The sequence below is a fragment of the Eutrigla gurnardus genome, assembly GCF_963514095.1.
Source record: "Eutrigla gurnardus genome assembly, chromosome: 23".
NCBI classification, from domain to species: Eukaryota; Metazoa; Chordata; class Actinopteri; order Perciformes; family Triglidae; genus Eutrigla; species Eutrigla gurnardus.
The window spans coordinates 11,460,327-11,586,730 of NC_139934.1; the positions used below are offsets into that span (position 1 = coordinate 11,460,327).

General features: G+C 43.6%; 4 protein-coding genes across 6 annotated transcripts; 1 reads left to right on the top strand and 3 right to left on the bottom strand.

The window, feature by feature from the left end:
• Positions 1 to 12,550: 12,550 nt before the first annotated feature.
• stim2b (stromal interaction molecule 2b) lies at positions 12,551 to 45,022 on the bottom strand. 2 transcript variants are annotated; one of them, XM_084002798.1, is made up of 12 exons: positions 43,939 to 45,022; positions 27,887 to 28,017; positions 20,804 to 20,915; positions 19,744 to 19,855; positions 18,738 to 18,853; positions 18,435 to 18,612; positions 17,773 to 17,950; positions 17,255 to 17,416; positions 16,130 to 16,230; positions 15,299 to 15,537; positions 15,027 to 15,216; positions 12,551 to 14,466 (listed from the first exon to the last, which is right to left on the bottom strand). In XM_084002798.1, the coding sequence occupies exons 1-12, from the start codon at positions 44,069 to 44,071 to the stop codon at positions 13,851 to 13,853; spliced, it is 2,268 nt and encodes a 755-aa protein (XP_083858924.1). In that variant the 5' UTR covers positions 44,072 to 45,022; the 3' UTR covers positions 12,551 to 13,850. The 2 variants fall into 2 exon arrangements, with proteins under 2 accessions (XP_083858924.1, XP_083858923.1); XM_084002797.1 differs by having other exon boundaries at positions 14,973 to 15,216; positions 43,939 to 45,020.
• Positions 45,023 to 47,029: 2,007 nt separating this feature from the next.
• tbc1d19 (TBC1 domain family, member 19) lies at positions 47,030 to 61,302 on the bottom strand. Of its 2 annotated transcripts, XM_084003142.1 has the most exons (21): positions 61,119 to 61,302; positions 60,874 to 60,946; positions 60,706 to 60,751; positions 59,660 to 59,735; positions 59,391 to 59,465; positions 58,933 to 58,996; positions 57,858 to 57,904; positions 57,656 to 57,766; positions 57,460 to 57,532; positions 56,612 to 56,650; positions 54,150 to 54,262; positions 52,877 to 52,951; positions 52,651 to 52,713; positions 50,794 to 50,878; positions 50,260 to 50,304; positions 50,129 to 50,161; positions 49,908 to 50,017; positions 49,704 to 49,795; positions 49,216 to 49,331; positions 48,991 to 49,061; positions 47,030 to 48,009 (listed from the first exon to the last, which is right to left on the bottom strand). In XM_084003142.1, the coding sequence occupies exons 1-21, from the start codon at positions 61,212 to 61,214 to the stop codon at positions 47,935 to 47,937; spliced, it is 1,578 nt and encodes a 525-aa protein (XP_083859268.1). In that variant the 5' UTR covers positions 61,215 to 61,302; the 3' UTR covers positions 47,030 to 47,934. The 2 variants fall into 2 exon arrangements, with proteins under 2 accessions (XP_083859268.1, XP_083859267.1); XM_084003141.1 differs by having other exon boundaries at positions 49,908 to 50,161.
• Positions 61,303 to 62,974: 1,672 nt separating this feature from the next.
• On the top strand, positions 62,975 to 72,176 carry cckar (cholecystokinin A receptor). The gene is made up of 5 exons (XM_084003653.1): positions 62,975 to 63,335; positions 63,750 to 64,001; positions 65,674 to 65,935; positions 66,252 to 66,379; positions 66,552 to 72,176. Exons 1-5 carry the CDS (start codon positions 63,209 to 63,211, stop codon positions 67,136 to 67,138), a joined length of 1,356 nt encoding a protein of 451 aa, XP_083859779.1. The 5' UTR covers positions 62,975 to 63,208; the 3' UTR covers positions 67,139 to 72,176.
• An 863-nt stretch (positions 72,177 to 73,039) lies between these two features.
• Positions 73,040 to 108,276, bottom strand: rbpjb (recombination signal binding protein for immunoglobulin kappa J region b). Its single transcript, XM_084003652.1, has 11 exons — positions 108,093 to 108,276; positions 85,517 to 85,555; positions 79,627 to 79,722; positions 77,051 to 77,216; positions 76,753 to 76,927; positions 76,201 to 76,338; positions 75,799 to 75,911; positions 75,418 to 75,558; positions 75,067 to 75,222; positions 74,884 to 74,987; positions 73,040 to 73,473 (listed from the first exon to the last, which is right to left on the bottom strand). The coding sequence occupies exons 1-11, from the start codon at positions 108,110 to 108,112 to the stop codon at positions 73,149 to 73,151; spliced, it is 1,473 nt and encodes a 490-aa protein (XP_083859778.1). The 5' UTR covers positions 108,113 to 108,276; the 3' UTR covers positions 73,040 to 73,148.
• Between the last annotated feature and the right edge of the window lie 18,128 nt (positions 108,277 to 126,404).

Sequence of the window (126,404 nt, forward strand, 5' to 3'; positions counted from 1 at the left end):
ATCGACAAAATTCATAAAATCTTGTAAAAATGATTGTAAAGGTCATAACACATGCATGGTAATGCATGTCAATCAAAATCTGAGTGAACTGAGTCGAAAACGGCCATTTTAAAGCCACAGCGTGCAGGTGGTCTAGTGGTTAGACTGCATGCCATGCAACCATGTATATATGCAGCACACCCTGGTTCGAATCCTGGCTGGAAGTCCTTTGCTGCATGTCACATCCCCCTCTCTCTCCTATGTTTCCTCTCTATCCACTGCGAAATAGAAAGGTGTCTATGCCAGAAGAATGTACTTAAAAATAATAGCCTTAGTTATTTTTTTAGGAAAAAAGTCATACTATAGCATGTCGAAAATTCACGAAAAGCTCAGTCAAAATAAATTCATAAAATATTATTAAAAAATATTAACAAGCCATAAAAATCGCTCCTATCGCCTGTCGCACCAAGTCTGAGTCTAGTGAGTCCAAAAGAGGCATAAAAAGCCATGGTCAAATTTCCCCCCCCAAAAAAAAATGTAAAAATGATTGTAAAGGTCATAACACATGCTTGGTAATGCGTGTCAATCAAAGTCTGAGTGAATTGAGTCGAAAACGGCCATTTAAAAGCCACAGCGTGCAGGTGGTCTAGTGGTTAGACTGCATGCCATGCAACCATGTATATATGCAACACACCCTGGTTCGAATCCTGGCTGGAAGTCCTTTGCTGCATGTCACATCCCCCTCTCTCTCCTATGTTTCCTCTCTGTCCACTGCTAAATAGAAAGGTGTCTATGCCAGAAGAATGTCCTTAAAAATAATAGCCTTAGTTATTATTTTAGAAAAAAAGTCATACTATAGCATGTCGGAAATTCACGAAAAGCTCAGTCAAAATAAATTCATAAAATATTATTAAAAAATATTAACAAGCCATAAAAATCGCTCCTATCGCCTGTCGCACCAAGTCTGAGTCTAGTGAGTCCAAAAGAGGCATAAAAAGCCATGGTCAAATTTCCCCCCCCCCAAAAAAAAGTCATACTATAGCATGTCGAAAAAAAAGTGAAAAATCGACAAAATTCATATAATCTTGTAAAAATGATTGTAAAGGTCATAACACATGCTTGGTAATGCGTGTCAATCAAAGTCTGAGTGAACTGAGTCGAAAACGGCCATTTAAAAGCCACAGCGTGCAGGTGGTCAAGTGGTTAGACAGCATGCCATGCAACCATGTATATATGCAGCACACCCTGGTTCGAATCCTGGCTGGAAGTCCTTTGCTGCATATCACATCCCATCTCTCTCCTATGTTTCCTCTCTGTCCACTGCTAAATGGAAAGGTGTCTATGCCAGAAGAATGTCCTTTAAAATAATAGCCTTAGTTATTTTTTTAGAAAAAAAGTCATACTATAGCATGTCGGAAATTCACGAAAAGGTCAGTCAAAATAAATTCATAAAATATTATTAAAAAATATTAAAAAGCCATAAAAATCGCTCCTATCGCCTGTCGCACCAAGTCTGAGTCTAGTGATTCCAAAAGAGGCATAAAAAGCCATGGTCAAATTTTTACCCAAAATAAAAAAGTCATACTATAGCATGTCGAAAAAAAAGTGAAAAATCGACAAAATTCATAAAATCTTGTAAAAATGATTGTAAAGGTCATAACACATGCTTGGTAATGCGTGTCAATCAAAGTCTGAGTGAACTGAGTCGAAAATTGCCATTTAAAAGCCACAGCGTGCAGGTGGTCTAGTGGTTAGACTGCATGCCATGCAACCATGTATATATGCAGCACACCCTGGTTCGAATCCTGGCTGGAAGACCTTTGCTGCATGTCACATCCCCCTCTCTCTCCTATGTTTCCTCTCTGTCCACTGCTAAATAGAAATGTGTCTATGCCAGAAGAATGTCCTTAAAAATAATAGCCTTAGTTATTATTTTAGAAAAAAAGTCATACTATAGCATGTCGGAAATTCACGAAAAGGTCAGTCAAAATAAATTCATAAAGTATTATTAAAAAATATTAAAAAGCCATAAAAATCGCTCCTATCGCCTGTCGCACCAAGTCTGAGTCTAGTGAGTCCAAAAGAGGCATAAAAAGCCATTGTCAAATTTTTACCCAAAAAAAAAAGTCATACTATAGCATGTCGAAAATTCACGAAAAGCTCAGTCAAAATAAATTCATAAAATATTATTAAAAAATATTAACAAGCCATAAAAATCGCTCCTATCGCCTGTCGCACCAAGTCTGAGTCTAGTGAGTCCAAAAGAGGCATAAAAAGCCATGGTCAAATTTCCCCCCCCCCCCCAAAAAAAAAGTCATACTATAGCATGTCGAAAATTCACGAAAAGCTCAGTCAAAATAAATTCATAAAATATTATTAAAAAATATTACAAAGCCATAAAAATCGCTCCTATCGCCTGTCGCACCAAGTCTGAGTCTAGTGATTCCAAAAGAGGCATAAAAAGCCATGGTCAAATTTTTACCCAAAATAAAAAAGTCATACTATAGCATGTCGAAAAAAAAGTGAAAAATCGACAAAATTCATAAAATCTTGTAAAAATGATTGTAAAGGTCATAACACATGCTTGGTAATGCGTGTCAATCAAAATCTGAGTGAACTGAGTCGAAAACGGCCATTTTAAAGCCACAGCGTGCAGGTGGTCTAGTGGTTAGACTGCATGCCATGCAACCATGTATATATGCAGCACACCCTGGTTCGAATCCTGGCTGGAAGTCCTTTGCTGCATGTCACATCCCCCTCTCTCTCCTATGTTTCCTCTCTGTCCACTGCGAAATAGAAAGGTGTCTATGCCAGAAGAATGTCCTTAAAAATAATAGCCTTAGTTATTTTTTTAGAAAAAAAGTCATACTATAGCAGGTCGAAAATTCACTAAAAGGTCAATCAAAATAAATTCATAAAATATTATTAAAAAATATTAAAAAGCCATAAAAATCGCTCCTATCGCCTGTCGCACCAAGTCTGAGTCTAGTGAGTCCAAAAGAGGCATAAAAAGCCATGGTCAAATTTCCCCCCCCCAAAAAAAAGTCATACTATAGCATGTCGAAAAAAAAGTGAAAAATCGACAAAATTCATATAATCTTGTAAAAATGATTGTAAAGGTCATAACACATGCTTGGTAATGCGTGTCAATCAAAGTCTGAGTGAACTGAGTCGAAAACGGCCATTTAAAAGCCACAGCGTGCAGGTGGTCAAGTGGTTAGACAGCATGCCATGCAACCATGTATATATGCAGCACACCCTGGTTCGAATCCTGGCTGGAAGTCCTTTGCTGCATATCACATCCCATCTCTCTCCTATGTTTCCTCTCTGTCCACTGCTAAATGGAAAGGTGTCTATGCCAGAAGAATGTCCTTAAAAATAATAGCCTTAGTTATTTTTTTAGAAAAAAAGTCATACTATAGCATGTCGGAAATTCACGAAAAGGTCAGTCAAAATAAATTCATAAAATATTATTAAAAAATATTAAAAAGCCATAAAAATCACTCCTATCGCCTGTCGCACCAAGTCTGAGTCTAGTGATTCCAAAAGAGGCATAAAAAGCCATGGTCAAATTTTTACCCAAAATAAAAAAGTCATACTATAGCATGTCGAAAAAAAAGTGAAAAATCGACAAAATTCATAAAATCTTGTAAAAATGATTGTAAAGGTCATAACACATGCTTGGTAATGCGTGTCAATCAAAGTCTGAGTGAACTGAGTCGAAAATTGCCATTTAAAAGCCACAGCGTGCAGGTGGTCTAGTGGTTAGACTGCATGCCATGCAACCATGTATATATGCAGCACACCCTGGTTCGAATCCTGGCTGGAAGTCCTTTGCTGCATGTCACATCCCCCTCTCTCTCCTATGTTTCCTCTCTGTCCACTGCGAAATAGAAAGGTGTCTATGCCAGAAGAATGTACTTAAAAATAATAGCCTTAGTTATTTTTTTAGGAAAAAAGTCATACTATAGCAGGTCGAAAATTCACTAAAAGGTCAGTCAAAATAAATTCATAAAATATTATTAAAAAATATTAAAAAGCCATAAAAATCGCTCCTATCGCCTGTCGCACCAAGTCTGAGTCTAGTGAGTCCAAAATAGGCATAAAAAGCCATTGTCAAATTTTTACCCAAAAAAAAAAGTCATACTATAGCATGTCGAAAAAAAAGTGAAAAATCGACAAAATTCATAAAATCTTGTAAAAATGATTGTAAAGGTCATAACACATGCTTGGTAATGCGTGTCAATCAAAGTCTGAGTGAACTGAGTCGAAAACGGCCATTTAAAAGCCACAGCGTGCAGGTGGTCTAGTGGTTAGACCGCATGCCATGCAACCATGTATGCAGCACACCCTGGTTTGAATCCTGGCTGGAAGTCCTTTGCTGCATGTCGCATCCCACTCTCTCTCCTATGTTTCCTCTCTGTCCACTGCTAAATGGAAAGGTGTCTATGCCAGAAGAATGTCCTTAAAAATTATAGCCTTAGTTATTTTTTTAGAAAAAAAGTCATACTATAGCAGGTCGAAAATTCACGAAAAGGTCAGTCAAAATAAATTCATAAAATATTATTAAAAAATATTAAAAAGACATAAAAATCGCTCCTATCGCCTGTCGCACCAAGTCTGAGTCTAGTGAGTCCAAAAGAGGCATAAAAAGCCATGGTCAAATTTTTACCCCCCAAAAAAAAGTCATACTATAGCATGTCGAAAAAAAAGTGAAAAATCGACAAAATTCATAAAATCTTGTAAAAATGATTGTAAAGGTCATAACACATGCATGGTAATGCATGTCAATCAAAATCTGAGTGAACTGAGTCGAAAACGGCCATTTTAAAGCCACAGCGTGCAGGTGGTCTAGTGGTTAGACTGCATGCCATGCAACCATGTATATATGCAGCACACCCTGGTTCGAATCCTGGCTGGAAGTCCTTTGCTGCATGTCACATCCCCCTCTCTCTCCTATGTTTCCTCTCTGTCCACTGCGAAATAGAAAGGTGTCTATGCCAGAAGAATGTACTTAAAAATAATAGCCTTAGTTATTTTTTTAGGAAAAAAGTCATACTATAGCAGGTCGAAAATTCACTAAAAGGTCAGTCAAAATAAATTCATAAAATATTATTAAAAAATATTAACAAGCCATAAAAATCGCTCCTATCGCCTGTCGCACCAAGTCTGAGTCTAGTGAGTCCAAAAGAGGCATAAAAAGCCATGGTCAAATTTCCCCCCCCCAAAAAAAAAGTCATACTATAGCATGTCGAAAATTCACGAAAAGCTCAGTCAAAATAAATTCATAAAATATTATTAAAAAATATTAAAAAGCCATAAAAATCGCTCCTATCGCCTGTCGCACCAAGTCTGAGTCTAGTGAGTCCAAAAGAGGCATAAAAAGCCATTGTCAAATTTTTACCCAAAAAAAAAAGTCATACTATAGCATGTCGAAAAAAAAGTGAAAAATCGACAAAATTCATAAAATCTTGTAAAAATGATTGTAAAGGTCATAACACATGCTTGGTAATGCGTGTCAATCAAAGTCTGAGTGAACTGAGTCGAAAACGGCCATTTAAAAGCCACAGCGTGCAGGTGGTCTAGTGGTTAGACCGCATGCCATGCAACCATGTATGCAGCACACCCTGGTTTGAATCCTGGCTGGAAGTCCTTTGCTGCATGTCGCATCCCACTCTCTCTCCTATGTTTCCTCTCTGTCCACTGCTAAATGGAAAGGTGTCTATGCCAGAAGAATGTCCTTAAAAATTATAGCCTTAGTTATTTTTTTAGAAAAAAAGTCATACTATAGCAGGTCGAAAATTCACGAAAAGGTCAGTCAAAATAAATTCATAAAATATTATTAAAAAATATTAAAAAGACATAAAAATCGCTCCTATCGCCTGTCGCACCAAGTCTGAGTCTAGTGAGTCCAAAAGAGGCATAAAAAGCCATGGTCAAATTTTTACCCCCCAAAAAAAAGTCATACTATAGCATGTCGAAAAAAAAGTGAAAAATCGACAAAATTCATAAAATCTTGTAAAAATGATTGTAAAGGTCATAACACATGCATGGTAATGCATGTCAATCAAAATCTGAGTGAACTGAGTCGAAAACGGCCATTTTAAAGCCACAGCGTGCAGGTGGTCTAGTGGTTAGACTGCATGCCATGCAACCATGTATATATGCAGCACACCCTGGTTCGAATCCTGGCTGGAAGTCCTTTGCTGCATGTCACATCCCCCTCTCTCTCCTATGTTTCCTCTCTATCCACTGCGAAATAGAAAGGTGTCTATGCCAGAAGAATGTACTTAAAAATAATAGCCTTAGTTATTTTTTTAGGAAAAAAGTCATACTATAGCAGGTCGAAAATTCACTAAAAGGTCAGTCAAAATAAATTCATAAAATATTATTAAAAAATATTAACAAGCCATAAAAATCGCTCCTATCGCCTGTCGCACCAAGTCTGAGTCTAGTGAGTCCAAAAGAGGCATAAAAAGCCATGGTCAAATTTCCCCCCCCCCAAAAAAAAAGTCATACTATAGCATGTCGAAAATTCACGAAAAGCTCAGTCAAAATAAATTCATAAAATATTATTAAAAAATATTAAAAAGCCATAAAAATCGCTCCTATCGCCTGTCGCACCAAGTCTGAGTCTAGTGAGTCCAAAAGAGGCATAAAAAGCCATGGTCAAATTTCCCCCCCCCAAAAAAAAGTCATACTATAGCATCTCGAAAAAAAAGTGAAAAATCGACAAAATTCATATAATCTTGTAAAAATGATTGTAAAGGTCATAACACATGCTTGGTAATGCGTGTCAATCAAAGTCTGAGTGAACTGAGTCGAAAGCGGCCATTTAAAAGCCACAGCGTGCAGATGGTCAAGTGGTTAGACAGCATGCCATGCAACCATGTATATATGCAGCACACCCTGGTTCGAATCCTGGCTGGAAGTCCTTTGCTGCATATCACATCCCATCTCTCTCCTATGTTTCCTCTCTGTCCACTGCTAAATGGAAAGGTGTCTATGCCAGAAGAATGTCCTTAAAAATAATAGCCTTAGTTATTTTTTTAGAAAAAAAGTCATACTATAGCATGTCGGAAATTCACGAAAAGGTCAGTCAAAATAAATTCATAAAATATTATTAAAAAATATTAAAAAGCCATAAAAATCGCTCCTATCGCCTGTCGCACCAAGTCTGAGTCTAGTGATTCCAAAAGAGGCATAAAAAGCCATGGTCAAATTTTTACCCAAAATAAAAAAGTCATACTATAGCATTTCGAAAAAAAAGTGAAAAATCGACAAAATTCATAAAATCTTGTAAAAATGATTGTAAAGGTCATAACACATGCTTGGTAATGCGTGTCAATCAAAGTCTGAGTGAACTGAGTCGAAAACGGCCATTTAAAAGCCACAGCGTGCAGCTGGTCTAGTGGTTAGACTGCATGCCATGCAACCATGTATATATGCAGCACACCCTGGTTCGAATCCTGGCTGGAAGTCCTTTGCTGCATGTCACATCCCCCTCTCTCTCCTATGTTTCCTCTCTGTCCACTGCGAAATAGAAAGGTGTCTATGCCAGAAGAATGTACTTAAAAATAATAGCCTTAGTTATTTTTTTAGGAAAAAAGTCATACTATAGCAGGTCGGAAATTCACTAAAAGGTCAGTCAAAATAAATTCATAAAATATTATTAAAAAATATTAAAAAGCCATAAAAATCGCTCCTATCGCCTGTCGCACCAAGTCTGAGTCTAGTGAGTCCAAAAGAGGCATAAAAAGCCATTGTCAAATTTTTACCCAAAAAAAAAAGTCATACTATAGCATGTCGAAAAAAAAGTGAAAAATCGACAAAATTCATAAAATCTTGTAAAAATGATTGTAAAGGTCATAACACATGCTTGGTAATGCGTGTCAATCAAAGTCTGAGTGAACTGAGTCGAAAACGGCCATTTAAAAGCCACAGCGTGCAGGTGGTCTAGTGGTTAGACCGCATGCCATGCAACCATGTATGCAGCACACCCTGGTTTGAATCCTGGCTGGAAGTCCTTTGCTGCATGTCGCATCCCACTCTCTCTCCTATGTTTCCTCTCTGTCCACTGCTAAATGGAAAGGTGTCTATGCCAGAAGAATGTCCTTAAAAATTATAGCCTTAGTTATTTTTTTAGAAAAAAAGTCATACTATAGCAGGTCGAAAATTCACGAAAAGGTCAGTCAAAATAAATTCATAAAATATTATTAAAAAATATTAAAAAGACATAAAAATCGCTCCTATCGCCTGTCGCACCAAGTCTGAGTCTAGTGAGTCCAAAAGAGGCATAAAAAGCCATGGTCAAATTTTTACCCCCCAAAAAAAAGTCATACTATAGCATGTCGAAAAAAAAGTGAAAAATCGACAAAATTCATAAAATCTTGTAAAAATGATTGTAAAGGTCATAACACATGCATGGTAATGCATGTCAATCAAAATCTGAGTGAACTGAGTCGAAAACGGCCATTTTAAAGCCACAGCGTGCAGGTGGTCTAGTGGTTAGACTGCATGCCATGCAACCATGTATATATGCAGCACACCCTGGTTCGAATCCTGGCTGGAAGTCCTTTGCTGCATGTCACATCCCCCTCTCTCTCCTATGTTTCCTCTCTGTCCACTGCGAAATAGAAAGGTGTCTATGCCAGAAGAATGTACTTAAAAATAATAGCCTTAGTTATTTTTTTAGGAAAAAAGTCATACTATAGCAGGTCGAAAATTCACTAAAAGGTCAGTCAAAATAAATTCATAAAATATTATTAAAAAATATTAACAAGCCATAAAAATCGCTCCTATCGCCTGTCGCACCAAGTCTGAGTCTAGTGAGTCCAAAAGAGGCATAAAAAGCCATGGTCAAATTTCCCCCCCCCAAAAAAAAAGTCATACTATAGCATGTCGAAAATTCACGAAAAGCTCAGTCAAAATAAATTCATAAAATATTATTAAAAAATATTAAAAAGCCATAAAAATCGCTCCTATCGCCTGTCGCACCAAGTCTGAGTCTAGTGAGTCCAAAAGAGGCATAAAAAGCCATGGTCAAATTTCCCCCCCCCAAAAAAAAGTCATACTATAGCATGTCGAAAAAAAAGTGAAAAATCGACAAAATTCATATAATCTTGTAAAAATGATTGTAAAGGTCATAACACATGCTTGGTAATGCGTGTCAATCAAAGTCTGAGTGAACTGAGTCGAAAACGGCCATTTAAAAGCCACAGCGTGCAGATGGTCAAGTGGTTAGACAGCATGCCATGCAACCATGTATATATGCAGCACACCCTGGTTCGAATCCTGGCTGGAAGTCCTTTGCTGCATATCACATCCCATCTCTCTCCTATGTTTCCTCTCTGTCCACTGCTAAATGGAAAGGTGTCTATGCCAGAAGAATGTCCTTAAAAATAATAGCCTTAGTTATTTTTTTAGAAAAAAAGTCATACTATAGCATGTCGGAAATTCACGAAAAGGTCAGTCAAAATAAATTCATAAAATATTATTAAAAAATATTAAAAAGCCATAAAAATCGCTCCTATCGCCTGTCGCACCAAGTCTGAGTCTAGTGATTCCAAAAGAGGCATAAAAAGCCATGGTCAAATTTTTACCCAAAATAAAAAAGTCATACTATAGCATGTCGAAAAAAAAGTGAAAAATCGACAAAATTCATAAAATCTTGTAAAAATGATTGTAAAGGTCATAACACATGCTTGGTAATGCGTGTCAATCAAAGTCTGAGTGAACTGAGTCGAAAATTGCCATTTAAAAGCCACAGCGTGCAGGTGGTCTAGTGGTTAGACTGCATGCCATGCAACCATGTATATATGCAGCACACCCTGGTTCGAATCCTGGCTGGAAGTCCTTTGCTGCATGTCACATCCCCCTCTCTCTCCTATGTTTCCTCGCTGTCCACTGCTAAATGGAAAGGTGTCTATGCCAGAAGAATGTACTTAAAAATAATAGCCTTAGTTATTTTTTTAGAAAAAAAGTCATACTATAGCATGTCGAAAATTCACGAAAAGGTCAGTCAAAATAAATTCATAAAATATTATTAAAAAATATTAAAAAGCCATAAAAATCGCTCCTATCGCCTGTCGCACCAAGTCTGAGTCTAGTGAGTCCAAAAGAGGCATAAAAAGCCATGGTCAAATTTTTACCCAAAAAAAAAAGTCATACTATAGCATGTCGAAAAAAAAGTGAAAAATCGACAAAATTCATAAAATCTTGTAAAAATGATTGTAAAGGTCATAACACATGCTTGGTAATGCGTGTCAATCAAAGTCTGAGTGAATTGAGTCGAAAACGGCCATTTAAAAGCCACAGCCTGCAGGTGGTCTAGTGGTTAGACAGCATGCCATGCAACCATGTATATATGCAGCACACCCTGGTTTGAATCCTGGCTGGAAGTCCTTTGCTGCATGTCACATCCCCCTCTCTCTCCTATGTTTCCTCTCTGTCCACTGCTAAATGGAAAGGTGTCTACGCCAGAAGAATGTCCTTAAAAATAATAGCCTTAGTTATTTTTTTAGAAAAAAAGTCATACTATAGCATGTCGAAAATTCACGAAAAGGTCAGTCAAAATAAATTCATAAAATATTATTAAAAAATATTAAAAAGCCATAAAAATCGCTCCTATCGCCTGTCGCACCAAGTCTGAGTCTAGTGAGTCCAAAAGAGGCATAAAAAGCCATGGTCAAATAAAAAAAAAAAAAAAAAAAGTCATACTATAGCATGTCGAAAATTCACGAAAAGGTCAGTCAAAATAAATTCATAAAATATTATTGAAAAATATTAAAAAGCCATAAAAATCACGGCCCTGCGATAGACTGGCGTCCTGTCCAGGGTGTACCCTGCCTTCGCCCAATGACAGCTGGGATTGGCTCCAGCCCCCCCGTGACCCTTAATACAGGATAAGCGGTAGAAAATGGATGGATGGATGGATAAAAATCACTGGTATCCCCTGTCGCACCAAGTCTGAGTGTAGTGAGTCCAAAACAGGCATAAAAAGCCATGGTCAAATGTTTCCAAAAAAAAAAAAGTCATACTATAGCATGTCGAAAATTCACGAAAAAGTCAGTCAAAATAAATGGATTTAACTATGGGTTAGAACAGCTAAAAAAATATGCTGCAGGACATCCTTTTTTTTGGCATGTTGCATTTGACATACTACGTATTGGGACATAGTAAATGTAGTTTCATAGTTATGACACTGCCAGTGAACAGAGACTGCACTACTGTACTGTACTATATAAAACCAAATAGCTGAAATTACGCGGTCAAGCAATTACATTTGTAACACCTCATATCAAAACCATGTATACAGTTTTTAAGGGATAGCACACAACAAAGCTGTAGATTTAACGATTGTAATAGATACACAGGCGAAGAATCTCATCATAATATATGCTATACATGGGTGAGCATTGTTATATTTTCATTATTTAGCATTTAGTTCCTAATTTGATACTTGTTGCTAGGGAAAGTGTTTGAATGTATACTACCTACTTCTCAAAGAAATTGAGGGGTTGGAGATCCGTGATATGGATATGATGCTGTATTATTTATGCTTATAGGAAGTACATTTTTTTCTGCTGCCGAGTAGGGAAACAAGATATTAGATGTCTATGATAGCTCCTCCTATAAATCTGAGCAGTAAACACAGACTATATACTATAAAAACAGATTTCACTGGCAAAGGAGTGGTTGATATGGTTGCTTTTTCCTGGTGTGCTGCTGACACCATGTGGCCATTGCAGTAACTGCACCCGGGAGGCAGGGCCCAATAAGGTGGGCCGGTGTGAAAGGCTGCGATTTGTTGCTGTGTACAGTAGTGCCTAAACAACACATTCATCACTGGCAGACGTCCCAGCTCCCCCTCCTAGTGTGCCGAATTGATGAACCATCAGCTCAAGTTTCATCACGTTCACTTTCTATTGATAAAGCAATCATGCATGCTTTGCTTCTGTGCATCACGGTTCCCCCACTCTCATGACAAATGGGGGTGTCAGAATGATATTTTTTTTTTCCACCACACTTTTGCGCTTTCCTGTGACGTCAGCCCCGAAAGGAGGGTCGGGATGATGTCTAGTTGGAAACGAGTCGCAGCTCAAGTTAAGAGGTTCTGGGAAAAAATCAATTTTTTTTTTTAAAACAAATACACAACAATCGAAGCAATCAGCAAACATGACCCTGAAACATCTCGGGTGCCTCCTTTTTTTTCTTTTTTATTATTAATTCTTCTACAGTATACAAATATTCACACACAAAATGTTCTCAAAAAACCCTAATGTCTCGTAAACATTCATATAGCCTCGTCTCGCAGTTCTGTCTTCCATTTCCTTCATCGTGTGCTGTATTTCCACAGCCTATCACCTCATACACGGTATCCACCCCCCCCCCCCTCCCCCTCCCCCTCCCCTTGTCATGTTAAACCGCAGCGGTGACGACCAGGTCTAGGATGAAGGGAAGAAGGCAGAAATCACAGTGTGAAGCAGGAGCTCTTGACATCAGTGTGCTCGGCGCGGGCCCAGATGTGAGGTACAGGAACGGGACCGTATTGCATGGGTCGGCTTCGAGCTTAGTGTGTGTGTGTTTGTGTTTGTGTGCGTGTGTGTGTGTGTGTGTGTGGTGGGTGGGGGTGTATCAATCAGATCTGGATCAAATCGTTCCTTTGAACACATAATAATTATTGTTTGTCTCTTTTTAGAAAATGGAAACGAAGATGGAAGATGCCACATCGTCACGTTACAGACTTCCTGGCACTCCTGTATCCTTAAATGTGGTAAGAATATCGCACTCCAACAAACAATTTGACCAAAACCTGGAAGTGACACCAAATTTGTACAAGGGGACAAGGTATTTAAGACAAAGGATGTTATGTCAGTATGGCTACAGGACACTTAATCAAGTAAAAAGGGTAGATTATAGGGGAAATCACTGGTGTGGGTTAAATCTGCATATTCTATAAACTTTCCTCAGTTAAGATCAGTTCATACAGTATGAACCCCCACCAATATAAATCTTTTTAAAAACATCTATAAGAACATAATCGTGTGAAAACAAAGTATATATATTTATATATATTGAGATATCCATAAGTAGTGGCATTGAAGATGCATCAGATATTTTTTTTGGCTCTGGCATTATGTGCTGCATCTCCACTGCTGCCACCCATGCATTTCTCTCATCTCTATATATCTTTATTCAATATGTACTCCGCAAGCAGCGGCTCTTTCCGAAATACATCAGGAAAGCAGTAGTGCAACAAACTTTTAGCAGGATTTTTCTCTTTTTTTTTCTCGTTTTTCTCTCCTCAAAGGAGATTCATCAAGTACATGGGGTTTAGGACTCAAACACTTTGTAAGATGCAATCCATCATCTGGATGGCGAGGAGTCGTTGGGACGCTTTAGGAAGAAACCGTCAGATTGTGGTTTTCCTGGCGATATGCATGTGATGCAGAAAGAATGATTGAAATACTTTCATTGGGACGATACACATTCACGGACTGCACCTTTAGACTCTTACACATTGTGACTTTTTTTTTGGTTCAAACAAAAAAATCAATTTGAAGACAGTGAACAGAGGTCATATTTCGTTTTTTGCTATCTGGATGACCACTATCATGACCTTTGACCTTTCGTTGACTCCTCGTGAGGCTATGAGTGGACTAAATTAAAAAGGCATTGTTGAAAAATAAGGCTACCAGTCTGAGGCGTTTAAAGGCACCCGGACTGAGCTACATTCCATCTTTGATAACAAAACGAAGAAAATGTGAGAGAAAATGAAATGTTTTAGCTTACAGTGATGTCCTTTTTTTTTTTTTTTAGTATTAGGGCTAAAACAACTCTTTAGATTTTTATCTCACTCTGCAAGTTTTTTATTTTTTCTTCTTAAACAAGCTCTTGATTTTAGAGGAGGAGCGCTTGATTTTCTCTCCATTGTCGCTGGAGTCCTGGGAGGAGGTGCTCAGGAGCTTGTGTTCCCTTCCCACGCTCCGGCCCTCCGAATCCAGGGAGGTGAGGGACGGGTAGCGGCCCACGTGGGGCAGCATGCTCGCGGGCAGCTGGCCGTAGCTGTAGGACTTCTCCAGGATGCCGTTGTACACGCCCTTGCCCGTCGGAGAGGTGACGTGCCCCTGCGAGAAGGTCATACTTTGGGACTCGGGTATGACGCGGGTGAGGTCGGGCGAGCCTCTGTGTGCAAACGGGCGGTGCTCCAGGGCCGGGGAGGGCGAGGTGGAGGGCGGGCCGGAGGGGGTGGTGGCCGGAGTGGGAGGCAGGAGAGGAGGCGTGGAGTCCCTGAGACTGCTGCTGCTGCTGCTGCTGTGGGTGGCGGAGGTGGACTCGGGGGTCTGGCTGAACAGCAGCAGCTCCTCGCGGGAGATCTTGCGGTACGGGGTCTCCGAGCCGGGTGTGCAGGGGTTGTGCAGCTGCTTGCGGCCCACGGAAGAGTTGAGTGAGTCTGTGTCGGAGCTGCCCTCCTGAGCCGGTTCCCTGAGAGAGGATTACAGACACGGTTACAACTCATGGAAATGAATAGTTTCATTCTGTCATAATATAATTTTTAAAATGTAGTAGAAGAATGTTTTTCCTATTATTGGATTATGCAATATTAATGGCTATGGTTTAATGCTTACATAAGTCAATTTGGGCATCAATTCCAAAGGGTTTCTTATTTCATAAAAATGCAAATCCAAAATTGTCTGAAAGTTTGGGAAGATTAAAAACCTTCCTGTTTTATATTGTTACTGACCACTATTTGTCATGCATTCAACACAAATACGACTTTTCTTGGGGTTTAATCTTAACTTTCATTAGTAAGGCAAACTGGGGACAAAGTGCAGGAATTAAAGTAGACAGAAGATACGATTTAACTCTCGTGCAGGTTGTAGTCGAGGTAATTAGTGCATCCTCCACCCACTAGATGGCAGCAGAGTAACAAATGGCAGAGCTTAAACTCCCCCCCAAGCATCAAGCATCAGTGTGAATGGATGAAACACCTGTGAGTCCAAACTGTAAAACCATTCCGCGGCGTTCCGGCCACCGCTACATACCCCCTCCTATCCGAGCTGAACATGATATGTTCGTCGTCTGCCTCGGGGCGATAGGAGAGGGACGAGCTGGCCATGGACAGCAGGTCGGGGTCCGGGGACATCAGCGAGGACTGCGGGGAGCTCAGCAGGCTCCGGCGGGAACGGCACAGGCTGCTGCTGCGGGTCAGCGAGGGCCGGATCAACGTGGCCGCTGGAGGAGGAGAGGAAACGGCGATGTTACAATTTATCTGACGACATTTCTCAGAAAAAAAATCCTCTGCTATCTTACTCACTTGTGAACTGTGGAATGATGGGAGGCGTGTCCTCGTCCAGGTCATCCACTCCTCCTGCGATGGGGTAGGGAGGCACCGAGACCCGCGGCATGACCACCCAGCTGTGGTCCGAGTAGAGGCTGGCCGTCAGGCTCGGCAGGCCCGAGTTGTTGACGACGGGGAAGTTGCAAAGCTTCTCGATCTGCTGCCAGCGGTGCAGCCGCTCCCTCAGGCACGCCGTTACCTCCGACAGGGCTTTCCTTAAAACACAAGTGAGTGAGGAGGGAGACAGTTTTGGCCGCTGCTAGTTATATCACGATATTGGACTCGTTTCAATCAAAGTGGTCACACAGAAGATTTGACTTTGTTCTGTCTTTTTATGTGATTTCTTTCCTTTTTGGCTTTTCAAACACAAAGGAAACATTATCTCAGGATTGTACAAGACCTCTTAATATATTAAAGAACTTGAAACAGCAGGCAGACTGATATTGTCCAATGCAGTCTGTTGTAAAGAATTTAAGCCCTGAACCAAACCAAGCCAATAATGATGTCACCAAAGTGTTCTACAGTAATTCAATCACAGCACGAGCCAGCCGGCTGATATAAAACATGCCTGTTTCTGAGGAATCTAACATGGCAAGTATTGATAGAATGATTCCTAGTTTAGCCAGCAGAGAGAAAATAAAATATGAAGGTGAAGAGATTAAAATGTAATTAATTTAAAAAAATCAAATAAGAAGGCAACTCAAATCAGGATTTGATAAATGTTTTTAGAAGAGTACTTGCAACAAGACCATGTAATTAAATATATTCTATGGTGCACACACTGATGTGTTTGCATGAGTTTCTTACTTTGCTTCCAGTATCTTGTGGTCCACCTCATCCAGTGATGAACTGTGGGCGACATGAAGGGTTCCAAACACAGAACTTCTTTTCTTCTTTATTTTTTCTGCCTGAGATTCAAAAAAACACACACACAGCATTTCAAGTATTATTAGGACTGCAATTCACACCATTTCTATCCAGAAGTTGGATTAAATTAAATTATTTTAAGGGTTAACTAGAATGTCTGGAAAAGCCTGCACGGCCAAGAAAACCCAGACTGAGACTCTCGGGGTTGTTAGCGACCCTTCAACAGATCCAGGTCATGAGGGACTCTCTAAACCCAAAGAAAATGGAACTCATTAATCAAAAAAAAAGTCATCTATGTTTTGAGTCCACCCCAACTTGAAGGCTTGATGTGAATTTACAAGTTAATCAAGTTTGGCCAGAAACAACAAAAACTTAATTTGCCCGCATTAATAAGAAACCACGGAACGTTAATAATATAAATTCTACCGACGTACTATGGAGAAATTAGTGCCAGAATAAAACATAGTTATATTCATCATGCATATATTCAACTGATTAATTAAAAATCTTACTTAATAATGAATCAGACGGCAGGAAATGTGAAACACCCAAAACTAATTTAAATCTCTCTGATTCGACACATTTCTCCTCGACAGCTGACCAGACAAAATATTACAGTAGTGACATTTTACACTATACTACTAGTACTACTACTACTCCAACTAGAGGCCAGCGATAGTAGTAGCAGCAATGAACATGACTTACTGCTCTTTTTACCACGTGGGGACAAAAGAGGCAGAACTCAGATATACTTTAGTTTGTGAGAATATAATAAAAAAAAAAAATTAAATTGGGGTTTTTTTGGCAGTTTTTTTTTAATTTGGACGTCTCCTGCCAGTCAACACCCAGGGCATAACGTCGCCTACAGCACCACTGAATATGTGACTCAGCCAGTCCAACCTTAGGTACACAATTTTAACATGATTTAAATAAAAATGTCCACAGTCCCTGAATTAAAATGCAAATATATGCAATCCAAATCCTGTAAAATGTCTATTCGCCTTTTCATTTCCACAACATGCTGACTATCGTGTGATAAATCTTTAGTTGAATAAATGAAGTCACCTCGTCTTTGGCCACAGACAGCTGGAACTCGGCGCTCTGCTTCTTGATGTTGTAGTATTGGACCTCCACCTCGTGCGTGAGCTGGAGCCACTTCTGGAGCGCTTCGGGCACCGAGCGCTCGGACATCATCTCCTTCTCCGCCCGCTTCAGGGCCTTTCGTACCTACGCGGTACGGACGTCACACATCCGGGGTTAAAACCACTCTTGAATGTTTTAAGACTCATTGATCAACTGCGGTAAGTGAGGGTGAATTTTAAATTGCCTTTACCGGATAAAAATGAGCTTTTCTGTGACTCATTAGAGAGGAACTCTTAGATAGAGTGGTGATGTATTTTTTATGTAATAGGAAATAGGGAAATCTAACACTTATGCAAAAAGAGGTATTTAACAAGAAGATCATGAAATGAATCTTCCCATTCAAGGTGTTTTATCATTGAATGCATTTCAACCTTTGAATAATAATGAATCCGTTTTTCCGAGAGGCATTCAGGGGCAATGGGACGTCTGGGAAGCCCTACCTGTACTAGCTCCTCCTCGGCGTATTTGAGCCGGCTGAGCTCACATTCAGCGCCTTCTCGCAGCTCCCGAAGCCTGTGAGCCTCCGTTTTGGCCCCGTTGATCTCATCCCTCATCTTCTGCTCCAGGTTCTGCTTCTCCACGGCCACCGTGCGGTTCTCCTCCTGCGCCTTTTCCAGCCTGGAAGCAGAGAGAAAATGTAGATTATGTCACGCATCCTGTACAGCGGGGCTGCACGGTGGTGTAGTGGGTAGCACTCTCGCCTCACAGCAAGAGGGTCCTGGGTTCGATTCCCGGGTCGGCCCGGGTTCCTTCTGTGTGGAGTTTGCATGTTCTCCCCGTGTAAGCGTGGGTTCTCTCCGGGTTCTCCGGCTTCCTCCCACAGTCCAAAGACATGCAGGATGGGGATAGGTTAATTGGTGACTCTAAATTGCCCGTAGGTGTGAATGTGAGTGTGAATGGTTGTTTGTCTCTACATGTTGGCCCTGTGATAGACTGGCGTCCTGTCCAGGGTGTACCCTGCCTTCGCCCAATGACAGCTGGGATCGGCTCCAGCCCCCCCGTGACCCTAAATACAGGATAAGCGGTAGAAAATGGATGGATGGATGGATCCTGTACAGCCCTCATTAAACGCGTGTACATGTGATTCATCTCCTTCTCTCACCGGCTCTGCAGGTCTAAGAGGCTTTGCTCCGCATTTTGCAGGCTCTCCAGATCCCTCATCATCTGAGAGATGTGCACCTTGCTGGATTTGTTCTGCACGTAGGCAAACCAGCAGCCTCCGACACCAATCACTATGGAAACCATCAGCACAAAGTCTTTCATCCAATTATGCTGTGGCCCTGCGGAGGGAGAGAGGAACAGGAGATGGGTGGTTTAAGCAAATACTGTCTTTTGATTCAATTGTTCTGATTGCAAACATATTCATAATATAGTTTACATGTTTTTAAAATGCTTGCATACTTACGGAGGGGAGGGCCAAAGAGCACTGCATCCAGCGCCTTTAGGTTCAGTTTTTGTTTATGCCGCTGGTCTAATATCTTCAGCTGCATCGACATAAATGACGGTTCATTTGCCGCCATTCTGAAATATGGAAAAACGTGTTGAATTTGGAATTGTGGTTAAAGCGAAGACACTTTTGGAAACAGGAGTGCATTCATCCAGGAAGAGGAGGTGTACGTGTGAGAAAATTTTATCTTGTCAGCTCGATAAAAAGATCACCGATGTCACGCGTCGTGAAAAATAAAGTCTTCACTGCCGTCACTCAAGTCGCCGTCTGAATTTCTAAGTCTGACCAATCCGCCACCATCTTAAAGGCTCAGACAACATGGCAGCCCGTGGAAACCGTATCCCCCCCTGCTGTGACATCACTTGATGAGTCAGCGGCCATCAGCCCAGTGGCGTAACATGAAACCCCCCCGATTAGCCCGCCGCCCACCGCTCCGTCTACTCGTGCCGTACATGCAGTTTTCGGCGAGTCACATTCCACAAGTTTCCCCCCCGACGTCTGCGTTCCTTCTGTGATTAGTTTGTTAACAACTTCATCTTGGCTGGGAATGTTGCACATCGTCTGTGTGATAAACTATGAGCGGGCAAGAACAAGACAACCACTCAATCATTCTGTTTAAAAAAAATTAATTAAAAAAAGCAGATTAAAGTGATGATGGCCTTGATTTTTGAAAAATAAATGTATACACGCAGTAAGAAACCCTTTTCTAACAACAATAGAGGAATGAAGACACCAAGGCCAACACTGCAATGCCTTTTATGACCAGCAGTGGGCAGCATTAAACAGACTAATGAACACTAAAGGTGCCTTTTAAACATCTTAATTAGGGGCAAAGAAAAAATATGAAGCACATGTCACATCGGCAATAAACAACAAACGATTTGTCATCCAGGAAAACAGCGATGAAGTGGACAGCTGCCGTCAGCGATGAAGTGAAATGTTTCGTGAGGCGAGCGATACGAACCGAGGTAAAGTGTTTCCTGTGACCCGGAAGTCCCGGAAGTTCGTCTCGTACTGTGGCAGCTCCACCGACTCCTTCAGCCACTGGACCGAATCCTCCACCGTCCAGTTGTGGACTGAGTGAGAGATGAAGATCATTAACTTTATGTTTGTTCTTTTATTAAACATTAAGATTTAAACATCAGAGACATTTAAAGGGGAATCACTTTTGGTCTGAAAATAGAACACATGGACCACTAGTTTAACACATGATAAATTTGTTTTTTTTACATTTTTAATGTAAAATATTGGTCTGAAAAGTAACTAATGTAAATAAATAAATGTAGTGGAGTAGAAGTAAATAACATAAGAAGTATTTCCATGTCATCTCTGAGTATACATTTTGTATAGCCATTAGAATAAAACCTGCACATGAGTGTGAGCCATTAAAGGTGACAGAAACACGATGTTGTGATGACCTGTAGTGTTGTGTGTATGGAAGTAAATAAGAGAAATACATATTTTAACAGCCACTGAATACTTCACATTCAAATGCAAACACTTTGAAATATTCTACTTTGAAAATAATTTATCTGAATTTATTTGTTCTCAATTCACCCATTTGAAAGTAAAATATGACATTTCACAATTTGCAATTTCAAATGAAAAAGACAAAAATAAAACAAGATTCAGATCCCAAATTTGAAGTTTCAGAATTTTTCAAAAAATAGATTCAGATTGCTGAAATTTAACTGCTCTGAAGAAGTCTAGTGGATTGCCTATTGATTGCTATGACATTACATATTCAGTGGCATTTAAATTTAAAATCTTCTTTTACTTGCTTCCATATCTGTCTACCTGACTTTTGGTCGGTTTCAGGCTTCCAGTCAACAAACTAATGCTCATCATAATCAATGAGGCCTGTGTGTTTCCAGTCCTACGACGGTGGTTCACTCCTTACTGGGACAGATCGGTCTTGAATCACTCTGAAGGGGCTCGTTTCACAATAATGACCCACACTATCCCACTTATTACACAGCTACTCACTAAAGAGATCAATCATTCAAAACTAAATAGTGTTTTACCTTCGGAGGTCTTCCAGCCCTTCCACAGCTCCTCCACCGTGATGTGCTGGTCTTCACGGTGCAGGTTGCTGTGTTTGTTGGTTTGCTGCTGCTTCATGTCTTCTATTATAAACTAGGAAATATAAAGAAGAGACAGAATTTAGTTTTACTGGCGTTTTTCAGGAGATAAAACATAGATGTTGGTTGAACTAGCATTTAAAGATGGGATAACGAGTCCAGCACATCGTTGTCATCGGCAACCGCATTCAATTAACTCATGTTTCATTCACGTGTAAGAAAACACTTGACATTGTCCTAATGAACGTAAACAGGGAGCATGTTAGTGTTGGAGAATGTTGTCTGCCGAGGCTTAGACAGCAGCAGCCACACACCAGGTTCTTTTTCAGAATATTTGATTTCAACAAATAGAACCAAATGCTTTATAATAAATAAAACCCCAGTTTTAAAATGCTCTGGGGAGATACAGACGGCTGTGCTCCTCTGCGTATGTCCATGTGTGGTTTTGACAGCGAGCTGCAGAGCTGGATTTGCCTAAAAGTCCAGCTTTGGATCGCACACACACACACACACGTTCTTTTTATTCTCCTTGCTTCCTTTTAGGGACTTTGAAAAGAGAAAGAGACCCATGGCGGAGGCACTTATTCCACCTGTGTGTGTGTGTGTGTGTGTGTGTGTGTGTGTGTGTGTGTGTGTGTGTGTGTGTGTGTGTGTGTGTTTCCGGCTGTCCTCTTTTGGTAGTTAAGAACAAAACGCCCCTCCGTGCTTTGGATAACTAATTATGGTCTGATGTGTCTGTGTTGCAAAGTTAGCTGTTTCAGACGGGAAATGATAATAACTAGTCAAAAACACACTTAAGATGTAGATTCGACTACTTAAGGAGAACCACCAATGTTATATTTAGAATAAATGACAGCTGGAAGGTGCAGCCGAGGGTGTTTTTGACATTTCACGTCATTAGGAAAGCACAACAGTCGCAGATCAATGAGTTTTCACATCTGACTTCATAGATCAGCAGATTCCAGCACAGCTTGAAAAAAAAAAAAAAAAAAAAAAAAAAATCAAGTCATGTGCCAAAACTGACGTTATTAGCGATGCTCGACGGCACCAAACGCTTTTGAAATAATCCTAAAAGCATTTTGGACAGCTGCATTTATCATGACAGACACATACATCCACTCATTTTCAAAAAAATCCACCAGCACTCACACATCTGTAGTCTGGAGTTTGACACTGAATACATGATGGCAGGAAAGATCTTTCTAGCATGCGTTTTTCCTGTCAAAAAGAAAGAAAAATCTCTGTCTGTGATTCAAGAAATCGTTGGTAAATGTCCTCTTGCACGGCGTGTATTCTCATCACATGTCCTCCAGATGGGAAGGGATGATACCGAAATTGTTGCATCAAAGCGATGACTGGACGTTGTAAAAGGCGAAAACGGGACGTGTATAATTCCTGCCCGAACGCGTCCAAGATCTCTCCCTTCGTGGCATTTAGGTGCGTCAGCTGCTGATGTAAACTGCTTTTTAGTTCAACCGTCTCACACACAAAACCGTTGCGTGACGTCGGCTGTTGAACGCACTTTAAACCCGGCATGTGATCGATGACGCAGTTCACAACAAAAACCTTTTTGAATCCCGTCGTCTGAATGTTTCGTTGCGTGGGAGGAATTTGCCTTGACATTGAAAAACATCGGCCTGCAGGTCAGAGGAAGAATATATGTATTTTTGACTTGAAACAAACTATTAGTCAAACTCAATTAAAATCTGTGTCAAAGTGATGGTGATTCATCCAGAGGGTGGCAAACATGTGTTTGATGGGATTTAAATGTCATGGCCGTCCATCCACCCTGTCACAACATCTCCCTCAAAAACCACGTCAGTCCGCTGTTGGCACCGGAGGAAACGTCATGGCAACCCATCCAGCAGCCGTTCAGCTCGGAACAAAGTAGTGGACTGACTGATCTTTATTGAATTTAAAATAATCCTTTAGTAAGTCTTGTTGTATCTCGTTGTTCACCCACATCAAAAAGGTTTTTTCAGGGTTGCCATACGAGTCTGAAAACCTCTTTCACCACATTAGAAGTGGACTAAATAGCCTGAGGGGCCTGAAAGCGTTGCACAGGGTGGTTTTTCTCTCCTTCCCTTCAACTTCTTCTTACTCGATACAAATGCAAATGAGTTTTCTCACAGAAGTAAAGCCAGGAGCCGGCTACAGGAAGGCACGGTCTGCTGAGTCACGAGGGGGGGGGATACTGTCTGAATGTGTGCAATACTAGCCTAAACAAATGTCTCGAGAAGCCTTTAATGCTCACTGTACTTAATTTATGAGCTGGCAGAGATGCAAACTCCAAGGACATTTGGCAAGAACGGGACCGGCCTGATGGAGGAACATTTCTCTTTCACAGATTTTTAAACGTGTATCTTCATTTACACTCAAGTTTGATTTATGATTCTACAGTTTCTTCTGTGTTTCGACAGGCATGTTGGAGACGACGCTGAACAAAAAAAATCACTTAACCCATCCTTTCCTTTCCTTGCCAGTCGGTCACCCGACCTCTCCATCCTTCTTTAACCAAAAGTTTGTCTGGAGCTCGACTTTTTTAATGATAAAACAGCTGTATGTGAGTTTGTTAGGATTCCTAGTCACCAGTTTGCCTTGCTTTTTGGTAGTTTTAGCTTGAATCGCTTGAAGCCATTGCAAGGTATGTAAATAATGACAAGCGTTTGTCCCATACTGGTGACTCTCTTTACATCCAAGCAGGTCCCGGTTTCATCTACAGTCTCTGGACCAGACCTTCATGTCCCCCTCTAACAGGTGTGGTAACTATTACAGCCAGATGGCAGACAGGTGCGTCGGGAGCACACTTTTAGTAATTTGTAGTTCCCATGGCTCACTTTGACACACCTGTGCTGCACTTGGGGAAGAGGTGTGGTGCCTCAGAAAGAAGGCACTGACCTGACAAACCCATGATCCCCCGAGTCCTCCCGCCGTCACGTACTGACAGTTTATGGATCCTACAGGGTGGAACTTTACAGATTGCACTTGTTAAAGAAAGTTCACTGTGCCCCAAAACCTAAGTGTTTAATGTGAATGTAATTGCTGCCATCTCATTGTAAAACGTCTACTTGCGGGCAGACGGGCGGAGCAGCTTTGGTCAAAGACGGCTTTGTGAGGAGCTGCACTTATAAAAAAAAACAAAAAAACAGGTCTTTGTGTGGAAACCCGGCGGCCTCTGTGGTTAAGAGGTTTGATAGTGTGCTAACTGGGATAATTACAGTCATGGTGTGTAGCTGAGGGAAATGTCAAAGGAGAAGGAACTCCTGTGATACGGATAAAGTGGTTTAAGACTTTAAGCTGTTTTCTATGAGACACAGTTGTAAACATGACAATAGCAACACCTATTCTACACAGAGGCCCAGCACAGACGGGGTATGACACATGGTCACACACACACAGCAGCAAACAAAGACACGCTTGTTCCCATCAGATTCCAGATTGCGGGGAGCTGGCTGCGTTTGAGACTCTTCCCATGAGCCTCTGCTCCCTCCGACAGCCCACTGTGACTCAATTCACCCCCCCCCCCCCCCCCCCTGATATCTACTGCATCAGTCCGTCCGTCCACATCTGCTCATCTAACTTGCTGAAAGTCATTCCATCCATCGCAACATTAATCAAAACCCCCGTTAGGAGCGTGAAACGGCAGGAAGTCCGTTATGAGATTGATTATTTTTTATCAATCTGTCATAAACTCGGGACAAAAAAAAGAAAAGTGCACCGCACTCGGATGTGATTTATGAAACATGTGAACTACTCGGAGCACGGCTGATTTATCACGCATGACAAGCAGGCCGGCTCAATGAAGATCTTCCTCGTGCTCGTCCTGTGTTTCCAGCCCGTCTGTTGTTAGAGATGTTAAACTGCTCCTTTCAGGGACTTCTCTGTTAATTTGTCCAGGTATTGAGTAGAGGTGGTGGATGTGGTTTTATACTGCAGTGATGCACACTGTAACAAAGTAAGTTTGATTGAAAATCATGTGGAAACTGATTAAATAAGAATAACTGGTATTTCTACATATTTCTAGCTAATGCTAATATTATTATAAAACACTTCTGCTTTATTGATGTAATAGTTCCCACTGTGTAAACAGGTTAGCAAAATCTACAGTTGACAAATGAAGGTTACACCAAGACTCCAGGAAGTCACTGCATCTGAATCTAGTCTCCATGCCGAGCCAATCACGGTTCAGGCTCCATACTAGACATTAAAGTGGTTTCATTGCTCATTTTGGCAAGAGAGCAACATTTCCCCAAAAATTCCACAAATTGCTAGATATCTCTAGGTTCAACAACTCCGTTCAAAGCGGTGGGTCATAAATAAATCCCCTCCCCTAATTTAATGTTCCTCCTAGAACATTCCCAGACGGGTCAACAAACACCTTCGTTCTATAGATACAACCGAGACCAGGCTCCTCAGGTTCCTTCTCCTCGTCCTCCGGGACACAAGGAAGACACATACAGTACTCTCACACAGATGATGTACCATGCAAGCTGAATGTTTACACACACACACACACACACACACACACACACACACACACACACACACACACACGCACACGCACAGAAGGAGCAGCATCAAACCCCCCCGCTGTGACGTGGGTCGGGTTCTTGTGAATTTCAAAGCGATGCAACACGATCCAGCCGAGCGTCTCCTTGGCAGACGGGTAGCACGCAGGCCGGCGCAGCGAGAGGAGGACGTGCACCTGCCGTCCCCGGCGACCGCGCTCGGCAACAGACCCCCCACCCCCCCACCCACCACAAAAACCCCTGGCGACGCCCAGACTAAACCGAGTAATCAAAGGCAGGATTATGTTCAACAGGATTCGACTCCCAATATCTTCCACGGCAGTCGAGTCAAAAAAAACCAAAGTGCTTACTTTTGATTTTGAGTCTATAAATAGACGTTGTCTAGAGGTCCAAGGTTCTGGTTTGTTTTTAATTCACGCTGATGGCAGAAAGATTTGACAGGTTTGATCTGAGACCTTCACAGGTAGAAAAGTCACTTCCTGGGAGATTTCAGGGCGCCGATTATAAATACACATCACTGCTAATATCATGAGCCACGTACTATAAATCAAACCTTTTACTTTTCATACTAAAAACTGATTCTCGTTAAAAAATAGAGCAACATGTTCTGTCAATAGAAGCCTAAGGCCTGTTTTTGTTCGACATCCTGTCCGATAACACTTCCTTGTTTGCTCTCCTCGCCTCAGCGACGCGTGTCAATATGTTTAAGCGCACCTAAAGGGTGCCCTTTTTTCGCGTGGGTGGCCCGTTACAACTAACAGCAGCACCCAAATGGTGAAGCAGTCGATGAGGAGCTTCAAACGCTCGCAGGCTGCACAAAGAGGAGGGTGATGCCTCTGGTGTCGACGACTCGGCCACCAGCGAATGAACTGCGTGTTTACGTTTTATCTGTAAAACGCTGGTGGGTGTTAATACGTCCCGAGGATCATTTCCCTGTAGCTTAGCAACACCGATTGTTGGTAAGTGACAGGGGAATTTAAAAAAGTCTAATTTTATGCTCCAGTGCTACCAGGTAACTCACTGATAAAGCCACAAAAACAAACTACATGCACTGTGGCAAACTTCCAATTCAGGGTCTAAAGCACTGAACGTATGACGTGTAATCAGAAAGATACAAAGATATTTTCTTTTTCTGCTTAAGTATGTAAAGTTCATATTAATTTTCTTGATTATTCTATGACTTTTTTTTCAATTTCCAGGAGCATAACTTGAAAAAGTCCTTGGAAAACCAGCAAATATTGACATTTGAGAAGCTGGAGCAGGTGACTAACTTTTCACTTTTGCTTTAAAAATTGCTTAAACAGGGAAAAAAATTCCAAAATGGTTGCAGATTAATTTATGGTCTTTGTATCATTCTCAAAATCTCTTAACCCAATGTGTGCTGTCTAAGGATGCACAGATCCGACTATTTCAGTCTTGATACAGAGGACCAAGCCGATATCAGTGTTAAAGATCATCTATCTTGCATGAAATTCATAAATCATTTCTCTGCTGCCGAACATTGAGGTGTCATTGTGGCCATATATCTCCACTGACCTCGTGGCATCTTTACCACGAGCTTAAGAATCTCTGAAATGCACGTCATGAAAAACAAGATATCCCGACCGCGGCTATAAGCTTACAAACACCAGCATCCTCTCGCCTGAGTCATCCTCTCACATTTTTGTAATAAAAGGGTGTGACGGGGGGCAGATAAGGGAGGCAGAAAGTGCCAGCGAGGCCTTTTGGCTGAGGGTAAGGTTTCAACCGGGTGGGGTAAAGGACTGAGAGGGGGTTGGCGAGGTCTCGTGCCCCTGAAGACCAGATAGGGGCTCGGACCCCACACTCGTCACTCATAAAACTGTGTCATGCTTACACATCCTCGCTGCCAGGAAGACCCTGATGTTGTCATGACACCGACAGTAAATGCATTTAAAAAGGCTTGTTTTTTAGCCCCGCCTACAAACACACAGAGTCATTTTGGGGTCCTGTGTTGCTCAAGGACATTTCGGCATCCAAAAACAACTGCTGGAAAGGATCAGACGTGGCTTGTTGCCCTTATAAAGAAAAAGGGGGTAACGACAGGAGGAGGGGGGCCGATGTGTAACACCCTCCTATACATTTAGTATATATATGCACAGACGTGCATCGTCTTAATGTGGGCCGAGGGCCAGTTCTAACACCGCTACCTTCGGGGGTCTTTGGACATGACTCACCCGGCGCCCGACTCTTTACCGAGAGGCCACCGGGGGCTGTAGGGGTATAAGTGTTCTCACGCCGGCACTTCTCGGCCAGTAAAAAAGGACTCCTGCCAACACACACACACAGAATGTGACCAAGGTCCGGAGAGGTCGTCGATTACCAGGAGACGCAGGGGCCACGGCAGGTCAGAGGACTCTCAGGTGTCACTCTCAGAAACCTGTCCCATGTCTCTCCAGACCCCCAGACACACACCGCCGATTCTTCAACACGCTTGAAACCCGCCTGTCAATCCCACGTGTAAACGGCCGGCGCTCACCTCCACGCTCTCGTTGACCTCTATGCCGCCGTCGTTGTCGTCGTCCAGCTGTTTGTGGATGTGCCGCAGCGCCTCCAGGCTGAAGCGGTCGGCCTCGCCCATGCATGGCGGCATCACAGTGAGACAGGGGTCTGCAAGGGGAAGGATAAGAAGGTGGAGTTTACACAATGATCATTATGTTAGCAGCCCAACAGAGAGGAAATAAAACACATTTCCTCCATTTTTTTGTCACAGTAGTATTTGTACCAGCCCTCTTAAAATCATCTTTAACACGGATGTTAGTCCAAAATACCACGTCTTCTCAGGAATTGCTGCGACGTGATGAACCGCATGCTTGGCACACGGATGAGTCACGCTGCAGAACGCACTCGGAGCCAAATAGAGCAAAAACATAAAGATGCATCCGCTGTAGTAAAGTGAGACGTTTGTAGCAGAAATATATACGATGAGAATAAGCTGTTCAGTCAATCCATTTATCATTTAACTTATTTTTTTCCAAGCATAAAAACGGTTTAGATGGTCCCAGGCCCACGAATGTGGGGGTCACAGGTTACAAAACAGCAACAACAAACAGAAACAGCTTGAACAATGTTAGTGGAAGACTGATTTTCCTCCTCTGTGCACGCCTTATGGGCAATTTATTAAAATTCATGCAACTTCTTTGAGTGATTTGAAAGGAGTTTTGTGGCTGCCAGCTGTTGTATACTCCTCCTGCACAGCAGCTACAAAAGCAAAAACTGAGTAAAACATGTTCACCGTCTAATATCTCATATTTCACTTGAACCTGTTATCAATAACATCTCAAATGAGGTGCTGACAACAACATAGAAAGCATCTTGTGGTATCAGCAGTCTAATCGGGCCTCCTGCTGGAGACTCTCTCCCTCGTGTGCTGTTGTCATTCCTGCAGCGTCCCCAGCCCCCCCCCCCCCCCCCCCCCCCCCCCCCCCCACTCCACCCCCTTGTTTTTATTCAGTCACCCTCCCGTCCCACCGGGGAAACGAGCCCATTACTTCCAGCCTTCCAAGCTATGGGCAGTTTGAGCTGGCGTGGAGCCAAACTGTCTCAACGGAGCCACAAAACACACACAGACGGATTTCCACAGCCACACACACAAGCTCAAAACCATGTTTTTTTGTGTACATTTACACCAGAATTTTAAATACTTTACTCCATAAACTACATACAAAATGACAGAAACTATTGCTTAAAGCTATAAGCATCTGTTTAATGTCAAGTAGGGCCGAGGCATTGTGCAAGCCTAACAAATGATGATGCTTCCTTTTTGGCAACGGTTTGGGACCAAACACGAAGCCACACAGCAGCCGAGGCAGATACGACAACACCCAACGCATGGATCGGGATCTGGCAGCGACTGGGGTTTCTCTAGCAGAGGAGAAATCTGGACGGTACAACAAAAAAACACCAGAAAATGACACAAAAAAAAAACACGAACAAGAGACAATGAGAAAAACAAATCGTGTTGTAGTTTGAAAAATGCTCTTGGATGCACAAACTCAACTTTTTTTACAAATATTCCATAAAAGTTCTGAATGTTCAAAAAAGAAAAATGTGGAAAATGTACAAATACAGTAAATATTAAGCTGGAACTAGCAGGCTTAGCTTGGAAAGATGTTAAATTAGCAGTCAGCAGCATTATAACATTAATAAAGAATACTGCAAAGAAGCTGCAGATAACTATTACTAAAATATCAAATAAATCTGGAAAAGGCATGTACAGTAAAGTGACCGTGTGGCATTTTCTGGGAGTTTTTGATGTCGGATCTGTTTCCCGAAACAAGACTTGACACGTTAGTTATAGAGTTGCCACTTGGCAACCCGCTGACAGGCAAAAGGAGACGTCCCATTGGACGACTGCCCGGGGCTAAGTTTGGGGAGGTTGTCCATGTCGACCTGTGCTGGCAAAGGGCTGCACCTGTACTCAGCCTACGTCAGTACAGTGCCAGAGGTCAGACAGCGCACTGATCGTTTGTTGTGTGTGTGAGCGGACACAGCGGGAACCGCAGCAGATTTACATTCTCCTGTTGAGATGATGATGTGGTGGCACTAAGCGGAATATTTCACTTGTGTTTGGCTAAATTGCTGCAATTAGAAAAAATCACCTGTCACTTCCTGGTAGGACCGAGCCTCCTGTTTCCCCTCTACTACTACCGTAATATCTCTAAACACCGTGCACTACAAAAAAAAGGGAAACAATACCTCCACAAAACGTTTCATTTCCAAACGTTAAACTAACCACACAAGATGTGCATCAGTGACAGGAAGCATTAATAACCCGATAAAGCTGCTTCTTAGCTCAGCCTCATTTCAGAGGCGTCCGTCTGCCTCGACTCCAAAAAGCATCCGATGCTCGAGAGCGAGTTCGACGATGCATTTGCTTAGCGTGCCAGCTCAGTTTACATAGTCTGTTGTTTGCATAGCATGCATATCTATTTGGCTGTTTGGGTATTTAAACAGGCACACAACTCAAATACTTTCCTTGTGTTTTACATAGACACAAACACATACAGAGATGGCTGCAACATCCGCCTGCGGATCCTACTTTAACTTTCTTTGTTTGGCATCGGAACAACGGCACAAACAACTTCCTATGATGTTGACGTCTTTATTTAATTGTCATTTCTTTATATACCGGTGGCCTGATTCTGTTCTGCATGTGTGTGAAAACCCTTCATGAACCAACTTATTCTCTGAAGCTTGTAGAGGGAAGATAATTCAAAGATAAAAGGGGTAAAAAACCGTCGCTGACAGTATTTAGGCTGGGCCACCTAGTGTGCAATTCAGAACTATGACAGCACCAGCCATTCCTTCTCAGGTGTCCTATTTTTGAGTACGTCGGAGTACGTTTAGGGAGAGCTGCGAGCGCTACAATCGGGAAACCAACGCGACAGGAAGTGGCCGCCGGTGACCCCGAGCGTTCCGGGGGGACGCACGCCAAATCAAAACAGCCGGGAGAGAAGCGGTCCCAAAAGATGACAAAATTGGAAAGCACTGGGTTATTTTTAACCCGTCAGGCTCCCAGTTGTCAGGATGTAAACGCTCCACAATGGCAGAGGTCTCCCTTGCTGAAACACACACACACACACACCAGCAGATGTTAAGTACACACACACACACACACACAGCAGGAAAAGAGTAATTCACTCTGCCATAACTCACAAATACGTGCAAGCTGTCACGGAGGGCGCCAGGTTTGCTTCAAAAGAATCCGATAACAAAAGCGTTTAGCTGTCAGCTGCTGCCTTTAAAGTGAATCCCAACACTTCAAACTGGTTTGGGGTTTTTTTTATTTTTATATGCGTGTCGTTATGAAGGTTCATTTTCATAGAAAGCTGTAAAGTAGGTGACGGGAGGAGCAGACGGCGAGGAGCGTGCGTCTGACGTGTTTACGGGAGCTTTTTTTGGGGACTTCCTTGAACCCGATCCCTCGAAACACACGGACATCGTGTTTGTACAACTGAATCAATACGGCAGACCTTGCGCTGCATTCTGGGTGTTGGAGAGCGTCGTCCTCGCATAGTGTCAGTGTTTGACGTGGTGATATGATAGAAGTGACAGCTCGGGCGGGAGATGTGTTTTTTTCTGCATTTCTCATATGTGATCTCATTCAACTCAGATCAGCGGAATGACAGGACTGTACTTCCAATGTTCCTTCAACACAACAAACAATGTAGTTTATTTTGGGTAGTGGTGGGTGATGCCGCCTGACGTTTACATCATGGTATTTTTGAGGGGTTTGTGGCGACGATGGGATATCATGAGATTAGGGAATTAAAAAACAGATTTTCAAATAAGCCTGAGAATGTGGCCGGCATGTGTTTTTAATAAAAATGTGCTTCACTCAGAGTTCGCAGCCAAGTAAACGGCCCTGCTGCTGTTTGATTTCTTAGTGAACTTTTCTGCTGAGCAACATGGATCTCAGCAATAAAAGAAAAAAAAAATCCACCACAGCCAAATTGGGAATTACATTGAACTTACAAGTATTTACATCATTCAAGACACCGAAACGACATGATGAAACCGATATACTCCCCCCCACCCCTAATTATGAGCTGATCTCTAAAGAACTGCACCAAATGTGTATTCATCCGCAGATGTAAATAGTTCCAGACGAACGCAACATCTACTCCAGTTTGAGTAACGCTTCGTAAAAACTACAGTGCCCAGTTGTCTTTAATTATTACATTTGTGACCCATTTTCATCAGGAACGAAGAGGCGACGTAGTGCCACAGGCACAGTAGAGACGTTGGAAGGTATTGAGAGATTTTTGATAATAAAAAGGAGATAATACGAAGATTGTGCAGCCTGGAAACACAAAGCCCTATCACTACTTAGTAGAAGAAGCCAACAACTGGGCTCACAGCTCCAGCAATATCGCTAATCCCTTTCCCCTCAACCACAGCCCAGCGAGAAAGAGTGGGAAATCTCACTAAATAGCGCTCAGAAATTCCTTCAAAGCGATGAAAATGTGTAATTTTTGCCAATTGTCCCTCACTGTAAGGCATCTCATTGTTTAAAACACCAAAAATCCTTGTTAAATTACATTTTTTCTCCTTAATTTACTGCTCCCTGAAGATAATAGACAGTATGGAATCATGTGTCATCGACGTGGGGCCTTACAACGAAACAAAAGATCACAATCATACGAAAATCCCATTTAGTTCATCCGGCACAAATGTATTAAGTTGCGTCAAGAATCTATTAAATACAGCTCAGTGTCACATGAGATCGGAAGGTACCTAAAACATACTTCCTGTGTAAAATTCAAATATGGATTAAATTTAGTGCAGCTTCCTCTGGCTGGGTAAGCTGCTTTTAAAGACATTTTAGAGATGGGACGAAAGCATAAAACAATATCTCCAGGGCATTTTCTCCTACAGTATGAACATTTTCCCATCATCTGTGTTCATATATCTCATATTCAGTCCATAACAAATGTAGGTCAGTCAGACAAAGAGAAGTGTGTTATAGTAAAGATCTATTTTGTCGTCTTGTGCAGGCAAATCGGAGGTTTCACTCGACTACAGAAGTGGGTATTTGTCTCGTCTTGCTCAAGGGCACTTCAGCTCTGCAGCCGCTGGGCCTTCAGCCTTTCCCCTCCTCATCTCATCGTTCACTCCATGACTATGCCTGCGCTGATGTAACAGTGGCTGCGAGCTGAGGCGACCTCCCGCTTGCATGTCAAACAATATTTTACCGCGCCGCGTCGGCCGTGTCAGCAGTTCATTAGATGCCGTGCCAAACTCCTATCAGCTTTCACGCCTTCATGATGTGGAGATGTTGGGTACAATCTTACGTATTCTTGCATGTCATGCATACTCATTGTTTGTCCCGACCTGTGGCTCACATGGCCCCGGCCGCCTTGTGATTGCCTCAAAGTCATACGTCTTGCAAACAAAGCGAAAAAAAACCGGAGCTGCATTGCATTCAATAGGCCAATTAGATGCTCCGAATTGTGTGAAAGCAGGAGAGGGAGGGGGAGGAATGCGATGTCAATGTGCACCAGACTTGTAGCCCTGTAACCAGCGGGGCCATATGGCAGCATCATAAATCAGGCTGACGGGTCAGTATTAAGGCAAGTAAATAAAGCTTCTGGAGAGTCTACCATTTCAGCTCATCAGCAGCCATTAATAAGACACAAATATCATTAGCCGCCTACAAATGCCACCGGCCAGAGAGCTGAGAGACGGAGACAGAGAGGGGGGGTAGTTGGAGAGAGAGAAACAAGATGCAGAAAGAGTTTGTATGTAACATGTCATGAGCGACGAAAGAAAAAAGCTGGAGGGAAACAATCTGAAAAGCAAACGTCTCCGTCTGAAAACGAGTGATTTCTCCGTCTTGATACACTTACAAAAAAGAGAGCATAATTTACTTAGCGGTTTTTGTTGTATTTTTTTTGTTATGTTTGATCTACTACTGTGCTGACAGGTGAGCTTCTCTAACTCCCCAGGGTGCCCTCGGGCATGTCAGTAGGATGTGTAACTGCAAAAATCATCAACTAGCACAAACACAAAAAAGCAGCGTGACACACATAATTACCCAACTTCCCAGAATGGGAGTAAAAAAAATTATGTTTTTTTTAAACGACACGCATAGATTATCCTCAATCCCAGGTCCCACCAACGGTGTCTCGCAAAAACCACACACACACCGAGCTGCATGTGTCCGAGTCTCTCGACGTGTCTCAACTAAACCCGATCCACCCTGAACCGTATTATCTTTGTCGCAATTTGCTGAATGCAAGGTTGAATGGGTTGTGCAAATAACACAGGTGGAGGTGCAGCTTGATCTCCTCCGGCATCTGCAGGCAACTAGTGTGGATTTTCAGGGTGTGGCTAAAAGGTCTGACTCACTCAATTTAGGCTCCAGGGCTCTGCAAGGTCTTGCCTTGTTTGGAGTACGTTAAAGGCACCCTGTAGAGTTTGGGACACAGACTGTATATAAGAAGTGGAGGGAGTCTTCATGACGTCATTGGTTTGTGGATGATGGACCATATTTGGACTGTGAAAGGAGCGACGGGTGGATCTGATGGGCACAAGCGGCAGAGCGGCCCCCTGAGCAGCAACCTTACTGGATCCATCTGGATTCTGGTGTGAAGCTGTTAACAAAGTTAGTTTTATAACTCAAGGTCAACTTTACAGCTAAGTGTTCCAGGCATCGGAGTAGCTAACTGCATTGGTAGCGTGCCAACGACAGTAGCAATGTTGTGGTGGCAACCTGTCAATCAGCAGGTAGCCCCGCTCTAAAGCATACCCTGCTTTATGGTCTATTGGACTTATTCTGGTATATAGCACTTCCGCTTTGGCTTCACTTTTCAGAACTGGAGGTCGCCTCCTGGTTCAGGTTCACGTTTTTTAGTGGGTTTAGTGGGTCCCCGTCTTAAGGCTGAATTATGCTTCCGCGTCGACACAACGCAAGGGGGCTTGCGGACCCCTTACGTCCTTGCGGACCCCCTGACGTCCAACGCAAGGGCCTGACGTGTACCTCCCAAAAATCCTAGAACACCAACGCAGCGGCTTTGGCTGTGATTGGTCCGCTAACTACATCCGCTGGAGACCGCTATCCGGTTTCCACTCATAAACACCGCCATTTAAACTTTTAAAAGGCTACTTTTATTGTTTTCACCTCGTTTTATTGTTTGCACCTTCTCGCTTTTTCACAAAGAAATAAAACACCAAGTTCTGAAAAATTGTGGACGTTTAAAGCCGGAAAGTAAACAAATACGCTATAACGAGGCTAACGACGATATACGCCAAGAGTCTCGGTCGGTCTGTCAGTCTTTACAAAAACCATAGCGCCCTTTACCGGTGTGGCTTTGAATTGCATTTCGACATGTAAACCCAACGCAGAACCATCACGGTCTCCAAGCAACTGCGTGGCCGTTGCGTTGCCGTTGCGTTATCACTACGCGGAAGCATAATCAGGCCTTTACAGGGCACCTTTAAGTTTGCACTGCATCTGCCCCCGAACAGATAAAAGCCTTCTACTTCCCCATCTTTGGTTCAGCTCTTTGTCATTTCCACTGAGACAGGGTATCCCTTACCCATCTAAAGCACCTTTATGGGCATCAGTAATCCTCTGTGTAAGCCTCGGCTTAAAAGAGGGGGGAGGAGGGGGGACAACTCGAGCAAAACGCGTGGAGGCTCACCAAGTCTGATCCAAAAACTTCCAGAAAAGGACACACTCTTTGCGCCTGGGCGTCCCAGGAATGTTTCAATAACCCCGCAAACAGGAGACGTGTGATGTACGCAGCCAGCTGGAAGGAGAGCAGGAGGAGAGAGAGAGGATGAAAAGACCGAGTGCTCGTTTAATTAGCTCGCCGGGCCTCGACACGCTCATCTGGCCATAAGGTTAATGGATTGGATGTCTGAGCGAGACAAGGAGCAGCGGGCCGGGGATCACATGCTAGACTTCCACAAGTTAACAATGGACAATGAGAAGCATGATGAGAACTCAACATGCATTCGCCACGTAGAAATGGGATCCGGTGTCCTTGCACAGCTCACGAACTTCGGGGATTACGAGGGAAAATAAATGATTTTCGATATATCCCCGACTGGGATTAAGTGTTCCTCGTCTGTAATCGGGGGCCCTCGGGACAAGAAAGCTGAGGGTTAAGCAAATAAAAGATGGAAAGTAGTAACACAAAACTGACCCCAGATGTGTGTCGAAGCAAGTAATGGTTGCAATTTATGCCACTGAAATATTTTCATGTGAAAAGATGATTGACTTTAATTTATGTTGAAATCTTTTGTTGTAATAAGCCATTTCACTTAAGGGACCTTGACATTTTAGGCCTTAAAAATGAGATTTAGAAAGTTGGATATGTGATGTACTGTACCACCAGAGACCATGGTGAGAGCTGAGAAAGATGACATCTCAGTGTTACCAACACAACAATGGACACACTTAAGTCTATTGCCACATTTTGATCAGGTTACGGACGCAGCCACAAGAATCTAATATGTTAATTACTGCCAGAATGATTCAGAAATGGTGTCATAATTTCTGTCCTGAGCTGAACTCGCCTTTTATTGTGGCAACCACAATTATTTGCGACGCCGAGCATTAGCGGCCGCAGTCGAAAATATGTTCTTTGAAAGGCAGAGCGCCAGCGAATATAGTCTGAGGCAGAATATTTCTTTAGTGAAACTGTTGTGAATCCTGACGTAACCGACTGCACTTCTATCAACACAGATCTTTCAAGTAGCATTACAGCATGGAGGATCATATTACGAGTCCATTGTCGTAGCCTGATCCCACTGGTAGCGTGACCACCATGAAAGGAAACTATTTGAGCAGTGAAAGAAAGAAAATGGTGCACATTGCTTCAGTGGGAGATTTAGTATGGCTAGGTTTACAGCTCGTTTGATCTCACATTACCGGTGGATTGTTCAAGATGTGTGCAAATTGGAAATGTAAAAAACTCCACAGCTCAGACGTCTTCAGGCGATGCAAGAGAAAGGTTTAGACATTTATAGAACATTTTAAAAAGCATGTTTATATTACCACTGCATTTAAAACCTACATGCTATGTCAAAACAAGCCGGTGTCAGCGTGGACGTGCTTTTAGTTCCACTTTGAAAGGTGGCACTAAAAGACACATTTTGGACACTTCTGTGTCGCTGCATCGCCATGGGAACGTCTCGGTCTGTTGATTTGCAGCAGACAGCATGTTTGGCTCCCTGCCAGCTTCCTGTGTATGTCTTCTACCTTCCTGCATGACAGGGTTCTGATGGGTTTTTTTAAACTCCCTGCTCCTAAATATGGACACCGGTATGGAAGCTAAGAATAAGCGACGCACTTCAGACAACGGTAGAGTCGGTTTGTGGAGCGGATCCAAATAAAAGACGCCAGATAAAGTAGAACGCTGGGTTTCTGCTGATGATGCAACGCCCATGCAGACTTAACAGTGACAGTAAGGTTCCTCGAAAAGGTTACCAAACACCTGCGTCTTACTTTAGCGCCCGTCTCCGATGTGAAACACGGCAGAAATCTCGTTGGCGGACAGGAGCTCGACCTTTTGCCGACCTCTGACCCACTCGCTGCTGGAGAAGCAGGGGAAGAAAGCGAATGAAAGTCACTCTGTCGCTATCAGCTCCTTTGATGTGTAACACAAACTGGGACCATTTTGGATCCGGATCAAGGGGAGGCCAAGTGGCTCCTGAGCGCCCAGCTGTTGGTCCGGACATGCTACTGTTAGCAGCACTAAGACGGATTAGTGACCCCCCCTGAACCAACGGTTTAACTGCTGTCTGTTTGCTCAATGAAAACCAACCACGGGAACAATAATACATATTTAAACCTGCGTTACAGCATTTTTTGACACTGTAGGGGCAGCGGAGAGGAACTCTAAACCTGCACATAGGTACGCATCCTCATGCTCTCAAGTTTCCTTCGTTGGATTACATTTGCTTCTCAGTCTCCTTGTTACATTCGGCCTCTACTTGCATAGTGGTTTGTTGTGAGCACAGGTCAGAGTGTTGGTGGATAAAGACTCCAGAGGGGGGACGGCATACCAAAGAAATCCACACCGCCTTTTGCCCCTCTTGCCCAGGCCACGACATGACGAGCCCCCTGCCAACGGAAAGTCCCTGTCCACTGCTCCTCACATCTAAGATCTAACTTTAAATCCCTCTGAAACATGAATATGGAGCCGTCTGCCTGAATGTGAATGGAGAATCGGCTGTAACATCTTTCCGCCTTTCTCATTTCTCAGTAGTCAAACGAGCCCCACGCCCGTAGATAAAAGAGATTAAACCTTTGTAGCTCTGAACAAATAAAATGCAAGATTTTGAGCTGAGAAAGTGAATGCATACATAACTACATGCGATTAGCCTGGAAATGACATGCAAAGTGAGAAAAGTCACCGTGCCTGTTTTAGGCTTCTGTGAAGGGCATGGCATTTGCTTCTTCCTGTGTTAAGGTGACGAGTATTATGTTATTAGGCGGTGATCCCTTTTATCCAGAAACAGCAGGATTCTTTCCGTTTAGGCATGGAAGCGTTGACAGCGATCAACGAATCCACGTGATGTGTCGTCAATACATCGTCAGAAAAACAGGACAAATGGTCATCAAAGTGAGAAAAGTAGCAGATTTGAGAAGCTGAATTAAAACAGCAAATGTTAAGCATTTTTCATTTCCTGTCAGCCTGCTATCGTTCAGCACCGCTGTGTTTGTTCTGGAGGACATTAAAGTGAGGACCGAGGTCAGAGAGGAGAAAAAGATGACGTATATGACATCACTACATGTCTTTGGGCATGTTGGCACGTAGCGTTGCCAGCTTGTGCGCATCCATCACAAACGGCTCAACCAGTCAAGTACCCATGTGTTGCCAGCTGGGGGATCAACACCTCAAAGTGTGGAGGAGCGGGACAACAATAGCAACCCCCCCCCGGGGCTGAGGGCAGACGTTTCCGCTACTGTAGGCCACTCGCGGCAGGAAAACGCTGTACAGCTGAGCACGGTGACCTACATCTCTTCTTCTGCACGAGCGAATCGGCTTACTGGCTGCTATCATGGCGTGCTCATGAAATTAATTATCTCGAGCACGGTGGCGCGTGCATTAGAGAGTCAGGAATGTAAAACGAGGATTTGCTTCGGGACTTAAAGCTATTTGACAGCGATATGGCGTTTGAGGGTAAAATGGTGCAAAGCGGTATATCTGCGGAGACACTGAGAAAGTAAATTGAAAAAATTACAAGAGTCCCTCAATGGGGATTAGAGACAAGTGGCTCCATGTAAGTGAATGAGGCCATTGATTGTCTCAGTTAGCGCTTAAGTGTGATCTCTCACAGTGAGGTAAACCATTAAATAAAGCCCCATTATCTCCCCGGTGAGTCCGGTTGAACATCAAACCGGTTCGATGGCGCCGTGGCGGATCTCGGTTATGATGAGGTACCCGCCGCGTGATTGTCTGCAGCAGCCACACCAGGGAGCGTGATGGAAAATGCACATGGAAAAACTTCACCGGCGGCTTTATAAATACACCGGTCTGTTCCGTCTGGTGATGGGACTCGTTAGGCCGGATCACAACCCTGGAGCTCCTGATTGAGACGGGCAGCTGTCCACTTCTGGGGAAAGTCAACCGGGTGGCGTCAGCGCGGCGATGAGCTGCCGTTCTTTCATTTGAGGTCATTATCTCCGCCAAGGGTACGCCTGGAGGGGATCTGTATGTCTGTCCGCACCTAAGCATGCAAGATCACGTATGTTCAAGGACCTCTTGGTTGTGGTGGTTCACAGTTAAAAAAAACAAAAAAACGTTGGTATTGTTGTGTACCATCTGCTGAATAATCCCACGCCCATTATCTTATGATCAAAAGTTACTCACGATATGAGACGAATAAATCCCCTTTTTTGGTGTTCTTCGCTGCGGTCGACTGGAAGGGAGCCACGAGGGACAATTCTTTGTTTGGAGGGAAGGAAAGGGAGATGCACATGATGGAGATCTGTACTTTAACTGGATCTTTCACAGATAGATTTTGCATTGAAGCAGTTTTCATTGATTTTCAGGGCTGCATGTGTGCATCAGAAACAAGCAGTCGACAAGAAACTGACATATTATCAACTGAAATTGACGGTAAAGAGCTGCCTGTGCTCCCATGCAGCAAAGGAGCATAATCCTTTATTTGTGGCGACCTACAGTAGGTCCAGTATTCAGCCTCCACTAGTCATGAACTGCTGGGCAGCATACGATGGGATTATCTGAGCTTCTTTTCTCTGCCTGCTGTGGTTTGCAACATTAATGAGCGGTGAGACCGAACCGAAACAATCCATTCTAGTTGAAATGCATTTAGCTCACTTCTCACAGCTGTCAGGTATGGTTACATAATTTGCGGTGAAGTTTGATTTCTTCTTTTTCGGCTCATGGGGAACTCTTCAGAACAGTCTGTTCTAGTCGGGGGAGAGGAAATGACTGTGGAGCTGTACGCCACAGAACCTAGGACATCAGGACTCGCTCCACACACAGCCTGTCACAATTAGCCCCCGGAGCGAACCCGAAACTCCCAACGCCACGCTAAGTAAGACAGCCTGGCTTTCCTCAAGCCAGCATTTTACTCTGATAGAAAATTGGCCGGCCAGCAGTGAACGCCAGCATCACAAAATGCAAATCTCTCTCCTCTCCGCGGTACTTGAGCAAGCGCTGGTGAGATAGGCAAACGTTGAACCTCCTTTACAAACAAATCCCTTTTATTAACGCGGCCACTTTGCCAATGTCATGGATCATTTTGCAAAATTAACAAAGTTCAGAAAACGTCTCCTCCAGACTTGGAGGATCTCTGAATGAGTTTCTGTATCTTTGAGTTATGTAAAGATAAACGCTCGAGCACATTACTTGAGGACTGGATGTCCCTCAGAGGGAAGCGCTTTGTTTGTTGAAACGCCAAACAAGCTAAATACGCCATTAAAACAGTGGAAGACCACGTTCACATCTCCACTCAACCGTCCCCTTTGACGAATGCCTCTCGCTTTTCTTCCCAAAACAGCCGCGCATGCAAGTAACTTCAAGTTCACAATAAAGTCTGACAGTCGAAAAGGCCCACCATGGTTTTGTGGGTTAAGACGAAGACCGCGTTACTTCAACTCCAACAGACTGTGAGATTCAAGAAACCAAAATCAAATTACTGCATCAGCACCTGATTAACTGGTGCAAAAATAATCTGACGTGATCGTCTCCAAAAAGATGAATCTCAAACCTCATTGGTGTTTAAATGTAACATTTTTACATTCAAACTTTAGACAATTTCCAGACCAAGTAGGGAAACTCTTGACAGCGGTGCTCAAATGTGACACACTTATGTAATCCTCCCCCTTCGTCTGCTTTACTTCTGAAACAAAACCCCAGCTCCTCTTGAAGCAGGCGGTCTTTTGAAGATCCTAAATCACAAGGGAGCTGCATGATCCACCAAATGTTAAACCCCGACCCCCCCAGGTCTCACCCCCTCACTAGTCACAGCATGCAAAATGGCAGCTTTGAACCCCAAAATGCGTCAATAACGACAGCGTCCTCTGTCACCTCAATTACCATTAACTCCTGCTCAGGCCTGCTCCACGTCTACACCGGGAATTTCATAGATCGTTCAATGCGTTCTGGGCTTTTGTCCACACCCAAACAGCGGTTTGGTTACTGGAAACGGAGCGCTTGTAAACCTCCAGCCAGGGTGAAGATTTTCTTAAACTGTGAGCGCCATCATCTCCTTTGTGAGATGTCACTAATGAGGCGACGCGCCGCGCACCAGCTGCATATATACGTCTACAAAAAGGTGGTCGTGACCAAAGTTAGCACTATATTGAGGAACTGAGGCGTCAGAATGTGTGTGTGTGCAAATATACACACAGGCGAAATGAGTTAATCCCAAAGACAAGCATCGCTCAGCAATTTAGCCCAATTTTCGGAACGTGCAAACATCCCAGAGTGGTGCTTCATAGATGTAATGAATCGAGTGATTAAAGCCACACACTCTCTAAGTGATAGCGCTACATGCTAGTGTGATGCAAGTGTTGAAACAAACAAATTGGCTCATTAATGCACGTTAGCTTACATTACATTAGATTTCTTAAAAAAAATAGATAACACCAGGAAACCAAGATTACATAGATACACAAATCACAAGTAAACTCTGCAGGAAAAGCATGAACACACACAGATGTGTTTTTTCTCGCCTGATGCCAAGACCAGTGAAGAGGCAGCTGACCTTTCCACGCAGCCAGCTGGGACATGTGTAACGCCGCGGTCATGTTTACTGACACTGTATTATATCACCACTATCCCCGCATCCACTGCACTTCATTGTTCCCCGGGGAGACGCCGTCCCACGGCCCCATTTCAACGCCATCCAGCCCGTTGTTGTGTTTAAAGGGCAAGTGTGCCTTCTCCCTTATTCATCAATACATTGTATACCCCTGGTTTATTTTCAGGAGCCGCTCCACACTTGGAAACAGGCCGTCGTGAATGCCTAACAGCTGTCTGGGACGAGGTTTATTCATTTCTCAGCAGACTGACGGGTAGATGTGTTGGATGAACAGAAATAAATCGTGGGATTTAGCTTGCAATGCTAATGTTTGCATCGGTGATGGCTTGTGCTTTTGACGACCTGCTTTCAGTCGTCTTTGGTGGCCTTCATCCACGGCTTGAGTTTGTTCTGTTGCCACGGTTGTTGTCACGTGACCCGAGCATGTCATTTACAATCACATGACGACAGTGTGTTGCACACAGAGGGGAGATCCTGGCCGAGGGCGGTGAACTGTGTCATCTCCACGACAACATTGTTTCAGCCTCTAATGGGGATCACAACATGCATGGGGCGACTTTCCAGAAAGTAGAGCACCTTTTGTTTTTTTAATAGGGTTTTTGAAATTAATGTACTTGCTTTCTTGCCAAGAGTTAAATCAGAATTTTGACACCACTCTCATATGTACCTGCGGTCGGTTAGCTTATAGCTTAGCATAAAGACTGGAAACAGGGGAAACGGCAAACCTGTCTTTGCGCTCAATGCATATAGCATATAATATATAACGCATTATAGCTTGTATGTTGAAATCGTACTAAAGTGGAAGTGTATGAGATTAATTTCCCAGACTGTCAAGCTGCTCCTCTAAATCCCCCTTTGTGTCTACATTAACTGTCCTAAAACAAGCACAAAGGCGTAACACACAACCGCAATCAAATCTCTGCAGGTTCTCAAAAGGAGTTTAGAATTAATGTCATTTTGGAAATGTAACTCCAGTCTCATATCCATCAATTATTACAGATACCTTATAATGCCAGACTACTGTTTGACCTTAGTTCAATGACACGGTCTAGGTGAGAAGGACTCAGGGGGGATGAAACAAGTGGTACAAGGGAACTGAAAGCCAAAATAATTTAGAAAATGAAAAGGAAGCCATCCACATGTGCAATATATCAGCATGGTGTTATAGACATATCCCTGACAGCCCATTCATATCTCTTCCAATGCTGCAAACCAGCCACTAGTGCGTATCTGTATGGTCGCGTGTTCAATAATCAAACATTTAAAACAAGGAAAGGCCTTTATTTACAGTTAAATAATAGGTTATGGCAACCACACGGTTGTTAAAACAAATCAATATTTGCTGGTGAAAGCAGATTAAGATAGATGGAAATCCATCCGTCACCTGTGGCCTTCTGGGAATGATCAGCAGAGCACATGCTAATGTAAACACAGCATTTCCCTGCATTGGAAGCCACCTGCCATCTTGTTGCATAAATTGCAGGTTAAGCTGCTGCGTGTGTGTGTGTGTTATCACTTATGGATGGAGATTTACCCTTCGTGACACATGAAGGGCACCATTACAGTAAATGCCCCCCCAGTGAGGAGACGCATCCTGCATTCCTGTCATGTCACGCGTTGCTCGGCAGAAAGGGGGGAAGGGGGGGTAGCGAGCCGACATACATTGAATGCATCACTTTGCATTAAACCCCTGCGCAGGACATTCCCCGGGAAAGCCGCTGGGAGGAAGAGGAAGAGGGGGAAAAAAGGGGGGGAGGACACGATCCGGACTGCGCTTACCTGTGGCGGCGACGTTTGCAGCATCCGACGGGTGGCCGGGTAGACCATTCGAGTAAGTGCACTCCAAGCCCAGTACCGCATAGATGACGAGTCCACGTAGCAATACATTCAAGACCGTGTGGATGTAACTCATGGTGGAGAGGAAAAAATGTGTTTTTTTTTAAATGAGGCGAAAAAAAAAGAGAATTCGTTGGATTTGGGGTAGGGATGACCGGGGAAATCCCGAAAAAAAACAGCCAATAAATAAATAATTTAAAAAAATAGTCCTTTTTTTTTAGCAGAAGAAATGTGTGGTGTCACCTGGAAAATGCAGCAACTTAAAGAAAAAAAATCCCCCGCAGCAGAGTTTGCAAACCTAGCGATTAACAACACCGTAAAAAAAAATATAAAAACCTACAAAAATGATAGTTCATCGTGGGTCAACGACGAGCCAGACTACTTTAAAAATAAGACCCCCTTCGCACAAAAAACCCCACTAATAGCCTCTAATGGGTTTAGTGGCTGTTTCAGAGGGGTGACTGCTGCGAGCTACGACAAACCAGCCCCCCATATCTAATTCCATCCATTTAAAATATAGATATTAGCGAACACGCACGCAGGAAAAGACCATGTAGTGAACGCAGACAGTAAAATGAGCAAAGCACATGCAGCCGGTCTGAAGGAATCCCCTGTCCAAAACAACAAAAAACAGCCTTTCGTCTCCTCCTACCGCGGATATATATCCGTGAGCTCGAGATATTATAAAGTGCTGTGTTAAATCCTGACGTAGGCCCGTGTAGTTGGAAGAAAACAGTCCCTGTACTTCCACGTACAGTACACAAACACCGGGGACGGCTTCGGCATATTGAACTCGCAGCGTCTCATAGGTCCGCCTCTTCACGCGAAAGTAGCAAATCCCATCGCATCAAAAAAAAAAAAAAAAAAGAATACGCGTTTGCCTTCTTCCTCCTCCGTCTCTCCCTTTAATCCTTCCACGACCTATATCGCTCGCGCACGACATCCGCTCTGCTCCCCCCGAGTGAAGTTTTTTAAGTCAGCTTTTTTTTCGCGGCTCGGTGCGATACGGTATCCTCCCGTCACATCAGCTGCTCGCCGGCCGACGCGGGCGAGGAGGAGGGAGGAGGGGGAGGCGAGCTGGGCGGAAGTCGGTATGCAAACTGCTTTGACATCATGAGAGAGAGAGGGGGGGAGACGGGGCTTTTAATGTGGACACAACTTCTTGCCGCGTGCCAGGGCATGAGCGGAGGGATTTGTTTTGTTTAGAGAAATGCAGCGCCGGCGTCGCGTCCACGCCGCCCCCGGCTTCCACGCAGTGAGACCGGGCCGAGCTTCAGAGGGGACCCCCTGAACCACGTCCAGACCGGAGGAACCCTCCTCACTAACTTCAGGCCTGGGGTTTTTTGGGGGGGGGGTTTCATGTCATGGTGACGCGGCAGACGATACCCGCTTCATTGTTCTGTCACTTCCCCACTCGCAGCCGGGCAAGTTTTCCTCCCGTCCGAGCGCTCTCATTGGCTGGAGTGTCCCAACATGGCAGAACATGATTGGTTGGCGTAGACGGCACGTTTTTTTTTTGTCATTTTTGAAGATGCTCGGCGCGGGAAATAAAGGATAATACCGGTGTTTTTACGTTGTAGTCCTCTGTCTCACTCACTTGACATATTCAATGTATCCATGTATAATATAAAACATTTAAATAATATATATGCAGAAATATATATATATATATATATATATATTTATTATTCACCACTATTAACACCACTTCCAAGCTATAATTAACTTAATACTACCAAATGCACTGATGGAGCATGAAAACAATCTAAAGAAAGCATACATACATCCATCTTTACTTTTATGGCTTTAATGAGAAAGCGGCTGCTTTTAATATAGGTTTGTGTAATTTAGGTGCATTTTGAAGAATCGTTTTTTTTTTTAAATGAGCTATGTAAATAAAAGAAAAGGCCTCAAGTGGCAAATGAAAAAAAGGATTGGGAACAGCAGTTTGACTAAAAAGTACTCATTCCAAAGTCAATAATGAACTTCCATGTTTCCATGCAAAGTCGCATACAGTAGCAACCATGTTTTTCATTAAACAGAGTGGGCAGCAGCGTTGAGTAAAGCAGCATCTATTGAGATGGACCAGGAAAGAATCAGGCTACATTGCTTACATTTGAGACCTTATTACAGAGTCCAGCCTCTGGTGACATTACATACAGCTTAATGCATGCATGGGTGTCCTGGTCTGGGATTCCTCCTCACTAAAAATGACATGCTCCAACATTCTGAGTTTTACTAATATACTTTTTCTTTGCATCTACTGAGAGTTGGTGTTCAGTCCAGTCAGCCTACTCTATGTTGTTGAAACATGCTATATGCAGTTTTAGCTTGTGCTTTATGTTGTTCCATAGGATTTTATTTTTATATTTTCCTGATAACATTTTTTTTGATCAGATAACTATTCATTGGTATGTCATTGTAATCCGTATAAATCCTTAGTCAGCTCACTGCACAAAATACAGCTTTTTAAAGAGACATCTTTTCAACCTCATAGCTTTGATGGACAGATGTCAGATCTCCCTGCAATGCAACCCATCCGCCACCAGGAGGGACCTCTGTACGAGTGAACTACGCAGCAGGTACTAGTTGTCTCAGGAGGAACAGACTTCTGCAGGCCGAAAGGAGGTGCGTGATAAAAGGCTCGGCCGTGGGCGTCTTGGTAAACAGGTGGGAGACATAGCAGGGAGAGAGGGAGAGACGAAAGAGAAGAACAGCATAATTCGATACGAGCCCGCAGAGGAGGGAGCAGGGAGGAAGGCAGCCAACAGCGAGGGAGGAATAGAGCAGATGCTACACGTAGGAGGAGAGCGGTGGAGGGCCTGAAGGTCAACTCCCTCATTGCCTCTACCTGTCACTTACCTCTTCAGCCTTCTCTAGAAATACCTATGATGAGCTTCTAAAACACAGTGTGCCCTTCACACAAACGCAGACGAAGGAGCAAGAAAGATAAAGCAGCAAAGTATGGAAGCAAGCTGCCAAACATATCAAGCTATAATACTTTAAAGGTTTTATTCAATAACAAAGAGGAAGGGATTCAACAACAAAAAATGTGTGTTATTTGACGTCAAAATGAACTTGGATGAAAGACATTGGCATTGACTGACTTAGAATATTGTTAATTATATAGAAAATTAATTTTATTGCATTAAATTAAATTAATAGGTGACAAACACTGTGTGTTTTATACAAAAAGGGTGAAGATATTCAGGAATTAAAATCATAATTTAAAATACATTCATAATGAAATAAAAATAAATATTGGCACTACAGTTTCTAAATGCCCCTTCAGCAGTAATATGTTACTTCTTCATAAATACGATAAATGATGTGTATACATAGCAGCCTCTAATCATACAAGTTACATATTAATCCAGTTTGTGTCTTTTTGACTACTCAACACGCTGGTGCACGCTAATGCTTCGCCTCATTCATCAGCAACAGCATTATCTAATAGTGTTATAACAAGCAGAGTAAATTGCAACAGCTAAATGGATTCATTAGCCAAGCTTGAAGATGTTGCTGTTGTTCTCTTTTGCACGCTGCTATCGCTAAACAATTACCGCTTCATGCAACCCGTCTCCCACTGAGCTCCTCAGCTGATCCAAGCACTGCTGCGCGTATCGTCTTTCCTGCAGAGCATATGGCTTAAGGTGGTTAGCTTAACCTTACTCGTTTGTCGGCTATACTTACATACTGTAATAACACGATAGCGGGTATTCACTATTTATGGTGCATCCATGCTAAGGAGGGGTTTGGCTCTGCTTGAATTAGTGCAAGATGTGCAAGATATCCCACACTCAAGCCCGGCGTTTCTTGATGGATGATTTATCGCGTCGCCAACACTGTGTTTGGTGTGGTTATGGCATAGCAAAGTGTCTTTATTCTCCAACTGGTACGTGCGTCCCCGCAACTCATATCCTGCCGTGTCAGTGCTCCTCAGATGGCGGTGGCAAATAGAAAGATCTGGATGAGCGGCATGACCTTCAGAGTTGAAAGGTCAGCGAGGACAGCCTGCAGCATGTATGCCAAACAAAACAACAAATAAGATTTGTGGTAGAAATTCCCACTCCTCCTCATCAAAATACTGTAGCCTACTAATTCCTCAGCCTTTTCAAGAGACATATTTCTAGTAAAAAAAGAAAGACATGCATAATGATGATGCAGGATCCTTGGGATCGGGAAGCGACAATCCTCGCTTAAGAGTACACCGCTCCCCACCCCTGTCCTTTTGGGATTGGTGGGAGATTAAATTTAGGGACCCTATCATGTTTAGAGAGAGGGTTTAATATTTCAACGCTGGGCCTGAGGTTCTAAATATAAGATAAGGAGCAGTATGTTATGATATCTCTGTCTCTGCTGGGGCAGGTGGTAAATGAGCAAGCAAATAGTTCCAGCCAGCATCTTAGAGCAGCACATCGCCCCATGCGTCATATTGTAGTTTAAACCCCTCACCCTCAGGGGAAGGTGGGGATGGGTTGAGCAGGTAAGGCAAGTCGTCGTATGGTTTACTCTTGGTTTCAGACATATGATAGCGGGGCCACAGTATGGGAGCAGGCGTGGTATAGAGTGCAGGCATGCAGAAGAATAACATGACTGGTTACTAGAATGATGAAACACAAGTAGCCGTGCTGAAGCTAATAGAGGGTGCACTCATTTAGGTGTGTTAGTTTAGTTGTGTGTATTCAGAATTAAAAGTTGTTAACACAGTTCTGTTCGTCCAATAGTCTGTGAGAATTAAAAAGTTGGATCATTTTAGTGGAAGTGGTGTTGGAAAAATGGAGGCAAAGGACTTGGGGGAGTGTCAGGTGTCCTAGGAGACTTCTTAAGTGTCCAGCCTGCTTTTTTCCCCAGACGTGTGCATGCAGAAGACTTGGTTACTGGTACTGGCTTGTCATTAACAGTTATTTACAGCCTCACTGGAGAATGTGGGGGACAGGGAGAGGACTGGGGTGTCAAACACACACACGTGGGTCTGATGTGAAACGGACGTACCTCAGCTGAGGCCAGCGACGTCACTTCCATCAGGTTCTCAGCGCGGAAGGCAAACACGGCGGCTGCTAGGACTGGAGGAGTTTTGTGTGAAGGGGGGGAGTGAAGTGAAGAGAGAAGAGGGGGAAAACAAGAGGAGTTTTAAGAGGAGGGGTTAAGACAGCGAAACACAAGACAAGCAATAAAGATTATAACAGTATCCGTGAGTCTGTGGTGCGAGATCCTTACCTGCAACCACCTCCAGTGAATCGTACCCCAGGATCCGGTCCCAGAGCAGCAGCAGCTGGTCAGTCGACAGATAGCCAGAAAAGGCCCGCACCATCCACTTAAAGGCTATACGCAACCTAGGCACAAAACCATCACATCGTAAGGCTCTATGAAGGTTAAATGTGTTTTTATAGGGAAACTGCGAGTACAGTAATTCACCACAAGATGGCAGCAGTTCATAAGAGAAATAAGATCTGTGTTTGCAGGGTGAATGTGACTGCCACCAGCAGCTTAATACAGACATATCATTTTGTTTTCACAACCTGGGGAGAAAAAGACAGAAATAGTGTATCATAAATGTAAACAATACACCTTTTATGGCTAACTTGTGCTGCTGTGTAAGGACCAATGTAAACATATGATGTCTAAGGACCTGACAAGGTAGAAACGCTGCTATAAATGCAAATCTACTGAATGTCTTTTAATGTATGTGTGCATGTGCCACTCACGGCTGAGCCTCAATCTGGCGAAGGTGGTAGAAGAGCTGAGGCAGGTGGGTCTGGAGCAACCGCTCAAACTGCAGGCACAAAGACACAATCCCCTGCAGGAGCACATGTGCACAAGCTCAGCACGTCGTACAGCGATTGCACACAGAACATTTTTGATCTCCACATTTGGCAGTAGTCGCTTGAAAAGTAAATCGATGGGTTTACCGAGGGAGAGGAGGAGATGGAGTGCAATCTGAAGAAGTAGCGGATGTACATTTCCCTGAATACACTGTACAGCTTGGAAGGCTCGTTGTACAAGAAGCACAGAGGAGCCACTGCGGGGCAACACAAACATGCATGAGACACAAACGCAAACACACCCTGGTATGTCTTGCTCTTGCAGTATTCCTCCTGTTTAGTGAGAACAGAACCAAAAATATACTCACCATACATTGAAAACCCATGAAAAGGGATTACACCTGCAGTTAATACACATACACAATTCTTAAACATTTTAACCACAATCCATATGAAGATATGTGAATATCAGAATATGTAAGTATGTCTGCAGGCTCACCGTTGGGAGGATAAACAACAGCACACTCCTCATCCCCTCCCTTTCCTGTTGGACAGACACAGATCGATCATTTACATTTACATTTACATTTACATTTAGGTCATTTAGCAGACGCTTTTGTCCAAAGCGACTTACAATAAGTACATTTGTCAAAGAAGGAAACAAAGAAACCACGACGTATCATTGCCGATGCAGTAAGAGCTAAAAATAGAACAAGTGCTAGGTCCTCATCTGAGTAAAGTAGTACTTCAAGAGTAACAGTGCTACGATCCGAGTTTTTTTTTTTTTTTTTTTTTTTTTTTTTTTTTTTGCGGGGGGGGGGGGGGGTCGAGGGAGGGTGTTAGTGGGTCATGCTATGTAGAGTCGAGGTGAAGATCAATAACAAAGACCTAAATCACAGTGTCGCGGTTTCCTAATCACTACCACCGACATAGAGACACCTTGCGTTGGCTCATCTGAGTGGAGTGGTACTCCTGTGAGTTCATGTGATGATGCGGTGTGTGTCTGTCCTTGGTTAAGGCCGCATGATCTCACCCTGGATGAAAGATCTGGGCGGAGTGGCGCTGTTGTATTTGAAGTGCTCCAAGACGGCGGTGTCTCGAGAGAAACACAGCAACACCTGGGAACATACCGGCCTGGGATTAAACATGCTCACACCCACACGAGGCGTAGATTAGATGCACAATGTGTAATATCATCCATGCCTGACGACGCGGGATAAAGGAGACGGTAGTTAATGCAGTTTTTTAATCGGGAGTCGGTGATGACCTTGAGAAGTCTTGCTTTTAATTCTATTAAAAGGAGCGCAACGGCAGAGCTTTCCATAAGCACCGGCTGCTGCCAACTACTCATTTAAATACAGTCGGCTAGGTTACTAATCATTTGTTGATTCGAGGAAAAGTAGTTTGGATTAACACATTTGTATTCACTGTGTACGAGGTGCGACCACTGGCCTCCATTTCAAAACAATAAAAGCGTGATGCATGAAGCATGAGCATCAGCCCCGCCGCCACACGCCCTATAAGAACGTGTGTTTACGCACTCAGCTGAGAGGTACAGCTGAGCATCATCATCTACTGTTTGACAAATATTAGCAAACGTTATTGGTGACAAAACACACTAACAACTGGATTTCACTGGGGGACATCCTCATCAGACCAGCTGCTTGGAAAAACAACAGGGGCTGCAACTGGTCGATTGCTCTCTAAAAAGATCAATCAGAAATAGGCATGGTTTTAAATATTTAAAGCTATTTAATTGTCCTTTACAATAATTCACTGCATGTTTACAATCAGGTAAGTAAACTCATGATATATGTAACAATAAGATGAGTGTATAAGATGGAATAGTGTGTGACATTGCTTGTCTCATGGCCCAGGACCCCCTCTTAGCTGGCTGGTGGAGACATATTCCTCCTATTTGCATGTTGAAAGGTATTCATTTTGAATGAACTATAAGTAAAGACACCATAAAGAGACACAATGTGACTTTTAGTCAAACATTTCTGGGAAATTGCCCTTCAGAACTTCCAATCAATTCCTCTTGTATAACCTGTTTGAATCCCACCACGAGGGGATTCTTTCACTGCCTAGTGAGTTTACCATCAGTCAATATTGACAGTAATACCAGAGCTTTGTTTTTGCTACACCTGTATACTCATCGGTCAGCCACAGAGTAGTATGACATGTTAACAGCTGCCGAATAAGCCCGTTGCTTGGTATATGGTCAAGTTTGTCAAAGGCAAAGTAAGCAATCACTACCAGAGCAGATAATAATAACAGGTTGAATGTTTGTCTGCATGAAGACGTTACTGTGGCTAAAGAGGAACGCTGTCGAACAATACTTCATGGGTGATGCTTAAGCTCTTATCTGGAAAGAGGAAGTTTGCATTTGAATAGCCAGTGATTCCACCGGGCGTTTTAGTCTTAACCTGATATGTTGAGTGATTAAGATAATATGCAGTGACATGACAGCTTCTTAATGCAAATGTGACATAAAAGAATAAAAGCTTTATAACTGTAATCGAACAAAAATCCACAGTCAAACTTCTTCACCACCGTCTCTAAATTAAAAATAATTACAAATTAAATGCTGTCCCTATTTTGCATATCCTATAACGTGATTTCCACTGATTCAAAATACAAGAATTTGTTGCCAATTTCACAAAATAGTTGCCAATGGCAACCTGACAACTGTTCCTGTTTAAGTCCAGCATAAAAAAATGTATATTATTTATGTATTTGTGTTTTTATCTGTGCTCTCCACTGGTTTGGAGTCAAATGGGAAATGCTGCTTATTTTATTATGGATATTTAATGTTATATAAAACACTTAATTGAAAGTTCTCAAAAGCAAGAGTACTGGTTTATTAAATAATGAGAGATGAGCCTACCTGATAGAGGAAATCTTCAAACACAAAGTAGTAGTCGTCATTACTGGCGGTGAGCTTCACATCCTGGTGAGAGCAGGGCATTTTATTTATTATTATTTTATCTCAAATGTCAAAGGAGAATGTACAGGAAATGTTACAGCTTAAAGCTAATTTTGCTATTATTAGAAAAGACAGAAAACAGATGTACAGTAAATATATCATTTCCAGGCAAAAAAAAAAAGGCTACCTTAAAGATGAGGTTGTCCACCAGCAGGTCATGCTGTATGACTCCAGCCATTAGCTGCTCATAATGCATCACATCCTGAAACAGTAGAGAGACAACTTGTTTAACGTGTGTAATAACTCACATAAATATCATATCCATATCTTAAATCAAGTCTTAAATCAAAGTGTTTGTTTACAAAGTCGGTGTTCCTACAAAGTACAGTTCCAGCTCTCGGATAAACACCGTATGCAAAAGGTCACCTCTTCACGGCTAAAATGAAGCGTACGTGTTGTCACGGCGATGACAGGAGGTTTAAACCAAGCTTAAAGGATGGATGTCGTGTTTTAACGTGTTTAAACTCTAACGTGTCTCCGGTTCGGGACAGTTCAGACCATCACGGCGGATGTGAGGAGAATAGAAACAGAGATATTTTGTGTCATTTTGACAGCTGAGGTAGAACACTGAAATCACTGTGGTAACATGGACAGCATCAGTGTTAAGACTTGACACTGATTATATACCTTGGAAATGAGGGTCACAGTAGTTCACTATGTGTAAGGAATTAATTACACCTACCTGAACCTATGAACAGACCTCACATTCTTTTGATGTTAGTAATAGTCAGTAAAACTTTTATATAGATGCAGTTTACACAAAAAAAACGTGAGACAATGCATACCGTCGTCAGCCGACTATGACTGCTTAATGTGTTTGCCCTTGTGTCGTCCACAGCCACGCTAACACTCTCCAGACCTCTCAGGTCCTGTGACCTCAGAAATCAATCTTCCCATCACAAGCATTGTTTTATCAACTTGGCCTCAACAGGACACTCCGGCGTTTACGCAGCATTTCACCACAGAGGCCAGGCGGCTGCTTTGTTTGGGCTAACCGTGCTAAATTGCCAGCATTTGATTATCTTAGCATTTGTACACACAGGACACGCCACGGCTAAGATAAACAAGACGGGGAGCTCATACACAGATTATGTTGCAGGTCAGTGTCCGTGTTGTTTTTTTTTTTTAAACGCCACGCCGTAAATCCCAGAATACAAACTCAACAGACCAATGGGAATTGTCTGTTAAAACAAATATACAAAAGGGCCAAAAAAAAGATCTGAGCATTAACTGTCAAAACTTCACCTTGTTGTAAGCACGCAGTTTGGGAATCACTGCAGCTGTGTGTGCACGGCTGCTTTATAACAAACACTGACAGCTGACGGCCGGCGCCAGAGTGCAACTCGGCTGTGTGTGTGTGTGTGTGTGTGTGTGTGTGTGTGTGTGTGTGTGTGTAGTACCTGTGGCTGGTTAGTAGAGTTAAGGATGAGGGCCCACAGGTCTGCCCGGAGCCCGGTGGAACAGCCCTGCCTACTGTACTGCTGCGCTGCTGCACTGTCCCGCTCCACAACCACTAGACCAAAAAGAGACATGAAATAAATTGAATTTAACAATATATGCAACAGAGCTCCATCGTAGACAGAAGTATAGTTCAGGAATAATCAACAGGAAATTGAGTATCGTGGAGCATTTACACAATGAGAAAGACTGCCTGTATTTGTGTGCCTTAGAATTATGGCAACAATGAGCAACCATTGAATGTATATCATTTCAAAAATATATGAACAAAAAGGAAAAAAAGGTAATTTTAACATTTTCTTTGACCCAAAAACCGAGGAGCATACCGAACCATTGGTTTTATAGTATCCCACACCCACCAAGCGCCTCTCACCCTGTAGGTGAGCCCAACTACATCTACAGTATACAACACTGTGCAATATCACTTCAATGTCAAATGTTTCAAAATTGTATCACTTAATAATAACAATAATAATAGCATTACTTTTAAGTTGACAAGTAGAGTATTTCCTCTTATGAACAATCAAAAACAAATAATATAGAAAGACTATATTGAAAATACAGGCCTCAATGTAGAAAGTCAATGCAACAAAAGTGAATACAGCTGTGATCACTGACACACAGAACTAAGCCTATTTGCATGAACATGGTTATACAATGACCTGTGAATACCAACTTTCTCAATATTGGATGTATGAGCTGTGTCTGTCTGCAGGTCTGCATCAAGACTCTACATGGAAAAGAATTGCCAGCGGAATTGAAACATCTGATTGTGCGACTTCACAAAGATGGAAGACGACACAGGAAGATCAGTGACCAAAGATGAGCTCCAGCATGTTTGGTAGTGTGATGATGTGGGGCTGCATGAGTGCAAAAGGTGTTGGGGAGATGACATCTATAGATGGCACAATGAATACATGTGGATATGCCAAAATAATGCCTCCCAGTCTCCAGAAGCTCAGCAGAAGAGGAATATTCCAGCACGATGACAATCCAAAGTCATTGCCAAAATCATGATGAGTTTCTAAAGAAGGAAACAGTGAAAACTTTGATCTGGCAAGTATGTCGCCCGACTTAAACCCATGAACAGAACACCTTTGTGCTTGAAGAGAAAGGTAGAGCAACACAACGCCTCCAGGAAAGAGCAGCTGAAAGAAAATGAAGAATGGCAACATTCTCCAGAACGAACTTTCCAGACGACGTGTCTGGATGTCTGAACTCTTCTTAGGCTGATACGTATAGGGTAAGTGATGAGATTACGTATTTAATATATTAAATAAAATAACATAAAATCAATTAAACTTAATTCAATACATTTGACCTACAAACCATGAATGCACCAACAAGAATTCATAGAAAGCCTCATGATTTGCTGGCAAAATGACATAATATGTACAAACAGCAGCTGGGAAAATGAACACCTGCACATCTGGAATGACCGCACAACAACAACGCTTAAACCGCTTGTTTTCTTCAAGAAGACATGGAGAGGATGACCTCCAGTAGCACAGAAATAAAACATCTTTTAACAGGGGAATTGATGCATCCAACCATCAAGATAAGTTATGAAAACTACTACAAATGTCATGACACTGATTCATCTAAAAGAGTGGGCAAGCAGCGGCTTCACATGTTTGGGTTTCATGGGCTAGAAACAGACAGACAGGTTCACAATTTCATTCTATCCCTCTGAACTTGTGTAAACATTGGAAGAAAAAAAATCATAACACAGACATTCCCATAATGGTGATTATTACACAACTTTCCAGGCACGTGCTGGAAACGAGCTCTCACACATCTCCATTCTGCCCTAAATCTCTGTTGTGACAGTAGCAAAAAACACACAGCCCTCGACTCAAGGTGCTTGCCAGTCATAACATAAACGAACACACTCCTCGGCTCTTAAATTTCCTATTAGAGTGCACTTAACACTTGGCCTGGAAGACAACTTGTAGGTTGGAAGCCAACGCACAGCCAACCTAGGGTGAAATAGTGGACCGGCCTTATAGCCTTAATAGAGCTTGTATTTTTAAGACTCTTGTTGATTGATGTCTGATTGGTTCTCTGTCGACCAACTGCAGGGCACATTTTTGCTGTTTTACTCTTTTAAAGTGATTCAGAGTGGATATAATTAGATTTTTTTCATGCCGACATCCAGAAATAAGACTCTGTCATGTAAAAATAAATCTAGATCAGTAATGGTACAAATATAAAACGCAAAAACAACAATGAGACTCCTCCTGTGGACGTTTCTGGTGCCATGTCGGGTGTTTGGACCCCGGCATACGTACTTGCAGGGTATATTTATGCAGTTAAATACCTCGACTAAAGAATTAGAATAACAGAAAAACATTCACAGCAATAAATTCAGACGCAATTTATATACAATAACCAAACCACTGACCTTTTTTCCCGATTTCAACATACTCGTTTTCAAACAAGTCTGCACAGGAATAAAGAAAGACAGAACAAATCAGATTAATAATCACTTTGTTAGTGGCTCAGTTTTTCAAACTAATGCTATCTCTTTGATTTACAAACACAGAGCCGATTCTATTTCAAGTCTAAACACCCGGCTGTAACAATGTCAATATCTGGACTTAACAGAGATATTGTTTGAGAAAACCCAGACAGCCATGTGGCACAGGAGAGGCCCGAGTGCTATACACACCATTAAACCCCAGTGTTCATGAGGTAAACACATTTATTTGGGTTATTTCTGATTAATCACAGCCAGAACGAAAATGTGTTTACGTCCGATATTAAAAACGTCTCTTTATTACCGATCATATATTATATATAATTATATATTGGATAGGATAATAAGTCTTTTACAAAGGTTACATGCTATAAAAAGCCATTTAAGCAGTGCCCAATGACCAAACCAGTATCAGAACTGGAAATGATTCAGCTATGATACAATGTTCTGCGTGTCATGGTGACAGGGTGCAGAAACTATTAAGCTAGCCGACTCATTAAAGGAACAGTTTTACATTTTGGGAACGGCAATTTGCTCTCCTGCTTAGATTTGAATAAGAACATCAATACACCTCTCATGTCTGTCGACAGGTTAACACTTGTTGTTTTCTTTTGTATGGATCAAACTAACAAGAAACAATGTGCTAACTGAGGTTCAGAGGGACTGGTAGGTTAACTTTATTGCCTTTGGACGGAGCCAGTCTAGAGAAAACAACTATTCCTTTAACTATGATGGTGCACGAATTAGTGTATTTGCACACTTTTTGTGAATACCTGGATGGATGTGTGCATGGTCATCGATCCCCAACTGCCCGGTGGTCAGGTTCAGCTCCGAGTAGGCCTGTCTCTGACAGTTTAACACAAAAAAAACCCATCACAAACAGATTTCAAATCCACTGTGCATTTCCTGGAGCAGCCTAATAGGATATGCCATTATATGGAGGAGGTCACTAATGGACTCAACACCTACCAGCTGTGGGATGTCTCTGACATTGAGGGGAACCTGGATGAGGCCCCAGTGGCTCCTGACGCTCACGTCCTCGCTGCTATCATGGTTCGGATTACGGAGGCTTATTAATACCTGTGTTGAAAGCAATGAAGCATATAGGATTTTTCTTCTTTCACTCAAATAAACTACACTGAATCCTCTGAGCTACAAGTAATGTTCTTACCTCCAGAAAGTCTTTAGGTGCATACACAGGCCGGAAGCAAGCTAAATCTGTAGAAACACAAAGTACGTATTCGCTATCAACAATATATAAGTTGATAGAACACTCATGTGTAAGATGATACGTGTACACTATGTTAAATATGCCTTTCCAGAACAGGTTTAGCAGCTGTAAAATCCAGACTACACAGATGAATCCACCCGTGACGTCCATATAATCAACTTGAACTTGAATATACTTCAAAACGCATGGTGTGACACTTCAGTTCAATTTGGCAGCTTCTACAAAAAGGTCAAAAGAAGAGCACAGGGGAGCCGAGGGCCCATCCAGCCGGCTGTAAGTGGGACTTCCATGTGCCGTCTTCGTCGCGGGGGCAGTAAATTAAAGTGCCGTGTCATCTGCAGAACGAGGGCACATTAAGGCTTTGGATGGAAGGAGGGGTGCTGCTCGTTATCACGGCTCCGTCGGAGGAGTCTGGACAGCTTCTATATTCACAGTACAAAATGTTTATAGCCAGAGGAAGGCACATCCTAAATGTTATTATATGGCAGCGGGCTGCGATAGCATTGTTAGGACACAAGGTTACCGTGTTCTTTGTAAAAGTACTGGCTTGGAGCGCAAGTGGTTGGTTCATTGAGAGGTTTTTATAGGGAGGTATGAGAAGTGTCTTCTAAATGCTAATAAATAATAATTACTTGAGCTAAAGCTACAACAATCAAAGTCTCCAGTGGAGCCACTTGGTGTCCAGTAATTAGCGATTCCAGACAAAAAGGCTTCGCTTTCCTTTGAAGCCTGAAATAAGCAAGAAACTATCTGTGAAGAAAGAACACCAGAATGGACATCTGGAAACCACATTATATACTTTTCAGATGTTTCAGATTCTAGCCCAGTCCCTTTGAAATATCTTTACTGGATAAATACTGGTGAAAAGGCAAACATGGAAGTGTTTGATCTGGTTCAGCTGATGCAAAAAAAACACCAGCGTCTGACTGATGCACGAGCAAACAGATGCATCAACACTAATCTCTCAGAAATGGCAGACTGCTCGGGGCCAAACCCATGGTTAATGTCTCGAGACCTGGTTCATCTGTGCCCATCTCGTTCCATTTGTTGGTGAGCTCCGTCTGCTCCGCTGCGGGCCTCTGCGGGTGGGTGGAAAGAGAAGACTTCAACAAACAAACGCCATACGGACAAAACCAAGCTTGAAGATGTTACTTCTGGAAATATGGTCATAAATGCTATCACTTGAACACAGAACAACAACAAATATTATAACTGATTACCAAACTCAATGTTTCCAAACAGCACTGCCTGCTTATTATACAGCAGTAAAAGCATTGATAACTTTCCTGAACAGGGCTTAACCTGCTGTTAACTATTGTGAAACGTAACCACAGTTAAGTCATAATTGAGAGTTCAGGTAGATTGTGGGTAAAAAAGTTTTTCACAATGCAAAAATGAAGGCCTTTGCTAAAGAACCTGAAATAAGATCTGTTGTTATGCTATACTGGCTGTGTTTGACAATAGTTTAGCTACCATGCGAGCCAGAGGCACTCCAAGCTCCGTACTCATGCTGTTCAGGCTTTTGAGGACACGCTTCTCCCAGCTGGCCTGTATAAGAGAGCAAACACACCCAGAAACATTTGGCCTCAGATGCCATGTTACAAATACCTAGGTGATAGAAACAGGGCTCATGTCCTTGAAATCAGCAGGCGAAAAAAAAAAAAAAAAAAAAAAAGGCATCAGTCAGAGAGGCAGAAGGAGAACAAGCGCGGAGTGACGGAGACAAGAGGAGACAGACTGACCTGTGCCTTGCGCATGTAGGCCAGCGGCTCTTTGAGATGCTCTGGAGGGACTGCAGGGTTGCTCGGGGGCAGCTGGCTTGAATAAGCAAAACACAAGAGCAGGGGAGCTTACAGTATAATAGATGATGGGTTGATCAAGTATATAGATAAAAATGCCACTATGTGTGTGTTTTGTTAAAGAATTGAAGCCACTGTGAACACAAACGACAAATATTTTAGAAAGAGCTGCGTAAAAAGGTCCTTGACAGAAGTAAGCTGTCATATAAAAGGCAGATAACATTTTGAGATTTTTTTCCTAAAAACACGCAGTCAGTCACCATTAGAGTCCAGCACATTAAGCTCAGATGAGTCAGAGCGCATCTCCACCAGATGCAACTAACGTCCCATGTCTTTTCCCCCCACAGAGCACGCTCAGGGCATATTGAATGACTCAAGGTCTCAGTGCATTAAACAACATTCAACCTAATCTAAACACCTATAAGAGCACATAGGGCTGACTAATGGCCAAAAGAAGGGGGCATTAGTCAAAGTTATATGTCATCCTGTAAAAGCAAAGCATTAAGTGTCCTATGTTTCAGTCTGAGCTCCTCAAGAGAGCGAGGAGGGGATGTTACCGTCAAAGGTAAGAGAGCACCATTGAGGAACCCTTTTCAAAGCTGTTTATTGAAGAGATTTCCAGCTATTTAGCCATTTGCTTCAAATAAAGATTAATAACTAATCTGACATAAATCTGGAGTAATTAGCAGTGTATAACAATGTATTCATAGCCCAAATATCAGTACTTTTGTGCGCATATGAAGGCAATAATACTAGACGAGACATGGTGTGACTGTCAGTAAGACGCTGCACTGCCACAGGGCCAGATAACAACGTGAGGTACAAATATTTGTACAGAAATTGCTTGGGAACTTTTCATCCAAATGCTCAATACCCAAATTCAACGCTCTGTACACAAAGCGCACATTTACTCAGTGAGTGATGTTTTCATAAGCTTTATGTTTTTACATGCAGGTGCTTCACACAAAAAATTAAAAACTGACACTTACACATGTAGTTCTCTGTACACTGCATTCTGTAGCTGTCTTTCCCAGCCTGAAAAAAATACATTGAATTATTACCACACAGAATGTAGGAAAAAATAAAAGGTTAGATTTTTATTACAACAGGCTCGGCGGAAGGATATGTGGTACAGAAGATGACAGTAATGTGCCCACCTGATGTTTTGAGAAAACTGCGCACGTCCTCTTTCAGGGACTCCAATTTGATCTCAGGTTGATGTAAACACTCCTACAACATTTTGTAAAAGAATAAAAGAAAAGTAAATGTGTTAGAAGTGATACAACTTGTACGTCGTGTTGTTAAGATTACTACACGCAGAAATGCAAGTGTTCACGACACTCCTCCCGAGGTTGACGGCACCCTGCTCTTTAGCCGCATGCTAGCTAGCTAGCTTACTCACTTTGGCTTGTCTCTCTAGCTGAGAGTGTAAATGGCTTCCTTTCAGCCGCCGGACGATCTGAGCGATGGTCAAAGATAACTCGGAGCCCTCGTCCATCCTCCCTATCAGAGTTTTACGTCGGAAACAGCGCGGTTCGGTGTGTCGTACTCAACAAGCATCCGGAGAAACAGCAGCTGCCCCCCCGCAGAGGTTACTTAGCAACTGAGGACAGGACGGTCAATACGCGTGCAGGGGAAACAAGAGCCAGACACTTTGGTTCCGAGATACATATCTCCGTTCCGACGGTAAAATACACACATTTCACATGTTATCAAGAAGTACTCAGATATTTAACTCAAATAAACAAGTAAATCCTGAATTCAAAATCTTACACAAAAAGATAAAATTATTATTCAATAAATACTAATAGTACCAAAATAAAAGTAGGACCTACTCATTATATCTTTCCAATAATAATCAATTAGAATGCATTTAATATTCATATTTTCAATGCAGTTGTCAGCTGCCTTAACAATGCCTTTTTTTCCTACCAAAAAGATTTTGCACTGGTTCGGGGAAATATTTCTAACAGAGTACATTGTTGGGGGGAAACAGTATATGAGAACCACTTATACCACTCCATAACATGACATCCTAATTGATTTGTTCATTTCTATTTTGAGTATAAAGAAGTACATGGAAATCATGTAATTAAGTACCTCTAAACTGACATTCCACACATAATATAACCTTTGAAAAGACGTTGCATGTGTTATAATTCAGTTGTGGGGTGTTGGCTAAACATTTACTGAGGTAGCACAGTTTTAAAGTACTTGTTCCATGTTGTGCTACTTCATACATCTCCTATCTGTGATGGAAATACTGCACTCTTTACCTCACTGCATGTATCTGTCAGCTGACCAACCACTACATCAATAAAATGTTGAACGTGAATGCATCAATCCAATATGAGATATGAGCTAGAACCATATACACCTTAATAGAAGTATGTTTCATGCAGAATGGAGAGTTTTACTCTGGATGTTTTGAGTACATTTGCTGATAATACTCCTGTACTTAAATTATATAATACAGGGCTGTGTTTTTATTGCACATTTCACATTTGTGAAACAGCCACATGATACAGGTACATTTGGTTTATCAAATTGATTAAAAGAGGCGAATTAGATGCAAAAGCAGCTGTTTCTGCTGTATAGATGTTTTCTAAATGTGATGCAGGAGAATGCTTAAACGGATACTACAGCCTGAAACCACCACCAACTGTGTGAACAGCTTCTCCAGGACCTCAGGACTGAGATAACACCCGCAAACATGTTACAGATTCCAACCTAATCTAATAGAGTTTGCTGTATTTGGGCATTAATGACAGCGCATCTCCGCACCCATCACAACAATTACAGCACGAGTCAGCGAACTTCCATATTGCTGCTGACATGTTCACATGAAATGCCCCAGCAGGCAGACCCACGCTTTGGTCGGACATGGATATATAGCCTACAGTGGACGCAGTGCAGAACACTCCTGGCCCCGGACATCTGACATTTTAAATGACGTTAATTTCACTTGTGCACCTTGACTTTTTTTTTTATTTTAGCTTCAGTGTTTTCTTTCTGATAAGTGTTCCGGGAAATTAGACATATTTGAGGTATTAATAATAATAATAAAAAAACAGACAAATGCTCATTGCAGACAACACTTTCACTTACCGCCGTGCAGCATCTCCATTACTGCAATGATTTACGACTGTGTGTTTTATTAAAAAAAATAATAACAATAAAAGGGGAGGGGTGGGTGTCCTAAAGGCGGGCTGAGCGCTGAAGAATGCTCCTCGTGCGCGCTGGAAACGCTGAGCGGAGCGGAGCGCGCGCCAGACTGGGAGCGCACGGAAACTTGGAGAGAACACTATTATTATTAGCCTATTACTATTATTTCTCTTCCGTTTATTCAAAAAGAAATAAAAAGAAAGGAAAACGCGTTACATGTCATCGTTTTTGGAGCCTTTTGCTTTTTTTTTCCTTCCCACGAGCATGACGCATGCCGTTCATACCATATGACAGACTTTCCTTGAGGCTATAGGACACAGCGGCGAGATGGAGACGGTTACTCTACACGACGTGCTCTTGAATTCAACTGACCTGAACAAGATTTTGTGCAATTTCGGGATCAAGAATATTTCCGAGTGCGAGAGCGAGCCGGAACCATCGACCGAACCCAAAGGTACAGTGAACGCATCTGTTTTGTGTTACTTTTAAATGATATGGAACACGCTGAGTAGTTTTCAGATATGTCATACGATTTTTTTTATTACAAATGCAAACAATATTCTCCGGTTTGTGCCAAAGGAGCGACTGTTTTGGCTATTTTTATGTATTTTTTGGCGTTAGTGCGCATTACGCATATGGCATTTTGCTCAGAACCTCCATTACGCACATGCAGGCTGCTGTTGGTGACGCATATGTTGTCAGTGAACATTCTCCAAACGTCAAGTGCACAGAAATGTCTTAAGACACGGTGTGTCCGCAGGACAGAGGACTATATGGCGTAAAAGAGGAAGGATACAGCATATGAAGGGATTTCATTGAGGCTCTGTATGGTTACTATTGTGCCCACGTGTCTCCCTCTCCCCCTCAGACATCAACCAGACGGTGCGGATCATCCTCTACAGCCTCATCTTCCTCCTCAGCGTCCTGGGCAACAGCCTCATCATCGGCGTGCTGGTGAGGAACAGGCGCATGAGGACCGTCACCAACCTCTTCCTGCTCTCCCTGGCCATCAGCGACCTGCTGGTCTCTCTGGTCTGCATCCCCTTCACCCTCATCCCCAACCTCATGAGGGACTTCATCTTCGGCACCGGCATCTGCAAGCTGGTCATGTACTTCATGGGTGAGCGGAACTGGGATTGTTCTGGTGACATTTCTTGTGGTCTTTAATCTTCCTGTCAAATGATCCATTTTGAGCTTTTGTCCACCTATTGTTGAAATATTATTCTGGTACATCAATTCATCATCGTCCCTTAAAGGACTTTTAGTCATCTTTTCAAAAGGAAAGCAGATGACAACAGTTGCAAACAGAGAATTTGTAAAAATAGGTCAAATCTTTCCTCCACGTTTGATTTAAACGCTTAGACGTTTTTGCCGCCGATGCTCCTTTGCTTTTCTCAGTCAAACCCATTTCTGTCACGCAAGATGCACAATGATTCAAATCTGGATACGTCATGCATTGATATTATGTTTGTTTTTTTTGTATTATATGTCAAGCGGAGGATGATGCATTCTTTTTAGGCCATGTTGTCAGAAAGTGTAGATCTAGACTGCTGTTTCATGTTTTATTCTACTGTAGAAAGTCTTTAGGAACATGATGGATGGTGCAGAATAACTAAAATACATATTTATGAATGACATCAGTCATTAAAACCATTTGGAAATGAAGTTTGGGACCATTATCAGCAGCTTTAAAACGTTAAACTGACTTCCAACTTATTTTTAAACAGCAGACGCCACAGAAATCAATCAGCTCAGTGATGAGAAACAACTCTCCCCTTCATGTTCTTGTGATCTTGATTAATTCCAGAAAGATTCTTTTTTCGGCCACCGGCAGCTTTGCAATAAGGCACAGCCATTACACCTCTACCAATATTTCATTCTCATCCAATTATAGGTCCGCTAGGAAATTTAATTTCCATATTTTGTTCTCCTCACTTCCTGACGCTCCGCTCAGTGAGATCAGAGTGCTGCCACCGGGGATTATGACCTCGTTTGTCCGCGTGATTATCCGTTTACGTGTCGCTCCTCTTGGATCGTGCACGACGATGCTTTTTTTTCTCGTTATTGTTAGCGTGTGAACGCAGATCTGGAAACAGACGGTGCATGATGGGCTCTGTAGCCGCTCTGCAATTACATTTAATGGGACTAGATGTTAATGTGCTGAAGCATCAGGAGCGGTAAACATGCGTTGTGAGGCCGCTGACTGTGACATCGCCCGTGGCACACGGAGGGGAAACAAAACCAAGATGGAGGGAGACGTTATCTAATCAAAGGAATAGTTCCATTTTTAGAAAATGCACTGAATTTGCTTTCTTTGGCCAGACTTTCATGCCTTTCTATCAAGTATGAATCTACAGCCTTTACAGAGCCTTCCAGGCTAGCTCTTCCCCCTGTTTCCAGTCTTTATGCTAAGCTAAGCTAACCGTTCCCAAAATGTCAAACTAATCCTTAAAGCTATCTACGATTTGGAATAAAAAAAAATCCATTCAGTCTATCAGCCGTAGACCTGCATAGAAATTGGCCAATGGGAGCCATTTCTCCAGAAGGCTCCCATTGGTTCGTACCCTCCAACCAATCCCCTCGTCTCCCCTGCTCCTCGTCATCCCGCCTCGTCCAATCGTGGAACACTGAGGGGAGGGGTTTGGTTGGGGGGGGCGGGATGCCTTTTTCAAATCTGTCTCAGAGGCTTAACTTATTTTCATATATAGCTTTAAAAGAGAGATTAAAAGAGCGTTTCTGTGGTCAGATACGGTCGTTCTTCACGTTAACGGTTTTCACCCTGATCTGTGCAGGTGTCTCCGTGAGTGTTTCCACGTTCAACCTGGTGGCCATCTCCCTGGAGCGCTACAGCGCCATCTGCAACCCGCTCACCTCGCGGGCGTGGCAGACCAAATCCCACGCCGCCAAGGTCATCACTGCCACCTGGGTGGCGTCCTTCATCCTGATGCTGCCGTACCCCATCTCCAGCGGCCTCAAGCCCTTCACCCGGCCCAACAACAGCACCGGGTACATGTGCCGCCTCGTGTGGCCCAACGACGTCATCCAGCAGTCCTGGTGAGCTGAGAACCCGGGGAAATCTTCTGGCATCAAACAGCTGACCCTTCAGAATAAAAGCACACAGTCAATTTAGTACACTTGAAAGACAAGACTTTCTGAACAAAGTGCTTATTTAAATTATTTAAAGACAAAAAAGAAGATTAAACCATGTAGAAAATATACAAAGCGTATCACATATACTGTCATGATGATATTCGTTTAGATTCACAGGCATGGGATTCTTATATTAGCGAAGCAATTAGGCTCTGGTGTTGTTTTCATTACAGCGAACGCTTGTTACCATCCACTTGCCTCCCAAATGTGTCCCCCGCAGGTACGTGTCCTTGTTGCTGCTGCTGTTCCTGATTCCCGGGATCGTCATGATGACGGCCTACGGGCTCATTTGTGTGGAGCTCTATCGGGGCATCGCGTTCGAGTTGTCCAGCAGGAAAACTATCAGAGGTATGAAAATATTCATGATGTGCATTATTCCAAATATTCCTACAGTAACTAAATTCCACGACAAGACCAAACCAAAAATGCCAGACTTGTTCGTCAACTTCAATTCAGTTTTTTTTTTTTTTTTGCGAGATGATAAAACACCCTTTTCTTTCCGTTTCCCCTCCCCTGGCAGAAAGACAGGCCAGCAGCGGCAGCATCAAGCCCGGAGACAGCGACGGCTGTTACCTGCAGCCCTCCAAGAAGAAGAGCATCACGGGTATGTCCATCTCCAGCAGCAAGCCGGCAGTGGGCCGCGTGTGCGGCAGCAGCTCCACGGCCAACCTGATGGCCAAGAAGCGCGTGATCCGCATGCTCCTCGTCATCGTCTTCCTCTTCTTCCTGTGCTGGACGCCCATCTTCGTGGTCAACGCCTGGCAGGCGTTCGACCGGCGCTCCGCCTACCGCCTCACGGGGGCGCCCATCTCCTACATCCACCTGCTGTCCTACACCTCGGCCTGCGTCAACCCCATCATCTACTGCTTCATGAACAAGCGCTTCCGCCAGGGCATGCTGGCCACGTTCACCTGCTGCGGCTGCTTGAGGAAGGGGGGCGGCGGGGGCGGCAGGTCACCGGGATTCGGGGCTGCCAAAAGGGAGGCGGGCGGACTGAGGGCGAGGCCGAAGAGCGACGAGCAGAACGGCCACGCGCCGCCGAGCGGAGCCACCACGCGCTTCACCTACACCGGCATCCGCACGTCAGCCTGGAGCGAGCTGACATAAAGTCCACGGAGAGGTTTGTGTTAGAGCTCCGGCCCCCCGAGTACAAACACTTCAAGGGAATCCTGTTTTAAAGTAAAGGCCCTCGCAGTGCTTATAGGACTAGTTTATGAGCCGCCACGTCGCCTTAGCTTGAAGGGTGACACAGCGGATGCATAGAGGAGGACATCTAGTGCTTTCACAGCGGATCAACACAGCCAGAGGTATTCCTAAAGCCTGCTGACTCATATAAAGCAAACACAACTACACTGAAGACCAAATAGGGCATCCTTTTGAAATATGTGCAGCAGGTAAGAAATATCCCAAAAAACACAATCATCAGCATCCTGTCCAAAAATTAATAATAATAAAAACCCCAGATATTTCCAAAAAGGTGATATTCTTACATAACTTCTTCAGTCGACACATTTATTTCACCTCAAGGGGAAATTCAGTAACCGTCCCGGAGCCTTCGGTCATACCTCATCTTCAAAAGGATGTAGATTGACCGGTTGTCATGGAAACGGCCATGGATGAACTCAATTTTAAGCCGACGTGGATGAGAAGGTCCTTCGAGTGCTTTTTGGACGCTTCCATGACAATTATGGTGATGGAGATCATGCGGTTTGATCAAAAGCTCCCACACAGCCACTATAAAAGACGTGCGAAACGGCCCGTTTCCCGAGGTCAAAGCTGAACTCACACACCAGTTAGCTCCTCACAGAAATACTTCACCCACAAAATGACCACTTGTACATCATTTACTCACCACGTGTTACCCTGAATTCCAGGACGACTATTTGTTTTCCTTCCCCACAGGAAACGAGGAATCAAAAAAAGTCTTGATGAACTGAAGTAAATTGGGGTTTAACAACTGCAAAACAATATAAAAACAACATCCGTTAACACAACTATAATCCAAGTCTTTTACAGTCTCACGCCAGCATGCTACTCACCCGCACCAATCTGGACAGAAGCGGTTTGAAACGGTAATAATATACTCTCTATATATATATTTTTAAACAAGCTTTTATTCTGCATATGTCACACTTGTGATGTAACCGTAATCAGCGGCATCAAAACAGTCGCCCAGTGCACAAATAGTCCTGCTCTCGACCTTCAGCCACTGTTTGTTGTCTGTGCTGTGAACTGGAGAGGCCTTATCGTTTAGTGGGACTTTGAACACCTGCAGCCCCAAATCTTCAGAAGGACCAAACTTCCCAGCATCGCCCACCCCGATCCCCACCCATCCCCCCCTGTTTAAATATAGCAGCGTTGATGTAGCGGGTCGCTCCCTTTCTGTTTTCTTGTTTCTGTGTGTTACGATGTGAATATTGTTGTATAAATTCTTACTTTTAGATTCGATGTTTGATGAGATTTTTTCCCTTTATTGCATGACAACGTGCCTATTTTTGACGGAAGCACATAAATGAATGTAATGAAGGATTTTACAGGTTTGTGTTGTGAATCTGAATGTGTTTTTTTCGGTGACGCTGCTGTGTTCTGGTTATGTACGGACACTCGAGCCACCTCCCAATAACCGACGTCTGGTTGACCATATAAAGACCTCCAGCATCCAGTCTGCAAATGCATCTGCGAAGGCTCGGGGCAGAGTAACTGGGAGCTTTTAACGGCTTTAATAAAAGTGGATCTAAAAGGACAGAGGGCATTAGGCGCCCAGACAAGTGGAAAAAAATAGGGGGGAAATCTGTTGGGACTTCTTCCCAACGATAAGAGCTCCATTTGGGCTTGGTAGATGCCCAAAGCCCTGGGAGATCCTTAGCAGTCGCTGGAGGACGGAAGATACACAAATCTGGGTGATTCATTTGTACTCTTTCTGCTGAAAACCTGAATTTGAATAAAAGAAAAAAAACATACATGTTCAATTAAAAACATAATACAAAGTGAGATTTTATATCACTTTTTTTATTTCTCGTTTTTATGCCAATATTGCATTTTTTTTCTCGTTTTTTTTCCATTCTTTTAATGACATACAGATTTGAGCATGATCTGGAGCTGCAATATGTACAAAAAACAAAACTAACTCATGTTATCAAAAAGGAAAGAAAAGAAAAAAAAGAAAAGAAAAAAAAAGAAGAAGAAAAAAAACCATCCCCTTTTGTTTTGACGTTATTGCTAAATGTTACAAACGGCACAGGTTTCTACCATCAGCAACCCTTTGAGCACTGAGTATACTACCACAATGACACCTCTGCTTACCATTTACTAGAATAATACACAGATACAGTGAGAGTGAAAGAGAGTGAAAGGACGTGGAGGAGATTTCGGGGGGGAAATGAACAACGAAAATAAGTGATCCGACTGTAGCGAAGCTAAGCATAAAAGGCTGTTAAAAACAAACTGCACACACATACAGGTGAGCGGTAAAGAGTGAGGATGAAATGTGTGAGGGGGGGGAAGAAAAAGGTTAGCGCTCTGTAGTGCAAACAGCCAAATAGTCTGAAGAAGTAAGGCTGAGTGCGACAGAGAAGGGCTCCACACTCCTTTTTTTTTTAATTCTTTTTTTTTTTATTATTATTTGTTTAAAGCTGCCTCTCACTCTGCCCCATTTTTGTTTAGCAGTGCATGAAAACTACATTATAAAAAAACATTTGGCATATTAGAGGATACATACATTGTTCAGAGCTCATTATAAAAAAAAAAAAAACAGCTGCTTTTGGAAGAGTAAAACAAATATGACCAGACAGACAGAAAGAAACCGGTTAAGATATTTTTTTTATCGTAAAAGCTAATGAGATGGCGATTTATTTATTTTCCCTCCCTCTTTGTCGCCGGGTTAATACAGCGTGCGTTTTTCAAGAAGGCGTGTAACATTTTATTTTTTTATTTTTCTTGACCCCTTTTGACAGTTCGTCCCCACACGAGTGAGGCGTGTTATCAAGTTATTCCGGATCTTCCCTGTCTCTTAATGAGAGAAATTCACTGTAAACCAGCTCAGATTGTCAAGGCGACACAAAAAAGCATGCATCAGCCCCCTTTATTAGTTTGAGCCAACGCGACAAAGCTGCTCTGTTCAGATTCAGTCTGTAAGAGGAGACTCAGTATGTAAACAAAAAATTAAAATAAAAAAAAAAATCCAAGCTGGAGGCGGGAAGGAGGGGGGTGTCGATGCGAAATGCGGAGGACGCGTTTTTTTAAAAACTCGCTGAATTTAGAGCTAGTAGAAAAAACACTCAAGTTAAAAATCTACAGTTAAGAATTTGTGACCTCCATCCTGCAGAAGTAAAGGGTTCTGCGGCTCCAGTTCAGTGTGAAGGAGCGCAGATAAGGAGATTTTGACGCTACACCGCTGCTGCAGCACCAAGTCCTCGACGGGTTCCACGATAAACAGGAAGCAGCCTCTTTGTTTCAAAAAACAAAATAAACAAAACTCCCAGGCCGACCGAGGCAGCACGGGCAATAATGCACTTTTTTTCACTTTTTTTCAACATAAGACAAGGGGAGACTTTGTACCAATAATTTAAAAAATATCAATATTACAATATAAAACATTTAACATTAATGACTGACAGGTGGCGAAACGGGGGCATAATTTAATCCTTTTTTTATACAATGAAGGGGGTAAAAGCGAATCCTTTTTTGTTCCTATTTCAAGGGTTTGTTTTGTAGGAAAATTCTGAAACACTTCATTAAGCAGACATTCAAGTTACAGTGTTGTTCTCCCCCCCCCCCCCTCCCGGAAAGCGTATACAGTCGTACTGTAGTACTAAGATCACAAGTATTGCCTTTGAATGTTTATCCACAATTATCAGACATCTGGATCGTGGCGGAAGACAGAAACACCCCGTGGATCTTCACTGACATTTCTTTTTTTTTTTTTTTGGAGAGCAGTCGTGGAGCGAAAAATGGAATATCGAGTCTGACTCGATATTCCATTACAGCAACTACATATGACGGTCACTCACGCGCACACTCACACACACACACTCGCACACACTCGCTGGCTGGTGAACTAGTGCTCAGGCGGACAAAAGACGATGAAATGACCTGTACAATATTGCTGTTTTTCTGTTTGGAAATGCACATCTTCAATAATACACATTTAGAAGGCCTTTATGCTCCATACAGGAGACGCGGTCGCCGTGAACACAGGTGAGTGCGACTACTCGGACAGGTAATAAAACCACAGGAGAGAGATATTTTTTTGTTTGTTTGTTTCCTCGTTTTCAAAAAAGAAGGCTGAGAGGAGCTTACAGCGCTCGTGAGACATTGTACCAAAAAGTGAAAAGGTGCTGGGCACCGCATGAGAATAATAATAAAAAAAATCATTAAAAAAAACAGGCTTATTGTAATTGTACACCCCCAATAAAGAAAATTGAAGGAGATCCTTCAGAAGGCTGCTTGACATGACAACGTGGTTCTGGAGCCGCAGCGACGAGCTCAAAACAACAGAGCTCCTGTGATGAGAAGCGAGGCATTAGCTTGGTTTTGTGCTATGCACAGGTTCTTCAGAGGTGAGTAAACAGCAGATATGAAAAAAAAAAAAAAAAAAAAAGATGAAGCATTGTTTTTTTCTTCTCTTTGTAATTGAAGTTATCGGTAAGGCCACATCAAATTGAAAAGTGTCTGTTTTTTTTTTTGTCGTTTTTTTTTTTGGAAAACCGCTGGAGTTAAATGCCACCAGAACTACAGCACACACACTGGAAGACACCTCGCCGGGTGCAGCTTTTTGAGTTTCTCACTACATTATGACACGTTAACGCTGACCAATAGAGCGACAGATACAGGACATTAGATATGTGAGCGGTTCGACTGTGTACGCAGGAAGAATACACAGTTCTAAGGCTATCCTTTTAAGTCAATGACTACGTTACATTAGTATGAAACAGACTCGGTTTTTTCGTAACCATGGAAGTCTACGTTCTTTTTTTTTTTTTCCACGTATTCTGCAAATGTTGCTATGGCTCCGTGTGAGATGTACTGATGTGTATACGTTCCATACTTTCCAAAAGGAGACATAGCGCACAGAGTATTGCAGGCAAGGCAGAGGCGTTGCTTAAAGCTTTTCTTTTTAAAGACTTCATAAAAACCAATGACAAAACATAGGCCCTCTGAGGTTATTCCCCATTAAAACAGACAAACAAAGAAAAAAAAACTTTGTTTATGTAAATAAACAACCCAGACTTCAGATTTTTTTTTCCCCCAACAGAAGAAGAAAGAGTATCAAAAAAAAAAAAAAAGTTCAATCCAAAGACTGAAAAAGCAGGCGTTTGTCGTAAGGTCACAATAACATACAGGTTGGGATTTTGGACCTCAAAGGGGGAAAACAAAGCCCAAGCTCAGAGGAAGAATAGAAACTATTTGGTAACAAAAGTGTACTATATGTTTAATACAAAAAAGGTATGGAGAAAAATGTACCTTTACTAAAGCTTATACAAGATCCTTGGTCCATAAAAACTATGTTATCGTCACGTTTTATGTGTGTCCCTCTGCATCCTTGCGCTCCCTCCAACAACAATACATCCAGCCCCCTTTAGGAAACCACAAATCAATGCAAAAAAATAACACAAAAAAGGAATAATTATTAAAAAAAAAACAAGTGGTGGGAGGAGGGGGGGGGGTTGGGAGGAGGGGTCGGGGAGCAGGGTGGCGCAAGAAAAAATATGACTTTCCTTTCGAGAGATTTGTGTGTACAATGGTGGATGTATTGTTGTTGTGGTTTCCATTCTCACAGCTGTAGAAAGGTGCTGGTGCTCCGGGCCTGCAGGAATTCCACTCATTCCCAACACCAGAACTGGATAGGCAGGTCCCTAAAGTAACCACAGGAGAGGGGGCGTGTCAAGGAGCACTTATTCCCGTTGGCTGACAGCGTCGTGATGTCACTCCTCCTTCAGATTTCCCCCTGCGTTTGCTCCGTTCTCCCACCAATTTTTTCCATTTCAGCTTCTTTGTCTCCAAAATTAATACGCAGCACTTTAGAGTGAGTCTTTGTTTATTATTTCCCATTGTCTTGATATACCTTGTGGTACATCTGCTCTCAAGGCATATAGTATTGAGTGGCCCCCTGTGTGCGTTAGGAGACCACGGCTGCGGCGGCGGAGGATGAGGACGTGACTCCCGCGTTGGAGGTGCTGTTGGGGCCGTAGACGCCGGGGCCGGCGTCCTGGCTGTTGTTGCTGAGCAGGCTGGCGTTCCCGGCCCGCAGGATGGCCCCGGCGGCGCTGCAGTGTGGCCGCGGCCCGGGCTCCGGCGTGTAGGTGAAGGTCAGCGTGGTGGAATAGATGATGCCGTCGTTTCTGACCAGCGTGACGGGCACCTGGACGGGCTGCCGCACCCAGCGCCAGCCCTCGCGGAAGGCAGAGATGTCGGGCACCACACACAGCATGCTCTCCGCACACCTGTGGAGCGTTTGGGAGGGAAGAAACAAGGCAAAGAGTCGTGTTAGAGGTATAACATTTCATCTACCATACAAAGATATGGGTCACTTTGTTAATTCACATTTAAACTGATTAAATTATGTACACTGGAAGGAAATTAGGGAGTAGAAAAATACAAAATCCCCATATTGGAGGCCCATGATTGTGTCCATTAACTTGATTCTATCTAAGAGGAGCCATAAATTCATATAAATACACATACTGGAAGTGATACTTAAATAATTTCCCTTACCGCAATGGGGTCTAAAAATAACACAAGGAGAATAAAAGAATATATCTCTTGACTTGATAAACTGGGTCTGGTTTTGAAAGGGGGGAAAGCACCTCCTTCCAACAGAGCCCAGTAATTAAATTGTCAAATCATGTTTCCGTTGCGTTTTATGACTTGATATTAATGTGACTGATTGTCTTAAATATGATCACATCAATCGTGGGCCCCTGATCTGGATCAATATCCTATTTGTGCCGGACGTTGCAATATCGGCAAAGTTTGTATCTACGATATGTCGCGTCGTGATGAAACTTGTGATTTACATCCATGTAAATTTACTTCATCATAACGATTCAAAAGTATTATAAAAAAAAGAAGAAACAGCCATAAAGCGAGCAGTTCATTGATTTAGAAGACAGAGAGATAGTAAAAGGGAACGCTACCACATCCTAGGGATATCCATCTATCTGCATAAATAGTATAGATAAAAATATCAGTCATATCACTGAACCCTAACTCTATTATACTCAAGCAGAATAGGGACTCTATCTCTTTTTCTAATATCCCTGTCGGTGTGTCGTACTGCAGTGAGGTCCACCGTCTCTGACGTAACGCTTGGTGGGTGGTACTGCTAAACATATAAATATCTATAAAACTCAACATGACAGAGGGAAAGCCAAGGCGATGGCCTTTTACAAGGGTGTAACATTGCAGCACCTTAGCCCTTAATGGCTTTTTGGCTCACTCAAAGCAAAATAACCAGTTAGAAGAAGCAGCGTTGCACAACCTGACCTACAAAGATCTAGGCCAGCGGGCGTTCGCAGGTTCTGCAGCATTAAGTCTGACGGAGAGCATTTTGAAAGCTTTTATTAATTTACATAAAACTGCTAACTTATTCACATCTCCATTATATGCATCAAAGTTAAAGTCCCTACTTCTATGGCTTCATGATCCCTAATAGATCCTCAAATTAATGGACAATATATATGCTAATGAGGATAGAGAGAATTTCTAGCTCGTCTGGTGTAGATAATGGATCTCATTTTAGACAAGAAATGGAAGCAGTTACAAATAACATAAAAAGTCAGAGGTGGGGGAATAAAATACAGAAGAACATTTAGCTAGGATCAGGCGTGACCTTTAAGACAAACGACACGCACCTGTACATGGTCTCGGCCTCGACGTCTCCGAACCAGACCCGCAGATTTGGAGTAAAGTTCTGTCCCGTCAGCTCCAGCATGGCGACATCGCCTCCACCATTAAGCTGCCGACAGAGAAGATCATTCAGTGAGCTCGCCGGCAGAAAGAGGACTAAACCTACACTGGTTGGGGGTGGTGTCTACCTGTAAGCTCTCTACCACAGGCACGGGGGTGACAGGCGAGTGCACAGGGCCCATGCCTTCGTAGAAAGTGTATTCAGCCTTGTCTGTGCTGATGATTGTCCAGGAGGCGCCGTCGTTGATCATCTCCTTGTTTGGTTCCTTTGGGCATGGAGTGGCCTGGCAGGCGGGGAGGAAAGGGAGACGTGGCCGTCAGAGATAAACACCAACAAGTGCACCCAATAAAGACTTTTAAATGTCTCTCTTTGGCTTCACCACCTTGTAAATAATGTAAAACATCCCCACACCATATAATAAAGTCAAGGAATAGATGTGTGATTGATGTGTAACTAACTTGATCACTCGAACACTCACTTGAAACTGGATAATCCTTTCTTGGGAAAGGCACAGGTACATGCGTTCCGTGTCCTTCAGGTAGAAGGCACACTTGTGGAGCTGGGAGACGGGGTCGTCGGCGTCCAGCAGCGCCGTCTGCTTGTCCACTTTACGGATGATCTGAGGGAGGGGGAGGGAGGGGTTAGACGTGTGGGTGATGGCAATAAGAAAGCCTATTAGGTAAAGGAACAAACGACTAATGAAAACGATTCATTTGCATTGATTTTTGGTTTAATTATCCTTTATTTCAGTCTCTTAGCTGATGCTGCGATTAATCAACTTCCCTGCTGGGATCATAATAGTTTCTACTCTCTGTTCTGATCCTTCTATTCTCTAAAACGATGATGCGTTCTCTTTTACCAGTCTGGGCAGGGCCATGCCGGTGACGGAGCAAACCAGCTTGACTGTCTGGCCGTAGTGGATGTAACCGTCTCTCACAGTGAACTCTTCTCCTTCTGACTCCTCGTCATCCACTGGAAAACAAACCAGCGCATCAAAGAAGAAGTCAGTGCTTCAGCAGAAAAACTCACAAGCCTCAACAACACTCTCTATGAACCCACACCCACATTCAATCAAACAATCCTGTTTTTATCACGCAATGAATCAGCATATTCATAAGTAATTACTAAAATAAAGCGTGGGTTGCGTTTACAATGGGCAGAGAGAGAGACGTGGAAACTGAGCGACAAGCCGTCAAACCACATTCCCCCGCGTCACTCATAATGAGTTTGTCGATGCTTGTGTTACGGCAGCGAGACTCACACAGGTGGATGTAAAAGGCGCCCCACTGCTGGGAGCTGGCGTGAAAATTGCCGCCCTCCACGTGTAGATAGCGCGTGCTGACCGTTTGGGATCGGAGCCGGTTGAACAGTGCGACCTTGGTCCCTGATGCGATGCACACTGGTGGACGGGGGGAGAGAGAGAGAGAGACAGGCAGGTTACATAACGACACAAACACGACACAAACACGACATGATTATATGTCAGCCGTGTTCCTCTGAGCAGAAGACATTGTGTTCACTACAGGTGCGCTGCAAGTGACAGAACTGGGTTAGCACGGGAAACACTCAAGTGAAGCAACACGGTCCCCTAGTGGTTGGAAATGTAACGTCATAATACAAGTCCTATAGGGAATAAATAAATGCCTCCTTGTCTGTTTTTTGTTCATTTCCCCCTATATTTAATCCTTAACATCCCATATTTAATATCCCACCAACAATCCTCAGCTTAACTCAAAACGCAACCCTTTTTTAAATCCATAAAAGGCACCTACAGCCACGACCAGAACTCATCGTGTGTGACACACAAACTCACAGTCAGCGTTTTTGAGGGACTGCTTCTTTTTGGAGGGCTTGGAGATGACTTTGATCCTCTTGCTGAGGAAGACACCGATGTCAGCGCTGTTGCCGTAGAACATCTTGACAGACAACATGAAGTGCTTTCTCTTGTCGGAGTCGGATATGTACAAGGTTTTGGCTGTGCAATAATTCTAGATGGACACGGTGGAGAGAAAGGAGAGTAATCAGAAAACATTCTACATTCAAATCACATACTATAGCTTCTAATGAACAACTGAATGTTGTTGCTTGAAAAGTGAAATAACACCGTGTACCTTTCCCTCTAAGTTTAGCTGTTGCATTTCCTGGTCGCTGTTGCCGATGCCGATGAAGGCACAAGGCTGCGACTCCTGCTCGGAGCAGCCGTCCCGCTCCATCTGTTCCTTCTTTTTCTTCCAGCCACTGCCCATCAGGTAAACGCAGGGGGGAGGGCAGAAGAACCTGGACACATACACATGTATCTATGAATATTTGGGCTCAAAAATGTATTACTTTAAGAATAACAAGGTCAACAAGACCGCTGATCTACACAGTCTAGTCTGGAAAACGTGCATCTCTTAATTTACACCAGAAGGGGGCAGACCTGTGCCACGCTTCCACAAGACAGTCAGAAACTTTCATCAACACACTGTTGTACACACTTGAACTAAGCACTCTTTTCCTCAAGCTGTCGAGTCCAATTTTGCAGATGTCAACATTAGCAGTCCAGCTGAGACTGGTCTCTTTTCATAAATGTCCATTTCAGCACATCGTTCATTTCTTGTTCGTCTCACTTGAAATACTTAAAAAAAAAATACAGAACCCCATCAGGAAAAAGGCCAAATTTAGCCTTATCACGTGTGAAATCAACTCATCACTTAACAAGCACAACTTCAAATAAATCCATGCGCGTCGGCGTGGAACTGGAAAGAAACCTATTTCGCAACACCGGTGTCTCTGTGGGTGTTAATGCTTTTTTATAGGAGGTGAAAGTAGACAGACATTTGCATTCTCCATGCACCCACTTTGCTGGGCTCCCCGGGTTACGATGCATGAAGTAGTAACCGGAGGTGCGAAACAGACGCGTACAACACGAGCATCATGGGGGTTTTTACAGAGGCTATAAACTGTCTTTGTGTATGTGAGGCGAATACAGTGATACAGCAGAAACGCCTTCAGCTAAGAAAACTCCTTCAGACACTTGTCTGCGATCCAGCTGGAAGGCAGATTGGTTTCAGATACTGTGGTTTTAACTGAGCACACAAATGTAAGCCCTGCATCGGCACGTCACTGAGCAACATGGATCCTGAACCTGTGCGAGCATGCATGGGACACAGGCGTTCGGATTGGTTCGACTCGCTGCCATTTGCTTCACCGGTGTCACTTTAAGAGGACAAGACGGCAAATATTTATCTGTGGAATTAATCTGCGTCTCGACCTTTCTCACTCCTTTCTCCCCCGTTGCGCTCCAACTCTCCGAGGTGTCTCGGAGTTGGCCCGCGAGCGGCTGATTTACCAAGAGACGGGCCTGATGAGATCGCAAGCAGCGTTGCACCTCGGCCAAGAAAACAGGCGCAGGATGGAGAGCTGAAGAGAGTTGCATAATGAGCGAGAGGAGAGGGGGGTGGGGAGGAAAAAGCTATAAAAAAAGTATGAGCGAGAGGTAAAAAGGTGAGAGCAGAGTTACAGGAAGGGTTTGAGAAAGAAAAGACGAGTTGCAGAGTTCAAGAGAGAGAAAAATGTGGTCACCCAGATTACAACAGAGACAGGCAGCAACACTTTAAGCTGACCTGCATGCTCTTATCATGGAGCCCTTACACCTAAATGCACCATGGTTTCTCCAGTACACCCCCCTCCCCCCCCAGGGGCCTACTATCTCCCCTAATCCCATTGCCCCCCCGCCCCTTGCTCCCTTTCCTTCCGCCTCTCTGCGGCCTTCACCTGAACGTGGCCTCACACAGGAGGTCGCCGCTCGTTTCCTCCCCTGACCTTTGATACAGGAGGTCAGAGGGGTCGAGGTACCCGCGCTGCACAGAGGCGAGCTGGAATGTGTGTTTTTCACTCCCTCCAACAACCTGATCCCTTCGGGTGACATACGCCGCCTCACAGTAAACCCTCGCAGGGAATGGGCCCAAGTTTGTGTTTCAATGCCAATAATATCTTTTAAAGCTGAGCTGTTTGCTGTATTCAACATTAGGTCAGTGTGTAGGCTTCTTTAACATCATTCATAATAAGAGACTGACACAACCACACGAGTGACTTTTTATTCCTAATTTGGAATAACTAGGAATCAAAATTCAGTGGAGACATAACAGTGGTCAAGATTATAAAAAGCCTCGTTTTTTAATTTAAAGGAATATTTCGTCATGTCTGTCTAAGCTTGGCGCAGAAGGACTGGAAACAGTTAGCCTGCTCCCGGCCAAGAAATAGTCTGGCACACAACCCCCCCGTTAAAAAAACTACATTTCAGCTTTGTGCGGATTAAAACAAACAAGACATAACATGTTAATTAGTCAGCTTTCAAGGTGCTGGAAGGTGGATTTTGTTGCCTTTTGTTGGGTGAGTAACCAGCTGCTAGCTATCGCCTCATATCTGATCTTCTGATCTAACCTTCGGCAAGAAAGCAGATCAGCATATTTCCCAGAATGATGAACGAGTCCTCTAAGACTGAAGAGAAGTCAGTTTTATGAATATGAAGTGTTAATCCTACACGGGAGAGAGATCCAGAATGATTACGCAGTGTGATGAAATCCGGGGGGTGTGTTCCATTTATGAATGTGTTGAAACTTATCGGCCCTATCTTAATTTTATAACATTCAGTGATTATCGTGGCCCGAGGAAATCTCGATGGGATGAGTCATATTTCACTCACCTTTTCTCATTGCCGTAGGATTTCTGTGCAACTTTTGCGTGCAGGATCATGACAGTTTGGTCACCTCGCTCCTTCAGGTAATTCCTCATCGCTTCTCTGCAGGATGAAAAGAGGGAGCAAGATGTGCATTAACAAGCCGTTTTGTGATCCAACAGATGTGATATTAGGTGTGTTGAAACTTGAAAGCTGAAGCAGAGGGAGCCTCAAGGGTTCGGTGTGGGGGTCAGTCGAGCAGGTTTAGAAACGCTTGAGTGGAGTCAAAGAATATGAAAAAAAACAAAAAGAATATGTGTGAAGTATGGAATGAGAACATACAGAAAACCGCACACATACAGTACACTCGCAGTGACCTCTGGAAAGCCTCAGAGGCTGCGCAGCCTGCTAGCCAAAAAGCTATGTTCTACCCCAGCTGGGTCCGTTTGAGGCGGGGGCGGGCCGAAACGTTAATGACCGGCTCAGAGGGACGGCGAGGAGCGCGGGGGGGAGACGAGGAAGAGCAGGGGTTGTACGGGGGGAGGTAAGGAGAGGAGAAGGAAAAAGAAAACACCAGAGCTGAAAAAACAAAAAACAACAGAGCTGAGCTCACCAGCAAAGATTCCTCATCCCGTGTCAAAATGTTGCAAGGTCCGCGCTCCAATTACTTCTGTCAACTCCAACCCTCCCACACCTCCTCTACGCAAACAAGCCCGGAATTATTTTTAATATTCCGGAGACCAGCAGGGACTTATGCTGGGCTGGAAAAGCAAGGGGGTCAAAGATCGGGCTTAGATGCACAATTAAGACGCATCACACGCATGGACATCAACACGCCCCCGACCCGATCGGCGCACATGCACAGATGTCAGTGACACCTGACACGCCGGGGCGCTCGGAGGGCTTCCCACTCAGACACACACAGATTTCCACTACGCCACGCAATACTGGGCCGCACGCTCGCTGAGACAGGGCCTTTGTTATGAAAAGCAAGGGGGGCCCTCACAGTGTGTGTGTGTGTGTGTGTGTGTGTGTGTGTGTGTGTGTGTGTGTGTGTGTGTGTGTGTGTGTGTGTGTGTGTGTGTGTGTGTGTGTGTGTGTGTGTGTGTGTGGGAGGCGAGTGCAGAAGAGGAGGGAGGCAGAGAGGTTGTTTTTTTTTAACTTTGGTTTATCCATTTCATGGATGGACGGGAAACGTTTTATTTCTCGCCTGACTATGTGATGAGACAATTATTTTTGGTGGTTAAAAGCTGGCAATTTGAATGTCGCGGAAACACTAAAAAAAAAAAAAAAAATATGGTCAGTTGTTTATTCAGTATTTTCTAAATTACTGATCGCCAGTAACTGAAAATGACGGAGGTACAATCCTAGGATTCCAAACACTTGAGGCTGATCCAATGCAGTCTGATACCGTTTACACACCACATGGACAATATTATTTTCTTTTCCTAAATCAAGTCAGCGGGGGGAAGGTGCACACAGCTCCAGCATTTCAAAAGTCCTGCTTTGATTAAAATGTATCTGACTTCTTTGCGAGAACGTGCTTCCCCCTTTTTTTTTTAATATGTTTACAGAAAATGACATAACCTTCCTCTCGGGCTAAAGTGAACGATACACTCGCCAGTGTCCTATTCAGACACAGACACATTAAACCCCGGGGAAGCTCCTGAGCGCACAGCTATGATTGATTAGATGGAGAATACACAGTCCGAACCTGCTGATGTCAGGCCTGCAGGCCCCATGTCACTGGACACCTCTGACGATGCCTGTGACCTGACTTGCAGGAAGGGTGACATCATAGATAAAATGCAGCACACACATTATGGTTGCGTGGTATGCAGCTGAACCACTCGGGCACCTTGACAGTTATTTTTCAAGAAGCAAAAATGCCAAATTTGACCTTGTTCCAGATTCCCAGTACTCTTTCATTGACTTATGTGATAATTATTCCAGGCAATAAGCAACAGAACGGTTTTTCCGATTTACTACTGGAACGCCACCTAACAACACCTGATTGACTCACTCAGCCACACACCTCTCACTCTTCTGTCAATGTCATCTTATATTCCCGTCAAGGTGGTGAGTAAAATTCATTTATGACTACAGAATCTCACACTAGCGTTGGGTGGGTTTCGTGTGACAGCGCTGACTCGCGGTTAACGCGGTTTCCCTTTTTTTTTGTCAAACCGTTCCAGACCACTGTGGCCAAGTTGGCGAGAGACCATTTCCCCGGTCAACACAGAAAGGCTTCAGCATAAGATTTCACTTTCAGCGACACCTCCTCCTCATGTATTGCCAATGCCCTGTTAAACATCCCACTTCACAGCTACTCCTAAATAACCTTGGAATAGATAACAAAGATGCCCCGCATGTGGCAACACTCAAATGAAACGGAATATGCTGGGATCAAATGAATAACATAAACCCAGTGGTGGGTCCATCGTTACAAACGTGCCTTTTCTAGCCAAGCATTGTTGAAAGAAACCCACTGAATTTTAGATTCAATAGCGGGGAGGCCAAGGTCTGCACGGATACCAAATATGTCAAAATGTGTATAAAATGATGGTGCTATTCCCATCTGTTGTGAGACTGAAGCCCTAAAAATTATGGCATCTTGGTTTTGAATATTTTGAATACAAATAAGTATTCAAGACATTATAGGCCTATGCAAAAGAAGAGAAACACCATGACAATGTTATACCAATACATAAGATGCAGATGGGGAGAATGGAGGCAAAAGCCACATACCATATATATAATACATAATGTATTCAGCTATAATAGCTATGCCTGAGTAGTAACTAGCTAGTAGATACAATAGAGAACAGAAATAGGAAATGCTTCCAGCAAAAGCAACAATATCAAAAAAAGAAACCCTGTCCAAATCATTTTAGGCAATGTCATTTAAGGAGACAAAGTGACAGCGAGAGGGCAAGATAGAAATGTCTCCTTCTGAAAGCAGAAGATGGGAAGGAGAAGTGAGAATGACAGTGACCAGTGCACGGCATAACTTCCTACGCAAGAATAGCGTGCGGAGTGCAGACGGGCAAAATGAAAACAATTCAGACATACGCATTAAAAGAATATCAACATGCATATAAACATAAGAAAGGACAGGATGACCCAAAAACACTCAAATACATATATAACTAGAGGGACATAACAAACGGGGGAAAAAAATAGCGCAAACGAGGAAATCAATGCCCTGAGACAGAAGGTTGGGGTCATGGGCATTTCAGTCTTAACTCAAAGAGACACAAAGCCACATTCACATGGAATAGGAACAAAGTAGCACAAAAGCAGGGAGAAGAAATCACAAACAGGCCATGGATCTAAGCAAAAAAATAAAAACTTAGGCCAAATATGCAATATGCAGGTAACAAAAGTGAACCAACACAGGAGCAAACAACCAACAAGCAGCAGATTTTAGATTAAATGTGTAAAGCAAATGCAAGTAAGAGAGAAGAAGAGAGCAGGAGATCAACAGATCAGACAAAAAAACATATTTAACAGCAGGCACTAGGGAGGTCTGACGAGTGTGTGAATGTGTGTGTGTGAGTGTGAGTGTGTGTGAGTGTGTGTGTGTGTGTGTGTGTGTGTGTGAGGAGGGGCTAGGTTAAGCCAGGCTACAGATGCAGCAGAGCAGACGGGCATCTGTCCCGTTCATCTGTCACAGCGTCTACAGCGGAGCGATCCTGTCACATGACCCCCTGTGAACACTCACGCACACACACACGCATGCACGCACACACACAGGGGGAGGGGCATGCTAATACGCGCGCGCATTGTGAAATAGCTCAATTAAGACGATCAGACTGAAATCAGCGTTCGCCCTTGTGAATCACAAAAGGTAGATTACACACATACACGGTGTCAGGCTTGGGTTAAGACATTAACAATCAGCCGGTTCAGGCTGCTCCTCCTTTTAAATCTCCATTTGTGAATCTGGGAGCCTAGTGACCCTACTACAGACAAGTGCTTGCTGTGTTTGAGGTCTGACCTCCAGAAGGCCCCTGTGAGCCTCTAATGATCGGATGTTGCCTAAAATGAACAGGGTGTTGTAAAAGAAAATTCACTTGTCCGTCATGTCATCATCTCTAAGTAAGAGGAAAAGCAAAACTAAATCATTAAAAGAACAAAAGCATGCAACTCCAAACCAAATAATATCCTGGCACTGGTTTTGTTCTGGTCTTAAGAATTTAGGCCTTTTTGACAAAAAGTGGTTAAGTAAAACCGGTTGCTACTGAGCATTTCCATCTGAGGCGGTGGATTCTGCAGCGCCGGCCCTTCCCCTGTTGTTTGGGAGAATAAGCCCTTTGAGGGGTGGCTCCCCTGACAGAGCAGCTTATCCAGCCTGTATGTTCATGTGTCGTGTCTGTTTGTGTGTAGATTAGCGCTCGAGTGTCTGTCTGCATGTAAGGAGTGTGTGTTGTGCGCGCATGTTCCGTGCACGCTCATTTCCGGTGTGTGCGTGTCATGTGTTGTATTTCCAGTCGAGTAGCCTTCTTGACAGGGCGGCCCTGCAGGACCCGGGAGCTTGAGCTGCCCTAAAAAAGCCCCTGCAGGACGGTGCACTATTTTAGCCGTCTGCTCTGCTGCCTGACAGCAAATCGTGGGACTGCTGTTGCTGCAAGAAGTGGGTGTGAGTGACAATGCAGGACACTGAGCCAGATACAGAGAGAAACAAAGAACCCCGTGATAAACACGGGTTACAAAGACACTAAAAAGAGTTGCGTTTTCAGACTGGCTAAAGAGTGTTATCCGTTATATTTCTGGCCATCAGAACCATCAGAACCATCAGAAGAACGGAGGGGCCGGTGGAAGCCAGCGGACTGGCAGCACATGAATGAAGAGGGGGGACACATCAAAAGGTGCTGGGGCCCCTTTTCCCCCAAAACCATGCTCTGCTGTTCCAGGCAATGTGCAAACCCCTCATTTTCCCTGCTGAGGGACACACGCAACACACGAGCACATGCACGCCACGCGAAAACGCAACCCGAGACACACCGACATGCAAACAAGTGCATGCACACAGAGCGTCCAGAAGCAAGCCACAGCATCCATCAACGTCCTGTGTTCACCCAAATGACTTGGAACAAACATGCGAGGAACAGAATAATCAAAAACCTGCGGCGCAGTGCAAACAGAGGCCTTGGAAGAGATTCAATATTGCTTTTCTGGACATGGGATACAAGCATGTTACAGGATGTCTCAGAGAGTGAGAAACTACAGAGATCCAACTAATAAAAACCACAAAAAGCAGAACAAATATGATGTAATGCAGCAGCGGTCAACAGACAACAGCTGTCCAATGCTGGAAGAATGGCCGATCGGGGCCAGAACAACACCGTAAATCAACACACGCAATGTGTTTGTTTCAGTGCCGTTGTTGTTGTCGTCGGGATTGTGGCAACAACAAGCGGCCGATTGACGCATATTTATTCTGTGGTCGATACAAACGTAGCTCCAGCTCTATTTGCATCACCACCAGACATGATATCATCAGTGCCTCAACGCTAAGTAGTTAGCCAATAGAAAATCGTTTACTGGCTATTTGAATGTGTTGCGTGAATCCAATCCAATGCCCCGTGACCAATTGTGTAAAGAATGATAATGGGAAAAGAATTGCACCAAAGTAATGTGCTTTCACAGAGATTTCCATCTCAACGTGCACATAAAGGTGACAAACTTCATATCATAACGCATACGGGAGTTCCCGAACTGCTTCAGAAGTTCTAGCAGCATTTACTGAAGAGTGGGGCGACGTGTTGTTCTTGAATGACTGTTGTGTACACTCTACTATGACAACTGTGACAACAGACGGTGTTATGGGAAGAATATAAGTCTGTGCGCATTCACACACACACACACACACACACACACACACACACACACACACGTGTATACACACGCTCACCTTGTTAGGCGCAGTGGCTGAGGGCGCTCCCCAAACTTCCTGCAAAAACACAAAGTGAGAAGAAAACATGAGTGGGCTGGTTATCAACCACAAACACACAGAGTAAACACTGCATTACACAATGGTACACACACACACACACGCACACGCACGCCTGTCGCTGTGGCCTTGACAGCGTGGAGTGTCACTGTGTTCAAATAAAAGCCCAGTGACAGGACGTGTCCCGCGTCAGCAGCCAGGTGTACAGACACTGATCTTTATTCAAACAGCGTTAAGAAACAGGTGCATGAACACAAAAAAAAAAGCTCATCTTGTTTCAATAACATTCAATTTCTCGACACCACACAAAATAATAAAAGGTGTAGACGGCTTGAGATTACAGTGACTACACATACTTATCTTGGTTATCTCGGTTTTTACAACCTACACCTTTAAATGTCTAATAAATCATAGATGTGGGGCGATACAGGCCCGTTTACTTGACCACATTGTACTAAATCCATCAAGTGTATAACACTCGTAAAAAAAATGTAACAAACTGATTATAACAGGAACAGTATTGCAAAAGAGCACGAGACTTGATCATGACGCTGCTTCCAGTTCAGTGGTGCATAATAGCTGAGGGCACATTTCCCTTGCTCTGAGGCAACATGCAGCATTTTGAAAGTTAGACACCGCTGAGATATAACAGGGTAAACACCTCTGTATTATACATATGAAGTACATCATAGTACTTGACAACGAAGCAGTGGGTGGTGGAATAACAAAACAAACAAAAACTTTATTTAACAAGGAGAGTGAGTCAGTTAAATTCTCATGCAAATGTGTGTCAAAATATTTCTTTAAATGTTTGAAAAATGATTATTACAAGCAGAGAGTACGGTGCTGAGCTGTGTAGACTAGGACACGATGTTACAAAACGTTATTTCAAAATGAAATTTACCAAAAACAAATGACAAGATTACTCATTACTGGCAGCACGCAATTATTATTAGGCAAGTATGTGTTGAATTAATTAAGACTTTTGGTAAAATACAAGTAGATGAGAAATTAAAAGTCCTGCCTGAAAAGATGTTTTGGAAACTAACGATTGAGCAGTTTTCTAAATAAGTCTGCTACCTGTCCACAGCTCTCACACACACGCGCACACGCACACGCACACACGCACACGCACACACGCACACACACACACACACACACACACACACACACACACACACACACACACACACACACACACACACACACACACACACACACACACACACACACACACACAGGAAACGGCGTTCAATTTGCCGCTAAGTACTTCAATCAACCCACTTAACAGACGAAGTGTTAGTCATGCTGCTGGGTGCGGGGGCCACAATAAGACCCCTTGAAGATCTAAAAGGAAAATGCGGGGTAACCTAGTTCACGTAAAAAAAAAATAATAAAAAATAAAAACTTGGAGGATGACACATGAATAACACCTCATTTCCCAATTCTGGATGTCGTAGACATCATTACCGTACAATTAATATCTTTTGTGACAGCATCATATTCACTCATTATAAAAATGTCCTGAAAGTGGACAGTGGACTTACTGATTCATCAGGCTTCCAGCAGGCGAGTATTGCTTAAACTGTGACTGAATCATACTAGAAAGCTCATAGTCATTGATTGTATGTAACAAGGAAACCACTTTTAACCACATGCACGGAAAAAGGACGTCAACTTACAACACATCACAGCTGAGAATGACTATTTTCTTATCAACTTCTTTTTTCTTGTGTTGGTAATGCAGTGATGTGTACGATGTGTCACAGGCAACACGCTCTAGGCTAGACGCAAGGTTCTTCATAGAAGGACAGTGAGAAGCACTTATTATTTTTAAAATTTGCATTATATGTTATTTATTTGTGCAAAGTTAATTTTCTTTTTTCTTTGGCTGTTTTAGCGGCACCTTTCCCAACAACTCCTCAAGACCCAAGTCAAGTGCCCATGTCTAGCTCGTCAGTCAGCTGCTGATTAAAGTGAGCAGAGTTTTGTTCAGGTTTTACCATTTGTTATACAGTTTAATTGATTGAACAACACAAGTATGTTCTGTTTAAATTGGGAAAACACAATGTTGGATGTTAAAATTAGAGCGCGATCGATTTCTGTATTAGCATACACTGAAGGATATGCGCAGATATGAAACACACATTTTAAGAGAATCTTATATAGTACTTGTACAGCTCTAGATGCAACCCTGACAAACATGCTCACTTGCATCATCTTAGTGAGGTAAAGGTGGAGCGTGTGTCACACTCACTCACAGGCGACACATTCTGGAGAACCACGCTAATGTTCCTTTAGTGCACATACTTCTAGAGGTGACGTGAAAACAACACTGCAAATGTCCTTGTTTTCTTTCCAAATACTTGGGAAAACTTTTGTCCAAAAAAATGAATGAATAATAACATTGATCCTTACACCTTATATACGTATCGAACCATGTGTGCTGTTACCTATGATCATATCTGTCTATGGAGGCGACTGCATGGAGGTGTGTGCGTGTGTCGGTCTACAAGATGGACACAGAGTGAGTCAGATTTTCTGCTTATGTAGGATGTGGTAGCTTTGCATGCTGCTGATAAGTATGTCAATACATCTTACATGCCATCAATAAACACACAGATAGTGTGTCACTCAGTTGGTTAGGGGTTTTGGCACGCAGGGGAATCTGATACAAGACGCTGGCAAGCGCAAATAGAGGGATGAAAAGAGCAAAAAAAAGAAAGGAAAAAAAAGGCAAAGAGGGGATAAAGGGCAGGAGAAAGCGAGAGAAACTAAAAGCATGATTGGTGCAAGAGCCAAAAGGAGGGAGTGGAGGTGGAATAATTATAAAGGAGGGCAATCAATAAGGTTCCCACAGTGAAACACTGATGCCTCAACTGGCTAATGGATTCCAGACGGCTCTCTTCTCTCTCTCTCCCCTCCTTCCCTTTCTAACCCCCCCTCCCACTGTAAACAGGGAGCGATGAGGGAAGGATACTGCGGGGAAAGTGTGGGTGAGAATAAAGGCGATGCAAGAAGAATTGGACGGCGTGTTGTGGAGAGAAGAAGAATGGGCTCTACGCAAGTGCAACGATTTAGAGGGGGAGCTATGTCTGCATGCAATAACATGAAACGGTCATGGTAACATTTACATACCATTTTAAATCTGATGAAAAGACACACAGACTGGGTTTCTGTGTGTGTTTACAACATGCAAGCATTCAAATTTACATCCCTAATCTCTGCAAAACGGCTTCGAGTGCTTTATGTGGTGGACAGTAAGATGGGTTTCACTGTGTGGAATTGATAGGTAGAAAATGTAGATGGGGCGGTCAAAAGTGTCGGCTTTGCAAGTTCTGTGGAAAACCACCGCTTCGCATCGCCTCTACTGAGCTAACTTTTACACTCAAGACACAAACACCAACAAGAAAAGAGGACCAAACACAGGAAACCGCAAGAGGTAGAGTTGCAAAGACAAAAGAAAGGTACGCTGACTGTTGCATCTGCAGGGTTTTTTTTCCCCCAGTCGGGTTTGACTTGATGGCATAGTTCAAGAAAGTTCACATACAGAATTTGGACTCCAGAAAAGTTGCACAAAAGCTCAGAACATCATTCAATATCAAAATGGGCTCAAAACCTAGAAACAAGACCCACCAAAATATATTGTAACGGGCCATTTTTGTTCTATAATTTTGCCTGTTTCTCCATTTAATCCCATTTTGTGAAACAATGCATGCTCCATCTCTGCAAAAGTGCAACACAAGTACTGATTCAAAAAAGATGAACTCCTTATTACGCGTGCTGCAGCATTAATGAGGCAACTGTGACCACTAAAACTGACTCTTTTTGCCTCTAACACACACGCAAACACACACACAGACGCGCTCAACGCAGGCCAGAGGTCAATGGAGGAAAAGGAAGCCGTGTATGAAGAGGAGTTTAGTCTGATTTGCTCTCCATCCGTTATCATTACTCTCCCTTCCTTCCTCCTCCTCCTCACCTCCTGCTTACCATCACTGATTCCACTGGATGCAATTTGAGTGGGAAACACTGAAGGCAAAGAGCAGTAAGAAAGGATAGGATTCACAACAATGATATACAGCACGACAAGCATTAAACTAACAATCTTATTTATCAGTTATAATAGATGGAGAGAAAAACAGACTCAAGGATTTGGTGCAGTTTGTTGCACTAAAGAAGCTTAGGACTCGTCTTTTTGACCCCGACCGTCGTGGCCCTTGAGAGTATCAAGTAAATGCCTAAAATAAACAAGCATAACACAAAACCACTGGAAACTTCTTCAGTCAGCATTGCCTACCGCTGCACTTTTAAAATGAAATTTCAGAAGTAGATGTTGCGAAACCGTCGAGCTGGCTTCCACTGAACACATCCGAAAAAAAGAATATGGGGAAGCAATTATTTCAAAAGTTAATTATGTCCATTTCACAAAACTAACGACACACCACAGTAGTTTAAACCACTTCCCCCATATCCCCTCTCATCTGTCCAGTCCTATTTGAACAGACTAATGTATCAAAATAAATATTTGTCAACATGAGCCTTCTTTTTTTAAAAAGTACATTGCAAAAGCCAAAACATATGTTAATATTTCTATGCAGACATAAGTTCCTCCAAATAATGAACACGTCTCGAGCGACACACACACAACCACCTTGTTCTGCACGAATCTAAACCTCTGCTTCTTCAAGACTTGGAAACCATTAAACTCGTTTCCCGCACTACTCTTATCCCTTCTGATTGTGATCCCTGTAATGAGGTCTTTTTACTTTGGCAATATCCTATTAGGAACCTGATAGGCCCATTAAGCTGCTAAGCCAACTCGACGGTAGCTTACCCTGGCATGGTCACTAATGGGTAAGTGTGCCAAGGCCAGTGAACTGGTGTGAGATGGGACGAACAGTTGTTCCATTTACAGTAGATGGAAGGAGGATGTCCGGCTTTCACTGGGAAGTGAGAGTGAGGTCACTGTTGGCTTAGAGGAGCACCAATAGTGGCTGTTGTTTGGGGTCCATTTAAAAAAGGTGCAAACTCTGAGGAAAGCTGAGGCGACAGCATAACCAACACCAGGCGATAATAAGCAAAGATTATTTGGGGTAAGCTCAGTTAAATGATGTCGAATAGAGCAGCAACAATCATCAATGAAGCATAGTCTGCAACTACTAAAATAACAAGCAAAAATGTGCTAGTTCTACCTTCTATAATGGGAGAATGTTATGCTTATATCTTTTAAAATGATCATACTGCTGTTTTTGAAGTTTAGTGAAAAAACTATATTGATGCAATATATTTTTTCTCCAAATCTGCAGATTTATTTGTATATTTTATCCCCTACATATGTCACTACAACTAACAATTCCATCCTTTATATCACTTTTATACTTTGTTACTCTAAGACTCACAGACTAGATGTAACTTATCGGTTCCAGTAAAGGAAAAGATTTAAAGCTGCAACTGTCGGAAAAGGAAAGCTGATTTCAATTTAATTTTATGGACTATGGCTGGCAGAAGCACCGCGCTTAGCGTCGTCTCCTGGCTCGTGACTGACAGAATGAGGGTCCTAACAGAACCACGGGAGAGCGTTAGCTATTGGTTGAAAGTTTTAGACACAGAAGTGAAGCAGAACGTGGAAAGTAACGCACGCGCTCGCTCCCATCATGTTGTTTAGCTCCCGTCACCTGTTTGTTCGCCCGATGGCCCACATTAATCTGAGACAGTGACGGGAACATCCTTTACAGTGTTGAAGTTTAGAGCCTGGTATTTCCATTCTGATGCAACTTTGCAAGCTGAGATTGTCAGCTTCTTTTTTTTCTTTACAGAAGATGGATTGCGTTCACCAACCAAACTGTTCTCCATGCTGTTTGGAACAAAACTATAGCCTGAGAGCCATGGGAAAAATGATAAAAGTGCCTCCGTCCTGCCAACAACAATATTCTGAGGGAAAAATAAAATGCTTGTAATGTTATTGGAAGAAAGAGGGCATTAAAATGTTGAATTATAGGCTTCTGAATATTGCCATTGATGAGATTTACTTCAAACAGGTATGGCCTTTTAGCATTTCCCCAATTATCATCAATTCCCAAACAAATATTGCTATATAACCAATATTATATCAATTGTTAATTATGCCTACATACTACGCGTAATGCTTTAGCATAAACACACAGATGTCCACGGATATGCAGGGTATGAGACTTTAATTTCAGAGCAGCCAAAGGGTGACAGACCATGTTTTTGTGGTAACTTATTAAAACCCAACACCTCTAACCAACAGCAGCTAGGACTCCGAGTCTCAAAGTGAAACTCCACTCCAAACCCCCCCCCCCCCCCCCAGGCCTCTTTCACAGAACACACACACACACACACACACACACACACACACAACCGCAAACCCTCGAGTCATAGTGAGCATCTTTTAGAAGAAGCAGCTCTGGTTCAGATTTGAACCAGAGCTGACGGTGGATGCAGAGATCCAGTCATCTAGAAATCAGAGGGGAGTTCTTACAGTGAAAAGGGTGGAGGAAGAGGGGAGTTCTTTTCTTCTTCTGTTTAACAAGATTAAACAACATTTTTTGAGGCCTTAAATCTTTATTCAAATGAGAAGATTTTGGCAATAAAACTTTCACAATAAAACTCGAAAGCCTTACAACTTTTCAAAAACAAAAATTTCCGATCTTGTGCCGGACGTTGTTGACCTGCACCACAACCATGTTTTAGCCTGAACTGTCACATCCTGTCAGGACTCCTCGACATTTCAAACATATAAAGACAGCCTGTTTCAATCAGAATCGTGTTTAAATGACAACAAAACTGTATTTGAATTTGTTTGGTATATTATAGTGCATATGAGGCAAAAACTGTACTGTGGCACATGTTCATTAAATACGTAAAACTACTTTAATTTTGCTGCTTAAGATCTGGCATTGCACCTGCTGCCAAATGACTGAATTAGGGATGTCCGGGTCTGATTAAACTACCAAGTGAAAAGGCTAAATTCATAAGAGGAAGTTGTGCAAAAGATGCTCAGTATACATTAAAAATGATCATACATAGGGGCAGGCGGTATGTATATCCGACAGCTAAAATTGCACATCTTCTTTCCCAGAAGCTACTTTATCCAATTACTGAAAGTTCCGGTTCAACAGCCTGAAGTTAATAAGCTTAAATTAATAAAAGTTAAACTGGGTGACTCCTGAAATTGAAAGACGGTTTATGTTTAGCCCGTCGTTGCCAAACAAGACAAACTAATTAACACTAAATGTAGCTGGGTCGTAGCTTTCATTAGTAAATCACTTCTGCAAAGTCTCTTCCAGTTAAACACGCAAACGTGCATCTGCAGTGCACAGATAGGTTGGTAATAGAATAAAATGAGCCTCTGCATGGAGGGAAAACTCGAGGGGTCCTCTCATCGTTCCTTGACAGGTAGTGTGACATATGAGGTTTTGGTGACAGAGAGGGATGGCGGTTGCTATGAATAGAGCATCGACCACCCACCTTCCCATGCTAACACACAAATAGGCGTTAACACACGTCAACACGTGCACATGCAACGGGGGGTTGAACGAGAGTGTGTGAACCCAGCCTGCCGTTCATACGGGGATGTGGTTGACAGCTGTGACTGACAGTCCAAACAGCACCGGGGGGAAAAAACACACAGCAACACCCAAAGGCTCTGAAGAGACCCAAATACACACCCTGACATGCACTGTGTGCACACAGACACATGCGTGTGCAAAAAAGTGCACACACATACACATACAGTTTTTGCTCTGTTGCCCAGGCGTGTATTTGATACATCTCTAATAAATCAAACAAGAGCAAAGTTGAGTTTTTTGTCTCACAAACTTTTCCGTGCTTTACAAACGCCTGTATATTAATGTTAGCAGACAATCAGCTTTCCAAAGCAATATTCTGCAGCTGAGGGACGTTTTATTACCGATATTGTGTTGGATCATTGAGGTGGCCAACAATCAAGAAACTGCTTAAAATATGCATCCATAATCAGAACTTAACTATATTTCTACACTAGATGAAGGTGCGCCATGCAGTGCTTTACCATATACCAAGCATTTAACGTCTTACACTGATGGAGAGTGACAGAAACATGCTAGCTTTCACATTCAAATGTGTCCCGAAAAACAATAAAAATAAGATTTCTGGGCCTTTCAACCTCCTCCATGTTTACCTCTCCGTCAACAAACAACAAGTACCAGAAGCAAAACAAATGATCATTTTTCTTGTTGTCTTATGCCCCTTTGCTCCAGTGTGTTTTTATATTTTTGAGGGGGTGCATTTTACATCTGACTGTAAATCTGACAACTGTAGAGCCGCCATGCGTTGGTGGAGCAATAACCTGGCAGAGGAGCATAAATCCCTCAACTCATCCCCCCACAGATACAACACTTAACTCTATACAAAAACCCTCCTCCTCATGGGAACTCAAGAGACATTACACTGGAAACAACCTGTCCCTCGCAGCATTGATGTGCAGTGACTGGGCTTTTCTGTGTTGCTCAAGAATATGCGACTTCTAATGGACACACTAGGCATGGGCAGTGGTGTATGCTCTCAATCTATGCATCAAAATGACTAAACTCAAAAAGATAAAACAGATAAAAGCTCATTGGAATCTACTTCATAAGATAAGATTTTCCCACACTTTCAAAAAGAGATGTTGGCAACAATATTACAACTTTAATGTGTGAAAATAAGAATAGCTGACACCTTTGGCTGAGCGCTTTCATGTTTTGTCTACACTTCAGATAGACAAACACACGCAGACATCCATCTTTTGTAGACCTAGCACTTCCCAGGGGACCAAAACACAACCCACAGACGCCAGACGCCATCATTCATACGCTCAAGGTCAGTGGGTTAGGGTGTGACCTCTGAGGTCAACTTGCAGGCAGTGTGTGCATGTGGATGTGGTCTAAAACAGATTATAATCACGATACAAAGATGGGGTCTGCCCTTAAACGGAGTGGATGTCTTGAAACCACTTTTCCTGAGTCACTAGAAAATAAGAACTGGGTATATTTTGGGTTCGAGGAATTCAAATGTGGTACCATACAGTAACCTACTGAAACATGTATCCATTTAAATGAATATTTTTTATCACAAGCATCCATCTGCCTACTGTTATGTTAAGCAAATATGATTTTACAAAAATAAAGATACATTTTAAGTTAAATATAAAAAGGGTTCTTCTGATTACAAGAAGGTCAGATTATTCAAATGTCTAACAATGAGATATCATGATGTGAAATGTGACGGCAGGCGTCCTAATTAAACTGTTTCTCACACATGTGGCACACTGACACGCCCGGATGGGTCAACTGCGCTCTGACTCAGGCCCTGTGTGAATACGAGAGCATATCTGTGCATATGGATTCGCGTTAACACATACACACTCTACACACAGAGCTCGGGGACATTGCACACAAACAGCAGTGCGTGGCAAAGAGGAGGGATGGGGAAGAGGGATTAGGCCTATAAAAAGGTGTCTGGTTTCCCTGCCTGAGGGCTGATAGCAGATATCACAACTCCTCCGAGTGGCTGTATACCTCATTATCAACACCGCGCTCCCTCACGGCTTCCACTGGGCCGTCTCGCTGACACCAAATATATGAACTCTGCACTAACCGTAGCTGAAAACAAGGTGTGTTTACACAGAGTTACAGAGGAAAACCTCATTTCAACGGCAATTCATTCACTCTGTCTACAACTGTATTATCAATGACTGATAATACAGCTTCCACAAAGAGTAAAATACATTTTTTGTTCCTTTCATGAATCTAAAACTGCACGGATTCTCTCTCTCTCTCTTTTTTTTTTTTTTTAGAGAAAGACTTGTGGCTGTCGAGCAAGTGGTGCATTCATCCAGTCAGGTGCAGGAGGCATTCATGTTGACGTGCGAGAGGAGGAGGAGGAAACTGACAACCATTGTACAGCCGACATAAAGTGACACCTGTCAACAAGCTCGCTGATATTCGCCAGACACAATAAGTAAAGCAAGAAATGATGGGCTCGCTTCTCTGGGCGAACCGGTTATTGAGCTTAGGAGCGACTTTTGCGAGGAGTACCAACTCATACTCATTTATTTGGAGAAGCCCCTGCCAAAAAATCAGCACTATTTGAAAGACGGGAACATGCTGAGATTGAAACACTGTGCTCCTTGTTGCAGTTACCTGCGTGTGACGTGTGTTCAAACCTTTCATGGACCGGACAGAGAAAAATGGGTGGAAATAATAACATGCTTCACCGAGCGAGTGAGCGCGTTTTTGTGTGGAGGGGACCAAGTGAGAGAAATTTTGAAATCCGAGCCCGCTGGCTGCCTTTTGAAAAATATCTGCATACTGATGTCACAGCCCCAACACACACTGTTACACAGTTATAACACACACCGAGCATAAACACCAGCCTTTTCCTTTAACACACACACTCATTTCCTCAGCCGCACCATGCCATGCTGTGTGTGGCCTGCAGCAAGGGTATTACGCACATATCTTTCAAGCACATATTTAATCATTCAGAAAAAAAAAAACAGTGGCGGTGGCAGTGACAGCGGCCAAGTTTGGCGGCTGAACTCATATCCGAAGTCAACCCTGGAAAAGCATTTCAAAAGGAGGGGGTGGAGGCAGGAGAGGGGGGGACAATGAGAAGGACGCAAATGCAGGAAGAGGGACAGAAAGTCAACCAAGAAGCCATCAGAGAGACGTGGCTCAAGTTGGAGGCTCGCTCTGTGCTTGGCACCGCCGCCTGGCATGTGCCACCATGCGTGCCAACAATCACAGCCGCCAACTAGAAGTGGTCAGGGCAGAGTCACTGCAAAAACGCTCAAACGTGCCCGTTAGCAAACTTGGTACGGAGGGTCCTCTACTATCCACAAGGACGGGAGAGGATATGGATGCAAAGAAGGGGAGGATGATCTGTTAAATAACAATGTGCAGGTTGAATTCCCTACTATACAATTGGGGTTTGTCAATGTGATGATTTAAACAGAGGATAGTAATGACATAGTCTGAAAAAAAGGAGGCCCTGCTTGGATACGACAGTAATGGCAGCGTTCTTAATGCATGGGTAGGCCAAATACTGTCCACATGAAGGGGAATTAAAGGCTCAATGCATGACGTTTGCCTTGAATTTTGGGGGGAATCCATTCACTTTCTTGTGGACGGTATCATTAACTTGCTTCGTGAGTTTTTCCAGCTCAACGTTAGGTAAGGATACTACCTCACTGCACTGCTGTACTTTAATCATATATATGGCAAAAACTGGGATTTAGATTAGGGATGCTAATTAAGAATTTCTTTCCTGAGCTGTAGCTGACCCTCGTTAACCAATCATTAACCGGCAAGATCAGTGCCTTACATGCAGGGATGCTGACGGCCTCAACAAGCCTCCCAGCTGCTTCAAAAAGCCCAAACAAGTCAAATGCAGATGCAGAGGATGCACAAAACAAGCAACTATCACCCACTTTGAAGCCATGATCTTGACTCTATTTTCATGAAAGGTTGTGGCCACTTTCCCAGTAAGTCTCCCAGTTAAGCTGTGCATGTCTGCCTGGCAAGCACAGTATAGTACAGAGTATACAAGTACAGTATAGCAGTTATATTTCATTCAACCATTTAACTGATTGGTCAAATTTCTAATCGTCTGTTAACAGTTCATTTAAATGGTTGATTATTAACATCCAAAATGTAATTCTATAGTCATTATAGTTGTACATGTGGCAAAACAATGAGTCATACGTTGCTGTAAGAGTACATGCAGCGTTTTGAGAAAACCGACTTCCTACATCTCCCTCACGTTAATCCACTCTGCTTGCCAACCCAACGACTGCGATGAGAGTTGGTTGACGTGATATGATGAAGGATGATGTGATCAGAATCGCAAAAAAAAAAAAATGTTCATGAGTAATAAAGTTTAATGTTACACAAGCAGAAACGGAGAGAACTTAGTTGAGTAGTTAACTGACTGCCAATGAGCTGCCCGACCCTCAAGGCTGACTGACTGCAGATGGCAGAGATCTGGTAGCTGCCCTGAGACGCCCCGCTGGAGGCAGAATTAAGGGCAGGGCTCAATGGTGTGTGTGTGTGTGTGGAGTTGGGTGGGTCACATCAGTCTGCACTTGCAAGTGAACACACACACACACACACACACAGGGCACTAGCTCCATCTGTCTTTGACATGGGAGAGCTTAATGACAGAGGCAGAAAAGCCAAAGAAAAGGCCTCCTCATTCTGTCCCTCTCTCCCTCCGTTCATTTTCCTTCTCTCTCTCTCTCTCCTCTTGACCGCACTCCCCGACATCAATGCTCCATATGGACAGACTTTTTAAACCCCGTCTTGGCCTGGCACAAAATCAATAAGACATCTAGACGTGCACTCGCTTGCACACCGACTGTACACATTAACGAGTGTAATCTGGCTCAGCGGCTGGAACATACTGAGCGAGTACATACTCCATATACACATACAATATACGTCCTGAACACAAAGTAATGAAATTTCCAGCGTGCTGTGTAGCCAACCTGGACTCACACACACACACACACACACACACACACACACACACACACACACACACACACACACACACACACACACACACACACACACACACACACACACACACACACACACACACACACACACACACACACACACACACACACACACACACACACACACACACACACACGGTTAATGCATGTTATATCTTTAATGAAGTCTCCTTTGTGAATCCTCCAGCTCTGACTCCGTTTCCTCTCTCCTGCCTGCCACCTGGCTCCATTCAGTCCTCAAATAACAAGTGTCCTAAATTGAGATGGTCGCACTGGATCTACACAGAGGTCATCACTGGACTGATTTGCCTCAATTTTTAAAAAAAATCAATAGAGAACTTGGTATTACTGGACAAAAGGTTAAATCCCTTCACTCATGTCTGTCAGGGCTCCAGCTCTGGGTCATGAATGTAAAAACGAAACTAGTAAAGCTGGAGTGTTCTTCATGACAAATGTTCAGGCCAGAGTTCATGAGTGGGCTTGTTGTTCTCTGTTCAGGCAGACAGAGGATAGAGGAAACATTCAACAGAGTTGTGCAGCACCGCATTATCACACCTCAGACAGGTTAGAGAGGCAGCTAAGGAACCTCTTCACTAAAGAGTCAGATATCTATGTGTGAGTGCAATTTCCTTTCTTTACCGCATTTGCAAGTATCCATCCTCTTTCGATGTCCCATTCTGATGTAAAGTTTAATTATTATTTTTTAATTAAATAGGCTTTACACTGGCACAGTCTGAGGCTACTATACATCTATACATCCAGCGTGATTTACCCGTTTAAACTTGCCAGGGTACAATTAAGACACTGTCCTAAAAAAGTGGAAGTGATTGGTTTATATTGGATAGAAGGTCTGCTAACTCACATTAGCAATGAAAAAAAAATTTAGAACAAGACAAAGTCATGTGGGCTGTTTGACGTAAATACGGCCGAGGGTATATTATATATTTCAGGCCAAGTGCAAAGACGTGAACTGACAAAATTAGATATTCATAATGAAAAAAACTGCACCGCAGTGACAAGTGTGACTGTAGCCAAAGAGCCACACAGAACGACTGGAGTTGAGGGTTGAGACGGGTCATGTGCTCGGGGGAAACTGTCAGAAAAGTGAAGAGGGGACGAGGCGAGGGAGCCTTGAACCCTGAATGAACCACCCTTTCCCGCTCCCCTTTCCCCCCCATCTCACTCTCTGCTGGGCTGATGACTCACCGCTGGACCGAGAGGGAACCCGGGGGGAGGGATAGCAGCGAGGAGTCGAGATCGACTGCAGCAACACTAGTGTAGTTCATGCCGTCGTGCTCTTGCCATCAATGAGGGAGCAGGTAGAGGTTCTGGTAAGGATATGATAACCACACCGGCTGCTCTGAGGATCGCACTCGATGCCTCTAGCCTGTGTGCAGACATTTGCTGCAGAAACGCAGCGCTGGCCACAAGTCATTGTGTCAACTGTCAAGGACTCCTTTTTCAAAGCATGCATTGGTACAGCTTTGGCTTGCAAAGCTCATTCAGCACAAAAGATACTGGTTCGCATTAACGGCAAACAATAACAAGCATTTCAGAAATGCCTTCTTAATTGTGCGACTAAAATTATACTGTATTTTTCCTCATCTGTTTTGTCAAAGATTTCTGAAATTGGCGGAAAATTCAGTGACAATGAAAGTCGTGGTTAACATTGCGTATTTAATGCTAATGTCTGCAAGTAGCTTGCAAAACAATCTACACACAAAATGACCCGCAATCAATTAAACTGTCGGATTCATCTGTAACAGCAATGTTTTTCAGTTATAGCCCTTTTCTGAATAATACTACATGTTGCAGTCTTGAAATTATTCTAGCGCTACTCTTGACCGTCATGAGGAAATTATCCTGCCCTTTATTCCAGACAGCTAAATTGGGGCTGGTGGGGTTTGAATGTTTGAGCGGGGCAGATGCTTGTCATCACAGGTCTCCTTGCTGAAAGCTGGTCCTCCTGCTAACTATGCCACCCTGTTGCCTCCTTACTGGATTTCATTCCCATTTATCATCACTAGGCATTGAACACACCGCACAGAACGGCTCTTGTATTTTTGCCTTGATTAACCAAAACTAAAACAACCCAGGAGTGTGGGCACGTCTCAGTGAAGCCAATGAAATCCTGAACACCCAGGTGCTTCATAGCATGTGACCACTTGAATACTGGATATATTTTTGGGGATTTACAAAGTAGGAAATTTACTTCATAATATAACCACGGGATGGGCTAACTTAAATAAAGCATCACAGACTAGAGCTGCACAGCTAATGTGTCTAGTAACATTATGACAATAACTACGCTAATTTTCATATCGGCACATCCCTGGGTGTAAAAAATATACTAAATTATAAACTTAACGTTTCAAATGTCTTCGTTCTTGAACAGTTCAAAATCCAAAAGACATTCAGTTAATGACATACGGCACAGAAAAGCAGCAAATCCTCCCAATTGGAGAAGCGGCAACCAGGATAAGATTGTTCGAAACTCGATTTAAATTAGTAATTTAACAAAGAATAGCGGCCAGTTGAAAAATCGCTTGAACTGGCTTCTCATTTCAGCTCCACAATGTGATTGCATCTATCCACTGTGCACGTCTTAATTGCAAACTGGGGCTGTCCAAAATTAAGCACAGCCTCTCTGGACATCTATCAGCTCGGGCAAACTAACCACCGTCTTGCCCTGCCCTTGCCTCAAAACCACCCACAAGACCGACTGCACTGCAACAAGAGAAAAAATAGAATTCCTGGCAGACGGGAGAGAGAGAGAGGGAGGGAGGGAGAGAGACAGAGAGAGAAAGAGTGAGAAAAAGAGAAAGAGGGGAGAGGCATGACCTTTAGCCCACATGCTGTGAGATGATCCTCAGCAAACCAGACCGAACGTAGAGACCGCGGCACACTTTGTACGTATACGTGCAGTTTAGCAATGACTTTGTCAGCTCAGGATCGCTGTCTGGTTTCAGTGTTGTTGTCGTGATAATCTCGGGGGTTGTTGTTCCTGCTGCTTGTTCCTCTTCAAAACATGCCATCTCTTCCAAAGAAGTCTGCTCTGTCATTAAAACAGAGAGACAAGAGAAGGTTTCCTGAATCTTAACCGCACATACACACCAATTTGCATTCAAACGGGTGTGCTTCAAAATATAATAAAGTGAATTATGTCAGATTCTCGTGCAGGCTGGTGAGTAATAAACGCTAGCTGGTAAATTGTGGCAAGGCCGGGGTCCATTTCTCTACCAGACACTTTGGCGAGTTGGGGCTGAGGTTAGAATATTTGAGGTCCGATTCTAATAAATCCAGTAGGGTGATAAATAGAGAGGCTTTGCTGGTGACTTCTTAGGATAAACCAGTAGATATAAAGAAAACAAGTCAGTTTCCTTCCATGAGCTCATGTGAAACCTCACGTACATTCTTCAGCAGTGCTTCCAATATGATGGCAACGGTAGAGCACATCAAACTGCAGCCACAAGTGCAAGATGATCAACCACAACATGAGCAACCCTCTCTCTTGAAGAAAAAAAAGCATTGTTTCCTCGACCGCATTAAATAGACTGCTCTAGAAAAATCACACACATGTCTATTACTTCATTGTGATCCCCAAGCAAAGGCCAAAACCTCCTGACGTCAACGGCCACAGGAATGCCACCAGGCGGATTCTTCAGTAAAACTCTCCGGCAGCCTTAGTTAAACAACCAGACAATGCAAAGAAACATTTGGAGATAACAGTGTGCCTTTCCTGGAATCCCAACCCCTCTCTCTCTTTGTTCTTTTCCTTCAATATTTCCCGACACTTGATAAATCCTCTCTCTTGCACTGGTTTGGCTGCTTGTCTCCCCCCCCGGCCCGCCATCACTCGCCTACAGTGGTGTCCCTGGAGGTTGGCTTGCAGAAGTCACGGTTTAAGCTATGACATCATTTGGGTTTAAAAACATGACAGATACTTGCTGAATGTATCCGTCTGTGGTGAAAATGAGTTTGACAAAGTCCCAACCAAGGACCACGGGTGTTATTCCTGCACTGGTATGCTTAGTTCTAGCAAAAACATCAAATGTCAATACAAAGGTTTGCCAGGATCAATCAACAGCAGGGCTTTCATCAGATGCATGAACCATTTGCATAAAGAAGATGGGAGTGAATCGCTGCTCTGTGGCTATCAGGAAGCTTTATATGATGCCACTAAAGGTCCCAAGGCTAGACCAACATCTCTTTCAGGAAGGTTTACTACCGGCTGGCTGACTGCTTGCCACTCCCTTCTTATCTAACACCGTCATAGTGGCAGTTGCTTTGAGCCATGGGAGGTGACTTCGTTAGGGGGCTTTCCCAACATGGGGAGATCCCTGTGTATATTTGTAACCTTCCTCTGAATGGATGAACCGGCCAGATCGGCTGTTGGAGAACAGACGGACCATTCTGACACTCGAACAATGCTCACCACTACAGCCGAGTATAACAAGGCAATGATCTCGGCCAATACAATAAGAAAATAAAGCTTTTCTCTCTAAGCCTGCCTGGCTCTCCGGTGAATTCTCCTGGAAGCTTAGAGCAGCATATTCTAATTGCGTACAGTATATCAGAGGCCTGGCATACGTCCTCTATCAAGAGACAACTTCAATATACAGATCCCCCTCTGTTATCCCTGAGTAGAAAACCTGACAAAAGACACACGTGTCACTAGAGTTCATATTTTTTCCTCTCAATTTCAGCTGCCCCAACATAGGAAGTAGGTGAGACTTTGCTCACTGAGGCCGAATGAAAGCAAACAGGAGTCAGACGGAGGGAATCAGTTCATGTTTTCTGAATGAAACATCCTGAATGTGGAGGGGACAGCGGGAGCAAAAACTGCTGACACAGTAGAAACCAACATTCCCTTGGCAAAGCTGTAATCGCTACAAACAGCGAAGGAACAAGGGGGCAGGGGAAGGCGAACCCCGGGGCTGAGGAAATTCTCTTGGATGAAGAGGGTGAATGTGAGGAAGACGACGAGCCCCTCCAAAACAAGAGTCAGTGGATAGGTACGTACTTCCACCCGCCTGTCGCGTTCGCCTCGTGTTAGCTTTCTGTCTCTCCTGCCCGCTCGCATGTCTTAGCTAAGCAGCGAGGCCGATGCCAACAACAACACCAAGAGGACTTGGGCCTCTATCAAACATGACGGCAGGGCTGTTTTCAAAACCACACTGGCTTTAGATTTACATCAGAATGTTCCGTCCCATCCTCGCCGAAGCAAACAGCAGCAAGATTTTTGGAAGAGCCACAGATAAAAAAAAAATAAAAAAAGCATGAGCTCACACTAGCACATTCCAAGTCTTGCACAAGTAAAAAAAAAAGCCTTTTTGTCGCAGATTTTGTGTGAAAAATCCAACCCCCCCGTAACAGACTTGGAGACATTAGGTAACACAAACCCCCTAAAAAAAGCTCTCTCAAACACATTACCAATAAAAGGAAGCACTGACTATGAATACGCAGGAGGGAAGTTAAAGTGCAGGGACAAACTATGATGGATCTGGTTTGCACACACTTTAGCACGTGGCTGAGGACCAAGAACGAGGAGTGCCAAGCTGGCGGCGATCCAAGCCAAATTACGCAAAAATGTGCATTTCTATCCCCTTGGGTGTCTCCTGTGGTTGTTCCCCTGAGACAGACACAAACAGGCTGAATATGGAAACAAGAGAATGAAGACACTGAGTCAACCAGGGCGTGTGGTGCTTTAAGAGGGCCCATCATCACTCGACCAAACAAGTTGAATCTGAACCCTGAATGAAACTATAGGCTTCGGGGGATATTTCAATCATGTGAAGTAATGGATATGCATGAACTTCCAAAACAATAGGCTACTGTACACATGAGAATAAATCCCCCTAAAGATGTCTGGCGGTGGCACATTTGCTTTGGTGCTTTGCCTGTGACTTCTGTACAGCACCCCCCTGGCTTCTACCCCCACACACACATACACACTCACTCACACACACACACACACACACACACACACTTTGAAGATTTTCACAGCTCTGGGTGGATATAGGGCAGCTTTGGAGGCTGCAGGATACTTAAGTGACACACAGATCAGATGGCTTGTGTCATCTCTGTCGTTAACCTATCCATCAGTGCTGCAGCTAAGGTAGCGGTGTGTGTGCGGGTGAGTCGTGGGTGGACAGGGGGGGGCTGCTGCTTTGAGAGGGGGGGGGGTAACTCAGTATGTCTTTTAACTCTAGCCTGAGCCTTTGCCACCATAAAGGTCAGCGCTTCGACATCTGCTGCTCCCTCTAAACCTCTCCTTTCATAAAAGGGAAGCGGGGAAGAGGAGAGGACCCCGGGGAATGGATGCACGTGCACACACACACACACTTACACACACACACACACACACACAAACACGTATCAACTTTTGATGTCTAGGTACACACTCCCTTCCACATGCACTCACTTGATCACCATTAACACAGCCGCAGAGCCCAACTGCACGCTCATTCACTCATGCTAACAAATACAAGAACACAAGGTTTGCATCTCAAAGAAAAGGCTTGGTCGTATCATTACACCAGCAGAGACGCTTGGCTTTTGGCATGAAAGACTCCCATCGTTCTTGTTTTTTTTGTTTTTTTTTTTTTTTTTGGCAGAGGGATGAGGGGGGTGTGAGGAAAATGGAATCCCGTCCCTCAGGGGCACAGCAAACGCAGTGCAGTGTTGAAATAAGTGATTCATTCTTTTATCATCCCAGGTGAACAGTGCTGCTCTTTCAGCTATTAAAATCAGTTTCTCCGGAAGAGAGGAGGAATACTTACACAAGAAACACTGACTTCTTTTTTCATTTGTTTTGGTTTTTGCCCCTCACTTACATGAAGTGATGGGGAGGGGTTGTTTTTTGCTAACTGTGGCGTCCTACATTGTTCTGAGTAAGACTATGCTCTATGAGGGTAGGAGCATGTGTACTGCTGCAAACGATAGAGGGTTTCATTTGTACGTGTAGTGAGTCGGCATAAATTCTGATGATTAATTGTTTGAGACATTTGATGGGACCACATTTTTACATTTGAAAATTTTCATTATTCATAATTATATTAAATTATTAAAGAATGTTGGACAGTCGGCTCGATAAAACTGGGCTTTGGGAAATTGTGTTGTTTTTATTTAACAGTCAAAATGTTTAATTCATTGAGAAATGAAAAGTTGGTTTGATAATGTAAATAATAATAATTGCATTATAACAAATTTAGCATGTTATGAGTACATTTATGCTCAATGTATAGTTTGTATTCGGACCCAAAGTATTCATTAACATACCAAAGAAGCATGAAAAATACAGTAGATTTTGGATGTCCGTCATAGAGGTCATGTGTCCAAGCTCTTTGGTAATTTCTGGAATTGTAGGCCTACATTGAATTAAATTATCCACGCACTGGAATACAGTGTTTCATAAAAGCCAAAGTGTATGGTGAACTGCAGTCAGGCTAATTAGTAACTGCCACCTGCATCCATGCACATCGCGTATCAAACACCACAGTGAGGACGACAACCAGACCATATAATGTATAAAATATGGATGCAGTCTCAGTGATGTCTTGGCAACGATCACACACAGCCTAACTGCCGGCTAATCCAAAAATGGATTGCAAAGTGGTGGAACGACGGTGGAGCCGAGACGGGCCGGGCTTACGCAGCAGCTAGCTGGGAGCAACCCGAGACAGATCTGTCAATCAAAGCGACCACGCCCTTAATCATGACAACTTTAAGCCTTGATAGAGTTTTAATGGCTGGAGTTTTATAAAAGTACACCACCCATGCAGGTGGTGTATTTTTACACACTATAGTGATTTTATACACTAGTAGTGAGGAACAGGAAATAAGCTATAGATTCCAAAATCATTCTTTGTAATGTAAACATGTTTATTTATGATGTATAGTTCTGTTGTATAGAACTGGAGTATTTGGCACTTCCCCGGTCGCTTCATTTTTCAGCACCGGGTCGGCCACTTGCCAGCAACTTTAAATTGAAAGACAGAAACATAGAACCACAGCCTCTCTGTAATGCTATTACAAGAGAGCCATAATACTATTAACAAGCCGGTGGTTGTGGAGCCCCTCCCTGTGTAAAGCCAGAACCAATCAAACAGTGCATGGAGCGTAGGGCTGTGGTCGGGCTCTGTGATGCCTCCGACCGTTAATGTGAATGTGGCCTGCCATCGGCTAAAAAAGACCCCTTATGGCACTTTAATTTTCTGTTAAACCTCTCTCACCCGAGCACACACACACACACACACGCCATCTTCCGCTCACACACACTGACCCCCACTCACAGAAAAACACTCAGCCATACATACACGAATCTGCAGATATCATCTGGACAGGTGGCCAGCCACCCAGACCTGACCCGCCTGCCCTCTAGCTTGCTCCCTCCCTCCCTCTGCCTTCTCCCCCCCCCTACATCCCCCCTCAACTGAAATCAGTTCAGGTCTGCTGGAAAGCCCCAAATGAACATGCACTGCAAACTACCCCCCACCCCCAGCCCAGCCCTCTCCTACCAACATACACACACCTCCAACAAGCCCAGCAAATGTCTGTCACCCACTGAGCTGTCTGTGAGGATTATAGCCTCAAGAGTGCAAAAAAAATAGGTTTCTGTCAAGCTAATGTGCAGGCAAATAATTTTAATCAGGGTTTACTCCAGACTGACCGGAGAAGTAAAGGCAATCGGCTCACTCGAACACCGAGTCCAGGCTGTCTATGTTGAACAATACGGTCACATTACTGATGATGCAAAGAGTAACAAAACAAGAAGAAATATACTAAATTCAATGAGCATTTTGAAATTGAAACACTGAAGCACAGTTGTATTATCTCGTAGCAATTACTGAACATGCACCACACCAAATTAACTCTTTTAACCATCCCAGATATTTAAAAAAATATAGTACATTTTACATAATAAAATTGCATGTACGACATATTTAAGATGCAGGGCTCATCAGGGGAAATAATTTCACATTGTTCAGGGCAGAAAACGTCACTTTCATTATCAACAGACAGTAAATTACAAACTAAATCAAATGCTGGGGCTAATTAAACGATGTGTATGATTGTTTGCAGTGATGATGGGGTTAAGCGCTCGTGGTGGCGGTAGGTGAATTCTGTCCTTAGATGCACTGCAGTTTACGGTTGAAGTTTACATTAGCAACCTGCTTACGGAGATGCAGATCGCTGTTTGAGTAGTAAATACTATTTCCCAGCGCTGTCGTCCACTTACAGGGGGGGTGAAGTCGTAAAAGTACACGCTATTCACTGTGTGTGCGTGATATCTTCAGGCATGAAGATTAAACGTTACTGCAAAGCGAAAGCCATTTCACAAATACAGTCAACATAATAAAAAACACTGCCAAAGGGGATGCCTTGCTCACAAAGCCGCAACGTGTTTCAGTCAGAAATTCGCTAGCTGACGTCCATTATCGGACAGCTAGCAGTGTGGAATCCAGTTCGCAAACGTGCTGCCTCGCTAAGGGGTGAGCACGTTTCGAAAACAAATACCGGACCGGGAATCATACACGTCGCTTTCAGAGTGAAAACGGTCGCGGCGAAAGGGACGGAATGTGAACGTTTAATTGTTTTCTTTAAAAACATGCTTCACTGGTTGTGTTTAGCTCGCTGGTTAGCCTGTTAGCTAACAGCTCGCCGTTGTCTGGGAAGGAGAAAAAAAGACCACCGAGGGTGAAGTATCGCTTAGCCGAGGCTAGCTCACACAACACTGCAGCAACAGTCAGCTCGGGCAAGTAACGTTAACTGGTCTAAGAAGGGGGGAAAACACTCACACGCAAACACACTCAGACAAAGAAACGGCTTTTCGTGATAAACCCGTGGTGAACACACCGCGGTGTGTCCGGGCTACAGCAACGCGGATTAATATTAAGCTGTTTCGTGATAATAACTTGTATTCCCCCTTCAACTCCGCTCCCCACCGCCAGCCCCGAATCTCAGACTCACCCTGTCACAACAGGCGCCATCTTCCACAAACTCTCACCAAAACTCCAATACTCGCGATATCCTTTCTCTCCCACAGCCCAACAATCCGCCGAGACAACAGAAGCAGACTGGAGGTGTAGGGACGAGGGAGACGGAGAGAAAGGGGGTGGGTGAGGAAGACAGTGAAAAAAAGGGGGAGGCGGCGGGTGGCAGCAACAGAGAGAGAGAGAGAGAGAGAGAGACGGAGAGGGGGGGAGAGAGAGAAAGAGACAGAGCGAGGGAGAGAGAGAGCGTGAGCGAAAAGGGCAGACGCCACAACAACAGGCGTGGGAAACTTCGGAGATCGCGCGAGGGTTGGAAAACTCTCACAATAGGCGAGTACAGAGGGAGCGTCCCCTATCGCGAGACGTGCGTGAAGTGGAGGTTGTTTATCTTGTGGCGCTGAAATACTATTCCCACGTGTTTACCGGGTAATAAATTACAGCACCGATCGGTTTGGTGGGGGTGGGGGCTCGTGGTGAGGAAACCCTGGGTTTTCCCAGGCTCACAGATTTCACAGTATGCATCCTGTCTCCTCGTTGCGTCTCTGCATCGCTCAGTGTGCTGCATCTAATTACCAAAATGTCACTTCTATTCAGTAATACTTCCCAACAGTACAGGCAACAAGCGTTGACACTGCAAGGACGCACCAGCTTTCAATGAGAGGTGGTTATTAAAGTGTCTCTTCGCCAAATTTACTATTCCCTTGGGGTAACATGGCAGTTTCTGTTTAGAATGTGGAAACAATGGCGTGAACACATGTGAATGGGCCATACAGGACAGATTAGTGCATTGCTATCACATTGGGGAGCCCCATGACCACCCTCCTCCCAGCCCAAAACCTCAGCCAAAGCACAAGGGAGGCTATTAATGATCATGCTCGGCAATGTGGCACAAGCTTTATTAGCCGTTCCGCTTCGGTTTTTCTCCTCCGGCCAGAGTGTATTTGGAAATGTTTGTGTGCAGAAAGCATCACAAACAGGTCGGGTCACTGTTGTTTATCCGGGGAGGGGTCAGAGAGCCGTAAACCTTCATGTAGGTCCGCTTTGTTGTCTCTACTACGGCCTTCATTTAAATGTGTTTGGCATCATTGTTCACCTTACAGCTGACATCTTGTGGGTGTTTTTCCACAACTTCAAAGAAAAAGTGAAGGTTTTCCGAGACCACACTGATGGCGAGTCAATACTCTCGTTTGTTAGATTGCGTGTGTGATCTGCCCGAGGCTGTTTTGTGTGGAAAAAAGTGGCGGTTGGCTGAATGAATAAAGACCAAAACAGACAAATACAAAACAAGTAGTTGGCAGAGTTGCCGTCATGTTTAAATGCATTGAATTTTCTTTTCTCAAAATATGTGGCATGGACTACGAGTTAAAGTTTTGGGGAAATATGCTTATTAAAATTCTTATGAGGCCACAAATCAAGGGTTTACACACTTCTTTTTGTAATGATTAAAGAAACAGTTACGTTTTAAATGTATTGGTCATCTTTGGAGATTCATATTTACTGTAGAGATGAAAGCGCTATCAATCTTCTAATTCAACTCTCTGCAAGAAAAATTACAAGCTTACCTCACAAATTTTGAACTGTTCCTTTAAGTTTATACAAATCCAGAACAAATCAAGCAATTAAAAGGAATTGCAAATATTATTTTTGCCTATCTATCCACACACCAGACACTACATATAAAGTAGCAGATGCGATCTTCTCCGGTCTACACATTTCATATTTTTCGGATGCATAAATCATTTCTATGCAGCTCCGCTGGTCTGCCAAAAAAGAAAGAGGGAGAGAGAAAAAAAAATGGAGAGAAAAGAGTTGCGGGGATGAGGTTTTGCATGAGAGTGTGCCTGGCCCACGGCCCGCACTATGAAGACACAGAGACGAGGACCTCATCCTGCCCTCAACCATTTTTCCTTTCCCTCTCTTTTTTTTTTTTATAGCCAGCGGAGAACCTCCAGTTACACTCACAGTTGAATGGGGAAGCATAAAGTTTCCTCAAATGTTTTACAGCTGAACACAGTAAAAAAAAAAAAAAAAGTCTACACAAGTGCAAGTACTTTTCAGAGAAAATGGGAAATAGGAAAGAAAAGAAGGTCCTTTTTTCCCTCCCAATACTTTACATTTAGAGGTATTCAGGTTTTGACGTATAACATGCTTTAAAGACCACTCAAACATATGATTTAACATTTCCTCGAGGCCCTCCTTGTCATTTTCACATCTCTTGCATCTGGAAACATGATTTTTTCTCAATTTATTTTTTGAAAGCGCCCGTTTTTTCATGTTATTTTCATTTAATCAATGAGCATGGGTTGAGCTCCTGCAGCTGTCTCCATCTTCCCCCCACGACCCGTTCTCTCATTAGTAATAAAAAAAACAAAACATTTCTTTTAATTGAGACGCGGCCAATTCAAGCAATCATGACTAAGCCATAAGCCTCAGGTCTATAAATCCACTCACTTGACTGCTTAAGCTCATGGATCAGAAGGAAAGGGAGACTGAGATAGAAAGATTCTTGTCCCCATGTGGAAACTGCACTCAGCAGCACATCATCCCTTCTGTGTTATCTCTATAATAGATTTGGCCTACATCCTGGCAAATTGTCCATTTTTTTTTTAGTCATCCAACATTTGTATTTGTTCATTAAAAAGGTTAAAGGGTCAACGAATGAAGGAATTTTGTGATTGCACAAAAGCCTGATAATTCCTTTCTTTTAATCGCGAAGCTGAAACTGAAATTAACATGTTTTGTCCTGCTGTTTCTGGGTAATTTTCACATCCCGCTCATCCTGAGCACCACTAGCGCTTATTAGCAACGCAAAAAGGGCAACATTATCTTTGTCTATATTTGAGGGAGTGAAAACAGAACAATTGGTGAAAGCGCACCAAATGGGGAAGTGTAGCTTCGGGGTTTCCTGATTAGCGGCTGCTTTGACTCGCAGGCGTTTGATGCAGCCGGAGGGGTGGCGAAACTTCCTGAAACCAGCAGACGCACAGTCAGAAGCGAGAAGCGGTGACAGACAGTTGGAGGTGGGTCAAATGTGAGACGATAACCTCAGAATTTGACACAGGAAGTCGGAATCTGACACCTCATATTGCAGTAAACAACCTTTTTTTTTTTTGGTAAGCAAGGCGGCAACGTGATATCATGCTCCCTCGGTGAACGCCGCAAGATTAACGAATGGAGTCTGGCTCGTGTGAGTCTGAGTTCACAACAGAGGGAAGGGCGTCCCGGTCTGTCCATCCGTCCGTCGCGTCCATCTGTCTTGCTCTCTGGCCACGCGGGAAAACCCAGGGGTGGACGAAGGGCAGACAGCTTGACGAATGGAGAGGACGATCGGTGCAAGAAGGGGGCCGCGCCTTCACTCCACCCCTTCTCGCCCGCCGTTCAAAGCCTCCCACTTTCTTTTTAATCGCAACGACTGTCATGACAATTAGGCCCCGAAGACATCCCGGAGCCTGAAAAAATAAATGACAGGGTGATAAGTTTGCAGACTGTCGGGGGAGCCGAAGCGCCTGTTGCGCAAGCCTATTCTTCAGAAAAGAGGCGAATCGGGTTCGTGAGGAAAGAGACGTTTCCCCCTTTTCCTGGACCTGCGCGGTTCACGGCGAGTTCAAGCCGCCACACGTCTAGCGGGTGAGAACTGTGCAGGCACGCCATTTTGGCAGCTCTGACGCAGCCTGCGTGTGACATTGGAAAAATAAGCAGCGTGTGATTGACTGAGGAGTTCAGAAACACCACCGTTTTTTTATGGCTTTACAATCACTCCAGCTTTGCCTGATAACTGATAACACCCCGAATTTATAATCAGCAGCAATCAATCCACGCCGTGTGTGTTTTACAGCCTTTCATACGGTCGTAATAGAGCCAGATTAAAGGCTTTCACACAATCGCAAGGACCCATAAATCCATTAGTGTGAGGGGTTATCAGCAGAAACAACAAGCACAGATAGATACAAAAACACACACAAAAAAAACTTTCCTCTATCGCCCCGAGGGGAGACGTCTGTTAGGGTTTAACATGAAGGGAGGACCCAGATGAAGAAAACTCGCGAGGAAAAACAGGAAGAGGTTTATTGTAATGAGGCGCTGAGGTTCGTGGGGTCCTGAGGTTTCCAAGATGGCGGCGGCAGCGGGGTGACTGAGTCCAGGGATGGTCAACTGGACAGAGTTGTTCAGCAGCAGGTGGGCAGGATCTGGAGAAGAACGGAGGACAGGTAAGGATCAATACTGAAGGAGAAAAAAAGCCAACAAGCAAAATCATCGAGGTTTCATAAACCGGGGTTTATATTCTGGTGGTGATGAGAAGCAGGTGTGTCCACTTAAGCGCTGACCAGGAGAAGCCACGCCCACACACAGACGGCGAGGAGAAAAACAAAGAACAGGGATAAACTGACAGCTGTCATATCAAACCATGACAACGTCAGCTCTGCACTTTTCAAATCATCCTGCTGAGGATTGTACGCCATTCCCGTTTTCATACGTTCACTGGTCTGGGCTGGCCTGAAGTCAGCCTCTGGGTATTGTACTCTGATTAAAAAAGCAGAGTTGATCACAAGCTCTGAAAATATGTTGAATGCATTATGTATAAAATATGTGAGTATAAAAGCAGCTTGTTGCCTTTATTTATACTTTAGACAAATGAGGGGCTTTTTTGGGGGGAACTTGAAGAACGCCAGTGGGGCGAAAATGAAGAGAAAACCCTTATTTGTGGGCATCCAACCGTATATTCTGACTTGCTGTGTGAGAAATGAGTTTCACCGGAAGATAATAATATCTATCATGTTCAGAGTCTAAGAAGATCAATACCATGCTTTTGTACGGTAGCAGCCGGTTAGCTTAGCTTGGCACAAAGAGTGGAAAATCCACAGTTACACTTTCTGTGTCAAACGTTGTTGATTTCTTTTGTAGCATTTTGCGGAATATATTTGCAGAAATGAAATATAAAATGATTTTCTATGTTTTCATTTAATACATCAAACACCTGAAACTAAGAATGTTTTTGTCAGCCTGGAATGAGCACGTCTTATGTTGCCTTGTATGTTGTTTACTCAATCTGGTTGCCAGGCAACCAGAGCAGACAAGCCCATGCTTAAACTAGGTTAACCATGTTCTGTCTCCACACAATATTGATATTAATGATCTCATATTTCTCTTGTTAAGAAAGCAGATATGCAAGCTCGTCCTTAAAAACACTGTGCTTAAAAAACTACATTCTGATAGTTCAATTGCTCCGTTGGGAAATGGGAGCATTAGGGGGCTACAAGAACAGCCAAGCAGACTTCTCGAAGGTTGCTGGTTCCAATTCTCAGTCCAGATGTGAGCACAATCCCTCAACAGCTACCACTGAGACTCCCTTAAGCAGCGTATTGAGGATAAATCTCATTTTCTCAAGTGTAGCTGTTAGCTAAAGATCCTGGGAACTCCAAAAACATGGCTGTTCTTTTTCTACAAGGTGTTGTAAGACAAGTACGCTCATCGAACCCTCCCCGAGTCCGAAAGCTGCAAAGTTCATCATTTAATAAGTCAGCGCGCCGTTAGAGGCAGCAGAATCATCCTAATAACGTTAATCTAGGCTACCGCCACCTCTCAGGAAATCAGTCCGAGTTTCACCCCTTCCCTCGGTGACTCACTGAGTCACGTTCACTGCTCGAGGGCTCCGTCGGATATGCGTTACCATGAGTGACAACCACGTTCCACCTCGGAAAATATGAGTCGATGCATGCAGCCTCCAAACAAAAAATCTCCCCTCGACCACCCCCCCTTTTTTTTTCAACATGCATGAATCCGAAGCCCGATTTAGGAGTAACGTCTGCAAGAATCCCTCCGACCTCAACACAAGTTATTTTGTTTGTTGTCAGGATGTGGCTGAAACATCATCTCCCGTAGCCTAAAGGTTCGGCATCGCGGTCGCCGAGGCCGGGAGCCAGTGTTTTCAGAGAGGTTTTCTCCAAGAAAAAAAACCCTCCTCCAAAATTCAAACCCTTAGGAGACTAATCAGGAACAGGGTCAAAATGTCATAACAATGGAACTTTCCAACAAAAGTAAAGCTCTCCACTTTGTGAGGAACCCTCCTGGGATATTCACATCCAGTAAACTAAGAGCGTAACTCGTTTAGCTTGGCCCGACGCCCTTGTCAGTTAAGACTTCTAAAGCCGAGGTTGGTGAAGGCTCGTAGCAGAAGCACCCCGATAGTGTTACAATGCAGAATGTTAATGTTGTTTTAACAAGAGCGAGTGACGGCCTGTATTATATCACGACAAAAAAAGATTGATGGACGGTTATTAGTGGGCACAAAGCACTTTGGTCGGCTCGGCCCCCCGAAAACCCAAAGAAATACACGTTTTGTTTCTTGAGGACACCTCGTGATGAATCCTAATCAATCTCATCTTTTACTCCACTTGTGAACTTGTTGAACAAGACTATGTTGTATATTTATATGACTTATTTGTTTTATTCTAGGCTGCTATCGCAATTGTTAGTGTTTAGATAGACAGTTTCACTTTGTTATTCGTGGCATATTTGGCTGGTGAGGGCTCAGAGGGAACCAGCCTCAGCCAACTGAACCTCTAAAAACCTTGACCTTTGCCTTCTTTAACGCCCACTCTCTCTCTCCTCACTCAAATATATTTACAAACTGACTCGTATGCAAAAAATTCGGAAAAGATTCTCTATGACACACATAAAGGGGAAGAGGTGAGACAGCACACGATGCGCATGCACGCCCACACACACTCTTTGGCCAAGTGACTGCACTGCTGAGGCCGTGACCCTTTGTGCCCCCCTCCCTCCTCCTCCTCCTCCATCTCCCAGGCTGTCTGTCTGGAGGCCGATAGAAGCAAAGGAGACGGGGGTCAACGGGGGCCGTAGAGGGGCAGGAAGAGTACTGGTGATTAGGATGGAGAGGGGGGGGTGAACATACCCCTGACCCTCTTATCCGTTCTTGGCAGCCACCCTGCCGCTCCAGGAGGGAAAGGCGGAGAGAGAGGGAGGCCCTGCAAATATTTGTGATGGATCCACACCCACGGTCCAGATAGGGGACGTCCACACAGCACTGAACCGTCTGATCCACTACGGGGTCGGTTGCCATGACAACAGACACCCGTCCCTCAGGGGGAACTGTCAGAAGAAAACTTTGTTTACTTAACCTGGCTGTACTATGCTAAACTAATATGGTGACCATGGTAACGGTTACACCTGCTGGACCTCAGCATTGTGAACACTCTGACATTCAGACTCTTCTTATTTATTTATTAATTTATTCACTTCTGGTACTCAGGTAACAGGTTTAGCTCACGCCAGAGTTTTCTTTGGCATCTAAACCGTCGCTATGACAACCGGCCATCCACTGGAGAAGAGGCCAAAAGCTTTAGAAGTTCCTTATCACAAGAGGGATTTTTGACAACAATAACATGGGGCTGCAAGAAGTTGAGAGTGATATGAAAACAATAAAGTAGGAAGTGAAAAATGTGAAAAGGTCATATCCTAACAAATGCAGCTACAGTTGGAATTACTGTTTGGGGTTTACACGTCAAAAGTGGTGATTTGTGCTCCTTTTAATTAAATGTTATTCCATGTTGAAATCAGAAATCCCAGTTTGGCCACGTGAGCCTGCACCTGCACTTTTGGCTTTTCATTGATTATTGAGGAAATGTTTTTGCAGGCACCTGCACCAGAAAACCAGATTCTAAAGAATAAAAAAATGCATCAATCATAAATTGCCTCTCGATAAATACTCCCCCGTCTACACTGCGATGTGAGTTTTCTGTGGTGTGATTTCAGATGTATGACCGAGTGACACGGAGTGAGGCGAGCCAGCGACTCTGCACATGAGCAAGGCCGGATACAAGAGCGAGTGAGCGCGTGAACGGTAGTAGTAGTGAACAGACGGGTGAGGAAACGGGGTGGCAGGCATTCAGCGGGGGAGCTTTAGAAACGCAGGTGCCTTAATTGTCCGGCGATAAAGCCTCGGCGAGTGGGCAAAACCTGTGAATGAGTGTGTTAAAGAGAGGGATGAATGAGGCGGCACGTGAATAAATGAATGAGTGAGCGGGTGAGTGAATGAGCAAACGAGGGCCTGGAAGAGTGAGCACTCTGTGGGGAAGCTGGGGGAGATTGTGGATGTAGTGGGGGGGGGGGGGGGATCAGGAGGGAGGGGGGGAGTGATTTGATGTATGGGAGGTATAAAAAAAAAAGGCTCAGAAGAAGAAGAAGAGGAGGAGGAGGGGACAAGAAAAAAAGGATAGAAGCAGAGAAGTGAAGGAGCTGTAGAAGAAAGGTGGGTAAGAGAGAGAGAGATGGGGGGAGAGAGGAGGGGTGCAAAAATCAGGATAGATGTGGGAGGCGGGGGGCGGGGGGTGAGGTGTGGGGGGGCTTTCAGCAGGCCCGTCTCAGACAATGTGACATGGCACACGTTATTAATTCTGGCTCAGTGGAGAGACCCTGCCTCGCCATCTGCTCAGGGTCAGGGGCGTTCGCTGGGGTCGGCGTCACATCCCCCCCCCCCCCCCCAACACACACACACACACACACACACACTAACACAGTAACCCCTCCCCTCCGTCCTCGCCTGGCAGACACCCGGCCAGGCCCGCGTGCATTTCCATAAAACAATTGCAGGCCAACCTGCTCCCGTGTCGGGTGGGTGGGGTTAAGAGGGGAGCAGAACGCCGGCTAGCCTCCCTCAACAATGGCCTGTCAGATGAAAAGGCCCCTGGTGAACTTGATATACATTACAAAAGCCTCGGCGACCCGCGGTTGAATTTGAGCTTGGCGTTCATTTGTTTGTTTGCAGTTTGCGACCCCCCCCCCTCCCCACAAGCCTCACCCACCGGCCCCACCGCCTCCCTCTTAACCCCACCAAGATTACATACACACACATATGCGCGCGTGGCAGGTTGGTGTTTGGTGGAGGAGGAGGTGGTGGTGTTAGATTTGCATTTTTATCATCGCATATGTAATATCTTCATTCCTCGGACTGTTTGTGAGACAAAAAACATATTTAAAGACATCGCCTTGGGCTATATTAATCAATTATTTAAACAAAATGATCAAATAAACAGTTTCCAGTGGTGAAGAAAGACCTGAAATACCACAATGTAAAAATCCTGCATTTAAAATGTTTCATAGAACTCTAAAAATATTAGAAAAATAATTAAAAAGTAAATGTATCATTGTAATTATTATTATTAATACCACTATGATGTCTTATTATTAGATTAGATTCAACCAGTACAACAAAATGCAGTTGTATACTAGTTTAATCTATAAAATGCAGCATATTTTATGCATTATTTATATGTTTTGCAGCGTTTCAGCCATGCAGGATGTGTCTGCTAGCCAACAGTGGAGCTACTGTTCCCTAAGAAAGCCATCGCGTGCTAGTCCTGGCAAAGCTACAAGATTTTGGGTCCCTAATTCTGTGGGTGCTTAAGGTTTGGGATTAGCACTAGAAGAAGAGAACATCACACAGCTGTGAGATGTATCACAGTGTCAAGACACCACTTCCTGTCTCTTCCCTTCCACCACCTTTCCCTCCGTCCGTCCAATTATCTCCCGCCGCCGTCGCTCCCATCTGAGACAAAAGAAAACTTCTGACCTCCTCGGTGCATTTGGTGTGCCTTCATTAACGGGGATGTAGATGGGTGAGGAGTTTAACTCCCTCCTGTGTCACCCCCCCCCTCTCGAGCTAAATCCCTTAATCTGCTCTCGGACACGTCTGGAGGGCAAAACAAACAAATAGGATCCCCCCCCTCGTCTTCCTCCTCCCTTCTACGTCCACACACACACACACACACAGTTCCCCCCTCCGAGCCCCATCACCCACCATGACATCACAGGGAGGAGAGGGTGACACTAACCCTCTCAAGGTTAATGAAGTGAGGTTTGCGACCGCAAAAGGGCTGGCCATTCAAATCACGACGGCGGAGGACTCGGAAAAATGCTCACGGAGCACGTCCCTGTCCTCAAACGAGGTGAGACAACGTGACTTAATGCGGCTCTGGTTTTTACCCCAGCAGCTACTGTTAGAACTGTTAAGGCCGTATCACTCATCCCCGACTTTTCATTAAAAACATTATCGTGCCGGGCTAAGCAAATCATTGTGACCTGATGATCGCCAAATCTATTTTATGATGTGACAAAAACCGTAGTGAAGGCATCCGCCCCAACATCACATGATTTCCTCATTTACTCCGTTATTCTCCCACGGCAACGGCATGCTGAGGACGTCTTGGAGGACAAAGTCATGTTTATTATCCATGTTTGATTTCTTCGGGATCTGTAAGATGTTTGTTCAAGAGCCTCTGCCGCTCTCTCTCTATCTATATATGTTAACAATATCTGTTCCTCTATAAAGCCTTCCAAACATTCATTGTATGCAGATGATACAACTTTGTATAGAGGAGTTTCTTCCCGGACGTTGACGATGTTCTACGAGCCTGTTTTCACGACAAACAATGAGCTCATACTGATCTAAGTCTGGCATTTAATGCAAGACATCAATAACAACAACAAACAAAGAAAACAGCAAAAAAGAAATGCTGCTCATTAAAATATAAATGTGTGTGTCTGCAGATGTGGGTGTAAAAGATATTTAACATTAAATTTATCCCATATTGTTGTGTTGGCAACGCATCCATGCAAAAGAAAGAAAAGCCTTTTTTTCCCCTCTCGCATTCTTGTGTGTGTCCGGGGTTCTCTCAGAGGTCAAAGGTCATGAGATCAACGTGAGGAAGTGTCGTTGAACACCAGCTGTTAGATCAGCTGATGACCTTCAAGGGAAAACACAGTGGGGAAAGACAGGAAGACATAAAGTTTGTGTAAAGGTTAAGACCGAAAGACTCACTGAAAACAAAACCGCTGCGACAGAAAATGTTGGATCGCCAGACGGAGACGCAGCCAGAACACGGCCGAAGCCAACAGAAAAATGCATATCTATTTATATAGGTGTATATGCGTCTCCGTTGTCTGTACTGAATCCGGCCTCACCCTCTCCTTTCCATTCTATAAACCAACCTTATTACCTTTAAATAAAAACCATCTTCCCGTCTTTTCCCCCCCTTTTCTCTTATTATTTCCATTTTTAGCCTCTTCCTGCCTTTTTCGCTGCGGGTTACCTCTGACTCCTGACTGGGTGGGTGCCGCGATGGGCCAAAACAGTGATGTCACTGCTGTTATTTTCAATTGGGCTGAGCTCATTGGCTGAAACCACAAAAGGAGCTGGCATCCAAGTGTCAGGGAACGAGCGGGCCCGGGGTTGCTGTTGGCCCCCGGCCCCCGGCCTTCGTTTCGCATCGCATCTGGGGAAAGAATCTGGGACAAATTGTGGTAGCTCGCAATATTTCTATCTATCTGCCCCCCTTTTTTTTTTTTTCGATCTATTACTCTAAGGGGATATAAATGAGCATGGTTTCATTAAGAGAAAATTTGAGTTATTAAAAGATGGGGACATGAGGGGGAAAAAAAGGACGGAAAGCGACACTGAGACCGCAACAGACAGCAGGAATAAATAACACAGCTTTTCACATTTAAGAGTCTGCTCGAGGCCTCGAGCAGCAGATATGAGAGCGAGGAGGCCAGCAGCCACACGAGTTGACCATGACATGGAAAGAGTGACACGGCTGTGCAAGATGTGCCAGAGGACTGATAAAACACCAACCGCTCCTCATATGATTCCAGTTTTAAGTCGCCGTGTACCAGAGCCCGTTGACTTCCACAGAAATACACACTTTTGTCAAAAACATGTCTTTTTGTCAAGAGAAAATGCTAATTAACTAACAATTATTAGGGTGGGGAGCGAGGCTGAATTTCATTATTTTTAAAAGCCTTCCTAGTGTTTTTAGAATGATTTATTTAAGGAAACACAACAAAATTGTGGCTATTCAAACCGCCCTCTGCTTTTGTACAAAGTAGTTTATTTTAAAAAGACAAATTTAACTTGGTTTTGATTTGTGGCCGATGGCTGTACGCTGGTAAAAAAAACACACAAAAAAAAACAAAAAACGCTTTCTGGATAAGATTCAAACACCAATAACCATAAAGATTCATGTCTATTCTGTTTCCCCAAACTGACATATTGATCTGATTAACTACCAGTTGTTTGATTCGAAAAAATAAAACACTGTTCCAGAGACAGTTTTGTTGTCCTCTGCATATGGTACTTTTATGACCCGTGGCGCACACAGGCGTAATCACTTTATGTAACAATATGATCCTTTTGAAATTTGTTTTACCATAAATCTGAAAAGAGAAGAATGAAAAAACAACATAAATCTCACATGAGGAAACTAGAAACTTCTTTTCAGCACTACCTCAACCTGCACTTCCTATGCCCATTCTCGGAGGGTGCTGCAAGGCATTCTGGGAAATGTAGGGCATCATAATCTAAATGTTCTGTGGATTTTCAATGTCAAGAACACATTTTGGGTCTCTGCCTTTAAGCCACAAAAAAATAGGAAATTAGTGACTCTACAACAGCTCAGTGACTCCATCTGCTGATGAAGATCATGTGATGTGATCGAGAGCTCCGGAACAGTAAATGGACGATTCTTTTCTCCACTGTTGTTTCCAAGGTCAAAAATGAAAAGAAGGTCAATTTAAAAACAAACAACAACACGTAATCAGAAAGTAACACTTTGAGGGTGAAATGTTTCTTTTACATACAATTGAATCGAAGGCAAACCCCCCTGAACTCATATATACATTAATTTATAGAACTGGAGTAGGTGGAAGTACGACCCATTGTGTGTGACACACACACACACACACACACACACACACACACACACACACACACACACACACACACACACACACACAATGCATATACAAGACACATTTGTATGTATACATAGTTCAAAGACGCCAGAGGAGGCGACTTCCTGCTTTTCTCTGGATATTCATGAGTTATCTGTGTGTATTAATGCGTCACAACTGTGTGCCAGTCAGGTTATCTGTGTGTGTGTGTGTGTGTGTGTGTGTGTGTGTGTGTGTGTGTGTGTGTGTGTGTGTGACTGTGAGGGTCAGTCTGGGCAGCAGTCCAGACTGCTAAGGAGAAAAGGAGTGGGTTTCACCACAGGAGGTGGGTCTGGGCACTGTGCCAATCCGCCCAGGAACACACACACACACACACACACACACACACACACACACACACACACACACGCGCACGCGCGCGCACGCACGCACGCACGCACACACACACACACACACACACACACACACACACACACACACACACACACACACACACACACACACACACACACACACACACACACACACACACACACACACAGCCAGAGGCGGTGGCCCCTGTGCTGTTGATGCCTGACCACTCGCTGCCCTCCCAGACACCGAGGACACGGAGAGAGGCTGGAAGGGGAAGGATAGGAAGACGAGAGGAGAGAGGGAGACTGTGGGGGGGAGAGAGAGAGAGGAAAGACTGATAAGGCGGCGGCTGAGAGAGACACGGAAACAGAGGCCGATAATGACAGATGGAGGAAAACGGAAAGAGAGAGACGGGCAGAATGAGGTGTGAAGGGAAAAAAGATGGCAGCAAACAAATGGGAAGAAGGGAGGAACGATGACCGGGGTGTGTTATGAGGAGGTGTGTTTGTTGTGCTGTGTGTGCAGTGAGGGGGGGGCAGATAGAGAAAAGAGTGGAAACGCATAGGAAAGTGTTTTTGAAAAAAGGAAAGGGGGGGGGGGGGGTGACAGAGACAGACGAGGGCTTCAGGGATCGTGGAAAAGGGATAAGATAAAGAAGTGCAGGCAGGGGAAGTGAGCGAGGGCTTGACAGGCCGAGAGACAAAGACGGACAAAGATAGCTAATGCGATACACATTAGTGGTTTGAGCAAACACAAAGCATATTTTAATTGAACTGATAAGAGAAATGAGAGCACTGAAAGGAGACGAGGCAGGAAGTTTTAGAAAAGTGAGAAAGAGGGAAAAACTCAATTTGACCAAATAGGGATCTGAATCCTAGACTTTTTGTTTGGTCAGCTTAAGTGACGTAATACAAGGAGCTGGATGGGTATAACAGACACAGGACTTTCACCCAGGAGATCGCTGTTTGTGTCCTGTGGGAAATTAAGCTGATTTTACGCTTTTTTCACGCTGCATTATAGAGCAGAAACATACATTTGTTTTCTTCTGGTGAGTTGAGGTTCGTATTTAGACCCATATTTACTCGTCTTTTAGCTCTGTTTTGGTCTCAACCAACTCCTGAGGGACATATTTGTCTCTTTAGCTGCTTAACTATCTCGTGTGTGGTGGACAGGTAGCATACTCTGGGTTTATATGAGCTTCTTTAGATCTTTTACATGAGCTTATTTATAGTTACTGATGAGCAAAGCAACTTAAAAACATGATTAGCTCTGGAGAGGGTTGGGTGATAATCTGTGGGCTTGTCACTGGGAACTACATGTTTTGAATAGTCATTATACGTTAATCCTTCTGTATTCACCTCTAATGTCAGATGTTATTAATATTATATAATATAATTATATATTTTTTGCTATGAAAAGGTTTCATCTCCCAACAAGGTCATCTGTTTCCTCAACAGCACCGAGTGTCAAGGGTGGCTTTTGTTCCGTTGCTGCTCCGACTGCTGTTGCTTTCACTCCTCTTTTCTCCGGCGCAGGCTGGGCGGAGAGGGTCGAGCGACATACAGTAAGAGCAGGAGCAGCGAGAGAGAGAGAGAGAGAGAGAGAGAGTGAGAGAGAGAGAGGGAAAGTGAGACAGAGGAAGAGAAAGAAAGAACGTCTGTGTTGGTGCCAGAGTGAGGTATAGGGTTTCCTGAGACTTGTTTTCCTGACTTAGCCGTTCTGTAAGCCCTCCATCCACTTCCCCCCCCCCGTCACACACACACACACACACACACACACACACACACACACACACACACACACACACACACACACACACACACACACACACACACACACACACACACACACACACACACACAATCCCTCGCCTCGAATCACACGACATATCGCAAGAGATAGAGGCTTTTTGGGAAAACCGAGCCCGGTTCCCTTGGGCTATTCCCAAACCCGCGCTCCGGTTACACCACCACGTTCCAGAGTGCAATTCCTCAGTGTTTGAGCCCAGTTTACTTAGGCAGATGCCTCTCTCCTCAAAAACGCTGCACAACCCCCCCCCCCCCCCCCCCCCACAAGACAACTTAATCTCTGTTATTGAAACTCTGCTCCGATCAGTCCCCTTCCATCTAAATATTATTGGAGGCAGAGATAATAAAAGTTGCAATAAATATGTGAGGCAACGTTGGCGAGTGCACAGGAAGTCCGTTTACATTGAAAAGTGACTATCGAATTCATGCAAAATTCAGCGCCGTACTTCGACGAGTAGTTTGGGTCGATAGCAAGCGTCTTTGCACTCCGGAGGGAAGGAAGGAAGCGTCTCATCTCGGAGGCCATTAAAAGACCGGAGCCGAGTCCATAAGTTGCCCGCGGCCCATTTGGCGGTTGATCCGATCGCTCGCTCTAAAAAAAAAAAAGATGGCCGAGAGTCAAAAGATGCATCATCTTTATGCAGAAGTCACGTGGGCATTCAGTTCAAAGCAACTGGTGACCCGCAGGCACAAGAAAACACAGATGTACTGCTGGGGGAGATATGAGATAAAAGATAAACATCGTAAATAAGTCGCGATGTTATTAACAAGAACTCGCTCTAGCAACTTCATCGTCCCGTGACTCCGCCTGGTTTATATAGGGGCTCTTAGTGATTCTCCACCTGTTATACTTGGGACTCCTAAAAAAATAACAAGTTACCAAAGAGGTCAGTAAAATATACATTTGAATAATATTTTGAGGAACAAAGAGGCAAAACAACCCAGTGTTCTACAGGAAAATAGCTAGATTTCAATTTGGGTGTCAATTCAATAGTTTGGGAGATTATTTCTACTTCAAGGAAGTTTAAAACAGATCATTTTATTTGTAAGATGTCTAACTAAAACCTTCTTCTTCTTCGCCACTGTCTCAGATATTAGCAATAAACGTGGTGAGTACGATGTTCTTATCTATAAAATATAATTTGCTAAACACCGAAATGTTCCTTTAAGGCAAAGTCAAACAAAAGACCCAAAGCTCAAACAGAAATCATTGCGGGTTAATGCCTTTCAGTCCCGGCTGTCTGTGGTGTATCTGATATGTTCCATGCTACACGCTGTAGGTAGCAGACACCGCTATGCAGTAGTGTGCATTAGGAATCCAGAAGCCGCAAGTACAAGTTGGTTTTCCTTCTTTCTGGTCCTCCCCCCCGTCCCCCACCCATCCCCCAATCCTCACCCCCGAGCCAAACCACGCTTTCTGATACCTCAGCCTCCGTCCAAATGATTCATTCAACCATCCACCCACTAAAGAAACACTGAAACAAAGAGCGAACGCAACATAAAACAGCCTATACTTTTCCGACCACATGCCGCCGCGCACGGGCTTCGAAACACACACACACACACACACACACACACACACACACACACACACACACACACACACACACACACACACACACACACACACAGAGAGAAACAGCACAAAACAAAAAAAAAGACGTACATACTCATCCAGATACACACACATACCAAATTACACACTCTTGTTCTCCATATTCCACATCATTCCATCTCCATCTGTCTTTTCCTGCACCGAAGCCCAAAGGCAACACCATCTCTGCCGCCGCAGGGCCGGCGTCCAGCGGCCGACCTGAGATGACATCATCCCCCCCCCCCGGCCCACCTCGCTCCCTGTCTTTCTCCTTCTGCACTCATCCTACGTGAACAAAGGGCCGCGTTCCAACACAAATCATCCGACCCCGTCCTTAATGACAGGGTAGAGCTAAGTGATGCCATGGGGGCAGGAGAGCTGGAGGTACTTTGGTCTGGGATGCTGCCCGGTCAGGATTCCTCCCTGAAACATGTGGTTTGTTCTCTCTCTCTCCCTCTGAATGGAGCGGCTCTGGAGGGATGGATGGATGAGGAGAGCGGGGAGCAGGAAAAAGGGGGGAGACCACAAAGTAAGCTCATAGCCCAAAGGGAGAGATCATTTGGAGCTCAGGTGGGATACCATTGGGCTTTCATGTCAGGGTGGCTTTTCTTGTGCGGATGACATTAAATAGCAGAAGTATACCCCTCGGACAGAATATGAGGATGAGGTTTACGCGTTGCAATTCAATCGCTTTCGCAAATTTCCGACTGACATCAGTGCATATGGGCGCTATTTAATCCTGCGGGTTGGGTTTTAGGGTTATGCACACGACATGACCACGGTTTTTATTTTTGACCCTGCGTTGCACGTACAGCCGAGGCGCACAAAAACGTAGGAAAATAATGAAGATCTCGAGCAGTTTGCGGAAAGAGAATCCGTTCCAAGGCTTTAAGGCGACTCCGAAGAATACGATTTCCACAATCTGCGACTTCGGATTTATGACAGCGTCCTCGTCAGCTGGGGATGCGGTGAAAACCAGTCGCAGATGCCTTTTGAAGGACGACAAGTCCAAGTCACGTCTCCAAGCTTCTAATGGCAAGTCTCAAGTCAAGTCCTAACAGGCAAGATGACGTCAAAGAGTTATTTGAAACTGCTTCAAGTCAAGTCTCAAGAACTTAAAGACGAGTCCAGAACACATCACGATGAATTCAATACAAGTCTAAGTTTCAAAACAGCAACAAGGTCTGTGGATTATCCCGAGTAACAGGGTCTTCAATTCTGGAAGGAGACATTGCTGTTGATTTTTTACATTTTTGTGTTTTTTTTGGTGCTTTGACCACCAAACCCCATCCGAGTGCCATACAGTCCCATTATATCGGAGACAAGGCAGACATCTCTATGGCCAATACCTCTAAAACACAGCAAGTCACGCCAAAACAATCTAGATTGATAAATAGCATTAAAAGGTACGAGTAAAAATATGTATTTTTTTATTTCCGGATGAACCGTGTCCTTAAGGTCAAGTTCAATCAATTCTCATGTGTTTTGTTGTATTAGAGTCGTATAAAGTCGGGTCATTTGAGACGCATCCAAGTCGGGTCCAAATCAAGTCAAACCAAAGTTAAGTCTTGTCTTATTATGGTAAGTTTAAAGTAAAATCTCAAGTCATTAAGGACAAGCCTGATTCTTTTAATCGTAAAAAGTCCATGTTTAGTTACAGGACATTTGGTTAGCATAGATTCAGTTAGCATCAAGTCTCCGTTAGCTACGTGTCAGTTGCAAGTCTTTTCTAACTATTAAAGTTGCACATTTGAAAATTTTCTGGATTTCAGGTCAAAACTTGAGA

Coding starts and splice junctions, on each gene's coding strand:
- stim2b (XM_084002797.1), bottom strand. CDS start 44,071: ATGAGTTACATCCACACGGTCTTGAATGTATTGCTACGTGGACTCGTC. Junction 20,916..27,886: donor AGGTCAACGAGAGCGTGGAG/GTGAGCGCCGGC, acceptor TATATTTCCTAG/TTTATAATAGAAGACATGAA. Junction 17,951..18,434: donor CTCTTAGACCTGCAGAGCCG/GTGAGAGAAGGA, acceptor CTCTGCTTCCAG/GCTGGAAAAGGCGCAGGAGG.
- tbc1d19 (XM_084003141.1), bottom strand. CDS start 61,214: ATGGACGAGGGCTCCGAGTTATCTTTGACCATCGCTCAGATCGTCCGG. Junction 52,714..52,876: donor TGGACAACCTCATCTTTAAG/GTAGCCTTTTTT, acceptor TGCTCTCACCAG/GATGTGAAGCTCACCGCCAG. Junction 49,062..49,215: donor TTCACTGGAGGTGGTTGCAG/GTAAGGATCTCG, acceptor AAACTCCTCCAG/TCCTAGCAGCCGCCGTGTTT.
- cckar (XM_084003653.1), top strand. CDS start 63,209: ATGGAGACGGTTACTCTACACGACGTGCTCTTGAATTCAACTGACCTG. Junction 63,336..63,749: donor ACCATCGACCGAACCCAAAG/GTACAGTGAACG, acceptor TCTCCCCCTCAG/ACATCAACCAGACGGTGCGG. Junction 65,936..66,251: donor GACGTCATCCAGCAGTCCTG/GTGAGCTGAGAA, acceptor TGTCCCCCGCAG/GTACGTGTCCTTGTTGCTGC.
- rbpjb (XM_084003652.1), bottom strand. CDS start 108,112: ATGGCGCCTGTTGTGACAGG. Junction 76,928..77,050: donor AGCTAAACTTAGAGGGAAAG/GTACACGGTGTT, acceptor GTGTCCATCTAG/AATTATTGCACAGCCAAAAC. Junction 73,474..74,883: donor GAGGCCGAGACCATGTACAG/GTGCGTGTCGTT, acceptor AACGCTCCACAG/GTGTGCGGAGAGCATGCTGT.